This window comes from Bemisia tabaci, chromosome 2 (assembly GCF_918797505.1).
Source record: "Bemisia tabaci chromosome 2, PGI_BMITA_v3".
Classification (NCBI taxonomy): Eukaryota; Metazoa; Arthropoda; class Insecta; order Hemiptera; family Aleyrodidae; genus Bemisia; species Bemisia tabaci.
The window spans coordinates 11,918,484-12,062,662 of record NC_092794.1 but is presented as its reverse complement, the minus strand read 5'-3'; the positions used below and the strand labels follow the sequence as shown (position 1 = coordinate 12,062,662).

Genomic DNA, 144,179 nt, shown 5'->3' with positions numbered 1-144,179 from the left:
CCGAAGTTGAGGTCATATGGATCTCTGAAGTTATCAGATCACGCATCCGAAAACTTGAGTTCCAACTTCTGAAGTTCGGGTCAGGCATCTGAAGTACTTCGGTACATACCGAAGGGTTCAGGTCACACATCTGAATAACTCGGGTACGTAAAAAGTAGTTCAGGTGTCTGACCCGAACTTCAGCAGCTGGACTTCAAGTTTTCGGGTGCGTAATCCGAAAACTCCAGGGATCCATATGACCTCAACCTCGGGTCCCACGCATGAAGTTTTTTTCTCCGTATTCATAATAGATTAAATACTGACCATAAAAAATAAACGAAATCGCTATAAAATAAACATTTCACTCCTAAAGAGCCACCCCAAAAAAGGCCTGATTTCACCAGTTCACAAGGAATCCAGAGAGTATGATGTTATGTGGCCAAAAAGAAACTTAATGATGAAACTTTAAGAAACCTTATGATCAAGCTTTTTGATAATAACTGTGAGGCCGCTCGTAAAAAGTTTTAAATATTTAATGTGTCACTAAAATTCAATTCTTCCAACATCGAAGGGAGGTGAGGTGGTATGAAACTACCACAGCGCCTTCTTTTATGACAACAAGCAAGCCTAGCCTATAAGGGTAAAAATGCACGGAAAAAGAAGGGGTATGGGTTGTTGGATGATTTGGGCATTTCCAATCAATTGTGGTAGTACTCCAATAAATTAGGTTACTAACCCAAATGTTGCGGTACTACCCCAATTTGAGTTGTGGCTCTTCCAAAATTAATTTGAAATATCCATATCATCCAAAAAAATGGGGCGGTACCACAATTTTAGAGGACACTTCTAACACTTTTCTTTCCGCGTGCAAATCCGACTCTGCATGAAACATGAAACCATTAGAGAAAGTTAAAAAAGAACACTCAAACTCAAATTGGGGTAGTACCGCAAAAAAGATTATTAAAACGTGCAAGTGAGTTACCAATTTTAACTTTTTTAATTTTCTCAATAATTTCTTGTGCGGCAAAACCTCCCCTCGAAAGTATGAAACCACTAATTTGGTATAGTTCTAACAACACTACTCTCGCAGAAAGCACTCGCAAATGAAACGCGACAATTCCTCACCGAACGAAGTCCATCTCCTGGAAACCACACTGGAGCAGACTAATGACGGATTTCCTAGGCCGGGTGGTAAGTGGTGGCAGCAGTGGTTCTTCCTGGTAACCGGGGCTCGGCCGTCTGTGAGCGATGACATTTCCGACAGGCCATGATCCGCTCATAGCTCGGCTAATACTCCGTCGCCCCCTCGCCATAAGGACGCAACCTCCTTTCGCGATGAACCCTGCCGTCCGTTTGACTCGATGCTTTCCTGGGCTCATCTCGGAGTGCAGTTACGCTTTTTTTCCCGCCGAGCGACGACTCCTCCGACCGGAGACTCGAAGCCTGGTCAGTGGTCAAGGATCAACGGCGAGACCTGCACTGCCTAAGAATGTAAACGCGGCATCGGACTCCTTTTTCCTTTCCTTTTTTTCGCTTCCCTCTCATCACCGCTCCCCATCGCGCTTTTCCCATCCGAACTCCGCTCCAGGGTTGAGCGACTGCCCGTCGGACACCGTCCCTCGCGGAGCCGCCGAGGTGACCGTCGTCCAAACGCGACAACCCCGGACCGTCTGACGGGCCGCCGCCTCGCCCTCCTTGCCAAATTGGGCAACGAAAGTGCATTGAGGAAAATTAATGGCTATGAGTGCCAAAGTGGAGGTGCTCTATCAGATGCCGCAATCACACGCTGAATTTAGCAGCAGAATGTGGAAGGCAACAGTCATCGCCCAACGGCTGAAATTTCGCCAATTCGAGTTATTTTCATCCAGATGTGTATCAAATTTACTCGAATAGTTCAGACAAATGCAACATTAATCCGATGGATGCTGAGAATCGTTGCTGAATTTTGCGCGCAAAATTCAGGCATCGGGCCGATGACTTCCACATTCAAGCCACATTCAGCTCCCACATTCAGCGTGTGATTGCGGTAAGAGATAAAGAGACACCGTCAACTGGCCTCTTGGTGACGGTGGAAACTTTTCTTTCAGGGCTCGGCTCTTCCCTATCGACGATTATAAGGGAGTAGCAGTCATCACTCTTTTTTCGGCTTTGACCTACCTACTAGGTGGATGATTAGCCTCAGCTGGCTGATTGTTGAAATTGGTAGACAAAGAAGACAAAAAGGATGTGGAGGGATCCTATTGGTAGAAGCGGGTGGTTGCAATGGACATAGGAGGTAAGTAATAGACAAACTAACGGCAACCCTCTAGAAACCCTACGGTTAGTCCATAATTTTCTTCCTTAGTCTAAAGGAACCACCAATTTCAGCCAATAGGATCGCTCCATACCTCCTGTCTTCTTGCCTATCGCTTCATCTATCAATTTCAATTATCAGTTCGAAACCACCCATTTTAACCAAGAGGATCGCTCCATATTCCTTATGTCTTCTTTGTCTATCGCTTTGTCTCTCAATTTTAACAATTATCCCGCGGGTGACATCATGCTCCAATCAAGTTTACCAAACTTTGGTTACATCGCTTACAATTATATAATCTCATGATCACGACACGAGCCAAAAACCGTGTAACCTTGGCACATGGCCTTATGATAGAACTTTCAGAGCACTCTCCACCCCAAGATACATCAGGATCAATTATGTACGCTCATACAGATTCAACAACCCAAAACACACATTGGTGTATCTCATATTTTCATGTACTTCTCACTGCTGAAATCGAAAATTACCCGGTCTTGTCACCCGACAATTCCCAGAGAAACAAAATTTTGAAGAGGAGTAAAGTAGCGTTTTTGCGGCTGGAAAATCCTACAAGTGAAATTTTCAGCGTATTTTTTTTCTAAACTTAGCGCTACAAAAACATAGCTGAACAACCAAAGTTACCCCTCGTAGGATGACACGACCCAAAATCCGAAGACCCGAGTTTTCAGCACAGTCTGGCGACCGTCATCCGCGCTCCGATGTGCTTTACTAGCGCAGAATTCCGCGGAAGCGCGCACGCAGCTTACCCCCGGGGGGGGGGGGGGGGGGGGGGTCGCCAGCCGAAGACGATGAGCGAGGAAAAGGAAAACAAATGAATGCCGCTCCAATTCTAAGACTCTGCGGCGCTGACCAACAGGAATTTCATAAACGCTCATAAACTCATAAACGCCGGGCCCCGATCCTTACTCCTCCGGTCGAGCCGTCTGGGTTGACTCATTACCCCCCCCCCCCCGCCCTGCTCCCCCTTTGCCCCCTGCCCCCCTCCCCGCCGCTCCCGCCTCTTTCACCTTCCGTGGGCCGATCGAAATCCGAGATAGCGACCCGTGTTGCGGTTGTGGATGCGACTCGGCTCTGTGATCCATCAAATCGACTTGTCTTTATTTCCTTCTTCTTCCCTTAATTGTACATGTTCCCGGGACGGGGGAGCGGCTCCCCAATGACAGTAACCCTACTAATGCGATCGAATTTTAACTTTTTTTCCATCCATTCCGACCGGACCGCTGCTCCGAACGCGGGTCCGTGTTTTATCTGCTCTCCGGAATCGCTGACAGAAACAGTGGTGGGTTTTTTTTGCATAATATACTGGTATACGGGGGAGAAGGTACATTGATTTTTTAGCAAAATTATTGGGTTTTCGGCTACTCGTGATGAAAGAAAGAAATATCGAGCTTTCAGACATTTTCCTTCTAATACTACACTGGTAAAAAAAAACCTCTTGGACCAATGCCGCGGTGCATTGACTTAAGTGTGCAGTTTCTTGTCGCCAAGAGTCTTGAACTCTTGTTTCAAGCGGATTTTGCATGATTCAATTCAAAATCCGCTTGAAATAAGAGTTCAGACTCTTAAATCCGGCGACATGGAACTGCACTCTTGAACCAAAAGGTTTTTTTTTTACCAGTGTAAGTATACTGAGGCCATGCTTAAAAAATAGTGTTTGAGTAAATTTTGCAACCTTGGAATGGAATTACGTCCCTTCGTTCGGGAAACTACGGAGAATTAAGAACCAGCATAAGTGGGAAATGAGCGTCCCGTTAATACTAAGGGAAAACACCGTATGAGTTTCCGGGCGTTGCAAAATTTTATCTGGCAAATCATTAATTTTCAGGAAAATTTTTGGATATTTTTCTGCAAATTTCTCAGATAATTTTGTTAGTAATTTGATCTAAAGTGTCTGAAAATTTCAAGAAAAAATATTCATAACTTTCCTCAAAAATAAACATTTCATTCGAGGAAAGTTGGCCACTCTCGAGAACGTTGAATTGCCTAAATTAAAATCGTACCCTTAGTTGAGTCTCTGGTATATGTTCTTCATTTGTCTCTGATTTTATTTGAGCACCGAGACTGTGGTTTGACTTGCAACACTTGGAGATCCTGCTGGGTTCCACTGGACTCACCCCGTGAGATAGTCTATGGGTGGTGCGCCAACGATTATCAACGAATTTCATCCGTCTAGGGGCTTAGCCTTGATGATTGATGAGACGGAACCGGCGAGACTCCTCAGAAAAGTTACCTCGCGATTAGAACTCGTTTAATAGGTCAGTTACACGAGTCGGAATCATGTTTTGACACTGACGATGGGCCATTAGAACGTATTTCTATCAAACGGAACTATGTGCATTAAGACATGAACCCTGAGACCCATAAGAATATGTACATAACAGGGCTCACGTCATAATGCACATAGTTTCGTTTGATAGAAATACGCCCATTAGGCAAACTAAGAATAAGAATCAAACCGGAGTACAAGACATGAATCAGTCAATGTAAAAACCTAAAAAGTCCATAAAATCGAAAGAAATACATGTTCTTCAAAAAACTCTCCTCTGAGTCTGGGAAAACCTCCATCGTCTGTGTGAACTACGCAAAAACTTCAAAAATCGAATGCACTTGTTCTTTTGAAAAAAAAATTTAACACTTTTTTGTTAATCAAAGCATGTTCTGAACATGCCCAAATATTTCAGTTTAGGGGATCAGAGGACAAGGCGCATAAGTGTAGTTTTTGCTATTTCAAGAAATGCGCGTTTAAAGTTTAAACATTACATGGAACCTTATGGTGGAAAGAAAGTTCAAAGTTAAAAGATGCTCATAACTTAGATTTGGGCAGTGAATTTCCCACAGAATATGAATTAAGACTAGTTTCAGTTGGAATCATTAATATCTCATTTTTTTTCAAAAACTGCTCGATTTTCAAAATTAATTATGACTAGAGGTAATGCAACACACTTTTTTAACGACAGGTTACCTCTCCTGCACTGTGTAAAAATTTTAACTTCTCCTGTTTTTGACATGTTGATTTAAACATGAGCCATGACTTCCTTGTTAATTAATGAAAATTTCTCACAAAATACGTTCACAGAAATTTTCGAAAACAGTTCGTTAGAGGTGAGAAATAGGTACACGTTTTTAAGTAATATCAGAATGGATCGCTTCTACCCGCTCACGAAAGAAACAAATTGAACAAAGGTCTAAGCCGTCAATAAACTGAGGACAAGACTAAGCTATTCAAAGGTGTATGTTGGAAAAGTGTAAACGTAAAAAAAAAAAAAATTCGTGCGTAAAATTTTTCAATCCATTTATGAGACTACCTTTCCCCATTTATTGTTTGTGGTGAGGTTAAAAAGTACTTGCTCAAAAATACGCACATCCATGTCCTTCCTCAGCTTCCATTGTCAATACCCACTTGTCATGTTGAAAGGTAATTTCAGTTCTTAATGTGAATTCCTGATCTGGAGCCACAAGTCGGCCGACGCAGCGAAATCGATCTGATTAAAAATTCAAGGGAACGAAACGTGAATGACCAACAACCAGATCACGCTGCCCACGCACCCACGCCACGCACACACGCACACACGCACACCCCGGGTTGTGCATAAAACACGAAAAAACACATCCCCCCCTCCCCATCAACTAACCGCAACACACATTCAGTACGCAGCTCTATCAGGTTCTCTCGTAGGTAGCCGTGGCTCCATAAATCAGCCAGCAGGCAGCGCTTCAAAAATTTCCATGATATACGGTCATTTTTTCCGTTGAAGACTCCCAGTAATCTACAGCTCGGGGTACTTTAAAATCTTCATCGAAACGAACGTGGACTTCTCACGAAATAAATTAAAACAAGAGGGAAAAATTAATTAAAACACGGCCGGCCGGGCATAATCCATGGCGGACCGCTAGCACTAGCCTCGGAAGAAAGGCTACCTGGGCCCACGATTGGGGCACTAGGCTCAGGTAGTTAATATTCGGATCCGTCGATGTTCGAACCCTACATGTCCGGTATCCGCGGAGTCCTGCTTCGCGGGTATTCTTATGGGTCCAGGGCTCATCGGAGGAAAGGCATGTTGGGTTTGGACATCCATCGATTCGTTTAAAAGGTGGGAGGGGCCCCGTGATTGGAGTTTAAAACATGCCAATTTATACCATTGACGCCGAGCCGGGCATTCCTTTCTCTTTCGGGCTTAAACTCACCGTTTAGGTCCGCTTATCGATTCCTCATAAATAGAAAAATGGGAAAACGTCACTTTAGGAATGGATCACTTTGACAGGGCAAAAATTAAAGCGTCGGATCGCAAGGCTTAGTTCCTCATCAAAAGTGCATGCGAATCACGTCGAGCTAATTAAACATTGAATGGATAGGGGAAATTCAAAACCCGGTGAGCACCATGAGATGTTGGCACGATTGTGAGTGTTAGTCCTCCTGTAGGCTGATTATTGAAATCGATAGACAAAGCTATAGACAAAGAAGGCATAGGAAGCATGGAGAGACCATATTGGTCGAAACGGGTGGCTGTTATGTAGACAAAGGGGGAAAATGATGGACTAACTACAGGGTCTCTCGTGGGTTGCCGTTAGTTAGTCTATCACTTACCTCCTTTTTCTATTGCAACCAATAGGATCGCTTTATTTTTAATTTGTCTTCCTTGTCTCTCTCTCTTTGTCTATCAATTTCTATGATTAGCCCGCTGTGAGTGTAAATGCCTCGTTGAAAGTTTCATACGTCAATTCGGGCCTAATTTGGATCGTATTGACATAAAAAAATAGATTTTTTCAAGCTAACACGTCCCCGTTTAACAAAAGATGTATAGTGACACAAGTTTAGCAACACCTGGTGGCACTTACTTGATTTTGAATTTCCAATGTTCGGTAATGTTAAACTTTCAATGAGGTACTCAGATGTATACTGTCGTGCTAAGGAACAACGCCGCATGAACTTTCAGATGTTGCCAAATTTTCTCTAATACAGCAATAATGTTTGAGAAGAATGATCAATATTTTTCTTGACATTTTCACATAATTTAAATGAAATTGCGAGAGAAATTCTCCGAAAAGTTGGAAGAAAAATATCTAACACTTTCATTAATAAAAAAGCGTTTGTTCCAATGGTGGCAAGTCATTTTTCCTAAAACATTTTTTCCTACTGCAATTTTTCCTAATACTTTTTTCCTACTCGTTTTTTGTCCCATCACAGTTAGTCCTACGAGTGAGATGTCCTACTGGCTTTTTTCCTAGGGGCATTTGTCCTAAATTCAATTTTAAAACTAGGGGAGCGAGAAAGTAAAAAAACAACATAGGTACCTCACAAGTTAAAGTTGTGGCCGCATGCCCGTAAGTAACGAGCTTCATTCTCCTCCTAATATTGAGGGTATAGAAGGCTCAGCTTGTGATGTCTCCTGTTCACGCGCTTATATTCGGCTCGCTGAGAAAACTTTACCTACTGTTTTTGAAACATTTCCCTTTACTCTACTCATGTTTACGTTTCAATTATTTTTGGATTGTTAGGACAAACGCCCTTAGGAAAAAAGCCAGTGGGACATCTCACTCGTAGGACTTACTGTAATGGGACAAAAAATGAGTAGGAAAAAAGTATTCGGAAAACCTGATGTAGGAAAAAAAAATTTAGGAAAAATGACCTAGCACCGTTCCAATACTTACTCCCAGGATACCAACCCCCTTACCCTTTCTTACTCTCTCCAAGGATTCATTATATAGGCTCCAATCACTTCAAGAATCGAATTATTTTCATGAACTTACATGATTAACTTACGCAACTGACGATTAAACCCGTAATATGCGTAACTAACATGTTTAAACAGGAAGGAACCACCTATATTTTTTTTTTTTTTGCAAACAATTAAAGTACAATCATTTATTGAAATGATTTTTCATCAAATCTATTCTGGCGTGTCCTGGTTTTGCTCCTAAAAAAGAGCGATTCACTATTTTTAAAACTGAGAAGATACGCTCCGCAGTAAAGTACATTTCTCACACTCAAGAAAATTAATTTTGGTAGTCTCTACCTCAAAAACACTTAATTCTAGTGGATATTATTTTGGTATCTCTCTCTGTTTCAAAAATATCGCCCCCCACCCTCCTATTTAAATAATTCATTATTTAATAGCTTGTACCTGTTATGGAATGCATACGATATCCACGAAGCGTAATGTTCACGAAATGGGAAATGCTTTGAATACTTCACCAACAGCCTTCTCAACTGAGAACTTTTCAATAACACGCAGGCACATGAGAATTTTACGTATTTAGAAAACCCATTACACCGGCATATATTATTTTCGGTATTCATTTTCATCCACGGTGGGCCAGAGGATTCGATTAAGTTTTGTAGGAGCAACCCCGTCATTAATAAATAATATTAATCCGGCGCTCAGTGGATCGGGTGAATCAGAGAGGTCGGACATGACATTTTTGACTAAAACTACGAATTTTGATGTTTATTTCATCAGATTTTGAATTTTAAGGGGTGATTCCAGAGGAAAACTTCACTATTAAAGCCGATGAAACCACTCTTATAATCTCATAGTATTGTATAAACGGAGTTATCGGCGTTTAAAGTTTCCAATTTTTGTCCGACCTCTCCTGTTGACTTGATCCAATGTGCGGCGTTGATCACACTGCTCCGTCAAAACTGAGAAACTCCGTATCGAGACTGATTACACCGGAAGGCGCACACTCTAATTAATTATTCAATTCCTTCGATGCTTCTCCTTCGGTGCTCGTCATCCAGATTCTCTGATTTGCGACGCTCCGGTTGAAATGTAGTCCAAAAAAATGTTTGCAGTTTTCCGTTTCCACGCCAATTTGGTAGGAATGGCCAACGTGCGAAACCATATCTCCTTTTGCAACGATGCAGATTTCCTGTCATACTTTATTTTCTCATCGGATAACCAGTAAACTTAATTTCTTGAACGCTTCCTTGATTTTTCCTCTTTGATAGCAGAATATTCCACAGAACTTTCAAGTTATATTGTTCATTTGTTTTTCTTCGAAAAAATAAAATAAGAGTAGAGATTTTGAAACATCGCAATAGAGATACGTGGTTTCGCTCTTTAGCCATCCATATGGTTAACATTTTTTCTTGATCAGAAGTCCTGGAATAAAATACTTCGAGGTGAGGGGTTAAGACTTAAGAGGTGGGTGAAGGGTTTACAAAAACTTCATCGATTTTTCATAGAATTGTATACCTGTGCAATTTGTCTCCAAACTTTTTCTGATTTCCGAACGGGATCAGAAAATAAACCAAGTCTCCTGGAAGAAATACAATTTGCGAGGAAAATTAATAAGAATTGGAATGTAGTTACGTGAGGGAAATGATGAAATGTAATAGGGATCCTTAAAATGGTAACAATGTAGTTTTTTCAGGTATACACAGGTAGTGGAAAAAGTAATTAAAATATTGTGTCAATATAAGAAGTAAAACACGAAGTAATACAGGCTGTTGGTCGATTTTTTGTGTGTCAGTTTTCCCTGTGTCAAATCGACCAAATCTTTGTGTTGAAAATCTGCGAACACGTCAGGGCCGGATTTACCTACTTGCCGCCCATAGGCCACTAGTATTTTGCCGCCCCTTCTCATTCGTTTTGAAACATCAGTGAAAACCATCAAATGAACGTGCCAGCGGGGGAAGGGTGCATAAGACGCGTTTACTGGTGTTGAACACATTTTTTGGGAAAGCCCTGTCAACACTTCTAGCAAAAGTTCACGGAACTTCGCGCGAAAGTTAAGTTTCGTAAACCTATCTCTGTGTGGACAAGGCCTTCCATTCATAAGAAATGAACGAAAAAATTATGAAAGAACAAACATAAATGTGGATTAATGATTTTAACTTCCGCCACCGCGCCTCGCAGACCGCACTGTGTTTTGACGCAATGCGTGAAGTATTCACGCAGTCTTGTAGGCGCTATGCGTCTCACGCTGATCGCATTGCATTTGCCGCAATGCGTGAGGTATTCATGCATTCTTGTAGGCGCTATCCGTTTCACGCTGTCCGCAATGACCGCACTGTGTTTGATGCGATGCGTGAAGTATTCGTGCAGTCTTGTAGGCGCTGATATGTGTTACAATTGTTACATGCCGATCGCCGCGCCGAGGGCTTCGCCTTTTCATCTCAAGTCCTCGTCATCATTTCTCTCTAGGTAAGTCGCGCTGTCCCAGGCCAAATTGCGTGTTTGGTTTCTCTCTTGACTCGACTAATTAAAGGTGCTGTCTCTTGTATCACTGAAAGACGACAAAAGTAGAAAGTACTAGACCCTCAGAAAATTAGAGATTTTGTTGCCTTTTCTCGTTTGTAATTTTTTTTTCTAAATCCGAATTTTTTATCTATCTACATTTAAAAAAATTACAAAATTTTCCGCCCCCTATAGATTTGCCGTCATGGGCCAAGACCCATCCGGCCCTGGAACACGTCAAAATTGATTTTTGGCCTCCTGGGTCAATCCTGGATCGCAGTGGTGAAAACCAATGCGCTAGCCAATCGCAAGTTACGCCCTCTGAATAAGGGAATGAAAACAAGGGTACGTAATTTCGGTAGGACACTTTCTTCATGATGCGATGTCTCGAACGGTTTCAGGGCCGATTTACCACAAAATTGTGTTAAGCAACCAAGTCCTTTAGGTTGACCTAGCACAAAAATGGTGACACAAAATGACATCAAACACGAAAAGTGTTCACTGTGTAGTTGTGTTGTACCGTGAATACACCGAGGTTTTGTCTCTATTTACTTTTAAAGTATGGAAGAGCGATAATAGATAGAATGACGTAGCCAATAAATCCGTCTTCTGGGAGACCCCTATCGAGACTGATTACACCGGAAGAGGCACAGCACACGCTGATTAATTATTCAACTCCTTCACTGTTTCTCCTTCGGAACTCGTCTTCCGAATTCTCTGATTTCATCCGACGCGACGAGACGCTCCGCCATTCACCTATTGTGCCAAGTTCCTCGGTGAAAGTCACCCCGGGGCCAAATACAAAATTACTCCACGATATTGTTAGCTTTAAACAGTCTGCCTTGACAATACCTTTTTCTCACCCTTTGTCCCTCCCTTCCTGCTGTGTCGAAGAAGAACACCTTATGAGCTTTTGGAAGTTGCCGAATTTCCTCTCCTAAAATTGGAAAAGAAGCCGGCAGATGTCAAGCTGATTGTAGTCTGACAGACGTGACGAAAACGAAGAAAGAGAAGGTGAAGCATAGAAGAGGAAGAAGGAAAAGATAAAGAATGAAAAAAGAAAAGAAATTCATCCTCTTTTCTTTTTCTCTTTTCTCTTCGCTTTCCTTCTCTTCTTCTTTTCATTTTTATTTTCCTATTTTTTCTCGATTAAAATATTTTAATTTTTATTTACAGAGCAGTCAACATGTATGAAGTAGTAAAAAAAATTATCCTTTCTTCATCTTTTCTTTCCTCCTCCTCTCCTCTTTTTCTTCTACTTTTTCTTCCTTTTCTTCTTCTTCTCTTTCCACTTGAAAACTGTCATAATTTTTCCTCTCCGTGCGAGGAAATTTCTGCGAAAACTTCAAGGTAGGATGTCGATTTGTTCGTTTTTTTTTTTAAAAAAATGGAAGTGGAGATTTTCAGACACTGCAAACGAGATACGTGGTCGCTGACTTACACCGTCGATATAAGGTGTTTTTCCCCAAGCGCGACAGTGCAGCGCAGACGATAAAATTGCGCGCCGGATATCTACAAGTCCTCTCCGCCCTAGAACAGTCTTAACATCCTGCCAATTCTTATCGGGAGAAAACTCGACTCCTCCAGCCAGCTCCTGAAAAGAACCCACAAAATTGGAGTTCTCGACCGGGGGCGGCGGGGGGCGGGGGCGGGGGAGAACTAGGACTTCGCCTCAAGCATCGTTAATAAAGTGCGCGAATGCAAATAGCCATCCCCCCTCGCCCCCTTCGCCCGGGACCCCTGACACCCTGTTTGAAACAACATTACCGTCGACGGTCCCAAAGGGCAGTGACTAAGTGAAATCGTCTTTCCTCTGTCATAATCCCCTCGCTCGGGGCCCTTTGAAACGTCACTGGAGCCACGCCGCGCCGTGCCGTACTCCCGCGCTAAGGAAAAACGCCGTACGAGCCTTCAGACGTTGCCAAGTTTCCTCCAATAAAAACCGAATTTACTCGGAAAATTGCGGATATTATTCCCCAAAATTTTCAGATAATTTTGTACGCAATTCAATCTAAAATATCTGAAAATTTCAAAGTAAAATATGCATAAATGTTGTTAAAAATACATGTTTTATCTGGGGAAATTTGGCAACTCTCGAATGTTCTTAAGGCGTTCTTCCTTAGGACGGCAGCGTAGCCGCGGTTCGTCTTCGGGTTTTTATTAACTCCGGTCTGCCATGGCTCTTGTCTCAAAGAGACGCGACTTGATTTCTGTTCTGCGGGACCGGGCCGCGCCGTGCCGAGGGGATCAAAGTGTGTTCCTGTTGGGTCAGCGGCTTGAAAAAGCACCTCTTCTGGACCGCCTAATAATCCCTGCATTTTGTTTTCACAGGCGCTCGAGCATTACGACGCGCAATTTTCCAGGTTCTTGACCATGGAGGTGAGAGACTCGCGGACTCAGGGAAGGGACGGAGGACGAAGTAGTAATAAGGCTCTCTTTTTGGGTGAAACAAATGAAAAGAGGGAAGTAGAAGTAAAGAGGAACGGTAAAAGAGGTAGAACAAAGTATGTTCTCCATGAAAAACAGAAATAAATCAAATTTAAAATTCAAAGATTTTTAATTTTTAGAAAGTGAGTATTAAAACTAGACAAATTAAACTCAGAAATAAAAACTAAATAAAATTAATATTTTTTAATCAGAAAAAGTATAAACATTAACACTTTAACGAGCACAGAGAAAAAAACTTCGTGCGCGGGACCCGAAGTTGAGGTCATATGGATCTCTGAAGTTTTCGGATCACGTATCTAAAAACTTGAGATCCAGCTGCCGAAGTTCTGGTCAGACATCTGAAGTACTTCGATACATACCGAAGGGTTCGGGTCACACATCTGAAGTACTCCGGTACATACCGAAGTGCCTCGATGTCTGACCCGAACTTCGGCAGCTGGATCTAAAGTTTTTAGATACGTGATCCGAAAACTTCAGAGATCCATATGACCTCAACTTCGAGTCCCACGCAGGAAGTTTTTTTTCTCCCTGAGGCATGATCAAATGATAATTATTATTTTTTTTTTTAAAAAAAAAAAATGTTGGATTCATCTACAGGGTGATCCAAAAGTACCGTACCACCCCTGTAACCCTTGAGGGTTCTTATCTCTTTTCAGGAAGATCCTAATACACTTTGAAGAGGCTCTCAAAGGAATTTTCCTTTGACCTCGAACTCGCAAAATTTTTCCGAAATCGCAAAAATGGGTCAAGTCCCAATCACCGCGAAGTGGGGCTGATTTTACCTCTGAGACTCCTCTTTGACGTAGCAACAAATGAGGCCTTGAAAATGTCGATGATTTCGCCTACGAATCAAACTGTTGTTTGGTTTTATGCTAAGCACGAATGAATCGTGACAGGAACTTCGACAACATCTGATGTAGTTAAGTTGATTCCGCTTTAAAGCGTCCAAATCATAACGGCGTCCCTGAGCGAACTGTTCCATGCCGTGATTTGCGATTTATCGAATGATTTGCCATTTAAACCTATGTAGAAGGATCGATAAGCAGGGTGTTCGCAACGAACACTTCGATAAGCGATTCTTTAGCACAGCTTCAAATGGGAAAATATCGATAATCGATTATTAACGCCTCGCCACTGGTTTCAGGAACGGCTGCGGATACCGATACCACGATTGCGAGCATTAGTCACCGAATGAAACCGCAAAGAGTTCAGTGGCGTGGCGTGAATTGCGATGTATCGATTGTTATGCCATTTAAACCTATGGTAAAGAATCGATTATTAAGGCGTTCGCTGCGAACACTCTGTTTATCGATCCTTTTCCACGGGTTTAAATGGAATAACAATCGATATATCGGAATTCACGCCACGCCATTGAGAGAGTTCCATCCCTGCGGAAACTTTTGCGCGGAGCAGTCGGGAATTCCAAGGTGCGAAGTTATAGCCGGGCACGGGTGCTTTATTAAGCCGTATCAAGTTGGAACGGTCGATGTTATAGCCAAACTTGTCCATTATCTGATGTACCCCAGATAATGAGCGTTCCTACGGGCCTAGGGGCTCATCAATAAACGGGATTGCTTCGTTTTAGCATGGACCGATTCGGTTATTAGGGCGCCCCCACCCGCAACATCGATTCTGACGAGCTGGGCTTGCATGCGACAAATCGTCTCTGCTCTGACGTATGGGCCTATCTCTAATAATACATGAGCTGCGGAAAGCATAACAATATACGGAGGACAGGGCTCACGTGAAAATCGAGATACGACCTTATGTCAGAAGCGCGACAAATGCCGAGTGCGTGCAGGGCACTGATAAACTGCCATTTGCGGAAAATTCGCGATCCAACGGGACAGAAGCCTTTGCCGCGCGCCTCTGCTCGCCCTGCCGCCCTGTCGCTTTTTAAAGCCCCGAGCTTTTCGCTTTTCGCTTTTAGCTCTCCGCTCTCTTTGTCCGGCTATTTTTTGTGTTCCAGGTGGGAGTAAACGTCTGACCAAGTGCCGCACGGTGGATCGAGGCAGTAGGTGAGGTCGGACAGAATTTGGAAACTTAAAAAGCTTATAACTCCGTTTGTGCAAACTTCTGAGGTTCTGAAAGTGGCTCCATTGGGCACCTCGTGAAATTTGCTTCTGAAAGCACCCGTTAAAATATAAAATGTGACGAAATAAACATCAAAATTTGCAGTTATAGTAAAAAATGTCAAGTCCGATCTCTGTAAATGACTCGATCCGCTGTGTGCCGCCAGAGCACAGGATCGATGCATTGTGCTGAGTATATATGACGTTGGATCGGTACCCTGCCGCGTGCTTAGGAAAAACGCCGTACGAACATTCGAGAGTTGCCGAATTTCTTTCAGTAAAATGTTTATTTTTCTGGAAAGTTACGCAGATTTTTCCTTGAAAATGGCAGATGTTTTGGATAAATTTGTAAAGAGAATTGTATAAAAAATTGGAGGAAAAACTATCCAGAATTTTCCTATTAAATTCGGTTTATATTTAAGGAAATATGGAAATGCCTGAAGGCTCATACGGCGTTTTTCCTTAGCACGGTATTACCGATGTCTGGCTGAAAAATGTAAAGGTACAGTAGTGTTGGCTCGAGGGTTAGTACATTATGATTTCGCTTTCAATTTTTTAGGTGGATCCGAGTGACCGTGCTCAGAGCACTTTAATGGGGTGTGCCAGGTCGTATAAATCCCAGGAAACTCTGGACTGAATGTGGCCGAAATTCTGAGAGCAATTTTTACTGCTCCCACGTCGCTCACATATCGCTATCAAGATATTGAAGGCGATATGGTCGGAACAAGCGAGAAACAATGTGAAGTAAGTACTAAGCCGCTACAGGTATGAATAAACCGAGTGAACGTGGTGGCCGAAATGCTGCGAGCAACTATTACTGCTTTCAAGCCGCTGACATTGCGTGTCGGGACATTGAAGGCGAAATGGTCGGAACAAGTGAGAAACAATGTGAATGAAGTATTAAGCCGCTTCAGCTATGAGTAAACCTAGTGTAGGTGGCTGACATGCTGCGAGCAACTATTACTGCTTTCCAGCCGCTCACATTGCCTACCGAGATGTTGAAGGCGAACTGGTCGAAACGAGCGGAAAACAATGTGAGTGAGGTATGAAGTACCTGTATCAATCTCCAAGTGTATTGTCATCCAGTAACTTTACCATGTGCTCGATAACTTCACCAATTCTTACAGCAAATTTTACCATGTTTAGTAGTGACAAAAAAAATGTTCGTAATTAACCGGAAACGCAGTGAAATTACGAGGAGGTGGTACTTTCACCGCACATTGGAAAAAAAAAAAAAAAAAAAAAACATTGGATCTAGAGTCCAGACTCTTGAAAACATCGACAAGAAAAATGACTCTTGATTCAATCAGATTTAAGCTTAAATCAAAAGGAAATCCGCTCAAATTAAGAGGCTTGGTTCTTGATTTAAGCTAAAATCTGATTGAATCAAGAGCATTTTTTCTTGCCGATGTTTTTAAGAGTCTCGACTCTACATCCGATGTGTTTTTTTTCCCAGTGCAGGATTTTTTTCTCGAAGTATTGGCTAAACCCTGTCTTCATAGCCACTTGCCCCATTGCCATAAAATTACGCTCTTTCCTCAATTTTCACGTGATAAAATAATGAGTCAGATAATTCCTGATTACCAGACTATAACGAACTGCGCTCTAGCTCGCCGAGATCTTCCTGCTTCGCGGCTATCTCGGCTCCCATTGGAAACGGCTGAGAGGCCTCAAACGGCCAACACTTACCGAAATAACAATAAATTTGCAAACCACCGCAAGTCGCTGAGAATGGCTAATAAATTGGGCGGTCGAAGGAAATAGATGCCTGATTAGAATATCGCAACACGGCAAATACAGTCATCTGAATACAATACCTTAAAATTACGGGAAACAGTGTGCTAACAGCGGCGCCAGCTATCCGGCGAATTCCCCAGGTGGGTACGAGCTGACGTGAAGTATTGCCCCGCCGATCTGATTTGCTGAAATGTATTTTGCCGGAGCCGCGAGTGGATTTCACTTACTTTGAAATGTCGTGTCGCGAGTCTTTGTAAGCAGCTACACCGGCTGTAATGAAATACGGATTTAGCCTTGTCGACATTTCAAATCTCTAACGGTCTCTTTTGTGGCTGGATTGCAAAAAAAAGAATTTGAAAACGATTTGAATTTTGCGTAAAAACTGTTATTGGTATTTGGAGTGTAGCCGAGTGCTAGACATAATGTAAAATTTTTCTTTAAAAAACTTACATTTTATTAACAAACTTTGACCGAAGCTTTTCGAAGCAAACGCTTCATCGTCAGGGTCACAAAATCGATATCACAAAGGCCATAATTTAATTTCAAACAAGGTGACAGGAAATTAAATTATGGCCTTTGTGATATCGATTTTGTTACCCTGACGATGAAGCGTTTGCTTCGAAAAGCTTCGGTCGAAGTTTGTTAATAAAATGTAAGTTTTTTAAAGAAAAATTTTTCATTATTTCTAGCACTCGGGCTACCACCTTTTAGACATTGTATTACAATGTTCGCTGATTTTGAAAACTGTTATGGTGATTTTAAGTGAGCTGAGGCCGAGATTCGCCACTACGTTGCGCTAGCTGTCCTGTCATACTCATGTTGGAGTTACATAATCAAGAATCGTAGATCCTGGGGTTGTTGTACTTGAAATTTAATAAAATTTTAAGCTAACACCTTGACACGACGCTATTTAGCTTTCTCTGTTTATTTTTGCCGACGTGTTCATATTTTTCTCTCTCATGCTATGGCGGCAATAAATTCGCATTTATGCTTTGGGAGGTAGGTATTTTTCCATGGATCCGGTCATATTTAAGGTCATAAAACTACCCTATCAAACAGATACGCGACGCGAGGCCGCACCGCTCAGAATCGTTAAAACGATCATTATCAAGCCTTTTCCCCTCAGCAAAACCTATTGAAAATTGATGTGCCGATCGTTTTGTGCAAAGTTCTTGACTTCCCATATTTTCTGGTCTTAAAGTGAAGTAGTGCTTGGTGGTTGCGAACACAGTCATGCAGATTTCGTATTTTCTGTGACTAGTGCCTTTTGGACGGGTTGGGTTGTTTGGGGAGTCTCCTTCAGGTATTTTTCCCTCCTCGAAAAAGATGTTGACCCTAATTTTCAGGATCTCATGCGTGCGTTTTTGAACGGTATGCATGCCTCCGGCTCGAAGAGGCGCCAAACGTTACCGGATTCATAATGAACGAATCAGGAGTTTTATACAGGGCGTCTCAGGGTTACTCGACCAAACTGCAACAGCGTATTTTATGCGTCAAAATACGCCTTTTAAGCGCTCAACCGAGAGGGATTTCAAGGGCTTTTTGATTTCAACCTGCCTTTTGAATTCAAGTATGCTGATGGGCAATACGTTCAAATGGCGCATCAACTCAACAACAAGATGGCGTTGAGGGGCCTAACATATTTAGAATAGACTAGCCCGTGATACCTTTCTTTAAAGCTTCTGATGTTTAAGCACGGAGGACGAGGATTGTTTGACTATAATTACTTTTTTTTTTTTTTTTTTTTTTTTTTTTTTTTTTTTAGCATAGGTGCAGTTTTCTCAAAATTGATATTCTTGACTGGTGCTTAATCGGTATTAGAGCTTTCCCGCTTAGTTTCCTCTGAGAAGTATTTACCAAAAGAGCCTCGGTGCTGTGACCTCCCACTTTTCGTGAAAATCGTGTATTGAAAAAATAAATCAATAACTGAAAACTTTTTACCAGCTAAGTTGGCTTAATAATTGATTGAGTGCAGCACCGATGATGCAAATAATGGCTAGAAATTCCGAACCAATATTTTTAAAATATAACAGCATTATGCATCGAAAACTGAAAATCCATGTCAACGACCCCAAATCAATTTTTCCATGTATCACTCAATTTGATTTTCCAACTGAAGGGCCCTTTTACCCAGCCGATGTCTCAAAAAAGTCTATGCATTTCTTGAGGTTCGTAGTGGCAGATAAACGTTCAAAACTAGGAAAAATTGAATACTAATAAATGTACAATTTGGACGTTGATTTTTTTCTTGTACAAGCAATTTTCTTCGCCATAACACGGAGGGAGAAACTGTCATAGAAATTGTTTAAATCGGACTCAGTTGATTGGTCAATCGAGAGTAAAAGAGAGCAAGACGAAGTAATTAAAAGAAAAGAAACCAAGGAAGGGAAGTAAGCGATCAAACATTGATCTGCAAATCCGTTGTTTCTTTTGCTTCCCGGCGATGTATTTTAATCCGGCCTCGCACGACGAGAAGAATTTCAGGAATGTATCACCCTGTATCCATCGGTGCGGTCGAGCGTATAACTCCGCCAACCAAAAACCGCACAAGTCAAAAGGAAAGAAGGCGGAAATCCGCGGTTTTTCCATAGTTGCCGGCCAGCGTAACCTGGCCCCGGCCGGTGTGGCGGCCACTTGACCCTACCTTAAAAGCAATTTCCAAGTTTTTACATGTTTATGCTTGATCTATACGTTTTATATTTTCTTATTCAGTTTTAACACCGATGTTTCACGAATTATGCTAATGAGCCCGGGCCTCCGTTGATTGGCTCGTCCTCGAAATAAATTAAGACAGCAAAGCCCCGGACCGAGAACCCTTTTTTTCATTCTTGCGTCGGGACGACATGTTCCGTATAAAATTAATAAAATGTGGCTTAGCAGATGCGGATTTTGAGTTTGACACAGAGTCGAGTCCAGAGGATACGAGATCGGATAAATGCATATTCTCATGACCAATCTGCGATGGGGGGGCGGGGGGGGGTGCGGGGGTGCGGGGGGGGGGTAGTCTTGATATCGACCAGATGCCAGGCTGCAATCGATCCCCTCCGTCTCGAATTTTATTTCCGCTGCCCGGAATAAAAATTCTATGGTTTGTTTATTGTCATATTCGGATGCTAATGAGCCATTCCGTGTTCGGAGCTCTCAGTCAAAATATGATAAAATGTGAATTGTTTATGGCCTCGGACTTGCCACCTCCCGGTGGCACGTTACCACTTTCTGTCACGTATTTTCCTGATGTGAACGGGGATCTGGCCGCCGCGACCCCTTGGCGAAAATTATTCACCGCCGTTACAGTTAAATACTTACAAAACTGCGGTGCTCCCCGGAGGATGGATACATAAGACTCTTTTGGCATCGTTTACCCGTTTCTGTTGACCCTCTAGTCCTCCTCGTGTTCGATGCGATGGAATTGGATAAATCGTGAACCGAACTGAGGTCAGTCCGTCGAAAAAAAGATCATATATACCCTGCATTAAAAGTCGGACACTCCAAAACTGTGCACTGGAAAAATAAAAAAAAAAAAAAAAAAAAAAATAAAAAAAAAAAAAAAAAAAAACATTGGATCTAGAGTCCAGACTCTTGAAAACATTGAGAAAAACAAGGACTCTTGATTCAATCATTAAGCTTAAATCAACAGGAAATTCGCTCAAATTAAGAGGCTTGGTTCTTGATTTAAACTTAAATCTGATAGAATCAAGAGTATTTTTTTCTTGTCGATGTTTTTAAGAGTACGTCTGGACTCTAGATCCAATGTGTTTTTTTTCCAGTGTGCTATTTTCTGCTATTTTGGAGTACTTAAGTGTACTGCCATGCTTAGGAGGAACGCGGTATTAGCCCTTAGGTGATGCCAAATTTCCTTTGATAAAATACGAATTTCTTGGTAAGCTTATGAATATTTTTCTTCCGATTTCATGGTGAATTTTTTCCACGATTTCACCTACATTTCCCGAAAGTTTCGAGGAAAAATATTAATATACTTCCTCAAAAATGGACATTTTATCGACGGAAATGTTGATGAAGGTTCATATAGCGTTTTTCCTTGGCACAAGGCAGTATAGTAATAGGTACTCACAAACAGCTCGTTTAAACGGACACGGAAAAAAAGAATCAGTCTATTTAAAACACCGAAGTTTTTGGTCTAAATTATCGAGTACTGCAAAGTGGTGGCTTCTCGAGTTTAAGATTCTCGGCATGACGTCCCTTTTCCTGAAGACGGTCATTATTGAATCATTGTTAAAACTGGAGCGCTTAAATTTCTCACGATTGAAAGACTAAGAAAATTTAATCCTAAAATTAGCGGAAGCCGATACATTGGCGTGGCGTGAATTGCGATGTATCGATTGTTATGTCATTTAAACCTATGGTAAAGAATCGATTATTGAGGTGTTCGCTGCGAACACCCTGTTTATCGATCCTTTTCAATAGTTTTAAATGACATAACGATCGATATATCGCAATTCACGCCACGCCACTGAAGCCGAAAATGATGCGCCCAAGCGAGGCGGGATAGGACAGACAGTATTCGGCAGCGCGCGATTTATCTCAAGCTGGAAAAGTTTTCAGAGGACTCGGTAAAGTCGGCAAGTTTGGGACCTTACGCTAGTACAAGTTCCACAAGGGTGGGTGGAAACTTCATGCACCAATTGGCGTGCAATTTCTTCTCCTTCACCAACCCCAAGAAAAAGGAAGTTATATATATATCAGGCGGGTATGGTTGCCCCGGTTTAAGAGTTAACCTGAAGTTTTAAAGTGAAGTTTTAAAACTCTCTTGTTTCAGACGGGAGTTTTTCTGACTCCTGATTAAGCACATACCCAATCAATTTTTCTGAAACTGCTCCAATATTCCGTCCGAATGAAGCATTCATCTGATAATTTTGCATTTCAGAGTGCCTGATATTTTAACGATACTCTTGACCGCCCACGGTGAAAAAGACATAGGTTAATGAGAGCAAATTTTCTCTAGTTTGGTCGAAAAATTGAACCTTGAAATGTCGACAGAACGCTTTATCTGATGGCTTTCAGGATGAGTTCCTTGATTTAGTTCATTTTTGTGCCGAGAGAGAGCGGGAAATTCTATCACAAGGCGGAAATCTCGCATCATGATCAAGACGGATTTCTCTTATGGTATATTTTTGATTGGCAAATGTCAAACCCCTAGAACTCCAGTTCAATTCATCTTTTTCAGACATGTGCTCAAGGTTAATCAAAGCCTACGAAAAACGTCCAAACTCTGTAATTTTCATTCTCGTTTATGACAACGAACGAGCCAACTCGTCTCAAATATCCTGGCGTGCCAACGAAGAACGCCGTATGAGGCTTCAGACGTTGCCAAATTTCTCTCGATACAAACCGAATTCATCGGGAAAATTGGTAATATTTTTCCCAAAATTTTTTAAGGGGCCACGTTGGCGCAGAGCTTTCTTTTTTAGGCGCCATGGCCGATTATTTAGGCGCATTTGGCGCGCTGGCGCCTGTGAGTTCCGAACACTGCTCAGGGTCTCCACAGGACCCAGTGCCCATACCCTTTCTTTGAAAGTACCCCATTCGTAGGCGTCAAAATGTTTAGCATTTCTAATTATGGAAATAGACGCTGATTACAGAGTCATGTTACAGTGCTATCTGGCGGTTTTCAATGGAACTAACGGGGTGAATTCACCTCAATGGTTTACTGTCCCGTCGTCTGCGTTTGTCTGCTCGACCGGTCAAGAATGCACCACGGTCTGAGAATCGCGCTCGGAGCACGCGCGCTCCGGCCTGTATACACGGCATTGGCATGCTTATTGTTAGTATTTTAATTCTCCCGATTCTCGTGCGGGAATACTCGATTCAAGGACTAAATATAATGGAGACTGTTTCCAGACCACTAATGGCTTTCTAGGTGTAAAAATGTACCGTTCAATACGGATAATATTCGCCTAATATAGTGATTAACGACGCGTTAAGCGCCGAGTGTGACCCTATCAGCATTGAATGTTTAATGCGGTCTTAAGAAACTGTGAATATGTGAGAATTAGGATTTTTTTAAAAAATACTTTTGTGGAATGAACGTAATATTGATGAGAGGAAAACTAGTTGTGAAAAAGCAGTTGCAATGGTAAATTCTAAAAATAATATGAGGGGCTTGGAAGACAAGGCGCATAAGTGCAATTTTTGCTATTTCAAGAAATACGAGTTTAAAGTTTCGAAATTACACGGGTCTTTATGGCGGAAAGAGAGTTCAAACTTACTTTTTGATGTCTAAAAAACGGAATTTGAGAGCCAATTTTTCACAGAATATGCATGAAGACTGGTTTTATTTGAAATCATTAATATCTCAATTTTTTTAAAAACTGAACTTATGCACATTGTCCTCCAAGCCCCTCATTTACACCTCTATCGAGAGCGGTATCTGTAATTTCCTTGCATTCCAGAAAAGGGCAAAAACACGCTCAAAGAGAGAGAGCTACATTTATTCTGTATTTGAAGATTATACCAGAGTTCAATTACATCCAAGAGTCTTGTGGTCAAAGTAAATTATGGTCAAAACATATTGAGGTTTTCCATCTCTTTAAAATAACTGCGAATATGAGTCCTCGCATTAATATTTGGAAGTATTAATGTACTAAAAAGTACTATGTTTCACGGAGACGGAGGCCCTATGCACATAGTTCCTTTCGGCATAAATACGTTCATTTATCATGCGCATCTTTATTTTGTGATGCCAAATGTAGAGGGGAGTCAACATGGTTAAAAGGTATCGAAATAGCATGATTCCGTTTTTTAGTACTGTTCTTTTATTATTCCTCGTCTTTACGGCGTGTGTGTGTGTGTAAAAACGAACGGGAGGGAAGAAAGTGATGAAACCCTCCTGTCACGGTAATAATGAAAATCTAATCGCTCAGAATATTGGCGAAATCCCATTAATTCAGCACCTAGAAAATGCCCTCGGATTGTTACAGGAAATGTAGAACCACCAAGTCATGCGGTGCCCTAAAGCTGTCATTAATTTAGCGAAAGTATTTTCTCACGGAGTGATGATTTCATAATTACTTCAAAATGAGGAAGAAACCTTTCTGCTATACTTTTGGCAAAATATTAATGAAATCGCTTTTTCACAGGTAGCGGGGCAGCTGCAAAGATGCGAATGAGAATGAGATCATTTGGATTGGTTCGTGTTTCGCAAAGAGTAACGCTGCCTGGGTGGAGGGTAACATTCATTTGAGAGCACCTGACCAATAATTATTGAAGGATAAGAATGCTCCCTAAATCGAGCCTTGACGGAAAACTTTAAAACGGACAAAGATTCCATGCTGAGGAAAAATGGGCCTGTTGCAAACTTTTCCTAGAGCAAAACTAAGAGTTGTTTCTTATAGATAATGCCTCAAAAATCACGATGAGCGCATTGGCAAAGTCTGAAATGCACTCATAACTTCATAATCTGCTTAAGAAATTTGCGTTTTTTTGAGCTTCCCGCTTCAAAAACGATACTACGGCACAGGTGAACATTTTGTTAGAGGAGTCCCTCCACCGTCGGCAATATTTATCATGGCCGACGTTTGCGCAGTTCCGCGAGTAATTCGATGAGAGTTCAAGGTCAATCAGGACGGGCGAGGAAAATATGAACGTAAACACGCCAATTGTTATCTGGTCTAATCCTGTTCAGGTGTTATCTCGTCCCATTATACGTGTTTTGGTGGATTGGCGTCGGCCATGATGAATATTTCCGACGATGGAACGACTACTCTAATAAAATGTTCACCTGTGCCGTAGTATCGTTTTTGAAGCGGGAAGCTCAAAAAACAGCAAATTTCTTACGCAGATTGTGAAGTTATGAGTGCATTTCAGACTTTGCCGATGCGCTCATCGTGATTTTTGAGGCATTATCTATAAGAAACAACTCCTAATTTTGCTCTAGCAAAAGTTTGCAACAGGCCCATTATAATGTAGTGAATGAAAATTGTTTGAAATACCTGTGGAAATTTGATAGCAGAATCCGATCAGTTTCATTCTTGCAACCCCGCGGCGATTCTCATAGGCTGGTACCTCGAATTTCCTTCAATCGGGCCCTAGATGGATATTTAACACTGTATCGCAGATTTTCTCTAAATCTTACGATTTTTCACAGCATGACGCGGCGGCATTGCTCGCGATCGCACCTAGCAATGGTCAATTATTTTCGATAGCTATTGGAAAACTGCATTGCCGTCGCTTTCATACGGAAAGTTAGCTAAGGACACCTCTATTCGATTCGTCGACTGGATACGAATAACACCGAAATTAGAAGTCTCATTCCTATTATTATCATAACTACACCTTGATACCACTATTCGTGGTCCACGAATGTGCGTGTTGCGTGTCAAAAATTGAAGGCGTTTCTCATAACCACGGCTTGATCAGCTGGCACCTACATTAGAGGTCTCATTTCTATTATCCTTATAACGATGCCTTGATACCACTATTCGTGGTCCACGAATGTGCGTGTTGCGTGTCAAAAATTGAAGGCGTTTCTCATAACAACGCCTTGATACAGTTGGTGCCAAAATGAGGGGTCTCATTCCTATTATTATCATAACTACGCCTTGATACTACTATTCGTGGTCCACGAATGTGCGTGTTGCGTGTCAAAAATTGAAGGCGTTTCTCATGACCACGGCTTGATCAGCTGGCACCTATATTAGAAGTCTCATTCCTACTATTAGAAAAGCAATTGAGAGAAGTCAAGAGAAGCAAGAAATGAGAAGTCAAGAATCGCATCTCTGAACTTGTTTTTCGTGCTACCATTCAAAATGTCCGAGCGAATGGAAAATTTGCAACTGTCTGAAATATTTAAATTGCATGTTCGGAATGAGGCTACCAAGAGAACTGAGCAGGAGGATATCCTTGGTTTCTAAATCGAACGATGGAGACTTTGCACACAACAATTTTGTTGCTTCATCTGAGAGTGCCTATTGAGCTGAGTTCGCAGTATTTTTCATAATTTTTTTCTGACATGGAAAATTGGAGGAAAATAGATTCATTGAACCAATCGATATCGATAAAATCTCACCTGTTTCGTGTATCGAATACGAACTATTGAAATTTCCTGAACAAGCTCATCAGCCAAGCGTATGAACCGGCGTAAATTTCGTTCGAAATCATCGCCGTGTGAAATTTTAATTCGGTCACGGGAGGAATTTTTCCGGGAGTCGCTTCACATGTAACGAGCGACGAGACAACAGCGACTGGTGGACGCGGCGCAGCGCAAATAATCCGGCCGGGGCCTCCGGTCCCCGAGCCGGGAGCCCGGGCCGGGAGCGAGGGACCAGGGCGCAGCGCCGGGAGTTTACTTTTATTTGTTTGCGAATCGCTCGCCAAGATGAATTGATTGATGTTCCCTATTTACAATTTATTAATTTCGCCGGAGTCGAATCCTCGACGCGGCCGCTCGCCTCGCTTAAGTCTCTCGTTCCGTCATGCGTTAATTGAACTTGTATCGTAAAATAAACAGAAGCTCCCGCCGCCCCGCCCCGCCCCACCCCGGCCGCGTTGTCGCGTCGACGGCGTCAACCGGGGACCATGTGTCGACAGGGTCGCAAAATCTCCTCGCGTTAATAAAAATCGTAAAGGGAAGAGTATCCTAGAGTACCTATATTAAGAGAGTATGGCCACTGGAGTTACCACCTCTGATTGGCTCAGCCATCTTAGGCTAAATGGAGCCCTTAGGACCCAAAAATGGCGGACGCCATAAGTTAATGTAATGCAAAATGACTCAAAATGTAGTTGTCTTTGCTTATCGTAACGAGAAATTTACCCAAATGCACTATTGCGACCTCGTTACATATTTTTAAGGCTAATCGTGTGGAATTTTCGAGAAAAATTATCTTAGATGTAGTAAGGTTGGCAGCGAGTGCGGTTGGTGATAACCGTCAAAAGTTGGCAATGACCCCCCTCCCATCCACAAAAACCAAAACAAAGCACCGCTATTTTTGGGTCCTAAGCCTCTCCATGGGACCCAGTGACCATACTCTCTTATTATAGGTACTCTAGAGTATCCTATTTCATGAGAGGTGGCGTTCCATTCAACCCTTGTGGACTAGGATTTTTGACGCATTATTCAATATGGCCAACGCCAAACACAACACACTTGAAGAGACGGGATGATTTCACTATTTTTTGCTAATCTGTAAGCTTAAATCATCAATATACGATTCTATGACTGGCGCAACTAACCCATACCAGGTGTTTTTCTTAAAAATTCATCTCTGGAATTACTGCTCTCCTCGGTAACTCGGCGGCAGCGGAGGCACGGGACGGCTTACAGTGGATCGAGTGTCTGTAAAAAGTCGGACATGAAGTCGTTGACAACAATTGAAATGTTACGTTTATTTCGTCACCATTTTAATTTGAGGAGGTGCTTTTTACAGAATTTTTTTCGAGAACACTGATAAAACTATCTTTAAAGCATCAACATTTCATGTTCAAGAAGATATTCTGACCTGCTATTTCATGGAGTTAATTCCGATTGTTGGAAGTTTTCAAATAATCGGAAGTTTTCCCCGGAATTTCAAAATTCCCGGAAGCTTCAGCTTTTTTCCGGAATTTCGTGGTTTTTTGTCATTTTGACCGACTATTTGATCAAATTTAAGGGATTTTTGTTGAAATTATACCATCTTTGAAGCCAAGTCCGAGCGTACCTCGGAATTTCTGCCCGGAACTTCTGAAAAATCGGAATTTTTCCCGGAAATGTGGGTAATTGGAATTAATTCCGGGAACTCCGGAATCTTTGTTTTTTAAAATAGCAGCAGTGAATATATTCGCTCTTAAAGTTTTTGATATCAAGTCCGACCTCTCTCGTTGACTCGATCCTCTGTGCGGCGTACACGGGGCTCTGTTGGCGCTCTTAGGCGTTTTTGTTAGGAGAGCCGTTGCAGGAGGAGTGTTTTTTGTCTTGCGCCGTGAGCGGTAGATTACACGGATGCACTTGTGTTCCTCCGGTTGGAGTGGCAGACTCCTGGCTCAGTCCGCATCCGACTTCCGCGCAACGCGAGTGCTCCGCGGTATTCGCGCCACCCCCCGTACGACGTCCACCCTGGTTCTCGGTCGCTACCCCTCTGAGCTGGATTCTTCTCTTCCGTGTTGTGCTGAAACCCCTAGTGAAAAGTGAAAACACACTCGTGTTCAGTTTATTCTGACTTTTTCCACTCTTTCAAATTCTCTTGGGTTTGGAATATTTTTTTTTCGTATTTTCATTTTTTCCTTTCGCGAACGGAGAGTCCTGCCGTGCTAAGAATTATATGCTGCATGAGCATTTGGAGGTTACTACCCAAGTATCTTTGATCGTGATAAGGTGTGATTTGATCGAAGGATGTATCGCAATTTTATCGGATACAAAATTGTCATTCCATCGCGTAAATTTGAGATAAAATTGCGATATTACCGATGACGATGTAGCGCGATATTATCTAATAATAAATCGTGATAAATTGAGATTGGATTTCGATTGTATCGAACGCGATTTTGTAGAGATGAAATTGTGACAAGATCAGGGATGCTCGCTCAGATGCTGACGAGCTATTTTATCGCCATAAATCGTGAAAAATCGCAAAGTAATTTCTAATTTTTGCTATTTTTCCGTTGGAAAATGCTATTTGAGAAACTACTCCTGACAAAATATACATTTTCTGGAAAATTTGCGGATCGTTTTTCTCTGACATTTCTACGGCATTTTATTGAAAATGAACTTAAATAAACAGGAAGGAACCAAAAACAAAATTCAAAAATCAAATTTGGTGAAAATTGAGTAAGGCATAGATTTGGGCTCTTCTTTCCGTGCATTTTATCTCGTCTTAATTTCGAATTCCAGAAAAAACTTTTTGAATGCGCGTCCAACTTTATCTCTAAAATTAAGTCTCATGGAGGTACAAAACTTCAAACCACCATTTCTCGCATTGCTCTTGATGTACTCGTTTTGGAGTCTTTCCGTGAATTCTGTTCCAATTTTATCGAATTTATCCGAAAATTTCAAAGAAAAATGCTCTTTTTCTGAAAAATGTGGGAATTTTATCCGGGTAAATTTTTAGCATTTAAATGCTCATGCGCTGTTTTTATTTAGCACTGCAGGGTAAAGTTCAGGGTTACCAAGGTCGGGGAAAACTAGGAGAGGACAGGGAATCACGAATAGTCTGGGGATCGTAGAAAATTCAGGAAATATCTGGACTTTAAGGAGAATATGTTTGAGTTGTTAGTTTCAACCTCACAACAGGAATCGCACTGTGTCACTGCTTGCAATTCTTCTCCGTTTCTATCTCCCTGATAAAGAATAGAGTTTCTGCTTGCGTAATGGAGACTTCTTTGGTGAAAAGAAAGTGAAAGAATTTTGCCCCATGTAGTCAAGAATTTTTCCTTTATAAATCTAGCAGAGTTATGGAGAAATCAGGCAGTTTCAGCGTACATGTTCAGAAATTTTATGGTGCATCCTATCATGGATTGCTTTTATGAAACCAGGTGTGGTATAGTTTCAGGATTAAAATGCTGGATTTTTTATTAATTGTAAACCATGGGGAAGGTCTGATTTTTGATGAAGGTGCATGCGGAAGTCGGGGAAAAATCGAGACATTTCAATACACATATGAAGGGATTTTCCTTTTTTAATTTCATGGAAAAGAAAGACATTTTTTAATCTAAATAAACCTTGTAACCTTGTAGCTTTACTTTCCTAATTTTTTATTCACGTCTGGGGTATTTATTTTATCAGTGTGCAAGTGACATGGAGATTTCTCTTGTAAAATGAGCAAAGAGCAGGGATTTGAGATCGATTTACTTTATCGGACCACGACGTGAGGAGTTGTAGACGTTTTCAAGTATATTTGTCGTGATATTTTCCTTTTGAATTTTTCGCTCACTCTCCCGCGGTTTTCAGAAATTATCATTTTTTGGCTAGCTTATTTTAAACATTTCAGTACCTCGATCACATCGCACACTTAAATTATTTGGTGGTAGGATCAATAATTGGCTTTCACGAACTTCAATGAACTTCAATCTGATTTGAATCATTTGACGGCTCTTCCATTTTTTAAACGTTCAACGCAATATTTGTGAATTTTTTTAAAAACTAGAATTCATGGCGTTTTTAAAAGCGTTACTCCGTTTAAAATTATCAAATACACCAAGTGACAAAATATGATGGTGCTTTCACCGGATGTCTTGTCCGCATTAGAACTTGAAAAATTGGCCGGAACACAACAATCATGAGATAATGCAACACAGAACTTTATTGAAAATCGAACGTTTCCAGTTTTTAAGGCGCACAGTCAATTAATCAATCAACGCTCCTCGCTTGGATAACGTACTGAAATTGATTATTTAAATATTCAAAAATAGTCATTGAGAGGCCAGTGGAAACCGATTAATTTTCCGCCACACCGATCTCCTGGAATCTTGCAGGATTAACAATTCACCACCGTCGACTCTCTTCACCCCCGCTCCCCAAGAGTTCTCCATTCATTGGTGCTTGTTAATAACAACCAGGGGTGAATTTTGTCCGTTTCCGCAATTCAACCCCCAAACGCAACAACCGAACCAGGAAAAGCCTTCTCAGCCCAAAAAAATGGAAGTGGAAGTATTTGGATTAAATTCGAAGGAGGTACCCGTGAAAATTTTCCATTGAGCGGCGGAAAGATGGAGCGGAGAGAAGAACTGTCGGTTCTAATCGCTGGTGTTTAATGAGCGTCAGCCTCGTGACAAATTAAGCCGAAGATCCAGCGGCGAATGGAGCGGTTTTCTTGGGGCAAGACTGGGTAGTGCGGGGGCGAATCAATGGGAGATCGCCCAGCGGATCCGAGCGTGAAGAGCCCACCATCCGTCCTCTCCAAGTCGAAAACGAGCGCCCTCCAACTCCTCCGATCCAGCCCCTTGTACCGCAACGTGAGCGGGAAACTCAGCTTCGGCGGCGCCGGCGACAAACCGCCGAAGAATGACGTCAAGCAAGCCATCCCCGAGGCCAACGGAGTCCTCAAGAGCGGCGAGCAAGGCGACGACGGCGGGTTCCACGAGTGGGAGAGCTCCGGCCAGAGGCGACTCAAGGAGATCCAGGAGCTCATCCGGTGCCGGACCAACGCCCTGCCCAAGTCCCAGTCGGCCAGCTGCCTCCAGGAGGTGCCCAAGGTCCGGAGTCAGCGTCCGCGAAGCTGTGGCCGGGACGAGGAGACCAACCGATGGAGCAACGCGATGGCCAGTCTCATGGAGGCCAAGGCCCTCATCGCCGCCAACCGAGCCAACGCCAAACTGCCCCCGACCGCCGTCACCAAGTCGGTCAGCACCATCGCCTTCGCGCCGCCGCTCGAGGAGCCGGCCGCCGCCAAGCTCAAGAAACTCCAGAAGGAGATGCACAAGAGTTCGTCAAGTGGTGTCTTGAGCAGTTTACACAACGGCGCGGCCAACCAAACGGTCGCGCCCCGTCCTAAGTCCGTCAATTTCTCGACCAAGCTCATCGAGCCGGAGCCTGTTGTCCCGTCAGGGTTGGAGCCCGATCCGAGTCCTCTCCAGTCCCCGGCCCGCGCCCAGAGACCACGCTCCCTCCCTGTCCAGCCAGATCCGTCCACCCCACCGAGGCTACCCAAAGGCCGTCCGCCGCTCGACCGCTACCAACCCCAGACGGTTTCCACCCCCGGCATCGCGCACAGCTCTCGGCTGTCGCTCAACCCCGCCACGTCGACCAACGAGTTACCGGAGCACCCGAAGACGGCCACTCTCCCGTCCTCGTCGACGGGTCCCTTCGCCGGCCCCGCGCCCGCCCAGAGCTGGACCTGGGCCGGGGGCGCCCCGCCGAGAGGGCGCCCCCACAGCTTCGCCGCCCTCAGCGACGCCCCCACGACGGCCGCCTCGAGCCCCTCCGACTCCGGCTACCGCTCGCTGAACGAGTACCAAGTCTCCAAGTCGCCCACCTCCGTCGAGCCGGAGATCTCCGTGTCGGCGCCCAGCCAGAACCGACGCTACTCGCTACCGGCGCACGCCCAGCTCCGCGCGGCCACCCCCAAGGCCAGCCCCACGTTCCACGGGTTTCCGTCCGCCGGGGTCGGGGCGCCCCCCTACGCGCCGACGCCCACCAAGACGGCCGTCTACGCTCTTCAGCAGATGCTTCGCCAGCGCAACGGATACAACCTCATCATCGATGATCGGCTCACCCTCCTCATCGAGATCCTCGACTCTCAGGAACGCTTCGCTACGGTAAATATGCTCGACATGTTAATTTTGTTTTTCATTTTTAACGCAAATTTGTCCTCGTAAAATCATTCTCTTAATTTTATATTTCATAAATTAAAATGAAGGACCATACAACTTTCCTTGATCCAGTGATGGATTAAGAAGAGGAAGGTAATCGACAGGATGGAAATACGTCCCAAATACCACTTTTCGAGACAATAATTGTGATTTGTCTCACACCCTCTCCCTTCCCCGAATTGCGCCATCCTGAGGTGACTAGAATAGTCTTTACCACGGTATCGTTGGGTTTTCAGAGCCCACGAGAACCCTAAAATTATTTTTTCGGACGACAGCAGGAGAACTAAATAAACTTTGAGAATGTATGAGTACTTGGGCATTATGGCACTGTGGTGGCGAAAAGTCAAAGTTTTAGCTGCCAGAACAATGTTGATTAAAATTCTGTTGTGACGTTCAAACAGGAAAAATTCGGAGAAAATGCGGAAAATAAAGGCTCGAAGGAATTGGCAGTTAAAAAAATACTGTGAGCCCTACAGCAAGGTGAGGGCGAGAATGAATGGGTACCTGAAAACCTATAGTCCCAGAGCCTTACATATTCCGAAGGCTTTTAAATTGTAGTCGCTAACCTAGCTTTGAAAAGCGTTTTAAAGAGTTTCTCGCGCCCACAAATCCTGCCCATTATTATAATCACCTCGTTTAAAGATTTACCAATATCTTTCTGTTTTGCATAAAAAGCGGTGCGATTATATCTCCAGACTACTTAACGAAGGATGTTTAGCGCGTCGAAGCGCGCTTAGCCAAGAATTCGCCAAGTTGTCCTTTTGGATAGCCAGGAACCGCGCATATAGCGGGAAGTGGAGAATTAAATTTAGACGCAAACTCATTTTTAAGTGCCTCATAAGGCTCCGTTTGCATTTCTGAGCGCTCTCGGATGTTTCAAAAGTTTTAATGCAAGGACGTGAGTCGCGGCTTGTTTTCTCCCATTTCAATTTTTCATCCCGTGCGGCCGTTCGCCTCCCTCCGTCCAGTTTAAAATGAAGTGTGTTTAACTTAAATTAACTTCCCACTTGCGGGTCAGCTGCCCTCAATCCATACCAAATTTTTTTCCAGTTTTTATTTTTGAGGGAGCGACAATTTATTTCCATCCTCTTTTCTTTTCGACAGTGTGAGAGTTCGAAAATCCACACTTCTCGTCGTTCTCTTTAGGAAATAACGTAACTAAATTTAAATGCTTCCAAATTTTCCCTCGCAATTTGCATTTTTACCAGGAAAATCTAAAATTTCAATTTTTGCTTCTTTTTTTCCCGATCTCATGCAAATCTTGCAAAATCTTGCTTAGGAGTTACTCTCAATAATTTTCGTTGTACAGTTCGAGTTCTACGTCAAATTTTTATGAGAAAATATATGTCACCATAATTTTTAAATTTGCACCTTGCGTAGTGGTCCATTGATATGCAACGTTATCAGGATTATTGCTGGTTTTGGATATTTTTACCATACCTTTCGGCTATACGGAACGTCTATGTATGGCCTTTCTTTAAAAGCACCGATCTACATAGCGAACACACACATTTGGCACATACATTTTTTCTCATGTGTGCCAGAAAATCTAATTCCTTATCCGGAGAGGTCGGGCATGATTTTTGTTTCCTAACACTGCAAATTTAGATGTTTATTTCGTGACATTTTAAAGTTTGAGGGGTGTTCTCTGAAGTAAATTCTACGATAAAACCAACGGGACAACTTTTAAGACCTCCGCGGTTTGTAATAATTGAGTTACGAGCTTCCAAAGTTCCCAAATTTTGTCCGACTTCTTCAATTGCCTCGTTCCATTGTGCGGCGGAAAAAGCGAGGCGCTTAAACCGTCGATCTTCACATTCCACGATTTCCGGGAATCAGGATGCGTTGCGGCAATTATCTGACTATCTGCGGATGAGACTCAAAATTCCGTCGAGTATCTGCAACGAGCGCGTGGACGACAACGAAGATAGTGCACCATGCCGCCGCGCTAAGGAGGAACGCCGTAAGAGCATTCCGCTGTTGCCAAATTTCTCCAAACAAAATATTTATTTCTCAGGAAAGTTATTCGTGTTCTTCCTTGAAATTTTCAGATGTTTCAGATTAAATTGTGAACGAAATCCTGGAAAAATGGAGGAAAAATATTCAGAATTTTCCTTGTAGATTCGTGCTTTATCGAGGGAAATATGGCAACGTTTGGAGGCTCATACGGCGTTTTTCCTTAGCACGGGAGTATGAGCGTCACGACGCGACGCCTAGCTCGGCGTCGAGACGCGGGGGTGGGAAGGGGAGAGGGAACCTTTTCTCAACAACAATTAACGTGCGCACACCTCAGCCCCTAATATTCAGCTAAGTTTAAACACTCGAGAAGCTCCCACAACCCTATTCCGAGTGTCATTAAAAGTTGTTAAACTGCGAAAGTAGTCGTTTCTTCGCGAGCTTTTTCCCGAGCTCGCCTCCGACTCTTTCGACATGTTCGCGGTAATGACGTCACGGCTATTCTCAGGCTCCGACAGCTCTCCGCCACCGAGTGACCGCTTCTGGACACTTAAAAATGACAAAACGATGGTGAAAGCCGATGAACGCGTGGTGGATCCGTACCGCGGTTTCAAAATCTTCGCTTTTTTACTTTGTTTTTTGTCGTTCGTTCCTTTGTTCGTTGAGGAAAAATGGACAATACACTGAAAGAAAATTCTCGGCGTTGTTACCACGTTCCGTTGGTACCTTTACCATCTCACTTTTTTTACCAATTATTGGTAATTTTACCAAGACAGACTGGTAAGCTTACCTAAAAACCGGCATTTTTACTGTTTTTTTTTTTTCAAGTAAGAATACCACTTTTATTGGTAATCAATTCTCGGTAACTTTGCCATTTTATCTCGGTAATTCTACTACAGTCGATAAAAAATATTGGCGTTTTTACAAAGGTCCAGTAAAATTACCGAGAAAGTTCAATAATTTTACCGAGATTTTTCGGTAAAATTACCAATTCCATAAATGGTAATTTTCCTAAGAAAAAACTGGGATCAAATAGAACCCTGAATTCTTGGTAATTTTATCCTTTTCTTAGTAAATACACCGAGATTTTGTTTTCAGTATAGTTTACTGATTGACATTTTCAAACAATACAAGAAGGATCATCGGTGAAAGTTCCAAGGAATGATGTTCATTTAATTGACCATGTTTAGCAAAAAGGAACCAAGCCATATCAACATTGCCAAATTTAACTGAGAAATTAAATGTCTTACAAGAGAACGTTTGTGCGGATTCAGTGGAAAATTTCAAGAAACTTGCTTCTTGCTATGCAGGAAACTCACTGTGCGCACAAATATCTGCACAAACGTTTTCACGTGAAGAATTATTTTGCCCAATTAAATGTGGCAATAGCTGATGTGGCTTGGTTCCTTTCTACTTAACGCGGTCCAACTCTGCAATAAGGAATTAGATTTTCTGGCACGCATGAGAAAAAAACGTATGTGCCAAAAGTTTCGCTTTGTAGATAGGTGCTTTTAAAGAAAAGCCATACATAGACGTTCCGTATAGCCGAAAGGTAGTAAAAATATCCAAAACCAGCATTAATCCTGATAACTTTGCATATCGACGGTGAAACTACCAAACCACGTATCTCGTTTGCGGTGTTAAAAATCTCCGCTCACATTTTATTTTTTTGAAGTAGACCAAATCAATATCATTCCTTGAAATTTTCACGGAATTTTCTCCGCACAAAGAGGAAAAAATCACAGAAATTTTCAAGACTGGATGTTAAGTAGTTTCTCATTTAAAAAATAAAGTATGACAGGAAGTCTGCGACGTCGCAAACCGAGATACGTGGTTTGGTAGTTTCACCGTCGATATGTTAACATGGGTAATTTAACTCCACCTATTTCGACTATCTGATCACGATTTTATATGAACTTTGATGTTCAGAAAATATTCAAGGTTCCCGTATTTACTAGTTTGATTCTTCCAACAGTGCCCCCCCCCCCTCCCCTCCTCTTGAGAGAAAGAGAAATTAAACATAAGAATACAAGCAACATGTGTTTTACACGGAATACAAAGAAAAAGGAGAGACGAAGTAGGACTAATGCGATGTCACTGAAATTCGCCGTGTTGCTTGCGTGAGGGATATTGGAGTCGGAATGGGGGGGGGGGAGATGGGGTGGGGTGGGGTGGGGTGTCTGTGGGGGTTTACTAGACAGCGTGTCCCGCATGATCCTCCATTCGTGTGCACACGGACTCTGGTGAGGGGGGGGGGGGGTAAACACACCGCAAGTATGCAGCAGGCCGCAGCGCTGTAAGCTCTACGGGGCCACTGTGCATCGCATAGTTTTGCTCCGCGGAGTTGGGAGTTACGCTGAGTTTTCTCCGTGTCGCACTGGGAAATGGGGTCTCCTGCACACAACCCGCCGAACTTCGGTCACGAGGAACGAACCCGGGTCCATGTGACAACTCGGAATTATTTTCGATCATAGAAATTAAGTAGGTGTACTTGCACTGGAAAAAAGAACACTTTGGATCTAGAGGCCAGACTCTTAAAACATCGACGAGAAAAAATACTCTTGACTCTTGATTCAATCGGATTTTTGCTTAAATCAAGAACCAAGTCTCTTAATTTGAGCGGATTTCCTTTGATTTAAGCTTAAATCTGATTGAATCAAGAGTCCGTTTTCTTGTCAATGTTTTCAAGAGTCTGGACTCTAGATCCAATGTGTTTTTTTTTCCAGTAAGTGCCATCAGGTCGACTGGGAAAAAAGATTGGTAGAATTTACCATCCCTTCTCGCTGTATTTCACACAGCGTTAATGCAGAGTCAATTCTGCCAGAGAAAAGGTAAACGTTACTATACACTGGTGCAGGATTCCTCTGGCAGAATCGACTTTGAATCCACGCTGTGTGAAATACAGCGTGCAGGAACGGTAAACTCTACCAATCTTTTTTCTCGGTGTAGAGTACTTTTTTAGGTGCCTTATCAGATTTAAGCTTAAGTCAAGAACCAAGCCTCTTAATTTGAGCGGTATCCTTTTGAATTAAGCTTAAATCTGATTGAATCAAGAGTATTTTCTCTTGTCAATATTTTCAAGAGTCTGGACTCTAGATCCAATGTGTTTTTTTCCCCCAGTGTCTTACCTTGACCCATAGAACACGCTCCTGTAGTCTGGCCGTTTAACCCTGGATCACCCTGTATACTGTCTAGGTACCACGCTGTTCGGTGACGCAGCAGCACGGGTTTCCAACTTCGAAACACCGAAAGGTCATCGAGCTCGTGCATTCGCCGAACTTTCAATTAGACTCTAACGCGAATTCGAACACCGATCCACCTGACCCGATCGGGAAAAACAATCAGCCGAAAATCGTCGCCGAAACTCCGGATCAGGAGCGGCCGTAATTCCGTTGTCCGCTCGACGTAACCGCCTATCTCTACATCGAGAAGAGCCCCACCGGCCGTATAAGACCACCCTCTCCAGGGCTCACGCGAAAACGGAGCTACGAGGAAGGGAGGATTTCGGGTCAGGAGGCGCTAACGACTTCATTTCCCGCGTCCGAGAGGGCCGGAGGGGGCGGGGGTTAAAATCTGAGTTAAAGTGAGCGACATCAAATATTGAGCGCGGCCGGACTAATTACCGGGTCGGGGGGTCAACGAGGTGTGTGGGCGGGCGGAAGGAGGGGGTCCCCGTAGCGGCGCGGCGTGCAAATTACAAATTAGCGGCTAACGAACTGGACGCTGGGCGTTTTTAATCGGTTTAGCTTCCGCATTAGGAATTAGCATTGGAATCCTCGCCCCGGTTTTTGCGCTGATAATAGCTGTTATCGTCGCCCCGGCTCGGGTGCCTTCGCGGAGGAAAAGGAATCCGATCAGTACGAGTCGTTGAGGTTACCCGTCTCTCCGTCTGGGTAGCCCAAGTTTTCGGTCGGAGGGACCGAACTTCACGGAAGAAAATCTCAGGTTGCGAGATGATGAGTTCAGAGAACCTGTGCTGCCATTGTATTTTACCGAAGATTCCGGAGTTCCCGAAATTAAATTCGATTTCCAAACGTTCCGAGAAAAATTCCGAGTTATTTCAAAAGTTCCGGGGAAAAATTCCGATATACGCCCGGATTTAGTTCCGAAACCCGTCACATTTAAAGGAAACTAACCCAAAGTAAGAGCACACACGGGAATTTCCAACTTTGTGGAATGTGTTCAAGCGCAGGATACCACTATTCGGCCTCGCAGGAGCTCGGTTTGCCTACGTCCTCAGATGAAGGCGAAATGGCTATCGATAGTCTCTCATTCAGAAACAACTCTTCGGTATTGATTCCGACGCTCACAACACTTTCTAACTTTTTTCTAACTGATAGATAGATAGATAGATAGAAATTATACTTTATTCTTACCCTTGCGGGTTTATAAAGTTACAGAGATCTTATTTTTTACTTAAAAGATATCATCTGCAGTATTTAAATCTTCAAAAGTTTTTATGAACAAAAATCTAAACATCACAAAAATGCTAAACAGTGGTTGTCATACTTAAAAGCAGGTAAATTCATGGCTAAAAATGATTTAAAATTGAATTTGTTCATCGACAGCAAAGTAGCGTAACTTCATTGCCGCTGATAGAAATGGACGTATTTATGCTAAAAAGAACTATTTACACAGGGTTTGCGTGTGACATAGTTCCTTTTAGCATTAATAATAGCATTAATAAACCAAATAGAAATAGTGGTAGAATGGATGTGTTAACTTTTTTCGTATTTTCCTCCAAGATGCCTTTCTTTAACCGTGTAGTTTAATTACGGAAGGAATCCTCCAAACCCTGTTCTTTGCCGCGTCTGAAATCGATTTTTTCTGTGGATTTAAAAGAAAGGAAAACAGGGCTGCCAACTTGAGGACAGCCCTTGACGCGAGATGCAATCACGGTGAAACGCATTTCGTTCCGCTCCGACCGCACCGCTGCACTGCACCCGCTTCACTGCCGTGCTAAGGAAAAACGCCGTATGAAAATTCGAGTAATGTGTTGCCAAATTTTCTACGACGAAATGCTCATTTTTGAGGATGAACATTTGAGAGTTGCCAAATTTCCTCCGATAAAATGTTCATTTTTTAGGAGTGATGTGGATACTTCCTCTTGTAATAAGTCAGTTGCGCTAGTCACAGAACCTTGTTTTGATGCTTGGTTCTTGAAGACCAGCTAAAAATAATAAGATCCGTCCAACCAGCAACTTTTTACGCTCAATATTAACCGAGATATCGACCTTTGAAAAATCGGCTTTTTGACGTCATCCACCGCGGTAGTGAAAACCATGGTCTCTTCTACCTGGCTTTCATCAGTTAGTGTGACGCACATTTGCACTGGTAACTCAACGTAAAACTCGGATTGCAAGGGTGAAGAAACCAAGTTTGTCGCTACCGCGGTGGATGACGTCATAAACCCGATTTTTCAAAGGGCGATATCTCGGTAAAGATTGATCGTAGAAAGTCGCTGTTTGAACTGATCTTATTATTTGCAGCTAATCTACAAGAACCAAGCATCACAACAAGATTCTAAGACCAGTGCAACTGACCCATTTTCTGATAAATTAGATTTGATTACGAGTAAAAAGCTCTGAAAATGGAGATGTTGCATGTGTGAGGAATTTGCGATTTGACTGTTGATTCTTTTGTAAAAGTTCGCTAGAAACACGATGTGGCCACTGGTTTTCTCTGAAATCAACTCCCAAACTCAAAAAAAAAGCTTTCAAGTTAAGGCCAAAATGGAGGGGATATCCCACGCTATCCTGAGAGTCCACCTCTACATCAAGACAAACTCTCCATGCGAAGATAGGGAGCAAATACATTGACAGGGATGCCACTTTATTTGGGGACTCTAAAACTGAAAACACGGCATCACTGCTAATGTATTTGCTCCCTATCTTTGCATGGAGAGTTTGTCTTGATGTAGACGTGAACTCTCAGGATAGCGTGGTAAATCCCCTCCATGTTGGCCTCAACTTGAGAGCTTTTTTTTGAGCTTGGGAGTTAATTTCAGAGAAAACCAGTGGCACCATCGTGTTTCTCACGAACTTTTACATAATAATCAACAGTCAAATTGCAAATTCCTCACACATGCAACATCTCCATTCGAAGGAAGTTTGGCAACGTCTAAAGGCTCATACGGCGTTCTTCCTTAGCGCGGGAGTTGAGGCGTCAGGCGCGCCTTGAGGCCGAAAAGAAAGGCTGCCGGAAAACGTGTCAACTCCTCATGCGTTATGAACAAGCAGACGCAGGGCTGGATAATAATTTATCTCCGAGGAGACCCCGGCCTCGCAGCAGTGGCGTGGCGCGCTTTGCGATACATCCTTTCATCTGCCATTTAAACCTATAGAAAAGGATCGGTAGTCAGGGTGTTCGCAACGAACACCTCGATAATCGATCCTTTTCCACAGCTTCGAATGGGGAAATATCGATAATCGATCGTTCACGCCTTGCCACTGCCTCGCAGCCTGCGCTCGGCTAAGTCTTCCGCTCGAAAAAACCGTGTTTCGATATGACGAGGTAGCTGGAGAAATTTTTTTGAAATGATCGTCCTCCAAGTATTCAAATTTGCACCCAACTTGCATCCAACTTTTTTTTTTAATCAATTTAAATTGGAATAATCATCATTCTCCTTTGATAAATTGATACATATTTTTTCCCATAAATTTAAATGAGAATAATCAATGCAGAGTGTGCAAACATTTCAAAATCATCAGTTGAAAAATGCTGACTATGCTAGTATAAATATTAGAGCCTAACAGAGCGGAGCGGCGTGCTGCCAGCGCGAGAGGATCATTGGCGCCTACAAACCTAAGTGGATACTTCACGCATTGCACAATGCTTGAAGTATCCACTTAGGTTTGTAGGCGCCAATGCGCGTTACGCGCTGACCGCCCGCGCCCGCCCGCCGTGCGGCGGCGCCTGAAGCAACTATTTCACAACAGAGGTGTTGCACAGTATTATACGAAATTGAACGTATTAAGAATGACAGGCATCCTTTAAAAGTACAAATATTTCCTCGCAAAATAAATCAAGATATACTTATCGTACATAGGAAAAATCTAAGAGCCTTTAGCTGAGGCAAATCAAGAGGTTCATCCGGCTCAGGTATCACAAGGTGGGAGTTTCTTGAAAGATAATTAAGTCCTGTTACACCAAAGAGGTGTAGATAGTTTTAGTGAATTGTGTCTAATGGAATTGACGCCCCTCATGTTTACCAAAGATCTCAATTATATATTATTCTCCGTTGGATCAAACAACCCCCAAAAAAAACCAAAAAAAAGGAAACCCTCATTCTTCCAAGACATTATACATTTTCATCCAAAAACGTCGTGAGCAATTGTTTTTTGTATTTATATTTTGCACCAATTAACTTTGGGTCTCAACTGGCACGTGGACCAAAACCTCCGTGCCGAAAAAACGCGTGGACGTAAATTACTAGAAAAAACAGGTGCGCGGACAAGAATTCGTTGACGAAATGCCCTATAACCAAAAGGGCTCACGTAATAATGCACATACTTGCGTTCGGCAGAAATACGTCCATTTATCATTTGATCAAAGTTAAACGTACGTTTTTTCCTAACGCCAAAAATACTCGTTTTTCCTTTTCAATGTTCCGGGGTCAGGGCCCTGTAAAACACTCGTTTGGTGCAAAATGCTCCCCTAGACCCCGCCTTTGATCCTGCGAGTAACTTTGTATATTAAATACGTCTACCAGGCATCGGTAAGATGAGATTTACTAGGAAAAATATGTTTTCAATCCCGGAGAAAAATTAAATATAAAGCTGGAAAGAAAGAAAAACCACGGGACGCCGAGCGGGTTGGCGGGATGTTTGCCGCGCAGACAGAATGGGGCGGGGGTAGGCAGGAGCTAGATTGGAGGTTAGACACGCCGGCGCCGGCATATTTTAAAATGAAACAACTTAAAAGCGTAGCATGCTGCTCGAGGGCTGACGCCAGGTTACCCTCATCATTGTTTTACGGCTCGCATCTCGGTTTCCAATAAGAAACACGGAAGGGGAATTACAAATCTGCATAGTGTCTCCTTCGCGCACAGTGGGTACAGCCTGGAGACAGTGGTGAAAACTTTCCCTTTTCTAAAGGGCTGTTCCTTGAAAGTGATAGACAAAACGATAGAAAGAGGACAAAGGGAATATGGGGTGGTCCTATTGGTGAAATAGGTGTTCCATATAAGTGGAACGAAGCTAGGACCAAGGGAGAACTTGATGGAATAACTGGATCGCATTTTGCAAAAATGAACCAAGAGCATTCCAATGTCGGTAAGATTGTGCAAATTTTTTTACCTTGAGAACATGAACTAATCATCTAGACAAGTTTTATATCGTTTCTTCCAATAAACTATATATTCGAGACACAAATCACCTTTGTAAAAAGTCGTGAGTTATTGGCAAGCCGGATGCCGGACTCAACACTGGGCAAGACACTGTCGATAGCCATTTCGCCTTCAATCGAGGGTGTAGGCAAAACGAGCTCCTACGAGGCCGAATAATGGTATGTTAACAATCCTCGTGCTAAACCATCTTTCATCTGCGTTGCGGTGTTTTTTTGACAAAGTTAACAAAGAGACGTTTCAATTTTATGTAATCGGAGAAGTTTCTGTCATTTCTCCCTCACTCTGAGGACGAAATTGCTCCAAAATGCCGAATTAAGTTTACAGTTTAAATAACATGGTTTTGTTCGAGAAGATGACATTTACATGTCTAACCTGCCGTGTTCAACTCACATACTTCCCGAATCACTGTGCAACTCTGAAACCATTATTGGCAAAAAAAATGGACAAATGCTTGCAACGTGTTCTTTAGTGCATTGAGGAGAGTTTTCCGCCGAAATCTCAAAATCTGAATCTTCCATCCAACGTGACAAAAATTGTTTTATGAATATTTCACCGACGTGGCGTCGTTTCCATTTTCCTGTGAACGGTTGCATGTAAATGACCATCATTTTCCTTTTTCCATGATCTGTTTGTGCCAAGGGAAATTTTAACTATCCCATTATTGTTACATTAAAAAACTAAATTATATTTCCGTAAATATATTGAGATATATTACAGTTGCATGTTTCAAATCAAAATTATCAACTAACTCTGCGCCCGTTATTGTAAAATTTAGGCATTTTTCGGTGGAAACTCGAATGAGACAATCAAAGCTGCTTAGATTTTGCAACATAGTTACCTAGTTGTGTTGTAAGTAACTTATCCGACAGTTCTGCTACGAATTTTTTCCTATGAATTTAGTTCAAGTTTTTCCACACTATTGTAAGGGAGTAAGTCGACTGTGAATGAATTGCATCTGCAGCAAGCGTTATAAAAAATTGCACAATCTTAGCAGTATTGCAAGTCCCGCACTCCCTTTACCCGAAAAAGTCCCCAATTATTGTTTTTTTAGTATTTGTATTTTTTTTCTTTTTTCTTATTAATATAGATTTTCTTCCTATGACGTTCAGCTCGGGGTTGCTTATCGTTTGTGGAGGGATGTCGTAATTGATAGCTGAATTCGGAAGGAAAATCAAGAGAACGACAACACGGAGAGGCATGCCTGAGTTAACAATTTATATGCAAAAGAGTTCGTTACTTGTGTTCCGAGTTGGCTTCGGCTCCGTTTGCCGCGGTTGAAAAAGCCTCCGCCGCACAATTGATCGAATCAATGAGAGAGGTCGGGCAAAATTTGAAAACTTTAAAAGCTTACAACTCTGTTCATACTGAGCTTTAAGGTCTTAAAAGTAGCTTCATTGCTTTCCTCGTGAAATTTCCTTGTCGAAACATCCCTTAAAATGTAAAATGTGACAAATCGAACAATAAATCTTGCGGTTTTAGTCAAAAATTTCATGTTCGACCTGCTTTATTGACTCGATCCACCGTGCGCCGACTCGAGCTGTGATTTCATCATTGCATACTTAATGTGGTCAAGATAATCTCAATCTCCCGTTTCTCTCCAGGCTCCCCGTCGTGTACAGTGGCGAGGCGCGAATGATCGATCATCGATGTTTCTCCATTTGAAGCTGTAGTAAAGAATCGATTATTAAGGTGTTCGTTGCGAACACCTTGATAGTCGATCCTTTTCTATAGATTCAAATGGCAAATCAATCGATACATCGCGAAGCCACTGTAGTCTATGAAAGTGAAGAATCCGGAGGCGATTGATGGTTCGAGGTGGGCCTACGAATGGCCCAGAAGCTATAGTGCTTGTATAAAAACCGGGAAAACAGTCAAGATGAAAAAAGATGTTTACAAAATTTTCTTAATGCTTCTCTTTTGACAAGTTAAAACGAAGTTTGCTGCTTTAGCCAAATTAGTTCATTGAAATCAGGACCTTCGACTTTTACTGAAAATACGTTCTCCAAAGTGTAAGCGTTACTGCTGTATGTGGTAACGTGGCAGTGATATCACGGCGCGTTGATACCACTATTCGGCCTCGCAGGAGCTCATTTTGCCTATCTCCTCAGATGAAGGCGAAATGATCGTTGACACTTTCTTGTTCAATATTGGCTCTTCGGAATTGAATCCGATGTTCACAACACTTTCTTAACCTTTTTTTTTAACAAGTTAAGACGAAGTTTCCTGTTTTAGCCTAATAAGTTCATTGAAATCAGGACCTTCGACTTTTGCAGAAAACTCGTTTTCCAAAGTGTAAGCGTTATTGCTGTATGTGGTAACGTGGCAGTGATATCACGGCGCGCTGATACCACTTTTCGGCCTCGCAGGGGCTCGTTTTGCCTATCTCCTCAGATGAAGGCGAAATGATCGTCGACAGTTTTTTGTTCAATACTGGTTCAATTAATCCCGATGTTCACAACACTTTCTTAACCCTTTTTAACAACATAAGTTGTTTTTAGCTGAATTGGTCAGTTCATTACGATCAGATGGGCGTAATTTCGAAAATTCGGGCGTTGGGGCTGCGTTTGGTAAGACGACAGCATTAATGGGGACGATTGGGGAGGACGGAGCCGCATGAATGGGCCGCGGATCGGGGGAGTTCCAGTCGACGCGGGTCGCATAAATCCACCAAGAGAAGTTATCCGCCCGGATGCCCGCGGCGCCTCGCAGGGAATTCCCGCCGCCACCGTGCCACCGTTAATTACGTTCCGCCGCAAAAGAGTTACCTCCGCCCAAGTTGTAACTGATTTTTTTCCACCCCCGCCCCCGCCTTCGCTACACCCGTCCCTTCGTCGTCTCCACGATGCGAAGAAGTTCCGGCCACCGTCATTCCCGAGGCACCACAGAAGATATCCGAAAGGGTGCATTGTGACGTCATTAATCCTGAGTAAGGGATCGTTCGAGCATTAAGGATCTTATTCGTGGTCGGTGACTTTCCGCAGGGAGACCCCACGACAAGGCGTCTTTAAGGTGATTCGATGGAAGCCATATTTTGTGTCAGAACGACCTGCGATTTATCGCATCGATTGGTTCCATTTTTTCAGCTATTTGTAAGTTTTCTCGAATTTTGAGATCGCACAGTTTCTGTTGTCAGGAGACTTAAGAATCCACTTACCAATTTTGACCAACAAATTAAACGTATTACAGGCGTGGTTTTTTTAGAGGAAAATTATCGCATTCGATACTGATATCGAAACTGCACTGAAATGCGATATTTTTCCTCTGAAAAAACCACGCCTTTATTGTGTTGAATTTGTTTGTGAATATTGGCAAGTGGATTCTTTAGTCTCACAAGAGAAGTGCGATCTCAAAATTTGAGAAAAATGACGAGTAGTAGCTGAAAAAATCGAACCAACCGACGCGATATATCGAATGTCCTTCTGACACAAAATATGGCGTCCATCGAATCACCTTAAGATGTACTCTGTGGCGAGGCGTGAATGATCGATTATCGACGTTTCCCCTATTTGAGGCTATGGTAAAGAATCGATTATTCAGGTGTTTGTGGCTAATACCCTGTTGATCAAGCCTTTTCCATAAGTTAAATGGCAGATACGCCGATATATCGCAAAGCAGGCTACGCCATCGGATGAACTATTGTACAAATGCCGTTCAACAAGTCAAGTTTAACCTTAGTCGTGTAGAACATTGAACATGCTATTTTTTCTCCTGCGAGTTGATTATTCAATTTTGAACGTATCCGCTGCATTCTGCGTAAAATGATGAGGAACTGCGATAGTAATGATGATCATGGTCGCTCATTGCATAAAAGTCTTACAAAAGTGTCATGTTTCCCTAATTTCGCGCGTTTTCCGTTGTTGGTTTTCTAGGAGGGGGGTGTGGGATGCGGCTACCGGCTACCCCCTCTTTAATAAGTGACCAAAGCGATAAAAAAGTGCTATATGTTCGTTTTTTGACTTATTAATACACGAGATTGCAGAAGGTCGGAATGCATAGTATCATGAAAAGATCAGTATGTATGAACTTCGTTGTCCTGTATATTTTTTAGAACTTAAAAGTTTTTTTTCTAAAGGTTTGGTAGATTGTTTGTACTATATTCTTATGATTCATTGTGTATATTTTCTCCCCACCTTGTATCGATTTAGCTGACTGGATCTGTAGTAAAGTAATTTTGTTTTCCTCTGTTTTCAGGTATGTGCAATTTTATCTCTTATGATTGGTCGATTGCAAGTTGGTTTTGGGTAAGTTAAAATATTTAAACTAACAATTATACCAGGTTTTTAAAGGGCCTGCTGCAAGGTGCAGGGATTTGAAAATTGATGAGTGATTCCAATCGCAAATTCCACGAGAAGAACGATGACACCATTAAAAAAATATTTTAATCACCTCCCAGACTCAAAAAAATCTGTTTTGGTGACTGTTTTGAAAATCCGGATTTGAGACGTTTTCAAGTTGATTTTTTGGGGTTTTCGACAGGGCCGGATTTAGGGGGCGGCCACATGGGCCGCAGCCCATGGCGGCAAATTTAGGGGACGGCATCTTCTGCATTTTTCTTAAATTTAGGTATCAAAAAAATTGGATTCAGAGAAAAAATTACGAACAAGAAAAGGCGACAAAATCTCTCATTTCCTGAGAGTATAGTAATTTCTAATTTTGTCGTCTTTTAGTGATACAAGAAGCAGCACCTTTAATTTCGAGTCAAGAGAGAAACGAAACACGCAATTTGGCTCGGAGCGTTGCGGTGCAGAGAGCAATGATGACGAGGACTGGGGATGAGAAGGAAAAGCCCTCGGTGCGGCAGTTGGCATGTAACACATATTAGCGCCTGCAAGACTGCATGAATACTTCACGCATTGCGTCAAATACAGTGCGGTCAGCGTGAAACGCATAGCGCCTACAAGGCTGCATGGATACCTCACGCATTGCGTCAAACACAAGGCGGTCAACAGCGGTCGGCGTGGAACGCATAGCGCCTACAAGACTGTAGGAACACTTCAAGCATTGCGCCAAACACAGTGCGGTCAGCGCTGCGGGGCGGCGGAAGTTAAAATCATTATTTATGTTTATTCTTGCATAATTTTTTCGTTCATTTCTTACACATGAGAGACCTTGTTCACACAGAGATAGTTTGTTAGTAGTGTTGACAGGGCTTCCGCAAAAAATGTGTCCAACACTAGAAACCGCGTCTTATGCACCCCTCCACCCCTCCCTCTCCGGCATGTTCACTTGATGAGAAGGTAAATCCGGCTCATCGGATAATTGTCCTGTTTGGGTAAAATTGAGCGATTCATTTAGCGGACCATGTCGAAGTGTAAACTCTATCCACATAAATTCAGGAACTCTTTTTAATGAGACTCCTTCCATAATTCGGAATTTCTTCTCTGGACTCTCCTCTAAATACGTTCGTCAGATCCAATCCTCGGTAATCCGAACCAATTCTAGGTTACGACCAACCGTACGTTCATTTCGTCAACCTCCAGCCAAAGTATCACAAGCGTCACGCGACGTTTCAAAATTTCCGTCGCCATTTTATTTTTTTTTTTGCAGAGAGGTTGCTCGTTGAATCTGTTTAAAAATTTCACTAAATAATATCGGCAGCACAAAGAAAATTCAGTGAACTTTTCGGACAGCTTCGTTGAACAATTTCTGGGAAAAAATAAAATGGTAGCGGAAATTTTGAAACGTCGCATGGCGCTTGTAATACTTTAGCCGGAAGGCGACGATTTCAACACATAAATCCGGCAACCTCGCTTATGTGCGCCTATGTGCGTCGCTCATGAATCGATGGCGGGAAACTGGAAGTTGTACGTAGATTTCCCATCGGAAACATCTTGTGTGCCCGTTAATTGACATCAATAGGTCGCCATCCGGAAAACATATGATCCGCGCCGTTATAAAATATTCTCTCATCCCTCATCCCTCATCTCTCGCCCCCCTTCTCCCCCCTTCCTGCCTCCGATATTCTCATTGGTGTTGCTGAGGGAGGAGGGTCGCGGTTAGGAACATCGTGACCCAGCCAGGCACACTGTAGCCAGATTATTGCCGGCATACATCGGACGTTTACGCGGCGGAGAGAAGGGGAATTCGACCCGAGTCAAAACAAGCGGAAGAAATTGGGCGCATTTGTGCTAAAAGGAACTATGTTCCCTGCCCACCCTGTGCACATAGTTCCTTTTAGCATCAATACGTTCAATGGACCACTAGACAAGGTACGAATTTAAGCATTCTGATATATGTTTTTTAACCAGAATTTCACGTGGAGCACGATTCGCGCAACGAATACGATTGAAACAAACTCCAAACGAAGATATTAACGTTTTTATTTCACATTGGTTACGAGGAATTTGAACTGCCCGCTAACAAGAAACTCAAAGCTCTACGTGAGTCAAATCGTGCACTACAGCAATCTTCTCAATCGAGCAATGTTCATTTCCCACCATGTGTTGTTCAAACTATAAGTAACTTGCTATAGCTGAGCCAAAGCGTCAAGATTCAGGTTGCCAGATTTTTATATCGAAGAGACTGTCATGATAACGTTTAGCGCGCGATGTGAGTCAGGTATAGACCACTGAGTTTTCATGAGCGGGTGGTTCAAATTCACGCATCAAGAATCATTAAATATCTTTGTAAGGAGTTGATATCGGTAATTCTTGTTGTAAGCATCGTGTTTTACGTGAAATTTTGGTTAAGAAACATGTATCAGAATGCTGAAATTCGTACCTTGTCTAGTGGAGAACATACCACTGGCGATTTCTGAGAGATAACAACACCGTTTTTCTTGCATTTAAATGTATCATAAACAATCGACTACCTGTCTACTGTGATAAGTCTACCTGCCTTCTTTTACCAAACTCCTCCGTGTGAGAGTGAGGTGAGACCACGGTGCCTACCGGTCCCCAAAAGTCCCCAATGTTTATCCCCGATTTTGGAAGTTTGTCCCCGATATCCCCGAAAGTCCACAATTTTATAGACCGTATTCGATAACGGTTCGATGTATCGTTTGGTTCAAAACAATAGAACATAACCTCAAACCAAACTGTAAGGATTTTAATTAGAAAAGCTGAAAATGAGAAATTTCCTGACAATTTCACTTTGCATTGGCATTTGGTACTCAAAAGAATAAAAAATCTGTTTCAAAAGATCCGTTCTCTCCGATTTCTGAATTTACTTTTGAGGCTATGTTTATGTTTTGAACCAATCGATATCGATACAATCTCACCCGTTTGATGTATCGAATACGATCTATTGTTCAGGTCCCCAAAAAATGACACAAATCGGCCTAAAAACCGGCTTTTTCAAATTTTCGCGGCGGCGCGGTATAACGAAAAATAAAAAAAAACTGAAGTGTTGCTCGGTTTTTCGTATGTTCTCATCGGTTCAACATGACTTGTAAAATTAGTCGTATAAAATACGCCTTTTAGCGCTCTTGCTAGCTCCATTTCTCTTACTATTCCGGGAGAAAAAAGTCCCTGATTTTCTTGAAAAAACTCCCCTAAAAGACTCCAAAAGCCCCCAATGTTGGTTTTTCAAAACTGGTAGACTAGACACCCTGTGAGACTGAAAGAGAATGGAAGCGACTAGCTCCCTTCCTCTTACTATTTCGGGGAAAAAAAGTCCCCGATTTTCTTGAAAAATTTCCCCTAAAAGACCCCAAAAGTCCCAAATTTTGGTTTTTCAAAACTGGTAGACTAGACAGTAGACACCCCATGAGACCGAAAGAGCATGGAAGCGACTAGCTTTCTTTCTCTCACTATTTTGGGAAAAAAAATTCCCCGATTTTCTCGAAAAAACTCCCCTAAAAGACCCCAAAAGTCCCCAATTTTGTTTTTTCAAAAATGGTAGACACCCCGTGAGACCGAAAGAGCATGGAAGCGACTCGAGTCGTGAAGCTAGCGCGAGCGTCTAGCGGCGAGAAAAATGCAGGAAGCCGGAGCAAAGGCCGCGGTGGATTTTATTCGCGGGCATTTATGGCGTTGCCGGGACCGGATCAAATATTCATTCTGTTTTTAACCACCGTTATCAAATGAACGGACGGGCCCCGTATCAGCTCGGCATCGTAAACGGGAAGCCAGGCGCCTCGCGCGTGGACCGCTCGTTCCGGCTCGTAAAACCGGGAACGTGGATCGGAACCGAAGTAGGGCCGGCAAATGGAATTCCATGACAAATCGGCGCTCCAACTCCAGGAACGCGTATCTCAGTTTCAGACGCTGCAGACTTCATGTCGTACTTTGTTTTTTAAATGGAAAAATACTTAACGCCATTACGGACGTCTAGAAAGTCGGGAAATTTTGCAGGGTGTCTAGCATCAGGATTTTCCCGATTCTTACAGGATTTGAGGTCAATCAGGATTTAATCCCGATTTCATCAGGATTTGAGGTCAATCAGGATTTAATCCCGATTTCATTAGGATTTGAGGTCAATCAGGATTTAATCCCGATTTCATTAGGATTTGAGGTCAATCAGGATTTCATCCCGATTTCATCAGGATTTGAGGTCAATCAGGATTTCATCCCGATTTCATCAGGATTTGAGGTCAATCAGGATTTAATCCCGATTTCATTAGGATTTGAGGTCAATCAGGATTTAATCCCGATTTCATTAGGATTTGAGGTCAATCAGGATTTCATCCCGATTTCATCAGGATTTGAGGAAAAATTGGTTGTAAAATCAGGATTTGAGAAAAGTCGGCCGTCCGATCGGATTTAATTTTAATTTATTTCCGCAAAAATGAGGATTCGATCAGGATTTGGAAAACTTATGAAATCAGGATTTAGCAGTCAAAAATTAAGAAAAATCAAGATTTCCCAAAATGAGAAAAAAACCGGACACCCTGTTTTGCGAACTGCGTTTAACAGCAATCACCTTGAAATGACATAAAGAAGGGAATCTAAGTGGAAAGCTAGTATGAATGTCGCCAAATTTCCCCTCACGAATTGCATTTTTACAAGGAGGATACATCGGGCATTTCTAAAACGGAAATGTGCCCCGACTTTTCCGCTGATCTCGTGCGGAAATCAGACAGAAAAATTTTGAGGAAAAATTGCACAGGTAACATTTTATAAAAAGTCAAATCGTTTGAGTCTATTTTGCAACCTGGGAATGGAGTTAAGTTCCTTCGTTCGGGAAACAACGATCTATCTATCTATGTCTATCTAATGTTGAGCTTTTATATGATCGCGTAAGCTGAGTTCACAAATCCGGCCCTTAATGACTCCTCACACGGCGTTCCGTGGCCGAAAGGACAAGTGTCCCCCAAAGGCGTAGGATGTTTTGCGATACATCGATTGATCGGCCTTTTGAAAATCGATCCTTTTCCATTTAAACCTATGGGAAAGGATCGATTAACAGGATGCTCTCAACGAAAACTTTGATAATCGATTCTTTACCACGGCTTCAAATGGGGTAAATCGCTGATCGATCATTCTCGCCTCGCCACTGGCGTCCCCGTCCAGCTTTCCATGTGTCATCCGACTGTCGGATCCTTACTTCAGGCGGGAGGAGGAGGAGGGGAGGGGGGAGGCTCGGCTCGCGTTTATTTATGACCGAAGTTGTTGGAGTAAGTAAATTAGAGTGTAACGCGGTCCTGGTTGACGTTTGAAAAATTAATCGAGGGATGCGAACGCCCTCAGCGCGCTCTGCTGGGACTCCCGGCACCGATAACCCCTACGTCGAGAGCCGAACCCCGAGGCATCGGGAAGGCGCCGCAATGAACTTTTTCTAATGAGTTACCTGTATCTGGGGTCACTCTCCGGAGCCACCCTTCCACAGGCTGCGCGCGACGCGGAGTTAACCGCGCAGCACGGACAGGTTTAAGACTATCCTCGCGCGGCCAACTTTGTGTCGTGTGCTGATTGTCGAACCGTGGCTCGGAACGGCCGGCGCTCTCTCGCGCCTACGATGAGAGATTTTGTCATGCTTCGTCATTAGTGACCCCTCCTGTCATATGGTCGGAATGTTTTATAACCTGGAGAAATCTGGGTAAGGAAAACTAAGGTATGAACTAGTCTTCTCTGAAATCTACTCAAAAGTCCAAAAAAAGCTTTCAAAGTTGAGGCTTTAATGGAGGGGATATCTTACGCTACCCTGAGTGTCCACTCTATATCAAGAGAAACTCTCTGTGCAATGATTGGGAGAAAAATTAGCAGAGTTGCCGTGTTTTCAGTTTTGGAGTCTCCAAAGAAAATGGCAACCCTGTTAATGTACATATGTGCTCCCTATCTTTGCGTAGTGAGTTTGACCTGATATAGAGATGGACTCTCAGGGTAGCGTAGGATATACCCTCAATTACGGTCTCAACTTTGAGAGCTTTTTTTTGACTTTTGAGTTGATTTCAGAGAATACTAGTTCATACCTTAGTTTTCCTTACCCAGATTTCTCCAGGTTATAAAACATTCCAATCCAGGGTGGCAAGATTTCATGAAAAATAAAATCTTGAAATTTTACGTGAAATATTTCATGAAATTTTATAAATTTATGAAAGATATTTAAAAATACTGATTCCTTTTCATGTTTCACAAATGTGAAAATTGTGACTTTCTTCTATTTTTGTGTCTTTGAGTGCGGGTTGCATACTCTAGCCCCTGAAAAATATGAAATATTTCACAGTCTCGTGAAATTTCATGAAATATTTCACTGAAATGTCAAATTTTTCATTTCTTTCTTGCGTTTCATGCCACTCTGTCCGACCACATGACAGCAGGGGTCACTAATGACGAAGCATCACGGCCTCAACTTTGAGAGGTTTTTTTGAGCTTCGAAGTTTTTTTCGGAGAAGACCAGTGGCACCATCGTGTTTTTAGCGAATTTCACATAGGGATCAGTCATTAAATCGCAAATTCTTGACACATGCAAGAGCTCCATTCTCTACCTGCGCAGGTGCTCCAGGGATGAAAACCGAAGGGAAATGGCGAGACGCGACGAAGACTAGGCGAATCACGTAGAGAAAAAGGAAGGGGAAATCGGGTGCCGGAGTTGAAATTCTTGCAATGCAAATGTTCTGATTAATCGGGATTACGGGGTGAAGTCGATCTGAATCGCCAATTAACCCGACGGGGGGTAACCGGAGGACGCTCGCGGGAAAAAAGCGGTAAGGCCGCCTCCAGGAGGAGGGCTTTCGCGGAGGCGGAGATGGAGGCGGCGGGGGGGCACGGGATTCCCCACGGAGAGTTAAATATTTCTCATTGCGGGCACCAGACGAAATCCGAACTCGCGAAGCTGGAGCCGCCGCAAGGATAAATCCTTCCTCCTCGAAAGCTCGCGTCGTACACTAAGGAAAAACGCCGTATGAACATCCGAGAGTTGCCAAATTTCCTCTAATAAAATGTGTATTTTTAAGGAGATTTATGAATACTTTTCCTTGAAATTTTCAGGAACTTTAGGTGAAATTGCGAGCAAAATAAACTGAAAAATTGGAAGGATAATAATCATAAGTTTTCTCGAAAATTCGCGTTTTATCAAAAGAAATTTGGCAACGCCTGTAGGTTCATACAGCGTTTTTCCTCAGTGCGGCAGTACAGTTGTCTTGCGTTTCATCACCGCGGCTACCTTCACCTCAGCTCATTGGCGGATCCGGGGGGGGGGGGGGTGTCGTAAAGGCGTAGGCCTCCTTCTTCCCTCCCTCCCAAAGGAGGAAGAATAAGAGAAGTAAGAGAGAAGGAAGGCGCGGAGGAAAGGCGATTATATTTGCCATGGAAAAAAAATGGAGTGACGAATAATTTTTAGTACATGTAAGAGTAAAAAAAAACTAGGCTGAGGAAAAGTTGGATCCAAACACCTAGAACGGGAGGGGGGCTGTAATGGGAGTACGGGGGCCTCCCCCAGAAAATCTTTGAATCATCTTTGATCTCTGATATGCAGTTTGAGTCAATTTCGTCATGAATAATTACCATGTAGGGAATACATTAACTTGCTGATTTAACAATTTTGTAGTTAAAAAAAGTGACTGCAATGTTTCAATGTAGATTTTACAGTAAAAAATTCTAATTTAACCACCACTGCGACTAAAGTAGCTTTCCACTATTGTAAAATGTACGTTTGAAAAATTGCAGTCACTTTCTTACCTACGAAATTGTTAAATCAGCAATTTAATTTTTTCCGTGATGGTAATTATTCATGACGAAATTGACTCAAACTGTGTATCAGATGTTTCAAAAATTCAAAGATTTTCTGGGGGAGGCCCTAGCCGGACTCCCATTACAACTCCCCCCGCCCCCTCCCGTTTGAGGTGTTAGGATCCACCTATGCCACAACAGAGTTTTTTTTTTTTTTAGTATTTCTTTCGTAATTAGTTCTAAAATGTCTATGGATTTCAAGGTAAAATATGCGTATGTTTTCTCGAAAAAACATGCTTTATCCGGGGAAAAGATGGCAACTCTCGAATGTTCATATGGCGTTTCTCCTTAGCATGGCAGTATAAAGTATCCGATCTATATTATCTATGATCATCATATTATGCGAGATGTCATTCGACCCTGCTAAAGGATACCATTTCCATTTCGAAGGTCGGAGTCTTCCATTTCGAGTAAGACTATTTGCTTCGAGTTACTTTCTCCTCCCTTCTGTTGCAAGAACGACTCTCCTCGAATCGCAGCTTTTTTTCCATCATCAGATCCTCTTTGATATCGTAGCAGCTGTTCATGTGAATTCATAAGCCCGGCTTGAAGCGGTTGAAACAAGACCTTAATTCTGTTTCAAAGCGGGGGTTTCTGTCGTGCGCTCGAGTTATAAGTAGCTTTACGTGAAGTTGTTTTGCATCCTCGAAACGCAAGTTGCAAAAAGTTTGCGGTTTTCAGACACGTGCCGCGAACTCCAAACTGGAGACGCACGTGTTCAAAGAAATCAGCCTAAGCTGCGAGTTACAAAAGTCTCCGTAACTCTCCAGAATCGAGAAAAAAAAAAAATAAAAAAATGCGTGCATATGTATAGTATGTCGATGGTGAAACTGCAGAAATGCAGAAATGAATGTATGTCTCGGTTTGCAGCGTTGCAAAATTTCTGCCTTATTTTATTTTTTACACAAAAAACTACTATACTTCATTTTTTGAAAACTCCGGTGATTTTTCTTCTAAATGTGAAGAATATTCAGTGAAAATTTGTAGGCGTAGTTTATGTTCGGTCTCCTTTCAAGAAATAAAAGATTAGCGTAGATTTTGAAACACAGTAATCGAGGTACGCATTTTTGCAGCGTCGATGTGTAAGTTTCAAAAGACGTTGCAAGACAAATGGATTGGCGGTATTTCTAATGAAATGAACGATTCTAAACCATCCGGAATGACGGACAGACTGTTAAAATGTGCACGTAGGAAAAAAATTTCTGTTTAAATCTAATTTTGTTTTACCAAACACAAGTTTCGGATCAGGCGACCAAAGTTTTCGGCGACCAACGTAATTTTTAAAAAAGTGATCAAAATCGGTTCGGTCATCTAAATCAGAGTTAATGGTCAAAGTCAAAAGTATCTGAATTGTTGAGCGATATGGTGCATCTTTCGTGAGAAAAGGCAGCATTCGATTCTCAGAGAGGCAGCTTGCCTCACCTAAAATCGATATTTTTACTGGATTTAAATGAAGGAAAAAAAGTGCTTCCAACTTGCAAAATCGCCACTATCCGAAGAGTCTGTCAAAAGGGGGTCTTATTGTGCCCCTCTGTTGAGGAACCAAGGCATTTTCGTTCACACATGACCCAAATAAAACCTCCTATGAGACCATCTTCCAGTGAAAGTTTCAGCTTGGAGTTGAAAAATTCGCTCCCAAATTCCAATTTTTAAGCATCAAAAAGTCAGTTTGAACTTATTCTCCGCAAGGAGGTATCAGCAATTAATACATCGTGAAAAAAGAATCACACATCATATTGGAATAAAGAGAGAAAACGAGTGTCATCATAGCCCAACATTTGAGAGGCGTGATTGGGCTTCGTTATTTAACATTTCTCCCAAATCCGAGCGAGTCCTCACGAGCAGCATAGATCAGAGCATCGCGAGTTCACGCCTCGCGCCATCGCGCCTTCAATTCTGCAGACGCAACACGGACATCCATCAAGCACGAATAGTTGTATCTGTGCGCCGTCATCAACGCCTGTCCTTTTCTTTGCTCTATTTCCATGTTGTGTTTGTTCCGATTGTGTTATTTTTAGAGGCACTTCTAGAGCTACGTGAGCAACCCAGCAGAAAATTGGTGACACGTAATTGGGCCTTGTCTCTTGAATTTTTCCCCGAATATCAGCGACATCTCATCGGTAGCGCTCAGCGAAGCACTGCGAGTTCCGAAATGGATATCTGGTGCCGATCTGCGGGTATCTTGAGAAGGGATCACGTGAGGCACAAAAGAGTGCGTGAAATAATGAACGCCGAGCAGGACATTGCTCATGAAATTATGACCAAACCAGAACTAGAAATTATGATGTAGAGGTGGACTCTCAGGATAGCGTGGGATATTCCCTCCATTTTGGCCTCAACTTGAGAGCTTTTTTTTGAGCTTGGGAGTTGATTTCAGAGAAAACCAGTGGCACCATCGTGTTTTTCTCGAATTTTGACATAAGAATCAATAGTCAAATCGCAAATTCCTCACACATGCAACATCTCCATTGTCCATAAGGAATTGTTTAATCCCCAAAAGTAAAAGCTTCCACCTGTCGCCTAAGAGGCCGGTGGAGGGTCTCTTGTCCCTGCGCGGTGTCCACACGGGTCCTCAAGAGCCCCATGAAAGACCTAAAACGTATGAGCCAATCGTGAAGCGGCACACACATGGCAATACTCTCCGTACACGGGTAGGGCGGCGGTGGAGCTGATAACAGGACGAAGAGGGATGGAGTCGAGCGTGGTGGATATCAGATGGGAGCGGGGCGGCGCGGCGCGGCGGCGTGTCGAGCGACCGCAGCCCTGCAGGAGAGCGGGGACCCGAAGGGGACAGGGCAGTCAACGAGACGATAAAAAACAATTTACTGTTATTTCCTACCGTCTCTATCTGAGCTGACCAAGCGGCTGTATTTCCATGCCGCCGGACAAGCGACACTGTTCAAATAACTGCTTATTACCCTCGGCCCCTCGCTGCCGCGTTTACCGGTATTCCGAAGTGGCGGGGCGTGCTTTGCGATATATCGATTGATCTCCCATTTAAACCTATGGGAAAGGATCGATAAACAGGGTAATACCTTGATAATCGATTCTTACCGTGGCTCAAGTGGGGGAAATATCGATAATCGATCGTTCACGCCTCGCCGCTGTATCCGATAACATCACCGGCACTTCTGGCTCTGAGGCTCGGCAAATTGTACAATGTACTCGGTTAAAAAAAAAAAAAAAAAAAAAAAAAAAAAAAAAAAAAAAAAAAAACAAGCGGGAAAGCTCTAATACGTTCGTATTAGAGAAGCGCTCAGTTGTTTTCTATGTAGGCGCGTTTTTAAGTTCCGCGAAGAAGATGAGCACCGTTGAGATGAAAGAACTCGCTCACCAAAATTCTAACTATCAATTTTGAAAGAACCACACCACCGCAAAATTTTTTTTATAAAAAAAAGATTATCGTCCTCCGTGCTCTGACAAGGGGAGCATTAAATAAAGGCATCACCGATTAATCCATTCTAAAGGAGTTGGGTCTCTCTCCGCCATCGTGTCGTTGAACTGGTGCGTCATTTAAACATATTGTCACTAGTATACTAGAATTCAAGATCAAGAGGCAGGCTGAAATAAAAAAACGCTCATTTTCAATGTTTCAATTTTCCAGTTTTCAGACGACCATCAACGACCATAATTTGGAATTGTAATTAAATTTCATCGGAAGTTGATGAATGGCATCAAAATTTTTAGCGATGAACATCAAATTGAAAAATGACTACGGAAAATAAGCTCTGAAGTTCAAATTTTCGGCAGAATGTACTGAGAGACCATTAGTGGTGGCGTAGTCATACCTTGGATGATCTATATCGCATTTGTTTCGTAAATGTTACTCAACTTTTACATCCTTGACATCCCTTATTTGACTAATTCTCTCAGATTTTACAACATGTTTTTGTGTTTCTTCTGTTTCAGGTAAGAAAATAACACTTTCAGTTATTCTTAGATTCGAATTACAGTGGAATTTTGGTAAGTGAAATCATAGAATTTTCTTATTCAGCGTTATGAAATAGTTCTTCGGTAAAAGCACACCAGCAGAATTACCTGCATCGGTCACCAATAACTAGTCAGTATAACTATTAACTTAAAATTTCAGTTTAATCCAGCTTTTATCATGAGGGTTCAGTTTTCTTTAATTTTTCTTCCCATAGCGGAAACTAAGCGCGCCACTATTTTAGCTCCGAAGTAGTCATGCGGTATAGCTCGAAAATGAAGGAAAGTCTTAGCTTTTTGCCCGGTGTTTGTACACTGGTCGAAATTTGTGCACACCGCACGGTGTGAGTCTGATATCGAGGAATTACTCGAGAAAATATTCAACGATTACAACAGCTCGCATCGGGATTTAGGCGCAATGCGTGAAGTTTTCCAACAGTCTTGTAGCCGCTAATATGCCTTTCAAGCTGACCGCACTCCCGCACTGTGTTTGGCGCAATGCGTGAAGTATTCCAACAGTCTTGTAGGCGCTAGTACGCGTCTCACGCCGACTGCATGTAGTAGTCATGCGGTATCCCGCGAAAATCTTAGCTTTTTGCCTGTCTGAATTTAATGAATGCTGTGATATTCATGGAAAAATGCGTAATTACTTACCTTTTCCATTACGGCTAGAAACATCGCGCATTTGCCAGGATATTGAGGTGAAAAACGCATACTTTTTTATTTTTAAGAAAGTTATGAGTATGTTTCCTTGATAATTTGATCCAATTGCGATTAAAATTCTATGAAAAATTAGTATGAATATGGCCACAGGAAAATTCATGTTTTAATGAAGGAAATTCGGTAACATCCGAAGGCTCTTACGTTGTTTTTCCCGAGCACGGCAGTGTACTGCATGAGATAATTGCCACGCAATATTTAGCTGTCAACATTCTCCCGCTTTTTCTGAAGAGGGAGGTTGATAATGTTGATTCTATATTAAAGTTTTCCCTATGGAAATCGTTCGTTTCCTCTGCACCCAACAGGAATGGTGAAACATTTCTCTAGGTGTTCATAGTGCATAATACTTGGTTGCCTCCTAAAGCTGAAAATAGAATGGACGTTTTCCTATCACCAACCTTTTTTAATGAAATTCCATCATTCAAAAAGTGTTTTAATTGAGCCTCCCAGAAAACACATGCGAAGGAAAAACTTCATTTTTCCAGAATTTCTTTGGTAGTAGCGAAAAACTAATGCCAATTAGTTCGGTTTAAAATGAGGTTTTGTTGGTAAATGCCGAAATAAGCCTGCCCACAGCGGGTCTATCATTCTCACGCAGTTGCTTTGCACCCATAAAAAAACCCATTGGTGTATTTCGAAAATCTGAAAGTAACGAACTCTTTTGGTGATTATTATAAGCCGGAAAATCATAGAAATTGGCTGCGTAGCGTACATCCTTTGATTTCACTGAAAGATTAAAATTTGAAGAACCTTGCAGTGATGCAGTTAGGGTGGCGGAATGGTGGATTGGATTTTGATATTATCTGAGAGCTGATGCAATTCTTGGCGCTCGAACGAGGCAAAGCGCGCTTGTTTTTCAGATTTTTTGGTTTTGTTTTTAGAGCTCAATTTCAGCCTTCAACTGGTCTTGTCAGCGCTCACAATTGTTTCATGTTTCCATGTTTTGTCTTTTGTTATCTGATGCTTTTTCCTCACTGTCTCTTCTCCCTTTCCTTCTTTTTAGTACTCATAACAGACTTACGCGATAAGTCTCGCTGTATTATAAGTACACAAATAATGAGAACAATTTCTGTTTTAATCAAAATGGAATTCCACCGAATGTTTTCCCCGCATAGTACGCATACGCCCCCTCTAAAATTATAAGGTTTGAATATTTTTAATTTTTCTCTCTCCCGGAACAATCCGTGATGTGCCCGGATCTGTGATTAGAATCCCAGGTTCCCTCCCAATTATCTCTGGATTCTCCAAAATACATATATAAAAATTGATATCTCCCTGAAGTTCAGGTAAAACACAGTTTCCAATAATTTTACATTGAGGTATACAAGGATTAACGTGTAAATGTAAGTTAATTTTGGGATTTTTCATCATTTATTGGGTCATGTAGCCCGATTTCACCGACCATCAATTGGACTACATTTTGCAATTTGGAACTACAATTTCTGGCTCATCTGTAGGAACACTTATGTGCAGAAGGAAACTAACTGCACGTATGTTGTTTCTAAACTGAGCCAGAAATTATAGTTCCAAATTGCAAAATGTAGTCCAATGGGTCCGTTGCTCCCACAAAAAAAAAAATTAAAAAAAAATAAAAAAAAATCCTGCACTTTTTGATTAGAAATGACACTTTTAAGGCTCATTGAGTGATCGAGTCTTCAAGATTGATCTTGGAAGGGGCAACGCTCTGAGAAAGTCCCGAACGGCCTCCAAAATTATTCGAATGCTATCAATCTGACTCTATATAAAATGGTAAGCTCAAGTAGCCCTAACGCCAAATACACCAAGCCGTGGAGCGGTCAGGGTGCGCGCTCAGCCCCCTAGTTCTCCAATCAGGGTCCGGTCAAGTCCGGAATTTTCGGAAAGTCTGGAATTAGTACTGATTTTTCAAGGGCGGTCCGGAAGTACTGAAAAAGTACGGAAATTATGCAGGAAAGTCCGGAATTTTTTTCATTTTTGTCGCAATTCGAGCGGGAAATTCAAATTTTTGAAATTTTTTGAATTTCGTCAGTTGAAAGTATTGTAAAAGTACTGAATTTTTAGGATTTGAAGGAGCGCATATTGCATCTATGAAACTTGATTCGGAGAGAGTAAGGTACGCCAAGTAGATGCATAAATTACATTTTTTATTTACCCAAATGCAGTTCAGCCCATAGGGCCATCTTCAGTGGTATACATACTGAATTTTTCTATTGAGGAGGTACTGAATTTCTCGGGAATGTACTGAAAAAGCACTGTAAAAGTACTGATTTTTGGCCAGCCCGTTTTAGTGGACACCCTGCCAATAAATTTGTTACCTTCCGTTAAATCCTGGTTTTTCCTGGTCCAAAAAAAAACCATGCGTAAAATCCGCATGGTCCTTGGCCCTGTCTTGGCGAGTCAAAATATTTTCATACTCAACACCTACCCCTCCCCTCCCAACCAAGCGCCTCCCCGGTACTTGGGGCCTGCATCGTGACGAAGTAAACAATACAAATATGCATTTACAACGGGGAAACGGGACGAAAACGCTTCCTCGCATCCTTCCTCCGAGAGCTTGCTCCCAGCGACAATGCGAGTGTTTTTCTCTGGTTCAGCGTGCTTTTCGCCTTTTGATGAGTTTCGCTTTTTCTCGCTCGCCTCTTTCAACATCCCCTCCCCCTCTCGCCAGCATCCCCACCCTGACCCCTTTATCTCCGCCAGGTTTCTCTCTGTCTTCATCGCTCCTTCTTTTACTCTCCGTGCCTGTTGACAACGTTGACACCAGTGTTCGAAACTCATCTTTGAGTTTTAGGAGCCACGTGGCTCATCAAGCTCGATTTTTAGGGGCCATTGAAGATTTTTATCAAGGGGCCAAATTGACTTTATGCCTAGATATCACGGCGCATTCAGTGAAAAGTTAGACGCAAGATGTTTTAGTTAAAGAACGATTAGCTGTAATTTGGGAGAAATTTCGAAAAAGCACCAAACTAAAAAATTAGAATTTTGTTACAGGCCCATTTCAATTCAAGCCTATTCAAAATTTGCGTAATACTCGGGATCCAAGACGTCTCTTGAGATAGCCGAACTAAAATCTTACGCCCTCTTTTGGAAAAAAAAGCAACTTAACTGCTCACGAAGTTTTTCATGGAATAATAGAAGAAGTTTCCTGTCAAGAACTTCAGGTTTAATTAATCCACCAAACTTGTAGCTCTCTTGAAAATTTACTTCGCGTTAATATAGTTCGGTTGGGTTACTAACGTGGCCCTTGAAGCACCATTACAAATGAGACGAACGGAAACTAGCATGATATGGCAGTAGACCAAGAAAAAGGACGCGCGTAGATGACGGCGCAGAGATACAACTATTCGACCTCGATGGATGTCCGTGTTGCGTCTGCAGAATTGAAGGCGCGATGGCGCGAGGCGTGAACTCGCAATGCTCCGCTCTATACTGCAAATTAGGTGTGGCTTAGATTTGGGAGAAAAGTTGAAAATAGAGGCCCGAAAACGTCTCTTCTTTGTTTGACTGTGAGGACATCGATATTTCTTTTCATATTCTTGAATCTGACGTTTGATTCTTCATTTAGAACGTATTTGTAGACCGAAAACTGAAGCTCTTACGTGCTGGCTTCATTCAACCCGTCCATTCAGGAATTTGTGCGTACGAAGGCTTATTTTGGAGTAATCCTGTGCAACAAGTCCTGAAAAGTGGAAGATTAAATTTGAAACAGCCTCTTGGATAGACATGAGTAGATAGTACGTTTTTCATTATACGTTATTGTAGATGTGACCTTATTGTTAATTAAGTTCAAGCGAGAAGTGCATGAAGCAAACGCATCGTAGTGAAGGAGGATATACAAACCTCTGAGTGGCTATGGAGTTTTGTCAAGCCTTGTGTGGTTTTTACTTATGAAAGCTGCATATTTATTTAGCAGGTACAACTGAATTGTCTCTCAGCCGGATGGAAAAATCTGAAATTATTATTTTTTTTTTTAAATCTTTCCGTACGGTCTCAAAAGTCAGAGAATTTACTTCAGATGGGGGAAAATTCAGGAAAAATTAGGGAATTTCAAGTGTAAATTTTCGTGGCCACCCTGTGCGTAAAGATATTTTTGCCTCCTCTGATTTAAATCTCCCATAAATATTTTTCACTAACATATATTCCTTAACTAGGGGGCTACGCCCCCTGGCCGCTACGCGGCCCAACCCCCTGAAGGCGCTCCGCGCCATCAATGGGCCGCTTCGCGGCCCTATTTTTACCCTCCTATCAGTGTTAGGTTTATTTTCCCCCTAAAAAATTACGATATGATGTATACTTTACTTGTAGAATGAAATAATTTTTGGTTTTGATGAATAAAGAAAAAAATAATTTTTTGAAGTCAAAAGAAAGCGTTTTAGAATGACTGCTTGATGAAGTATTGCAGTAAAACAACGAACAATGATAATCAGGTAATAATTAAATATATCAAAAGTCGGGAATCGAACCCACATCGTAGTCAAAGTGGACGCATTCGACGTCTTAAAGCCGACTCGGCCACCGCTCGTCTTAAGGGAGGAGGCGCGAATCTTGTGTAGATAAGTATAGAGCTGATGCGCAGGCTACACATCCACTGCGCAACCTCTTCGACCACTGCGCATCCTCCCGCGCATAGCGGTAGCAGTCCCGGAGCATTCTGTAAATTCACTCACTTTTATAACGTGATTTTAAAAAAAACCTGGGTCCTATTTCCAAAATCTAATTAGAGCGGGCTCATCTAGGGCCAATTACCTGTCGATCTACGCAAAAATCATGGAAATCGGCCCGGTAGAACGCTCAAACGAACTATGACAAAAATTATAAATTTACATTGTTTAAATGGGAGAATTCGCAACTTTACCACGTAATTTAAAAAAACCTGGGCCATATTTTGAAAATCTGAAAAGAGTTGGCTTATCTAGAGACAATTGCCCGTCGATAGCCGCAAAAATCATGAAAATCGGCCCGGTAGAACGCTGGAACTAAGCGTCACCAGTTTCGCAAAATTAGGAGGTCTTCGAGCTTATAGTATAGATGTCCGAAAATTCCAAATTTCTGTGTATATTTCTGGTAGTGTTTTAACCAGAAGTCTTGTATATCTGTCATACCGCTGGTTAACACCGGTAGAAATTCAAAATAGTACTGGCCCCAAAATTTTCTTGATAGAGTAAATAACTAAACAGTCCAACTAACCCACTAATATTTTTCTCCCCTTTCATTACCTCTACACACACAGTGCATCGATCACAGTCAAAATGCACCGCGCTAGTTCGGAGGCTTTAACTTAAGCCTTAAGGTGGGGAAAAATCCACTTTAAGGGGTGAAATTCTCCTCAGCGCTTGTTTTATGGCGCTGAAGAGGGGTATAAGGCTCGGGGCGGAGACGCATTTAAAGGTCACTCTAGGAGGGTGAAAAACATGGGAATAAGTTTTGATTAGGCGGCTTGTCATAATGAGCCTGTAAAGGTTGTGAATGCGGGAGGAGTAACAGCATGCGGCTCGCCAGTTAATTTCACACCGAGAAAAATGGTTCCTACATGCACAGAGAAAGAAAACCGCGGTAGAGTTACCTACTCTCGACTATTCTGATCAACGGTTATTTCAGGCGATGAGTACACCGAGGTACTGGTAATTTCCGAGCGGTAATATCCTGTAATTTTGCATCGTCTAGAAAGCTTCCTTTTTCTCATCTGGTAATTTCCCAAACTTTTACTTCCTACATGCACAGAGAAAGAAAGCCGCGGTAGAGTTACCTACTCACGACTATTCTGATCAGCGGTAATTTCAGGCAATGAGTACACCAAGGTACTGGTAATTTTCGAGCTGTAATTCCCTGTAATTTTGCATCGTCCAGAAAGCTTACTTTGTCCCATTTGGTACTTTCCCAAACTTTTACCGGTGCTTTTACCATTTTCGGCGAATAGACCGTAAGACAGGGTAAAAATTAAAATTCCACAAGGCTTTATTTTTTAAGAATCGGGTAGTCTCCGCCGTATGGAAATATGACAACCTCGATATCGGCACTTCGGATCAGCTGTTGCACGTTGTTGACACTTTATACAACACAAGGTGAGGAAGGAATTTTGCGCAATTGAGAAGCCTACCAAAATCGTGGTAATTTGGATTTGATTTCAGTAGACTCTTGTTTTTCTTGTGAGTAGGAAATTCAAATTTATCGTCTGCTAAACAAAAATTGATTTATCTCGATTTTGAGTTGGTACCAGTTATTTTTGCGCGAATCGTGTTCTACGTGAAAGAAAAGGAAACATATCGAAGTTGAAACTACCAAACCACGTATCTCGTTTGCGATGTTTAAAAATCTCTACCTCTCATTTTATTTTTTTGAAGGAGAACAAAGCAATATCTATCCTTGAAGTTTTCGTAAATTTTCCCCCGCACGGAGAAGAAAAATCACGGCAGTTTTCAAGAATCGACCATGAGTAGTTTTTCAATGAAAAAATAAAGTATGACAGGATGTCTGCAACGTCGCATACCGAGATACGTGGTTTGGTAGTTTCACCGTCAATTTATCAGAATGCTTTAAGTCGCACCTTGTCAGTGTTCCATTCCAATTTATTTCAAAGCAGGGTCTCGGTGCAAGCGAAAAGGGTTAAAATTTCGAAAAAAGAAAAAACACGTGCTCTTTTATTTTACATGTAGCACGTTTTTAGCCTTACCCGTCAAGCTAATTCCGAAATGAGTGTTATTTGCTCTACCCTAATGGTCATTTGAGTCGTCAAGGAGAGATTCACCGGAGCAGGGTTTTCGAACAATCAACTTTTCGACCTTCAAATCATACTCGGTGGAAAGTGAAACGGCTCCGTCGAAAAACATTTGGGGGAGCGATCGTAGGAGGAGGGGAAGTATGCCGTAAAGATAAGGTAATTTACGGCAAGCGTTGAGAGCGATGACATTTCCCGATGACATTTAGACGGACCTCGCTTCAACCGTCGCTTGAATTTTTTTATGCGTTTGCCCTAAAGTAAGGGTGCTGCGGTCGTCGCAGTCTTTACCTGTACTTAGAGACAAAATAGTGTGTTTTCTTCGGAGAATACACTAAAAAAGGTGGTGGGTACTACACTGGTTAATTATCTATGATCATATCGTATCTATAATCGATTATTTTGTCTTCATTCCTCGAACCGTTGAAAACGTAGTTACGGTTCTTTGGCTCTCGACTACAAGTATAAATATTAATTTCTCTCATCGGTGAAAATGTACAGTTCTTTGAATATTAGCTGCAAATATGAACGCAACAGTAATCTGGGCCGTCCCTAGGATTGCGATAGGGGCGCAGCTACCGACGGAAAAGAAAGGGGTAGGGGTTGTTGGATGACATGAGCATTCCCAATTAATTGTGGTAGTACCCCAATAAATTAGGTTACTAGCCTAAATTTTATGGCAGTACCTCAACTTGAGTTGCAGTACCACCACAATTAATTGGAAATGCCCATATCGTCTAACAAATTGGGGTAGCACCACAACTTTAAGGGACAACCCCTAACACTTTTCCGTACCTTTACCCCTTCGAGCTACACCCTTGACAACATTACAGCCATAATTCCAGATTAAGCATCAATGCCTTCTGTGTCGGGTTGAATCCATGGCCATGCTTATTCAAAGTACATACATACATACATAAAGTCGCGATTATAGCGCCGCCTCGCGCTCTGCGACGCCCAATCGCCATTGCCCCCTATCCTCCCAGAGATCATCAGGCAATTGGCACCTTCTGATCTCCTCCTCCACCCCTTGTCGCCAACCTTTCACAGGACGTCCACGCCGTCGCCTTCCGGGAGGAACCCAATCGAAGACCTGCTTGGGCAACCGATCATCTGCCATCCTTCGCACATGTCCATACCAGACCAACTGCTTGGACCTGATATCGTGCACGATGTCCTTTTCCACACCCATTATCTCGCGTACCCTTTCATTGCGGATACGCTCTCTTCTCGATATCCCAGCAGACCTTCGCCAAAAGTCCATCTCGGTTGCCCTAAGCATGTCTTCAGTTCTTTTCTTAAGTTGCCAGACCTCACTCCCGTAAGTTACGATACTCTTCACGATGACGTTGTAAATTTTCCTTTTGGTCTCCTTGGAGATACTCTGGTCCCAGAGAACCCCATTTAGCATCGCGATAGCTTTCCTGCCTTGCACATTCCGATCTTTAATGGCCCGATCCAAATTTCCGTCCTTAGTTAACCGAACTCCGAGATATTTATACTCTTCACAGTCCAGGATCTTCCGGCCATCCTCCAGTTCAATGCTTTGCTGATCACCACCGATAACCAACTTCTCCGTCTTAACCACATTTACTTCCATTCCCCACTTTCGGTATACTTCCACTAGCTTCCGCGTCATGTAATTCGCATCTTCTTCGTCCTGAGCTATTACCACCTGATCATCAGCAAAGCACAGAGTATAAAGGGTGCCATCTTCACGTAGCGGGACGCCCATTCCCGAACAGCATCTTTTCCATTCCTTTAAAACTTCTTCCAGGTACACTTTAAATAAGGTTGGCGACAAACAACACCCTTGTTTCAGTCCTTTAGTAATTAAAAACCCCAACGATAACTCCCCATGCGATTTAACCCTAGAGAAAGCCCCACCATAAAATTCCTTAATAGCACTAATTAGTCCCCCACTAAAACCCCTTTTGTTCAAGGCTTCCCAAAGTTTCATCAATGGCACACTATCGTAAGCTTTCTGGAGATCCACAAACACTAGATGTAATTCCTGGCCAACTCCCTTCTTTTTCTCTATGACGTGGATGATGGTAAATAAGTGATCAATCGTTGACCGACCGGCTCTGAAACCTGCTTGCTCTTCCGCTTCATGTTCTTTCCACTCCTCTTCAATTTTTGCTTTCAAGATTTTTCCATACACTTTGCTCAGGGTACCTGCAACCGACAGTCCTCTATAGTTATCACACTCATCTTTTCTACCCTTCTTCTTGTATATAGGTGACACCCAAGACTCTTTCCATTCTGTCGGTACCTTTCCACCGTCCAAGCAATCTTGCATCAGGTATCTCAACCGTTGAAACAGCTTGCAGGTTCCACACTTGATCAACTCAGCAGGGATATTTCCCGGACCTGGAGCTTTATCGTTCTTCAGCTCTCGTACGGCCTTTACCACGTCCTCCATATGGATCTCCAAGTTATGATTATCGTTAGTATACTCCAAGCTTACGCCTCCATCTTGAAATTCAGGTCGCCTTTCTGTCAGTAAATTTTTAAAATACCCCTCCAGTTTATCAATGGATATCGGAGATATTAAGTCACGCTTCATGTCCCTTCGCAGCCCTTTCAGCAACTTCCAGCTCTCAGTGCTTTTCCTTCCTCCTATGTACGTGTCTATTTTGTTACAGCTCCTCTCCCAAGATTCGTTCTTTTTCTTGGTTATGAGCCTTCGTACCTGCGTCTGAGCTTTTTTATACGCCTCTTTGTCTTCTGTTTTTTTAGAGGAAAGGAACTGATGATATTTTTTCCGTTTCTCCTGAATCTCCTTCTCAATTTCTTCGTCCCACCAGTAAGATTTTTCGCTAACTTTCCTATCATCAACGACACCAAGAGCTTCCATTGCTGCCGAGTGAATGCAATCCTTCAGGAACTGATACTGCTGTTCGGTATCACCGTCCCTTGATTCGCCCAACTTCTCATCCAAGCGCTTTCCATATAAAGCCCTTACACTTGGATGCTGCAAGCTGTCAATGTTATAGTTTACAAGCTTGACACGATCTTTTTGTTGGTGAACTTGTTCCTGTGCTTGCCTGGTCTCCTGGCTCCCTTTCACTGGGAAAGCTATTTTTGCCCCGAGGAAATAATGATCACTGCCGCAGGAAAGACCTCTCCACACTCTAACTTGCTGAATCTTCATTCCCGTGTCTTGTCTGACAACCACATAATCAATGATTGATTTCAATCCGCGAGTAGACTGAACCCAAGTAAATTTATGGATATCCTTGTGTTGGTAGAACCCATTGAGCACCTTCATGTCCCTTTGCTCACATACGTCAATGATACGGGCTCCGTTATCATTTAGTGCCGCCTCTCCGAAAGGGCCGACGATCTTACTTTTAATTTGACGTCCTATTCTACCATTGAGATCTCCCAACACAATGATTTCCCTCCTGGATCCAATCTTACCAATTTCCTCGTTCAATTCTTCGAAAAATTGGTCCTTCACTGCGACAGTGGAATCATCGTTGACTCCATACACTCCCAAAATGGTGATTTTATGGCCAAACACTGTCATATTCATCTTTATCATTCGGGGGTTAACAGCTTCCCATGTAGTGATGCACTTCCGTAGGCTCTTGCGAATAAGAATTGCAACACCCTGTTGAGCTCGCTGATCTTTTTCCACGCCACTATAAAACAAATCGTATTCCTTTACACTTACAGAGCCTTGTCCTTTCTTCTTCGTTTCTGTTAATACCGTGACATCAAATCCGTGACTCCCTATCTCCGATACCACTTCCGTCATTTTCGTAGAAATTCCTTGTACGTTCCATGTTCCAAAAACCATCATCCGTTTACGTAATTTTTTCCGATAAATCCGTTTATTTCCATTTGTACCGAGGCAATTGTTATTGGGTCTTTTAACAGTATTCCTTTTTCCGAGTATCGGGGAGTTAGCCCGATGACTCAACCCCCAACCTGGAGGACCGGGGTTTGATTTCGGAGTTTCCTCTCCTAGACAGGTTGCTTCCACTACAGCTGAGAGCCCTGTCTGCCCTTCCAATGGGTGGTTCATACGCCTTGAAGCCGGTGACCATCTCCACTACCCCATGAGGCAGGGGTTACCAGCTGGGGTCCGCAGGATTGCTAAACCTGTGACATCAGTCCCCCATACGGGCCGAAAGTTCAAAGTGCCAAAGCGAATAAGACCTTGATTTGGCAATAGGGGTGGTTTGACAGTTACCGAGTGTCGGATGTGGCCGACCCAAGACAGAGGCCCGTACGTGACCTGATAACATATTCCACAAGTAGTTCCACGGCGGTGGTGCGGTGCGGCGCAGCGTCGCGACCTGCGAGCAGTAACTCTTTATCAAGGCACGAGCTAATTTATTAAGCACCCGGAATCGAATCGTGTGGCGGAATTTTCACGCTTCCTCCTGGTTGCAGGTAATAATACATCTTCGCCAAGATGAATACGTCTTTTTTCGCCGTGAGATGGTTGATGAATCTGACACATATTCTGATCGGAAATTTAAAGTAATTGACTTGAAGAGGTCTGACTGAGAGGGTGGGTGGACTGTGTGCCAAGGAAGATATGGACCGAGTTCATCAGAAAGGAATCAACCCACATCAAGTTGAAACTGAGAAAAAAAAGGTTCAAGGATTTATTTCTGCACAAGACTCAATGTAGAAAGTAAACTATAACAACTCTCTTCACAAATTAATTTTTTTTCGATTTTAGTTTTTGGCAGGAGTTAATATACGGCCAGTGAAACTCCAAAACATTCTTAATTCAATTTTTTCGAAAATTGCTAGCAATCAGCAATCAGCAATTGACAAATTTTACCGGGTTCTGTATTTTTTTACAAAACAACGTTTGTGCAGATTTCTTTGAAAATTTTAAGATATTTGCTTCTTACTACGCAGAAAATTTACTAAAATTTGCACAAAAATCCGCAGAACCGTTTCCATGTAAAAAATGCGAGTGCCCTATTAAATTTGGCAATAGCTGATGTGGCTTGGTTCCTTTCTGCTTAACGCGGTCCACTTTTCATTTACATCGTATCTGTAAGAGTTTCAATGAATCCCGCAAAATGCAAGGGGGAAAACCGTCTAGGGAGTACTAGATTTAACTAGGGAATAGGGAATGCCTGAACGTTTGCAACTGACTTTACACCTGTGAAGAGGCGGCGGCGTCTCATTACCCGGCCCGCTTTGTTTTGAGACGACCCCCCCCCCCCCCGCGCGGGGCCCGACGCAAAGCTCTCCAGATAAGATAAAAAGTATCGATCATGGTCGGGTGCCGCTGTCGATGCTAAAGTTGGAACGGGGCAACCCTAAGGAGCGACGATGCGACATGACACCCAGGACCTGGGGCTGGGACACGGGGTCGCGATAACTTGAGACACGCCACTTGACGGCTTTGATTGTCTTGTCGTCTTGTCGTGCCGCATGCCCCCCCCTCCCCCCTGGTTACCCCGCCACCGTCTGCTCACCGACTTGGGCCCTCATCGATTCCGACCCTGCACAATGCACCAAGTTAGGATGGTTCAGTTAAGATGGTCAGTGGCGCTGGTCGAAGAATCGTGTTCTGATGGTGTAAGTAGGGTGTACTGTAAGGTGACATACTTTAATCTTCATATTATCATGCTATTAGAAGAGCTTTCAACGACCCGAGAATATATGGACCGCATAAACAGAAAGGAACCAAGCCACATCAGTTATCGCCAAAGAGCGACGCCAAAAACGACCGTTTTTTGGCACAATTTGGGCCAGAAGGGATTTTTCTGAAACCGGGCCCAAACGATACCTTATGATACCCTAGAACTCTGGTTAAAATTTTAGCTTGAGTATACGCACGGTTTTTGAGAAATGAGGGGGCAAAGTTGCCAAATCGCTATCATTCTGGACAGCATTTCTGCAGAAAAACGACGGGAAAAATGGACGAAAAAGTTACACTTTGATGGTTTTCGGCTGTAAATGTTCTTATTGGGCCCCCAAGCATTTAACTGTGTTCAGTTTCAAAAATTTTGATCGCACAGTGGTCCAAAGTGGGGAGAAATCGTCGACAAATCAGGATTCTTTGTCAACTTTTTAAAAATGGAGGTAAAATTGTCGGTCTGCTGCAGTTTTCATGGCTAACAATGTTCTTATCGGTCCTCAATGCATGAAATTGTGTTCAGCTTTACAAATTTACATCGCACAGCGGTAAAAAATGAGGGAATTAGTGGACAAATTAAGATCCTCTGTGAAAACTGTTGGTCCCCAGTAGAGTTTAGATCCCGGAAAAATTCTTTACATTATTTTTTGGACTGTTTAAATCATTTTTTAATTTTTTCTCTCTATTTTTCCTTCTTTTTTTTAAATTTCTGAAATTTTTCATATTTTATTGAGATAATGCTACTAAGTCTATTCTATAACAACGTTCTATAGACAATACGGTCTAACATGCAGTAATAATTAAGAAAATTAAATACATTAATTTTTCCGGGATCTAAACTCTACTGGGGACCAACAGTTTCACTTCATTTTTAAAAGGTTTCACAGAGGATCTCAATTTGTCCACTAATTCCCTCATTTTTGACCACTGTGCGATGTAAATTTGTGAAGCTGAACACAATTTCATGCATTGAGGACCGATAAGAACATTGTTAGCCATGAAAACTGCAGCAGACCGACAATTTTATCTCCATTTTTAAAAATTTGACAAAGAATCCTGATTTGTCGACGATTTCTCCCCACTTTGGACCACTGTGCGATCAAAATTTTTGAAACTGAACACAGTTAAATGCTTGGGGGCCCAATAAGAACATTTACAGCCGAAAACCCATCAAAGGTGTAACTTTTTCGTCCATTTTTCCCGTCTTTTTGCTGTAGAAATGCTGTCCAGAATGATGGCGATTTGGCAACTTTGCCCCCTCATTTCTCAAAAACCGTGCGTATACTCAAGCTAAAATTTTAACCAGAGTTCTAGGGTATCATAAGGTATCGTTTGGGCCCGGTTTCAGAAAAATCCCTTCTGGCCCAAATTGTGCCATTCTTGGCGTCGCTCTTTCCCTGGGCAATTTAATTTTTCACGAGGGAACGTTCGTGCGGATTCCTTTGAAAATTGCATGGAATTTGCTGTGCACCATGTAGAAAATTCACTGAAATCAACACAAAAATCCGCACAACCGTATTCATGTAAAAAATTAAATTATTCGATGTAATTTGCAATAGCTGATGTGACTTGGTCCCTTTCTGCTTAACGCAGTCCATATAAATTAGGAGCTCTTTGGAAGTAGAAATTTGAATGTACGCCAGAGAATCGACTGGAAGATGGAAAAATTCGATTTTCATATCTAGAAAAATTGTTTAGTTTTTCCCAAGAAAATCCCGAGGAAGTGGAAGAAAACCTCGGTCTCTCCTCCGGAACTAAGCACCTGAAATTATAGAGAAATCAGAGAGTGAGCGCGGTCAATTAAGGTGTTCCTTATGCAAACACCTCGTTCATTGTTCCTTTTTCATTCGTTTAAATGGCAGCTAAATCGATGTATCGCAAAGCACGCCGAGGGTGTCAATCTCACAGAGGAAGTAGGTCGGTCGTCCCACCGTAGAGTTTGGTAACGACCACATTTTCAAAATCAAGTCTCAAAATTTGACTAACCTAATTCGTCGCTTGGCTGACATAAGGGCGTAACTACACATTGAGATGAGCCCGGGATAGCATTGAAACGTATGGAAGACAGGGTTGATCGCATAGTGCAGTTACACCCTTAGGTCAGGTAGGCGACGAATTCAATTGAACTAACCGGCGAAGAGAGTGAGACCGCAAACGATAATTTCGCCTTCAATTGAGGAGGTAGGCAAGACAAACTTCTGCGCGGCCGAATAGTGGTATGGTGACAATCATCTGTGCGCTGAACCATCTTTCATCTCTGCTGGGTTACTGCAGACAGCAGTATCGCCTAGATTTTCGAGGCAGAGTATATCCTTCGAAATTCGACTAAATTAATTCAATTGATCGAACTGAAAGAATCAATTACATCGGCTAAATTCGTCGTCTTCAAATCTAGGAATTAAAAGAATTCGCAGAAAATCCTAGAATACTCCGCTGGTTCGTTCATACAAAAATGTAAATAAGTAAAACACGAGAGAAGTTTTGCAACGTTTTAATTGGAGATAAGTGTTTTTAAAATTTAGGCATCAATGCATATCTTTTTGTATTGACAGCAGAGAATTGAATGAGAAGAAGAAAATTTCGGAATTCCCTTAGATTAATAAGGTATTTTTTATAAAGTTTTGAAAGTAATAAATGTTTACCATTTATAAACAAACTACAAACTGAAAGACCAGAAAAATGGAGTTTAGCACGTCCTGATTCAATCAATTTCTATTTTGTGTGAAGAAATTTGGCAAGGCTGAAAAGCTCTCACGGCGTCCTTCCTTAGGACGGCGCGGAAAAGCGTCTATTCGTATCCGCGACTGGGTCAGCGGTGCGGAACGCCAGCCGCTCCACGATTCGAAGGCCCGATGCAGTCGAAGAACGAACCTTGTTTACTCGGAATCGCGCATTCACCCTCGACGCGAACGGCGAAAAATGCTCCCCACACTCCCCCACCCCACCCCCCGCTCCGCTCGGGGGGCACCCGGCACCCTCACTGACCTAATCCAAGGTAAGTTAATAAATAAAAGGCCGTAAAGGGAAGGCGAGAAAAATCCACGCTCTTCATGAATAACTGAGGGATAATTGTAATGAGAAACGGCCGGCGGAGTCCGGGCGGTGGCGGTCGACGGGGTTGAAGATCTCCCCCGGGGGGTGCGAGGTGGGGGCAATGGGGGAGGTGGGGGCGAAGGGGGGAGCCGGGAGCCGGCTGACGGACTAATTAAGGAGACGGAAGTGAGAAGCCGTCCGTCCAGGGGCCTCGTTGCCAGATCAGGGTTGCCGGCGGTCTGAAAAACTCGGAAAATCAGAGAAAGTAAGGGAATTTGTGGGAAAAGTCGGGGAATTTGTGGGAAAAGTTGAAGATATTGTAGGGAAAGTCAGGGAATTTGTGGGAAAAGTCAGAGAATTCGTGGGAAATGCCAGGAAATTCACGGGAAAAGTTGGAGAATTTGTGGGAAATGTCAGGGAATTCGTGGGAAAAGTCCGGGAATTTGTGGGAAAAGTCAGGGAATTTCTGAACATCTACTAATCTCTAAAACATCACTGATCTTCCAACTGTTTACCCTTTTGGTAATTTTTAAGGCTTGCTATCTACTAACCTGGTACTGAGTACCTTTAACTGTCACTTGATCTTTAGAGCAAGACATTTTATTGAAAGTTTAGCGAAAAATAGCGTATTTTAAGAGAAATAAAGAAGTAGGTGAAAATTTCGTTCGGTGATCAGGGAAAATCAGGGAATTAGATAATTTTGGACTCCGAGAAAAGCAAAAATAGTCAAGGAAAAATCAGAGAAAGTCAAGAAATTTAAAGATGATGGAATTATGGCTACCCTGCAGATTCATCGAGAGTTCTCGCTCTTTTTCCGTAACCCAGAACTTTTGGAAAACTCTAAGAATGTATTTTTTGCCTGGTGGTTTTTTAAGTTCATTTTCTCCCCAAAAAGTGGGCGAAATGACTAAATTTTGCAGTCCGAAGAAATTCTTCAATCTTGGAATGCTCACACGGCGTTCTCACTCAGGATAGGAGCGTATACTGCCATGCCAAGGAAGAACGCCACAAGAACATTCGAGAGTTGCCATATTTTTCCGGATAAAACATGTATTTTTTAGGAAAAGTATGCTTATTTTTCCTCGAAATTTTCATATATTTTAGATTAAATTGCGGGCAAAATTGTCTGAAAGATTTGAAGAAAAATGTTAACAATTTTCCCGGTGAATTCATTATTTATTGAAGAAGATATGGCAACGTCTGAAGGCTCATACGGCGTTCTTCCTCAGGATAGGAGCGTATACTGCCGTGCCAAGGAAGAACGCCGTATGAACATTCGAGAGTTGCCAAATTTCCTTCGATAAAATGTTATTTTTTGAGGAAAGTTATGAATATTTTTCCTTGACATTTTCAGAAACTTCAGATGAAATTGCAAACAAAATTATCAGAAAAATTAGAAGAAAAATATTCATTAGCATACCAGGAAATTCGTGTTTTTTAAATGGAAATTTGGCAACGCCTGGAGGCTCATACGGCGTTCTTCCTTAGCACGGCAGTATAGATCACGCCGATTCACGTTTTCAGGGCAAAGCTGGATCCGACAGCTCTACTCCCAGTGCTCCGGTGCCGGCGGAATGAACTATTCATCTGATTAACCTCGTGGGAAGAATACTCCCGATATGATGACACGCTTCAGGAAACAAGTTTTAGTTCCCGGACCGGCCGCGAGGGGGCGCGCCGGGGCGTCGGGCGTCCCTCGTTCATAATTCACGGGGATTCGCGCCGAAAGTTCCCGACCCACCGCCTCCTAGGGATCCCGCCGAGGCGGGGTCGCGCCCCTTCTCAATTTAATCGCATCGTTTACACGTCACTCGCATTCTCCCTAGGATCCAGATTAGACTTCCGCCCTCCTCAGGGGAGCAGGAGCGACCAAATTTTCAAAATCGGGTCTCACTGGAAAAAAAAACACATTGGATCTAGAGTCCAGACTCTTCAAAACATCGACAAGAAAAAATACTCTTGATTCAATCATATGTAAGCTTAAGTCAATAACAAGCCTCTTAATTTGAGCGGATTTCCTTTTGATTTAAGCTTAAATCTGATTGAATCAAGAGTCCTATTTCTTGTCAATGTTTCCAAGAGTCTGGACTCTAGATCCAATGTGTTTTTTTTCCAGTGCATGGTCATTGGTCACTGGAAAAAAAGGTCGCTTGGATCTAGAGTCCAGACTCTTAAAAACATTGACAAGAAAAAACACTCTTGATTCAATCGGATTTTTGCTTGTATCAAAAGGAAATCCGCTTAAATCAAGAGGCTTGGCTCTATGATTCAAGAAAAAAAACCCGATTGAATCGAAAGTATTTTTTCTTGTCAATGTTATTAAGAGTCCGTACTATGGATCCAAGGGCATTTTTACTAGTGTGTGTAGGACTGGGGATAACTGAGGAAACCCGCGATTCATCAGGGAAAGAAAAATTTCCAAGGAAAATGAGGAAATCGGTTCCAGAAACCGGGAATTTCTTCTTCTACCGCTTGGAGGTCATTTTGTTTCCGAATTTTGCTGAAATTTTAAGTACTGCGATGTATTAAAGAAAAATTGCTGAAGTAACATCCTGGATGTCAAAAGTTTGCGTAACTTCTTCAATGTCCATATAGTCACTCCGGCTGTTAGAGTAACATCCTAGCTACGGCACACTGAAAAAAAAAGGGTTTGGATTTTTGCCGGAATATCGGTGTACAACACCAACTCCGGATAGCTGATATGGCCCCAGCTAGTTATTTTGGATAGTAGGCAAACCCGATTTTGGTATCTACGCTGACTCGGAAGTTTAGCTAATATCTAAACTAGTTGGGCATAAATCTAAACCTGGTTTGGATCGCTAAATTGAAGCATCGGCAGCAAATTTTGGGGTTTGTAGCCAGGGGACAGTTGAAAAGAGCCCCCCAAAATGGATTATTTACGGAAATAATGTCTAAAACCGCGAAAAATATGGTCCACGAGACTTTTAGAGGCATATTTCTCGATATTTACGTGCAGAATTTTTTTGACCTATGTCGGGATTAGAACCTGGGACCTACCTAACCGAAGACGAGGATCCTACCTACTGAGCCATGCCGAGAACTTAATGATCGGGGACGAAAAACCCGCATTTAGCTTCCAATTGCTAGGACAACCAGGATATCTTGACCAATTTACAAAGCTTTTGTTCGATTTTTATTTTAATGCATTATTTTACTTCATTTTATTTTTTCACTTCATTATATTATTTTACGTCATTTGTTTTACTTCATTTTGTGTTTTTGGTTGATTTTCTTTAGACTTCAGGTATTTTATGTATTTACTTTATTTATTTATTGACTTTATTTTATTAATTTACTTTATTTTATTTATTTACTTAATATTATTAATTTACTTTATTTTATGAATTTACTTTATTTTATTTTTTACTTCATGGTATTTTTTTACTTTATTTATTTTTTTTTTTAGGTAGGTGCTTCGTTTTATTTTTTTTCATTCAACAGGGATGAAAGTAATTGTTCCTCAAATTTTGTTATAATCAGCATTTCCTTACTCTCTCTAAAATAGGAAAAAATGATGTGAAGGTCTTAAATAAAAAAGATTAGCTTACAAGGGGGAAAGTGGATAGAATGCCTAGTCAAATTCTAAACACGCATTATTCCCTTATTATGCAGTTCCAAAAGGTCATACCAGAAAAAATCTTTTGCTCAGTTTCAAGGTATTTTTTGGTAAATGATAACAATCCTGGCACGGAATAAGAACCCAGTGTATGTAGACAGCATAAAAATAATATCACTGAAATTATTGATTTTCGTTATGAATTCATTTAACAGGTACTTGTAAATTTAAATTGAATGTAGGACAAGCATCCATCAATTTTTTTATCATCAATCGATCAAAAAGGTACACTACCCACCCATTACAAATCTGATACCTAAACTCAAATCATTAAAATACAAGAAATCAGAGGATAACAGGGCTCTGGCTTTTCATCACCACATAATTCTCTGGAAATTAAAATTTTGGACATGCTAATGATGTAGCATTAAATGGATCGGTTCTTCTCCAGACTTCCAATCCTCTACTCTTGACTCCTGAATAATGGGCACAGAAAAACACAGCTTATAGGAAGACAAACCTGGAGTCATAACCGGTTCCATGAAAATGAAACATACTATTAATATTGTAACTGAAAATGGGGCTAGATATGTAAAGTTGCTAGTAGGTGTATATGTACTTAAGTACTTACGAACTTCTCCTCCGTGCTAATCATTGTTGTTCAGTTATCTGCAAAGTAAGTTCTGCAGGTTGGAAGTGTGGGTACATTGAAGGATATTCTGCTAACTGTCAAATTATAGTTCCGCAATTTAATTGCAGTAAAGAGCTAGAAACTATAATGTTGAACTAAGCAGGTTTGATGGATCGATATTCTAGAGAAGATGGAGAAATGAGTTGAAATAAAATGATTTCAGGGCAGCCTTTGAAAGAATTCCTCCAGAACTAATCTCTGGTTGAGTCATATGAAGTGGTAAAACTTTGAACCTCTTTGCCTGAATTTGATTTTGATGCGACTTGGTACCTTCCTACAAAATACAGTCCATTTCATGGATATATTGGATACGCAGTGACTGTTATGAAAAACCAAGGCGGATAAAGAATGAAAATATATTTTGAGGTTAGCTTTAATGAAAAATAAACAATTGTGTTCTGGCGCTGAGCGGAGATGTAAATTGATTTCTAAGTTGTTATACGAAGTTAAAAATATTTCAGATGAGTTACCTGAGAAAAAATTGTCACCTTAAAATCTATGTGCCGCTGAAAGAAACCAAAATATTGAGCTTTGATACATACATGAGGTCCTGATTCTAATTACGAGCGACTCATAGATAGGTACACACTGTTACTATCCCATGTATTAAAACAATAACACCGATATCGAGCGATCAAATGATGATTTGGATAATGCTGATGTTTCTTGATTTAACAAACTGATGATAAGAATCACTGTCAGACTAAAGTCCTCCGGTTTCATCGCGAATTCTTGTCACGCAGCACGCCGCTCGAACGAACAGATTAGTTAAACATCTACACTCTTGAACGAAGGAATACTGCCTTACTTGAAAGATTAAAGATCAGCAATAATGCTTTCAGATGTGTTTAGTTTAATGATTAAAGAATTAGTAACATAATACCTTGACTCACCCACCGGGATGGTGTTATTGTTATCAGTTTCTGTTGACATCAAGTCAACAGCACTGACTGACTGAGAGTTAAGTTCTACTGCATTCAGAGAGCGCCACTGATTCCGAGAATGAGCGGTGAATTTGAAATAGCACAGCACTTGAGATAATCAATTTTTATTACTTTTAATTCGTTAACCGACTCGATACGACCGACTCGCGACGCCATTAGCATTTCAACTGAGACTGAAAAAGTAACGGACTTTTTTAAACGCACGTGATTCGTCACTGCACCTGCCTAAACAGTTTGTGACGGTATATGGCCAGTTTGGATTATAGCCGAACTAGTTCAGCTACTACCTAGAAGTGGTTTAGATACAACATAAACTTTTAGGTTTGTGATGAATCTAAAATAGGGTTTAGATAGCACATAAACTTGGTTATGCTAGGAGCTCAAAGGTTTTGTTTCCTACTTCAAACAGTTTGCCTATTAGCCTAATCGCCGCTGAACTGACCAGTTCGGCTAAAATCTGACCCTTTTTTTTTTCAGTGCACTAGCACGGACTAGGCACTCCGGCCAGTTCTTGTACGAAGTGCACCATATTGATAGTGCAAGTCTGAAAACGCCTGTCTCTATTTGTAGCTAATGTTTGCGGATATTTTAAACGAAGGGAACCCCGCTCCAATAGTTGGTTTAAGTATTTGGAAATCAGTGCTTCTCAAAAATTTTTGCAAGTCGTCCTGGGGTGCTGTGCCCCACTACTTTCTCGTCACGCTGAACCAAACCTCTTCCTTGTTTCCCTCCCTAGAGCGTGGCTTTATTCATATCCGGTCCCTCAGCCCGTCTCCGCCGAATAGCGTGGGGGGGGGGGGGGTCGTTGACCTTCTTCGTATCTCCAAGATTCGTCGATGACGTCACAATCGAAACACTGAATCGAATCCTTCCGCATCCGGTTGCGACGGAGATTTTCGAAAGCACGGCTTAGTGCTTGAGCCGTGGTAAGGCAGAACATCCTATGGGCATGCAAATGTTGCCAAATTTCATCCGATGAAGTGCAATTTTTTCGGAAAACTTGGGAATATTCTCCTTCAAATTGAGAAAATTGTATACGTAATTTTGTCCATCAGACGGTTGTAGGACATTTCGTCAACGATTCTTTGTCCGCGCACCTGTTTTTTCCAGTAGTTATACGTCCACGCGTTTTTTCGGAAGAGGGAGTTTTGGTCCACTTACCACTTGAGACCCAAAGTTAATTGGTCCACTTGTAAATACAAACGACAATTGCTTACGACGTTTTTGGATGAAAATGTTTAATGTCTTGGAAGAATGAGGGTTTGCTTGTTTTTTTTTTTTTGTTTGTTTGCTCCAACGGAGAAAAATATATAATTGAGATTTTTGGTAAAAATGAGGGAGCGTCATCTCCATGAGAGAAAATTCACTAAAACTATCTACACCTCTGTGGTGCAACAGGACTTAATAGTCTTTCAAGAAAATTCCATATTTTTATACCTGAACTGGAAAACCTTTGATTTGCCTCAGCTAAAGGATCTCATATTTTTCCTGTGCATGATAACTTCGCTTCGGCACTGGTTTCCCGCAGCGCTTCGAGCTACTATTTCGCCACGGAGGTGTTGCACAGTATCATATAAGATCGAAGCCACCCCAACGTATCATGATTGATGGCATATTTCAAAAGCACGAAGTTCCCTCGCAAATTAAATCGAGTGACGACAACAAAAAGAGAGCGGTAGTCGAAAAACTTACTGTCCTAGTATCTGTATTTAATAACGTTTAGTAAGATATTTTAACTTCATTAGAGGAACAAGTGACCTAATTTTAGGAGAAATATCCTCAAAACCGCCGATAAGATTTCCTCATGAGTTCATAAAGAAAATAACGTTTAGCGCCGTGGCACATAGAACGCTGCGGCGCGGCCAGCCAGTCAGCACGGGACGCGCCTACAAACCTAAGGGATACCTCAAGCATTGCGCAATGCGTGAAGTATCTGCTTAGGTTTGTAGGCGCCAGTGCGCGTTTCGTGCTGGCAGCACGTCGCATCACTCCGTTAACTCACGATTTTTCACTATTTTTGGAAAAATAACTCATCAAACCTACGAACTCTTTTCGTCTCTTCCTCTTCAATTGCCTCTCATATTTATAAACGTCGAAATTCCAAAAATTCTGTACTTTACGACGTGCTGAAAACTTCAAGATCAATGCCTCTTCAGAAGCTAAAAATTTTTTTAAATACTTTTGTGTGTGCAAAATTTTACTGAGAACTTTTTTTTGCTGGAGAAATTAATCATCTTGTCTGAAATTAGGGAAAGAAGCATAATTTCAATCTAAGTCAGAATATTTGACTATTTGCCTAGGCATTTGACAAAATGCCTGAGTTTACTATTTACCTGCGACTTAAATATAACCTTGTAATGAACATACGAGGTTTTTGCCGAGCCCGGTTCGGCGTTCGATGCGGATCGATAGTAAAAACAGGAGGAAAGCGGTATGGTTGCCAAACTGCGTGGAAAAACCTGGATAATGTACCTTGCGTTGAGTGGGAAAATGGCTGACTTTTCAGCACAATCTGGTAACAATGCGCGAGCAGGAGCCGAGCTGGAACGGGGATGCATCTCATTACGGTAAGGTCGACAGAAATCGCGCACTTGAAAATAATCTCGAGTAGGCTTCGACTCCCAATTAAAGTCGATACCCGGCCCCCGCCCCACGCGGGCGGAGGGGAGGAAATCGGGCCCCCGGGGGGAGGGAGGGGGGCTTTCTCGTTCGCTCCTTACGCGCGGCGTTGCCGTCTCCGTCCGACATCACACAGGAAAAACATTTAAAAAAAATTGTAGGAAAAACTGGAATTTGTCGTTTTCCCGCACGAAGGATCGTAATCTTATTCCAAGGTTGCAAAATTGACCCGAACAATTCAAGTTTTTACAAGAATGTATCCGTGCGATTTTTGTCCGGTATTTTTCTGATTTTGCATGAGATCAGAAGAAAAATCGGTGAAATTTTCAGTTAGAAATGTGCAAGATTCTCTCGGTAATAATACAATTTTGTGCGGGGAAATTTGGCAACATTAAAATGCAGTTACGTTCTATCGAAAGGGAATCGTCAGCGTGTTGTATCTTCTCGACTGACCTATTCTGCCGTGCTAAGGAAGAGCGCAGTATGAACATTCGATAGTTGCCAAATTTCTCTCCGATAAAACATGTATTTTGCAGGAAAGTTATTTATATTTTTCCGTGAAATTTTCTGATATGTCAGATCAAATTCCGAACGAAATTATCCGAAAGATTCGAAACAAAACATTCCAAAATTTTCCAGTAAATTCGGTTTTCGTAAAGGAAATTGGCAACGTCTGAAGGCTCATACGGCGTTTTTCATTTGCACTGCAGTATTTAGGTCCAGTTACACGATCAAATCGGGCCATCAAACTGAAGCTCTGATTGGTGGAAAAAGACCTGAGGTGAGGATGCGACCAATGAGAGGCCCAATTGGATGGCTCAATTTGATCGTGTAACTGGATCTTTAGTTGGCCAATCGTTCGAAGAGATGGCAACATCGGATACGTCGGGCGCCCTCGCTAGCCGCTCCGGTGCCGATTCCGCGGTAGATCCCTGAAGGGAGGGGTACCGGAGGGGTCCATACGGAACAAGGGGGACGTGTGCCCCTGCCCCGGTGACGCAGATTGCCCCCTGACCCGGGAGTGAGCCTAAGAACTCATCCGCGTGATTTCACAACAATGAGACGAACAGCTCGCGGATCTCTCTCCACGCAACACTAATCTTCCCGCGACCAACTTCTTCCTTTTCTCGGTCCAGCAGGCCGATTATTGAAATCGATAGACAAAGCTATAGACAAAGAAGACAAAAGGGATATGGGGGGATCCTATTGGTGGAAGCGGGTGGTTGCAATGGACAAAAGAGGTTGGTAATAGAGAAAGTAACGCCAACCAACGAGAGACCCTATGGTTAGTCCATCATTTACTTTCTTAGCCTACACTGGAAAAAAAACACATTGGACCTAGAGCCCAGACTCTTGAAAACATTGACAAGAAAAAGGACTCTTGATTCAATCAGATTTAAGCTTAAATCAAAAGGACATCCGCTCAAATTAAGAGGCTTGGTTCTTGATTTAAGCTTAAATCTGATTGAATCAAGAGTATTTTTTCTTGTCGATGTTTTCAAGAGTCTAGACTCTAGATCCAATGTGTTTTTTTCCAGTGTATGTAGGAACCACCAATTTCAGCCAATAGGGTCGCTCCTTACTCCCTAGGTCTTCTTTGTCGATAGCTTTGTTTATCAATTTCAGTGTTATCAGCCCGTGGTTCCCTGATAGAAAGATTCCCCTAGAGGGAACCGAACGATAGGGACTTTTGTTCAGTGAACCTTTTTAAAAATGAACATTAAAGTTGGAAACTCAAATTGTTCAGCACAGTGAAAGAACCGGCGTTAAAATAGCAATTCTCAGTTTTTGATGCTGAACACTTTCGAAGGTTTAAGATCCGTCAAATAAAATTTGAAGCCAAAGTTGGAAGATTTGTGCTCAAAGGAAGGAGAGGCGAGTTGGAAGGAAGGAGTGTGCTTGTTAGTTGAGGGCCGCACGAATGAATGGAAATTATAAAACGCCAGTTTCGTCGGCGTAGACGACGAGGACCGCTCTTTAACTCATAAGCCCTGTTTACAACGCTCCTCTGACATACCCTCGGCTCATGAGTTAGCATATTTTGGTGCTCAGTTCTTTTTGATTCAATGTTAAATTCCATTTTTCCATTTTCCCTAAAGAGAACCGCACGCTATTTTATATAGTTTCTTGTGCAGCTTGCACGAGCATACATCATCTGGATTAAATTTCGGAATAAGGAACCACCATCTCTGGCTCCTCTGTAAAAACATTTTCTGCATAGGGAAACCGATGGCGTATGTGTTGTTTCTATAATGAGCCAGAAATAGTGGTTCCTTATTGCAAAATGTGATCAATCTGTTCCACACGTCTCTGTTTCTTTTTAGCATAAATAATACGTCCAATTTACGTTATTAATGATGTAATAAGTACTAGAAATGCATTGTTAGAATAGCTGTCAACAGTGTGGCGGCATAATTTATCTGTGTTTTTCTCAAATTCGCGATTTACTTTGCCCTAAATTTTACTTCCTTTCAACCGTCGATTTTTGGCATCTTTGGGTGCTTTTTGCGCCGAAATGATGTAAAATGTACCCCTCTAAATTGTGGTATTAGAGTTTTGTGAAACTCACTACTAGTTTTTATCAGATATTTTGGACGTGTGTTTGATAAATTAGAAATGAGAGACCATTTTCCTAACTTCCGCATGATTTAATGTTCTGTTTTGGTTTTTTGTGCAGGTAAGAATCCAGTTGCTTCCTCCAGTAGTAGTATGTCAACTATGAAAAAATCTACTCCACTGTAAGTAGAAAATGATGTTGATCATCTATTTAGTCCAACGCTATCGTGATTTTATACCGTGGGTATCAGATCAATTGATGTTCTGACTTGAAAGTTCGACAGGATTAAGTGGGGCTGCCAGTTGTCAGAATAAATGGCTAAGGATAGACACAAATACTCGCGCGTTATCTCAGCTTACCAATTAGAACGTGTTGCTCTATCAATTGGAGCTGTGGCGCATTTTTTTCTTCCTTCAACACAATTTTTGGAAGGTACATAAAAATTGAGTTAGCCAGTATTTTACAGTTCTTACTTGAATCAAATTTTAGCTTAGAAAACAGCAAAAAAATAATCTGCTTTTTGAGGCAGTAAGCGCTTTTTGATCGGTATTTTTCATAATTTACGGTTTACTTTCAAATGTATTTTTGATTATTCGTTTTATACCTCGAAAAAAATTTGACCATCACATCAGAAACAAAGTTTCTTCAACGGTTTTTGGTTGCGCTGAGGTAACTCGTTGCGTCTAGGAAGCGTTTTATGACATCAAGTAAACTTTTTTTCGTGACCGTGAAAGTTCCCTCACAACTTTCTTCAACAAGTAAAACCTCCAGAATTGCATCACGCCAAATGAATTTTGTATTTGATAATTTAACTAAAATCTCACTCGGTGTACTAAATCCCTCCTTGTTGCTTCGAAAATCATTTTCAGCCAAACTAGAAACCCTCGTAAAAGGATAACTTCAATTTGTGGGGGTTAATTTTGTTCCTGAATGTGCTTAACACTTATGTTAGGGTGCCCTGTAACTTCAAAAAAAAAATGTGTAATAATTTATTTTACATGGATGCACGAGTGCACGGCTACGTTTATCAGTAAATCGGCTGCCATGTTTGTGCCTAAAATTTTCACGAATTTCGTGATAGAATAATGGGATTATTTTACCACTGAGTTGTGAAATTTCATCTTAAATACACAGTTATTAACATTTTAACTTTAAACTGATCATGTGAATGATTGCTCCTCTGGAAAAACATGCTTTCAATTTTAAAACATTGTGCAGGGTTTGACAGTGTGATTTGACATTAATTCCTGGAAGATGCCACTTTTACATAAGTTTTGGAGCGGTCTGAAATTAAGATTACTCGAAAATTTGTTTGTCCTTGGTGACGAGAAAATTTTCAAAGCTTTTAATATTCTGCAGATCCCTAAAAAAAAACTATTCACGTCATATAAGCTTTCAATATTATAAATAATCTCAATATTCATCAGTTATCTCATTTCTGATGAATTTTCGTAAAATATTTCACGTGTTCGAAAACGTTCTTTTTCACGAAATTTTACAACCTCGAAACACGGCGGGCGTCGCGTCAGCGACGAAGAGTCAACGAAACAATTTTTAATTTCGTGAAAAACTATTAGCGAGCGCCATTTTCGTCCATATTTTATTTTATAGAAAGTTGAAGTCGGGAACAATGTGTATCTGAATGATTGATACGAAATGCATGGCCTGGGAAGGGGGCGAGGGGGGAGGGGAAAAAAACCGTCTGACACAGTTCCCGTTATCTGATTCTATTGCGAGTCCTTAGTCACGGCGTTGGAGTGCACTGTGGAGCCCCCCTCTCCCCTCCCTCAGCCTCACCTGGAGCTTTTTAACCCCCTTCCCCTGCCCTCGTTCCTTGTAACAGATACCCCTGAGTCCCGATGCACCCCCCCCCCTCCTCGCCGCGCAATTGCATCCGCTCCCTCGGCCCCAGTTTTAACGTAAATCATATGCTATATTCCCATTTGGATTAGAGCGAACATGTTTTAAGGCGAATCCGACTTGGACGTGAAATGATATCGACGCATCGACCCCTCTCCGTGGTGGTGACTCGTGGAAAATGGTCAAAAACCAACATGGCCGCACAGGTTCCACGTTGAAAAAGTACGTTGATGTGGAAGTACGGAAAACGTACGGATTAAATGTGGAGGATCACTGGATATTCGTGATCCTCTGAAAAAAGTAGCAACTAGACATAGTTCATTATATTATTTTTCAGGAAAAATAAACGACTTCGAAAAGTAACGTGAATCCTTCTCTGAACTGTCATGAACTGTCGGTTACAAAATTACCAAAGTTCTCCAATGACCAACACGTACCGGGAAATATGGACTTAGTGGAATGCTTACGCGTGTCCGGAATTTTCGATTTAAATACTCTTACGTACGTAAAATTTCGCGAAAAACTCGATGGTGCCTCTGGTTTTCTCTGAAATCAACCCCAAAACTCAAAAAAAGCTCTCCAAAGACTCCTTAACTGAAAAACGGCAACCCTGCTAATGTATTACCTCCCTTTCTGTGCATGGAGAGTTAAACTAGGTATTGAGATGGACTCTCAAGGTAATGTGGGATATCCCCTGTATTAAGGCCTCAACTCTAAGAGCTTTTTTTTCCAACACAATTATTTAACCCCACTAAACCACCAAAAACTGTTGAACTAACCTTAATGAAGAAAAATCTTGAAGTGGAAAACATTTAATGTAATAAAATTAGTGGAATTAGTTTCCTACGTATACGTAGTACGTATTAGTTTCGTACGTTCCTGTCGTATACTGCCGTGCTAAGAAAAAAACGCCGCATGAACCTTCAGGCGTTGCCAAAATTCCCTTGATAAGACACGAATTTCTTGGTAAACTTATGAATGTTTTCCTTCCAATTTTTCAGATTATTCTGTTCCCAATCCTACCTAAAGTTCCTGAAGATTTCAAGGAAAAACATTCATAACTTTCTTCAAAAATTAGCATTTCATCGGAGGAAATTTGGCAACTCGCGAATGTTCATAGGGCGTTTTTCCTCAGCACTGCATTACGGCTCCCTCTCGGCAACAAGGGTGCGTGAATCGTATTTAAGGGGGGGGGGGGGGTTTGCAGTTGTACGGGTCGGCGCTCGCAGGTCGTAGCGTGTAAGTGAATTTCCTGGGGGCGCCCGAGTCGCCGGCTCGTGCCGTGTAACGCGGTAACGCCAACGTCGACGTCGAATGGGGGAAAGTGGCAATCTGGCAACCGTGCGTCGGGCGTTTTCGGGCCCGTGGATAAACAAATGAACGGGGGGGATCGTGTCGCACGGCCCCGCGCTGCGGCGGGGAAATTAAAAACCGAGTGACGATTAGTTACTCGCCGTGGTCTATCTTCGTTTAGTTAGCGCCTCCCCCTCCCCTTCGCCCCTAACCCCCCCCCCCCGCGCCCCAACAGTCATCGGAATCGTTGTTGAGGTCGTGAGGACGATATTTTCTCCTGTTACACGGTGGCTGGGGTCAGGTGTGGACCGGGGCGGTCGGGAAAGTCCGCATTATGAAAAGCAGGGAAAGTCGAGGAGGTTCGTGGAAAATTAGAGGATTTGACTCTCGTCGGTCGCAAATTGATTGCAGTAGACTCGCAAGTCATTTCGACAGATAAAGTTGGTGATGTAGCCAACGTGGTCAAAAATCAGCATAAAGCTGAAAATCTCATTATAGAGCGAAAAAGCTCATATGAGCACAATTTTCTCTCTAAGAGATATGCTGTTTGGTGCCACACTAGTTACGACCACTCAGGAGGGGAATTGTAGACGCGTTTCGAGTCTGATTGGACCCGTCCTCAGTGCAGCGCAGCCTTCTGAATTTTTTGCTACCGTAGCTCGGAGAGGTCGTGAAAACCATCCCGAGACATGGGCATGCGGTCGCGGCGACAAGCGAACTTCTTCTTTTTTCTCGTCGGTCAGGCGGAATCTGGAGAAAAGTAAAGGAATACCGTTTTCCCAATCAGGAGGAATCTGAAAAACATCACGGGATATTCGTCTTTTCTATTAGGAGAAATTAAAAAAATCAGGGAATTTGTGTCTTTTTGAACAGGAGAAATCAGGGAATTCTTGATCTTGTGAGTAGTAGAAATCGGGATAGCCAGGGTTTTTATCCTTCATGATCAAGGAAATGTCGGATTATAGTTTCGACTTGCGTATCGTTTTCATGTTATGAGGAGTAGAAAGACATTTGAAGGAAGTCGTAGAATCCCGTGCTCGCTTCTGGTTGGTACCGGATGACATCATTCGGTTCGGCGCGAAATCGGGTTGTTTCAAAGCGGGAAAGCTGCGCTTTCAAGCTGTGTATTTCTCGGTTTCTGACCTCTTTTTTCGTGATTTTAATGCGCGCATCGTGTTCTACGCGTCATCCACCCTCTGAACGATGTACTCGCAAGTCATAATCCGTTCAAGGTTTAGTGACCCATTCCTCAGTCTGTGTCACACCATCAATATACTCCATCAAAATCTCAAGGTCAAGAGCTGCGATTGGTCCAAGTCATCGAATCACAAAACCTGACCTTGATATTTTGATGTCTAGTTTTGATAGTGTGACATAGGCTCTCAAGATCTTCATTCGTCGGCTTTTCCAGGTTTCCCGCGAGTGAAACGGCGAAAATCCCTTCTTCGGCGCGGGACTCGGTTTATCCCCGCTAAACGGCGCGGCGTGAAAGGGTAGCGGGCGAAGATTAAAATTCATGGGGGAAAGTGGGTAAGGAGGCGTAAATTTCTAAAATCTGGACGGAGAGGACTGCAGTGGGGCGGCATGCGAGTGGGTGGGGGGAGGTGGCGGACGTCTGCGCGGAGAAATCTCCGGTGCGGTGATGTTTATTTTACCTTGGCGGGTCGGCGAGACGTCTGGGGAGGGTCGGAGGGATGCAGGGACGCAGGGACGCACGGAGGAGCTCGGACCGAGATAGGTCACAACGGGTAAATAGTGAGCAGCGACACATTCCGCATCGCGCCTCGCGCCCAAGCAACACCGCTTTTCCGCTTTTCCGCCCGCTCGTCTCCGGAGTCGGGATCAGAGTTTTCCGGAAAAATTAACGCCCGCTCTTCACCCTAGTCCGACTCAAGTCGCAGGACTCCGGGGGCCGTATTCGTAAGTCATTACACATTATTGCAAATATCAAGAACACTGGAAAAAAAACACATTGGATCTAAAGTCCAGACTCTTGAAAACATTGACAAGAAAAAATACTCTTGATTCAATCGGATTTTTGCTTAAATCAAAACGAAATCCGCTTAAATTAAGAGGCTTGGTTCTTGATTTAAGCTATATTCTGATTGAATCAAGAGTACTTTTACTTGTCGATGTTTTTAAGAGTCTGGACTCTAGATCCAATGTGTTTTTTTTTCCAGTGCAAGATGGAAATACTGAATGGAAAAAGTTACGGGTTACGTTGATATACCGTCCGTACTGGGCTCAGAGGGCGGAAGTTCCGGGTACTGAAGCTGTAGTTTCGACTGCCTCGGTTGTTACGCCCGGAATGAAGATGGTATGTCTACATAGCCCGTAAGTATGTCTTCCACGGCCGGAGTTTTTTTTTTCAATGTTTCATCGCAAAAACGACAATTCTCACGAAATTCGAGTACGATTTAACAGTGCTTATTTGTTACTTTGGAAAGGACCCTTGCAAGTGATACTTAGGTGCACCAAAAACTAAGTTTCCTCTCGTCGTAATTTCATTAGGTTAAGTTCAACCCTAATATAAGTTTTAAGATCGAAACCTAGTGGAAATCCTCCTAAAAATATTGGTTTTACTGCGCTTTTTGCCGGACCGAAATCTGCCGAGTTACTTTCATTCGCTCGTTGAGTATTTTGAAGGTATCTGTCCGACTTGAAAAGTAGAGGGTCCAAGGCTACTCCTCAAGAGTTTTGTACAGTATTTACCGTGAAAAATGAACAAGAGGGGTCTGTCATACTGCAATCATAAATAAAGGTGCTTTTCTCATTGACCTAAAGGTCCAGTTACATGATCAAATTGGGCCTCTCATTGGTCGCATTCTGAATGCGACCATGATGCGACCAATGAGAGCCCAATTTGATGGCTCAATTTGATCGTGTAACTGGACCTAAACAATACTCCGAGCTAAGAAGAGCATATAGATTTGTTCCTCTTGGAATCCCGTCCACCATGGCTGAAGAACTGAAACATGCTGTCAAAAGGCATAGCTTTGGCAGTTTTCTTTAGCACGACAGTCGCAGATGCTTTATGTGCAGAAGCAGCTTTGTCTATTGCCTTAGTACGGAATCTTTAGCACGAACAACACAGCGGGCGCGGCCAACCTCACTGAGCAACTATATTAACTCCTAGGTCGTGAATTTGCCTACTCTCCCCTCTGAAGGCGTTTATGGTCGCCTCAGCAGCAACCGCATCCTTCATTATTAGCCTTTTAGCAGTACTGTCTCCGCATCTTGTTTCATTTCTTATATTTCACATTTCTAATATTTTGCACACCCTTTTGTTTATTTTCCGTTTCTTTCTTCCGACTGTGAGTCTTGTTTCTGGTCAGTTTTTGTTGTTGTTTTTTTTTTTTTTAGAAAAAATTAAGGAGAAAAAGACTTTGTTATTTGCTCTAGGAAAAATAATAATGTCAAAATGAGTAAATTTCAATGTGCGTCCTTTTGCAAATACTGCGTTGGTCAAGTGATAAATCCGGAGATGGTTAAACGCGATTTTCTTCCTATTTTATTGAAATTTAATATATTTTTCTTACACGTTAATTTCACCATCTTTTTATTTGAGTGAATTTGCACCATAGATATACAAAATTGCATAGTTTCACTCTCCGAATTTAGCAAAGATCCTGGGTATGTGTGACGATTAAACTATTACACCAACCGATTGCGGCGAACGGACGGGTCTTAAGACGGGAAAGCTGAACTTTTTACGCGCGTTGGCTAAAAAAACTCCAACATCCCGTATTAAACGATTGTTGAATATGGTGCGCTAATGACCTGGAAGATCGACAGGCTTCCTTCCGGTTTTACCCCCATCGGAGATTTTAAGTGCTTTGTCTTGCTCTTTAGCCGAAGGCATCTCTTACGCTAAGTCGTTGAGTAATTTAAATCGGTCGATTTTAAAAACTAACAAGTCCATTTCCTGATGAACCCGTACCTTTATAAAAATGGTCGATGCGATTAATCTTGTGGTGGTTTTCTATTGTGTTCCCGGTATTTTTACCGATCTTTCGTTGCCAATCGCCATTTATGGTAAAAATATATATTGATGGTTACTAGTATCTCAGGAAAGATGCCGCAGAACGATAATGTCATCGAAATTCTCGGTATTTTTATGGTCTCTTAATAGTATATCCTTTTTTACAGTAGTCTCTTAGACTCTTATATTGCCTAAGGCGGTAAAATTTCTACGAATCCGCGAATACATGATAATTAAACAGCCTGTTGATGATTTTGTACTGCGTTGCCGGTGATTTCATTATGATAGGTAAACAAGGCTGCGAAATCGTTTGCCGATGAGTGTAGCGGAGTTTTCAGTTAAATATACCGTTCTTAGGTACAGATGTTCCAAGACCTCTGCAATCTTACCACATTCGGTAAAAATAAATAGTTTTCTTGAAGTGTAGTATAAAATTAACGAAATATTAATTTTGTCACCTTTCGGTGGATGGCACTAAAGAGGGAATTCCTGAGTGATCGGGTACTACCAAAAAATCGTTCAAGGAGTAGTGTTGGTGAGGGCTAAAAATTGGCTCTCTGCCCACTGCCGGGATCATCCCGAGATTTTTCGATTTTTTACACTGATGACATATTTATGTCTCGGCGATTCTCACACTATTTGGCTTCTAAACAGAGGCTTAAACTTGGGTCCAAAGGCCAAAATCCCCAAAAATCTGCGTTTTTCAGTGTTTCGCATCAGATTTAATGCCAGGCTCGGAGGGCTTGCTTGCTTATCTTACATATTTTACGTCTCAAGTGGTCTGAGACAAAATATCTAAAGCCCACCAACCGAGTTTTTTGGGCCCAGCATAAAAATTTGACGTGGAACGCTGAAAAAAACGCGAATTTTCGTGGATTTTGGCCTTCGGACTCAAGTTTGAGCCTCCGTTTTGAAGCAAAAAATTGCGAATTTCGCCAAAACATAAATGTTTTAGCCCACATCGACACCCTCCTTTGATCGGGACCATTGCGGATCCAGCAAATTGGCAACATTGTCTGTTCTCCATTTAAACCTATGGAAATGTATCGAATCTTGGAGGGGCCAGGTGCTCCAACCAGAATCGATTATTTAGCATATGTTTAAATGGAGGAAATCCGGTGTCGCCAAATTGCTGGATCCAGCCTCCGATCGGGACTTCCTTATCCGTGCGAGCTGATCAGGACTTAATTCGAGAGGCGACGAAAAACTGACAAACGTAATCGTACAATTTCCACTAATTGCTCGAAGAAATCACGCTCAGATCCGCTCTCTATTTTTAGTCTGGGCTCAGCGCAGTCTGGTCGAAGATATTAAGATAATTGACTGAAGTCTGCAAACATGCCGGTGTTTTTTCACCCACCCCGCCCCATCTCGCGTACGAACGCCCTCAAAGCTCCAAGCAACATGGTCGTCAAATCTTTTCGAAAGTCGCCACTTTTATACCGTGCAGCGCGTCCGATGACTACTGTCCAAAAATTCGAGGGGCAATTTCAGAGCCTGGCGTGAATTCATCTGGAAATCGATTTCGGAAAGGGGAAAATCCCTTTCATTTTCAATCCGAGACCATTTAATCAAAAATTTTGGTGGGCTGTGTAACTTAACTCGATGCTCAAAAATTAGCTGCAAGATAAGGGAATCGACTAGGTTACCTTCGATAGGGTACACTAGGAACTACTTCTGCGTAGAGGTTGATGTATATGGAATCTCTAAGTCGAACGGAACTAAAATATTGAGTTCCTTTCTGAAGATTGGTCAGACATGCCTGAAGTCTGCGTATCTGTACAGAAGGATTAGCGTGGTAACGATTTGAAGTAGTACACGGAAACGAATTCGATGTAGGACGCGATTTCCAGCTCGACCAATCCAAGTTTTCGGATCGTATCAACTTCTGAACCCGATGACCTCAATTCCGTGTCCCATGACGAAATACGTCCAAATGTGGAAAATTTTCGAGTTTTTCCCGGAACCTTTAAAATCCCCGAAACGTTCCGGATCTTTTGCATTTTCCGGAACTTTTGAAAAAAATCTAAAAAGAATCCCGGAACTTTTGACGGTCATAGAATGGGAGAAATTGGAACAAAAAAGTTCCGAATCCCGGAACTTTTACCGGACATGGAATGGTAGCACTGCATCGAACCACTATCGAATATGATCCATTAGCATAAATACGCCCTTGTAAAATCCCCACACAACCGAACGGAATCCGGCAACTTGGCTCCTGAAGCAAGCGCGTCTCAATCACATCCGAGTTACTTATAATAAGTGTACGCGAGAGGGGGAGGGGGTGCAGGGGGGGGGGGGGGAGGGAGGAGACGAAGATGGATTCGGCTACGGATATGAAACGGAAACGGATAAATGAGTGGCGCGATATTTCTTTCTCCGGAGCGTTGCGCCATTGTACGTCGCGTATCAATACGTGTACTCCAGAGCCGTGAGTTTAATCAACCGATGACGTCACAGACACTCGGAGGAGGACTCAGCTCCTGTCCCTGCGTTCCCGGTCCTTTATCCCGTCCGCTGTTGTCGACATTCGTCCTTTTTACGAGTTGGCAACACCGGTTTTCCCCTTGTTTGAAGCCATTATGGATATCGGCTCCGGATGATGCAGATGGAAAAATCGACTGTTTTTTAATTTAAATGGAGGGGAAAAATGTGTTCCAATCTGTAAGAATCGTTACTATTGCCGCAAGGTGGTTACGCATAGAGTCCCTTTATACTGAGAGTCGAGACAACACCTCCTCATGGAGTCACAAACGGGAATAAAGATTACAGCAATTGAACGTTTTTTGTAATCTTTGATCGGCTCATACTCAAATTCCTTTCTCCGTTCCCTCTCTCATTCCGTTTGTTCCTTGCCGAACCCGTAATTCCCTGGTCCATTCCAGATTATAATCTTTGCAATCGGTGAAAATGTAATCTTTATTCCCGTTTGTGACGTTGTGAAGGCCTAAAATACGGGAACCAATCAGAAATGGATTCACATTGTCTTGACTCTCAGTATAAAGGGACTCTAGTTACGCACTGCAGTGGCGAGGTGTGTGTGAGAGAGAGGGTGAGTATTAGGTACGTGAAATACTTTCAATATTTAATGATTAGAAAACCATTCTTTACAAGTTTTTAACGAGTAAAATCATTGAAGTTAACGTAATTTTGTCATAATTTTTTCAAAAGAATTGTGTCCTTTTCAATTATCTAAATACTTGTGAAAAGTCTGCAAATCCTTGTGTAACGAAGAATGATTTGGGTGTATTTCTGCCAAACGGAACTATGCGCATTATGACGTGAGCCCTGATGTGCATATATTCTTATGGGTCTCAGGGCTCATGTCTCAATGCACATAGTTCCGTTTGGCAGGAATACATCCATTTAAAACAGTGGTGAAGCGTGAATGATAGACTATCGATATTTCCCCATTTTAAGCTATGGCGAAGAATCGATTATGAAGGTGTTCGTTGCAAACACCCTGTTTATCGATATTTTTCCATGCATGTGAATGACAGATCAATCTATTTGTCGCAAAGCATCGTTTTACATACATTCAAATGAAGGAAAACAGTGTCGTCAACTTTCAATTATCGCCAATGCGCCAAATGTCAATAATTATTTTTCAGAAAAATTTTGAATATGTTTTCTTGAAATTTTCAAATGCCTTAAAATAAATTGGGTGTTAATTACACCAAAAAAACTCAGTAGTTTTCCGAAGAAGTGTGTATTATTAGAAGCGGCGTCCAGATGTCCTTGCGGTATTTTTCTCAAGTACGGCGGAATAGTGCATGGGGCTCGGGCAGAGAAGAGACGAACCAGAAAGTTGAAGTGAACTTTTACCTATGGTGAAAGAAACCGTGTGCGAAAGGATTAAACGAATAGGAACCACGAAACAAGAAACTCCTATGCTATGCAGATAGATCCTTTTGATTTAATGCATTTGTGCATACTTCCTTTTAGCATGAAAGCGTGCAACTGAGAGAGAGAGGGAGGCTGCCACAAGGGGAGGAGGTGAAGGAGAGAAGTGGTCGGCAGAGGGCGCTCGCCGTTCGGAAGGTGGAATTTTCTTTGCTGGGAAAACTATTCGCCGCCGGAGCTGGGCATTGGGTTAAGGAAGAACGCCGTATAAGCAGCACAACGTTGCCACACTCCTCCTGATAGAATATTTATTGCGAAGAAAAGTTATGAATATTTTCGCTTGAAATTTTACCATATTTCAGATGAAATTGCGAATAAAATTCTGTGCAAAATTGGAAGGAAAATATTCTCGCGTCTCCGAGATAATTCGTGTTTTATCAAAGGGAATATGGCAACGTTCGAGGGCTCTTGCGGGGTTTTTCCTTAGGACGGCAGAGTGGCAGGCGGAGCGTGGCGCGGGTAATCATCTAATTAACGCCGCCAAATGCAGCCACTTTTGGTCCGAGTTGGAGTCGTAAGAGTCTCATTTCCACTTGGCCGGCGCACTTGCCAGCCCTTCGCTCAAAAGCGTCCGCACTGGAAAAAAAACACATTGGATCTAGAGTCCAGACTCTTGAAAACATTGACAAGAAAAATACTCTTGATTCAATCACATTTAGAGCTTAAATCAAAGAAAATCCGCTCTAAATTAGAGGCTTGTTTCTTGATTTAAGCTTAAATCTGATTGAATCAAGTCTCCTTTTTCTTGTCGATGTTTTCAAGAGTCTGGACTCTAGATCCAATGTGCTTTTTTTTCCAGTGCGGGTTCCAGTCGGACGAAACCAATCGGACTTCATTTTGCAGTTAGGAACTACAATTTGTAGCAATTATAGCATCTCAACCGTAAAAACACGTATTTACGTAGGGAAACTAATGGTACATGTGTTGTTTCTGGCTTGAGGAGCTAGGAGGACAAGGCGCATAAAGGCAGTTTTTGCTATTTCGAGAAATACGTGTTTGAAGTTGCGAAATTGCATGGATCCTTATGGTGGAAAGAAAGTTCAAACTGACTTTTTGATGCTTGAAAATTGGATTTTCGGAGCGAATTTTTGACAGAATATGAATTAAGACTTGTTTAACTTGGAATCATTAATATCTCAATTTTTTTCAAGAACTGCACTTAGGCGCCTTGTCCTCCAAGCCCCTCAATCGAACTAGAAATTGTAGTTCCGAATCGCGAAATTTAGTCAACTTTTCCGGCGCCTTCCAGAAACTAGTAATTGAGAAAGAATCTTTATAAACATTGTCCCAAAGCACGCAAGTTTTTCGGATATGATACATTGTTTCCAAAAAAATTTAAAATGGCGTTTACGGCGTTTTTGCGTTGCACGGCAGAATAGAGTTGCGTTCCTTCGTCTACGAAACGACGAAATGGGTACTTCAGTGTACGTGTCCAATCCACTCGGTGGTTCTCTGTTAGACCGGGTCCTAATCATCCCTTCTGATCCCTGAAAAAGTAGGTAGCGCTGGAGATGTGGCAGCCGGAAGTATGCAGAGGGTTTCACTCTCGGGAGGGGGTGGGGAGGAAGGTAAGAGTGAAAAGTGACTCCGGGATTGGCGCCGCTCGGTCTCGGGCTCAGGGAAGGTGTGTAGCACTTGGGAGAGAAATGTTGCGCGCGGAAAAATGCAGTTACGAATTGCGGCGATCTCCCCCGGCGCGCTGCGGCCGCAGCAGCCACGCCGATCGCCAAGCTTGCCAGATTGTGCTCGAATATCCTGATTCTACGCTGGGGCATTCGTAGAGAAATGGTCGTTTTGTGGCAAGAAATGGCAACCGCGCAGAACGCGGTGTCGCTCCTCTCTCGCGGTGGAAACTCGGGGTTTCCTCGCGTCCAGTCGAAAGACTTGAGAGCTGTACTGCGTCTACGGTCGAGGACGAAACCACGGAAACTCAACGAGAAAAATCGGGTTTATGGATCGTATTCGATAGTGGTTCGATGTATCGTTTGGTTCAAAACAATAGAACGCAACCTCAAATAAAATTTTAGGATTTAAGTTGGCAAAACTGAAAATGAGGAAATTCCTAACAATTTCACTCTTCATTGCCATTTTGTACTCATGAGTATCAAAAATCTATCACAAAAAACGCGTTCCCTCAGATTACTGGATTGACTTTTGAGGCTATGTTTACATGTTGAACCAATCGATATCGAATACAATCTCACCTGTTTTATGTATCGAATACGATCCATTATCGCTAGAAAACATGGCGTCCGGACTTGGAAAAACCGGCATTTATCTAGGAACAAAAAATGACCCGGGGAATCAAGGAATCTATTTTGAAAATGGAAAATTTCGCCTCTTTTGCAAGTTTATTCATTTGTAAGACCATTTCGAGGGGAATCGAACAATACCGCATAACTGACAATTTTGGCAAAAATAAGTAGGACTTTGCCGCATTCTGCAGTATACAAAATACGCAAGCTGACGATTTTTGTTTTTTCCCATTCCGCATGAGAGCGCTGCAAATACGCTTTAATATATGGAAAAATTGAAAATCCAGCCGTGAAATTATAAAAATGGCGAAGTTTTCCTTTCGTTCTGCAAAATCGGCAGTTTGCAGATAGGCAGTATTGTTCGTTAGCCATCGATTTTGTTCTATATTTATTTAAAGAAGATTTAAATGAACGCCCTACAGTAACAGTTTACAATAAAATTGCGATGTCCACTTTGAAAAACAGGGTTTTTTATCAATGGAAAACATAGAGTCTAGGAATCTGAAAAAGTAGAGAGAGTTCAGGGAATGGAGCCATTTTCTTACAAAAATATTTAAAGTTAACTTCGGAGTTTTGTCCTACAGCCAACGGTAAACTCAGAAAACGAACCTGAGGAAAAAACACGGCGCTCAGGACCTGGAAATGTCGGGATTTGTCAGGAATAAGAGACACTTCTACGTGCGTTGATGACGGCGCAGAGATACAACTATTCGTACTTGATGGATGTCCGTATTGCGTCCGCAAAATTGAAGGCGCGATGGCGCGAGGCGAGAACTCTCAATGCTCCGCTCTCTCCCGCCAGTGAATTGTCGCATAGATTCGGAAGAAAAAGTTAAAAAATAAGGCTCGATTGCGTCTTTCCTATTTTCAGACCTGTATTGACATTGTGTTCTTACATTTTTTTTTCTTTTTCAATTAAATGTCTGATCTTTAAGCAAGGATGTACTTGTAAACCTATAACGCACAAACGCACCTATAACGCACGCGCATCCTGTCAAAGATAGTGCGGAATACTATCCTCCGAGAACAATTTATTGTATAAAATGGACCTACCTCATTCGTAATTACGTTTTACAAGGATCAGGAATTTTGCATCTTAAAGTTCATAACATCAGGCCCATCGTTGTCTGTAACATTTCTCGGTCAAAAGTGAGCTGAAATATGAACACGGTTTTTCCTCGAGCATTTTCGAGGATAACTCGCCATTCTCATTTTCGGCAGGGAGCACCCTTCGTGAGAGCCGGTCACAGCTGGACGTATTTTAGTCGAAAAGAATCAACTGAATTCCATCGTTGCAACATCTCCTTTCACTTGCCATTCAATTTTTCAAAGGATCCCTCTTTATTAGAAGATAAACGGTGAGCTTTGAGGGTAGAGTCGAAGGATAGACTCTGAGGATATCTGTTCATGACTTGGATCGATGCATCTTGCAGTCCTTATCGAGATGTCACCAATTCGTATAGAACTTGTGAGTTTTCCTCTTGTTGTGCCGGAGAGCTCTTACAGTCCTTCTTGGGTCTATCGTTTACATTTGTCCATGGTTCATTCATTTATGCAGCTCCTATTACTTCGAAAAGTGAACCAAACCTCCGCTTCAGGAGTGACGTTGAATTGTAACATGTCGAGCCCATCTCACGATTTTGATCGTGAAAAAAAAGTCATGTCATTCGGTGATCATCAATTTTTATCAATTAGATAGTGACATTTTAGATAAATGATCGATCAGACGAACGGTTTGACAGGGAATTTGTGGGAAAAATCAGAAAGTTTCAGGGAAAATTCAGGGAATTTCGGAGTGACGTTTCGGCTCCTTCCTACCGTTGGTCCCTTTTGAAGAACGTGCAAGTGTTTTTTTACCATAATTTTTTGTTGTGTACGTGAGCTCGCCGTAAAAAAAATGTGTAGGATTATTTTAACAGTTTTACAGTGGATAACTTTTTTGGAAAAAGAGCGTATCAGTCTTTCAGTGCGGCTAAAATTGTGCAATTTTTCGGAGCAAATGAAGTTCATTCACAGTCGACTTAGTCTCGCACAATACTGAGGAAAAATTCTGAACTTATTCAGGGAAAATTTCATGGCAGAGCTTTGGTTGAAGTTCTTGTTTTGAAAAAACTAAGTCACTCGATCTCAGCAGCATTGGAAGCCTCATGCGCCTTTTCACGGAAGAAGTCCTCTCATTTTAATTGAAAGTTTTGGTCACAGGTGAGGTTAAGTTAGTAAATTCGAAAATTTTGGAGTGAGGGAAAAGCCAAACATCATCTAGGATATTCGCTCAGATGTTGATACTCCCGGCGATTTTATCACCAAAAATCGTGAAAAATCGCAACTTAATTTCAAAATATCACGGCTTTTCTGTTGAAAAATGTCACTCGAGATCCTACTAGAGTCCTTTTACTGAGAGTTAAAACAACAATCCTTCATGGAGTCACAAACGGGAAAAAAGATTACGCAAATTGAACGTTTTTCGTAATCTTTGATCGGCTCATCCTCAAATTCCTTCCTTCGTTCATTCTCTTATTCCGTTTGTTCCTTGTCGAACCCGTAATTCCCCGGTCCATTCCAGATTATAATCTTTGCAATAGAGAATTTGCAGGTGTCTGAATTTTGATGAATTTCGTGTTTAAGTGGAAACTACTAAGTGAAATGAACACGAGGATACCCTTGGTTCATGAAATGAACAATTATTGGATAAAATATGACAAAATAATCTAATCTGCTAAAATACTTGTGTTTAAATGTGAAATATCGCCAGATGACGTCACTAGGCGGTGCATTTTCTCACTTTTAAATATATTTTTATACTATTTCCCATATCAGAAAAAAAATTATAAAAAAAACCTGTAAAATCAGCTCTTTAAGCACTTTCAGATGAAGCAATAAAAAATCTGCATGCAAATTCTCCATTGGTGAAAATGAGCTTTACTCCCGTTTGTGACACTGTTGATGCCTAAAATACGGTAACCAATCAGAAATGGATTCACATCGTCTTAACTCTCAGTATAAAGGGACTCGAGCCGTGGAGATCGGCAACGCGGGGATGGCGATTCCCATCTCGGGCAATTGCGATTGATCAAACGCATCTTGCGGCCGGACTCGGCGCGGCACGGTGCAGCGCGGCCGTCTCGCCGGGGGTCCGCCCCCGCCCCCCGCTCCCCTCGGACGTCCCGCTTCAATTACCGTGTCATCTCCACCGTTCCGGCTCCGGTTCCCTGTCTCGCCTGTCTCGCGGATAAAGGAACGATTCGGGCTCTTGACCGTGACGTCACACGGCTGGGAGGGAGGAGGGATCGTCGAGAATCCTTATAGGGATGATTCGATAGTAAAGGTATAGGAAAACTTTTATCTCGGATTTGCAATAGAGGAGTTTGACAGAGAGTGCATCGCCATGTGGCTAGGTTTGATTGACTCAAAACTGCAAGGACTTGACTGCAAGATCGCGATTTTGCTGTCAGTTAATCTTCAAGTCGCCAATGAATTTTAGTGTCTCCGGCATTTTTGTCGCAATTGGTGAGAGAATTTCAAATCGTTGAAATTTTTCGAATTTCATCAAAAAGGAGGTACTCAAAAAGTACTGAATTTCCCGTAAAGGAGGTACTGAATTTCTTGGGAATGTACTGAAAAAGCACTGTAACAGTATAAGGTCCGGGATTTTTTCCTTCATACCACGCGTGATTTTAAGTAAGACCTGGAAAGTATACAATCCCGTGCATGTTGATTCTTAGAGTAGTGAAGCCGCTAATGAAATTTTGTTGCCACGACATTTTTGTTGCAATTCGAGCAGTCGAGCGAGGATTTCAAATTTTCGAAATGTTTCCGAATTTCGTCAAATTAATGGAGGTACTGAAAAAGTACCAAATTTTTCAAGTGAGAAATTACTGAATTTCTTGGGAACATACTGAAAAAGCACTGTAAAAATACTGTTTTTTGTCCAGCCTGTCTTAGTAGATACTCTGGGTCCCTACAAATCAGGTCAAAGAAGTAAAATGACCTTGAAGTAAGGGGCAAAATTACTTTTTGCATCAGATGCATGGTACCATTAGCACATTGGCGGCGAGTTCGTGTAGTGTAGTTTATGACCTTCGTTGGGTTTGGTTAGGTTAAGCAACTAAACCAACTCCTAAGCAAAGCTGACGGTATCACAGGACTTGAAGGCGTTCCACGCCAAGATCGTATTCTTAAGGTTCTTCACCAACAAACTTTACTTGGTCGATTCGAATTCGGTGAGTTAACACACAAACATAGGGTGTTTTAATAGACACCCTAACTCGCCTCTTCTTCACGTGGATTCATAGCGAAAGACTCAAAAGTAGAGACTCCATCTCACATTCACCGTACGAAAAGTATTTTATCATTTTTAACAGTTTCATCGCGTGAAATTATTAGTCGTAAGAGGGAACTGGGAAAAGTCCGGCTAAAAAGAACGGATGGGAACGGTAGGCTGGATCCGGATTCCGGAATGGGCGACGCGGCGCTGGTCGGACTCGGCGATAAGGCGGGCGGAAAAGTCAATAGATGACGATTTAGGAGGCTCCGCCGGAAAATCCGTGCAGTTCAAATAGCCCTCGAGCCGCGCCGCCCGGAGGCCGCTCATTTAAAAGCCCATTAAACTTATTTAAAGCGCTTAAAAGTCCCTATCGGATCCTATCGTCGCGAGCAAGTGAAAACGAGAGGTAGACCCTTACTGCCGTGCTAAGAAAAAACGCCGTATGAACATCCGAGAGTTGTCAAATTTCCTTAGATAAAAGTTTTATCTTTGAGGAATTCTATGAACATTTTTTCTTGAAATTTTCTGCTACTTTAGTTGAAATGGCGAGCAAAATTATCTGTAAAATTAGGAGGCCTACATGTCCGGGAGAAGTAGTGATTTTTTAAGGGCAGCCCGGAAGTACTGAAAAAGTGGTCGCAACAGGGTCTGGATTTTTTTTTTCATTTTTTCGTCATTTTTGTCGTAATTTGAGCGACAAATTCAAATTTTTGAAATTTTTCGAATGTCGGCAATTGGAGGTACTGAAAAAGTACTGAATTTCTTGGGAATGTACTGAAAAAGTACTGTAAAAGTATTGATTTTTGGCCAGCCTATTTTAGCAGACACCTACTTGAAACCCCGCCGCCGCTAACTACACCTCTAGGTTCGGACCAAGGCAGCGCCTCTTGCGTAAGCCGGAATCGGACGAAGGAACTGGAGGCTGATTCACGGGCGCAGCGAGGAAGAACAACGCATCCACCCACGCGTTTTAATCGGTTTTACGCGGTTCTCGCCCGAGGCGGTGGGGCCCGCTGCCGACCGCCGTCATCAGCGTGTTCTCATCAGTGTTTTTGATAGTGTTTGTTCTGGCTTAATTAACTGTGCTCCTTTTGTTCGGTTTTCGTGCCGCGCCTTTCATCCCTTAACCCTCTCCCTTCGCCTTTTTTTTCTTGTCCCAAGTAACCCGGACTCGCCACCGTCGCCGCGTGTCTTGTCTTCCGGGTACCATCGAATCCCGGGGATCCAGCGAAAGGGATTCGAGGTCCTGCGGGGGTGGAGATTTGCGTTGTAATCAACAATTGGACTGCATTTTGCAATTTGAAACTATAAAGTCTGGCTCATCTGAAAAAACACTTATGTGCATAAGGAAACTAATGGCACCTACGTCGTTTTTAAACCCGCCAGAATTTATAGTTCCATATTGCAAAATGTAGTCCAATTCTGCCGTGCTGAGGAAGAACGTCGTATGAGCCATCAGACGTTGCCAAGTTTCCTCCGAAAAAACCGAATCTACTGGGAAAATTTTGAATATTATTTTCCAAAATTTTCAGACAATTTTGTACGCAATTTAATCTAAAATATCTGAAAATTTGAAGGAAAAATATGCATGAATGTTGTCAAAAATACGTGTTTCATAAGGGGAAATTTGGCAACTCTCGAATATTCATACGGCCTTCTTCCTCAGGACGGCAGAATTCCTTAGTTTTGTGAGAAACAGGATAGTGTTCCAGCTATGGCGTGAAACATGTTTTTATGCATCTGGAAAACGGATGATAAGCAAGAAATTCGATCACCAGGAGCGCGATATCTCGATCATGCGATTTGCGGACCGCGTCATCGGTGAGGAAGTTTTGGGAAAATTTTTGTTCAAAACGACACTGAAAAATTGTTCGGAAAAAATCGCGACTGTTAATCAATCTTTTCGACTTTTCGAGAGAAGTCTCGAAGGAATTATCAAGAGAGAAGGGGGGGGAAAAAATTGAGCCACTTCCTTGAAAAATTTGGAAAAGCAATAAAAAAAATCTCGCATCGCGTGAAATTTTCGTCCGAATGACACTTTTTGTACCCTTGGCATTTAACACGGCATTATGAAGGGATACTGTGAAAATTAAGGACAAAATCAGGGAATCCGAGTGAGAGGGTCTCAATATTAACGGGTTACGACGTATTTGGTATGAAATTGAAAATTTTCAACCAGAATTTGAGGTGGGCATTCACAAAAAAATTGTATCATTCGTCAGAAACTTTCTTTAATAGAAATCACCTCATGAGCCTGATATCTTCATGTTGTTAATCTATGACCATGTTTCTTTTTTATTATCACGAAGCCGGGTTCCGAGAGCTCAAAGCGGCCGTCGGAAGGTGGGCCTTATACCAACCAGTAAACCCTCTGGAGTTGATGAAATTTTTGGATTTTAGTACCATCTAATACCGTGAAACGTTTCATGAATCATATCACGATAACGGGAATAGTGGTGTCGCCGGTTTAGTTTTTAGCGTTTTCAAAGACCCAGAACAATTTATTGAAGAAGAATAAAATTGTGTCGAAAATCGTTTCAAGTTACAACTTACAACCCTGCGTTTACTCCGGCAGTAACATCCTATCATCGTTACCAAGACTTTTAACCGTGAACTTTCTTGTCGATAACACGTAATCGACATCCTATTTTACTGCCTAAAATTCGTAGTGATGATAGTTTTTCATAATTTTCTGCATGAATTTAATGCAAGTTTGCAAATGAGACGATTTCCATAGACAATTATGTTCTTTTTCGATTCATTTGTCTCATGGCCTTGACAGCACTTGACAATGAAACTGGCAATACCACTATTCCCACTATCGTGAAATCACCCTCATCGTTTAAACTTTCTTTTTTGAAGGTTTGAGGTTTCCGCAAGGTTTCCTCTGTCCTCGGTTTCGGCATGTGGTCAGGATCGCACTGAGATCCCCTATTTTGCCTCAGACAAGTCCTTAGGCGGTTACGACCGTAGGACCGGAGTGTTAGAGCACTCCAACCCTTTGGAACAACGAGATCTGAGAACTTGTGCTACGCACCTTGCCACTTCGTTCTTACCGCGATTCGCAACTTATGTCCACCTATATAGTTCTTCCGCCATCGAACGTTCTGTAAATAGGCTAAACAATTTTGAAATATGAAGGAAAATACAGCAAAGTCAGTCATTTTTATGCAACAGTAAATAGTCAGGCATTGTCTTTGGTAAACCTTGAACTTCCTTGCCCCGTTTAAACTTTTAAATTTCCTTTTTATTTATTTTGACGAAAATGTGGAATTCGCAGGTGCGTCTGAAATTTTGTAAATTTCTTGTTTAAATTGAAATTATCACAAGAAATGAGCTTGAGGATCTCCCTGATTTCTATATCGAACAATTATTGAAAATATGACAAAATAACCGAATCTGCTTTAATACATGTGTTTAATGGGAAATACCGCCAGATGACGTCACAAGGCAGCATATTTTCTCACTTTCAAATCTGCTTTTCTACAATTTCCAATATTAGAAAAATATAATGAAAATTACTGAAAACTTAGCTCATTAAGCACTCTCAGATGAAGAGATAATTTTTTGCGTGCAAATTCTCCATTGCCTGCAATTTTATTTTTTTATTTTTTTTTTAAACAAAAAAGGAATTAAAAACAGAAAATTACAATGCAATGTTCCAATGTAGATTTTATAACAAAAAATTCCACTTTAACCACTATTGTAAGCTAATTTAACAACGGGGGTGGTTAAAGTAGCATTTTTTTGTTGTAAAATCTACATTGAAACATTGCAGTCACTTTTTTTTAGCAATTAAAATGTTAAATCAGAAATTTAATTTTTTCCGTGTATAACATATTACAAATATGCGTTTAAATTATTTGGCGAAACTCTGCAACGTCGCATTGCAATTAAGCCCCTCTGGCGGTGCCCCTTGAGTTTTCGAGAGCTGCATACTACTTAGGGAGAATGGATTCCGGGGCTTTCGTCGGCAACAGCGTGTTGCGCACAGACGACCGGCATGCGGCATCGCATAAAACCACATTCAAAAGCTCTGTGGCCTGGCGCTACTTAAGTTTCCTGAAAGTAGCCGAAATAACGATCATGCTCTCTCTCGCACCCGGAGCTAAGTCTCTCCCTCTCATCCCGTCTTCATGCCACTAGTTCTCAACGCTCTTTATTCTTCGCCCCCACCTATTCTGTGGCGGTTCCTTCGAGATTTTTTTTACCGGAACTGTAACTGTGGGCTGATTATTGGAGATAATAGACTAAAGCGATAAACCAAGAAGATAAGCCGAAAATAGAGCGATCCTGTTGGTTGAAACGGGTGGTTGTTGGGGTGAATTATGGACTGACAGGGTCTCTCGTGGGTTGCTGTACAACTATATAGCTCTATGGTCGTGGTCGAAACGTTTCCTACTATCACCACGTTAAGGTAATTTTCAAATAACTATTCTCTTGCACTCTGTTTTTAAACCATGGCCTAAGTTTACATTTTTTTTTAAATTAGTTTCTAAAGTGTAATACAACCACCTATGACGGTGTTAATTATCCTGGTTTTACAAATATAATAACCTACAAACTAGCTAAAGTCTAATTTTTTTTTTTAGCTTCACTTATTATTAAAGAGAAAATCGGCTGAAAAATTTCGAATTGCAAGGGGTGCCTTAAAATGAAAATTTCCCGAGAAAACCATCGGAACCACTTACAGAACCTTAAAATTTTGTATAAACGGAGTTATTAGCGTTTAAACTTTCCGAATTTTGTCCGACCTATCCTATCGACTCGATCCACTGTGCGCAGGTGGGTCGATAAATAATAATCGTGTTTTAGCACTGATTTGCGTTCTTCTCTATAAGTTGAAAATCTCTTGGTCCTTGGTGCCGCGACCACCCCGCTCTTGTATCCGTGCCAGTGGCGAGGCGCAAATGATCGATTATCGATTTTTCCCCTTTTGAAGCTGTGGTAAAAAATCGATTATTAAGGTGTTCGTTGCGAACATTCTGTTTATCAATCCTTTTACATGGCCGATCAATCGATACATCGCAAAGCATGCCACGCCATTGCCGGTGCCTACTCGCACTGCACCTCGCCTAATTGACGCCGGAGTGATATGTTCGTCCTCAGGGACTCGGGTCACCAAAGGAAAAAAAACGAGAGGAAAACATGAGAATAAAGGAAAAACAATAATTTTGATGTATAAGTCTCCATGGAAATGTTTTGAATTTATTCACATGGTGAGTCTGATAGGATTGATCAGTGCGCAAAAGCTTCCTCCGCAAATAAATTAAACATTGATTTTTTTCCCCAGCAAAAATGTGATTTTCGTAGTGTGCCTGCATGTCCGGAAAACCGGGAGTTGTCTGGAAATTTCATCCTGTCCGGACAGTTAGGGAAGAGTCCTAGAAATCTTTGAAGAGGACCGGACATTTCTGCAAAGACTCGAAACAATCGTGAAATTCGATATTTGAAAGGAAAACATCAGCACTGTCCACAAAATCAGACTGAATCTTACGATCAGCCACGTAAGATCTTTAATTAACTCTCAAATTTTCATACGGCGCTCTTCCTTAGCACGCTGGAATAAGATTCCTCCATTTTTCCGTTGTCCCCTCTGTCTACAGCTTTGTCTAACAATTTCAATTATCAGCCCGCTGCAAGACGGCCGTTACTGTTTGTCGTAAGTACGAGCTTTCGCCGGAACTTGGTGAAGAGGTTAACGTTACTCGGGTAGCGAGCTATGAGTTTGACGAGGCGCCAGACATCCACGTTCAATCATCAAAGTGTCATTAATTACCCTCAAAATCAGCGACGAAGAAGGAACATTTACCTACTCGCGTGTGTTGCGGAAGTTGGCGCGCGACCGTGCGAGAGGCTTTGCTCGCCGTGTGCGAGAGTGTCGAATAGTTTGGGGCGCTCCTCTTTGTGTTGGGTGTAATTGCCTCAACTCTCAAGCAGCCCAAGTTTGATTTTGAGTGTCCTACTTACTCGGTGATGTCAAACTTGGCAAAATCCTCTCATTAATAGCTGTTTAGAGGTCAAAGGCTCACTAAAGTAGCAGCATCAAGTATGTAACACAACTTTATGTTCGTCTTCCCAGTTCAACACAAAACATTATTTAAGCCCAATTTGCACTATCAAACTCTCCATCTGACAGCTCTCCGCTCTCCAATGGCTAATAATATATAGTTGAGAATTTTGGTAAAAATGGGGGAGCGTCAATTCTATGAGACAAAATTCACTGAAACTCTCCACACCTCTTTGGTGTAACAGAACTTAATTATCTTTCAAGAAATTCCCACCTTGTTATACCTGAACCGGATGAACCTCTTGATTTGCCTCAGCTAAAGGCTCTCAGATTTTTCCTGTGTACGATAAGTATCTTGATTTATTTTGCGAGGAAAGATCTGTACTTTTAAAGGATGTCTGTCATTCTTAATACGTTCAATTTCGTATGATACCGTGCAACACCTCTGTTGTGAAATAGTTGCTTCAGGCACTGCCGCACGGCGAGCGGGCGGCCAGCGCGAAACGCGCATCGGCGCCTACAAACCTAATTGGATACTTCTAGCATTGTGCAGTGCGTGAAGTATCCACTTAGGTTTGTAGGCGCCAGTGAGCCTCTCGCGCTGGCAGCACGCCGCTCCGCTCTGTTAGGCTTTAATATTTATACTCGCATGGTCAGCGTTTTTTAACTTATGATTTTGAAACGCTTGCACACTCTGCATTGATTATTCTCATTTACATTGATGGGAAAAAAATATGTATCAATTTATCAAAGGAGAATAATAATATAATGTGTGTTTTTTAAATATTGGTGGTTCCGTGTCAAATTTAATGATTTCCAAAGCATTTTAATTTTTTCTTTTACATTTCGTGCTGTTATTGTGCTGTATCTCTATTGCCATGCCCGGGACCGTCCGGGCGAACACTTTTTCGGGATTTTCATCAAATCGTCGTTTCATCGCGTCACACTATCGTTTTATCACACTATCCAACTTTTCATCCGACAAGTTGCACTCAAGAGTTGAATGAAAAGTTTGATAGTGTGACTTGGGCTTCACGCCATGTTACACTATTGTTACAGTGTATGTCTGTGTAATGGTCGCGATGTATGACTAATGATTTGTGTTTTGGTTCTGTTTTTTAGGATCTTCAAGCGGAGATCGAGAGCCACAGGGATGTGTTCTCGAGCCTGAGCGGAAGCGGGCGGAGTCTGTTGAGCTCGTTGGGCTCCCAGGAGGATGCGGTCATGCTCCAGCGGAGACTCGACGAGATGAACCAGCGCTGGCACCACCTCAAGGCCAGGTCCATGGCCATCCGGTAAGTCCACTACCCCAGTCACACGCAAAAACATTCAATGTAGATTCCACAGGGTGGCAAAATGGAGATGTTGCATGTGTGAGGAATTTGCGATTTGACTGTCGATTCTTGTGTAAAAGTTCGTGAGAAACATGATGGTACCAATGGTTTTCTCTGAAATCATATCTCCCAAGCTCAAAAAAAGCTCTTAAGTTAAGGCCAAAATGTAGGGGATATCCCACGCTATCTGGAGAGTCCACCTCTACACCAAGACGAATTCTCCATGCAAAGATAGGGAGCAAATACATTAGCAATGATGCCGTGTTTTCAGTTTTAGAGTTCCCAAATGAAGTGGCAGCCCTGTCAATGTATTTGCTCCCTATCTTTGCATGGAGAGTTTGTCTTGATGTAGAGGTGGACTCTCAGGGCAGCGTGGGATATCTCCTCCATTTTGGCCTCATTTTGAGAGCTTTTTTTGAGCTTAGGGGTTGATTTCAGAGAAAACCGGTGGCCACATCGTGTTTCTCGCGAACTTTTACATAAGAATCAATTGTCAAATCGCAAATTCCTCACGCATGCAATATCTCTATTCCATGAAAAACAAAATCTTGATATTTCACGTGAAATATTTCATTAACTTTTAGAAATTTATAAAATAATATTGAACAATTAATAGACAGAAAAGTCAGTTTGAACTTTTTCTCCGCCATAAGGATCCATGTAATTTCGAAACTTCAAACGCGTACTTCTCAAAATACCAGAAACGGTACTTGCGCGCTTTGTCCTTTAAGCATCTCAAACCAGGGAAGTTGAGACTTTCGAAATTGTATTGAACCGGGCCCAAATCAAGCCTACCCCAACGAGTTTACGATACGAAAATGCGAAACTTGGGGCGTGGGTAGGTAGTGAGCCGGAAAAGAACTCTTGCGTGCCAAGGAAAAACGCCTTATGAACATTCAAGGGTTGCCAAATTTCCCTCAATAAAATGTTTCTTTTTGAGGAAAGATATGAATATTCCTCCTTGAAATTTTCCGGGACTTTACATGACATTGCGAGCGAAATTATCTGAAAAATTGGAAGGAAAATATTCATAAGTTCATCAGGAAATTTGTTTTTTATCAAAGTAAATTTGGCAACGCCTGAAGGTTCATACGGCGTTCTTCCAGCGCACGGCAGAATTAGAATACGGAGACTCTGGAGGGACTTTGGGAGATTAGCGAGTCTGAATATGGAAGGAATCCGGAGGAGAGTGCAGCTGCACCCGGCGCCGAACTGGGGCCCGGAATTTCCGCTATAAATATAAAGAGGACTTAAGGAGATGGGCCCGGCCCTGGTTTACCGTTGCCTTTCGGGCTGTTTCGGCGCAGTCCGCACCTGGACCGCCGCGCTGGACGCCCCCCACTCGCAGCTTTAAAATCACCGCCGCGCCACACGCCACATGCGACCATCGGCAAATTTTCCGGCAAGTTTTTAGCCGGACGTATAAATCTTGCCCGAGTCCACCCCGTTCTTGGCTCGCTTCGTACGCTCAGGAAAAACGTGGCACAGTGGATCGAGTCAGTAGAAGAGGTCGGACCTAATTTGGAAACTTTAAACGCTTATAACTCCGTTTATACAAACTTTGAGCTTCGAAAAGTAGTTTTATTGATTTTTTGGTAAAATTTTCTTCCAGAATCACCCCTTGAATGTTGAAATGTGACGAAATAAACATCAAAATTTGCAGTTTTTGTCAAAAATTTCATGCCCGACCTCTTCAATTGACTCGATCCACTGTGCGTGGCAAGGCGAGCAGACTCAACTTCATTAGAGTATATATCAATATAGGGAGAGTGCAAAATGTCGGTAATTTTGAGGTTAGGTCATGGAGCTTTTAGGGCCCAATAGGGCAGCCATGGATTCAAATTGTGCGGTGTGACTTACTATCACAATTCTTACGACCCGTCGCACAGTGGGTTGAATCAATTAGGTTTCAGGACATTTTGTCAACGATTTTTTATCCGCGCACCTTTTTTGTCCAGTAGTTTACGCCCACACGTAAAATGGACGTATTTATGCGAAAAGGAGATATGTGGAAGTGGAAAGATGGGGTGTGCTCGTTAGTGGTCGGGCCATAAGAATGAATGGGGAATATAAAGCGCCAGTGACGTCAGCGGTGAGTGCGGTGACGGTTTCGGGATCGGGATCGCCGTCCGGCGTCTTTAACTCATGAGCCCTGTCCACAACGCTCTCTTGCCATGCCCGCGGCTCATGAGTTAGCATATTTTGGCGCTTAGCTCCTTTTGATTTAATGTCAAATCCCGCTTTTCAATTTTCTCAAAAGGAGCTATATCCACTTTTACATTGTTTCTTATGACCCAACTAACGAGCACACCCCATCTTTCCACTTGCACATATCTCTTTTTAGCATAAATACGTCCAAATAAGCAACAGTGACTTGGTCCAAGCGTTATATTTTAGTCGGTATGTAAAATTTTATTGACAATATGAAATTGAGAGAGAAGGAGGTGTTGTAATGGTTGCTCATTTTCTAAATGAAATGTTACTTTCTCCTTTTGATACATCTTTTTAAATTGTCATTGGTGAATATATGGTTTTATTTCTATCCTTAAAATATGCGATGCACAATATACCTTATATATGTATAGGTACTTTTTTTATTTTTTAAATTTTTTTTACGAAATTATTACTTCATTTTGTAAACATTTATATTTTTAAAACGTTACAAATATTTGTAAAACCTTTTCCAAGCGACATTAATCTTAAAGAGCCGCAGTTGTGCCGACAGAAACTGCAAAAATGAATAAAAGAGGGGAAAGAAACCAAGAAGCACGCTCTCTTTACTTTTAACCCATTTGTACATCGATATTTTAGAGTCAAATACGTCAAATTTTGAGCGTTTGGTTGCGCGTACAACTCGCTGCAGCACAATAAAAGCACGGAATGTAAAATAAAAAATTAAAGTGCCTTGGAAATCATTGAATTTGACACGGAACCACCAATATTTAAAAAACTCTATATTTTTACTCTCCTTTGATAAATTGATACATATTTTTTTTCATCAATTTAAATGAGGATACGCAATGCAGAGTGTGCAAACATTTCAAAATCATGAGTTAAAAAACGCTGACCATGCGAGTGTAAATATAAAAACGTAACAGAGCGAAGCGGCGTGCTGCGAGCGTGAGAGGCTCACTGGCGCCTACAAACCTAAGTGGACACTTCACGCATTGCGTAATGCTTGAAGTATCCACTTAGGTTTGTAGGCGCCAATGCGCGTTTTGCCCAAGACATTGTACATTTTCATCCAAAAACGTTGTGAGCAATTGTCGTTTGTATTTACATGTGGACCAATTAACTTTGCGTCTCAACTGGCACGTGGATCAAAACCTCCGTGCCGAAAAAACACGTGGACGTAAATTACTGGAAAAAACAGGTGCGCGGACAAAAAATCGTTGACGAGATGTCCTATAACCATCAATTAGAGAGGTCGGACATGAATTTTTTTACTATAACCGCAAATTTTGATGCTTATTTCCTCACATTTTAAATTATAAGGGATGCCTCTAAAAGAAAATTACACGAGAAAACCAATAGAGCCACTTTTAACTTCAAATATTTGTATTAACGGAGTTATAAGCGTTGAAAGTTTTCAAATTTTGTCCGACCTCCCCAATTGATCCGATCCTCTATGCGTCGCGTCGTTTGTAAATCACGTATTCGACTCAGCTTTTGCATAATTTACTCATTTTTGTGCCAGGACGCTCTTTCATGAAAATTCTTGGTCATTTTGGTTTGATATAGAATCTGAAGTTTGGCGGCGGCATTTTTCCTTTCACGTACACCGTGAATTCTGGGATATAAGAAAAATTCGATTTTTGAATAAGGTTTTTGGGCCACAATTCTGAAGGAACAAACATTAAATCTGCTCAAGACAAGGAGCACACGTTGAGGAGGGAGTGTTCCGAAGTATACACGGATGCGCGAAAGTAGAAAAATAAAAATTTGAATAAAAAAAGGGAAGCCTCAGCGTGGGTGGGGGAACAGTTAAAAATCCAAGCCTATTGCGACAGAATTAATTGAAAAAGGCAAGTCCCGCAGAGGTTCTCAACCCAACCCCCAACCCCCCCGCTTGCACTCCGTTGCTTAGACCCAGCACAGGCCCCCCAGAGTTCCATGGGCGCCAAAGGAGAGAAAACCCATTCAAATTTCCTCGTAGACTTTCTCCGAGGAAGTTGAATTTACGATCTTAATCTTGTCCGCAGCCTGACTGCCTGAGCGGTCGGACACCTTGCGCTATGCTGCCATTCTTAGGAAGAATGTCATTTGAAAATCCGGGTTTGGACGTTGCGTAATTTCTTTTAGGTCCCTTCTCTTGCGAATGGTCATTAATACTGCCGTGCTAAGGAAGAACGCCGTATGAGCCTTCAGACGCTGCCAAGTTTCCTTCGATAAAACCCGAATTTATTAGGAAAATAGTGAATATTTTCCCCCAAAATGTTCAGACAATTTTGTACGCAATTTTAATCTAAAATATCTGAAAATTTCAATGAAAAACATGCATGAAAGGCGTCAAAAATACCTGTTTTATTTAGGGAAATTTGGCAACTCTCGAATGCTCATACGATGTTCTTCCTTAGCACGATAGAATACAGTAATAGATTGACAGAAATGAGGGGCTTGCAAGACAAGTGAAATAAGTGCAGTTTTTTTTTAAAAAAAATGAGGAATCAATGATCTGAACCAAAACCAGTCTTAACGCATATTCTGTGAAAAAATCGCACCCAAATTCCAATTTGTAAGCATCAAAAAGTCAGTTTGAACTTGCTTTTTGCCCTAAAGATCCATGTGATTTCGAAACTTCAAACACGTATTTCTCGAATTATCAAAAACTGCTTTCATGCGCCTTGTCATCCAAGCCCCTCAAATCTGAGAATTTTCAACCCCACATTGGCAACAAAAAGTCTCTTGGACCCGGAGTCCATATTGTTGAAAAATTTGACAGAAAAAAAAAAATACCCTCGATTTAATTGGAAATGAAAAATTTGGATTCAAAAGGAAATCCGCTTAAATTAGGAGACTTGGTTTTCGATTCAAGCAAAAATCCAATTGAATCAAGAGTATTTTTTTTTGTCAATTTTTTCAAGAGTCCTGACTTTACATCTAAGAGCTTTTTTTACAGTGCAATTTCAAATAAAATTATACATTTTTGTTTTGTTTTGTTTTTTTTTTTTTGTTTTTTTTTGTTTTTTTTTGTTGATGTCTGTCGTAGAGTTCTTACCGGCCGTGAAACAGGGATCTCAATTACTTAAATTTTTGTGCATTATTGACAGGCAAAAATATAAAATCTGGCTGCCTGAAAATTATATAACACTCTCCTGGATCTGTTTCCATGCGGACATAAACAATTTTTGGGGAAAATAGGGCTCAAAAAATACTATGAACTTCGCACTGCCTGCGCATTGTTGATTGAAAAAGTTTGAAAAATGTTGCTATTTTGTTGAAGTTTACAGCTGACTGTAGGTTGTCATTTAAAAACTATGAGTCTGTCACTTCTCTCCGTAAAAGCGTAACGATTACGAGTGCACGTACAGGCATTTTGAGCGTTCCTGAGTTTGATTCCACGCTCAGGAACAGCACTTTTACCCCATGCCTTTCGCTCAACCGACCGTGCTACCCGCACCTCCCCCCTCCCATCCTCCCCTCCGCGTGGCTCTCGCTGCATACAAGTGCGTCGATGCTTAAACCGTATGTGCAGAGATGTTCTTGTTCTGGTTTACAACGGAGGTAACTCGGCGAGAACCTGTGATTATGTGGCAGAGAATGATAATGATGGTAATGTCAAGACAGTGGGCTCTCGTGCTTAGGTAGAACACCGTATGAACCGTGAACGCTCGAACGTTGCCAAATTTCTCCCAAAAAATACGAATTATGTGGAAGATTTGCGAATTTTGACATTTACTGTCATGCTACGGAAGAACGCCGCGTGAGGCTTCAGACGTCGCCAAATTTTCTTTGATGAAATACAAATTTTCAGGGCATTCCGTGAACGTTTTTTTCTTCCAATTTTTCGGAAAATATTAATCTCGATCAGCTTTAAATTTTCCGAAAATTCGAAGAGAAAATATTCACAACTCCTTTTCAAAATAAAGTTTTTGCTGGAGGAAAGACAACTCTCGAATGTTCATACGGCGTTCTTCCTTAGCACGGCAGTATCGTTTTCAGATTCGCCATTTTTTAGTTTCTTGTATATTTAAAGAAAAAATATTCACGACATTCTGTTGTGATACTCGTCAATACGCAGCTACAGTGCTCTATAGTGCCGTGCTGAAGAAGAACGCCGTTTGTATGTTTAGGGAGACGTTGTCAAACGTTTTTCGATGAAATATGACTTTTCTGGAAGACTTGTTATGTATTTTCCCCGGCTTTGTAAGAAATGTATTTTCTCAATTTAATCTCACATATTTGTAAAAATCAAGGAATGCCGTGTATAGTTTTTTCCGTAGAAACCCGAGCCTAGTCAACTTGACCTAAGGCTTGATGAAAACACGTCCCCGTAGGTTGAATGGGGCCGGTACTCACGAGCTTCAGATATAGGTCTGCAAGTACATCCTAAATGAAGAACCAAAGGTTAGATTCAGAAAAAAGAAAGAAAGAAAGAAAAAATCGATTTTATCATAACCGAAGAAAGAAGAGATGTTTTCGGGCCTCTTTGCAAAACTTCTCTCCTTACTCGAAGCAACACCTAATTTGCAGTATAGAGGGGAACATTGCGAGTTCACGCTGCGCGCCATCGCGCCTTCAATTTTGCAGACGCAACACGGACATCCATCGAGGTCGAATAGTTGTATCTCTGCGCCGTCATCACCGCGCGTTATCTTTTTCTTGCTCGTTTCCGTTTGTCTTATTTGTAATGGTGCTTCAAGGGCTGCGTGAGCAACCCAGCCGAACTAGATTAACGTGAGGCAAAGTGAGGAGCTACTATCGTCAAGTTAGGTTGAAAAATGAAATTTTAAACTCTCGACGGGAAACTTTTTCTAGTATTAATAGAAAACTTTGCGAGCCGCAAGAAGGCATAAGATCATATTTCAACTGTCTCGAGAGTCGTTTTGAACCCTGAATATCATAAATTGAAATTTTCAATAGCTTTTACTTGAAATTAATTTTTTTTAAAATTGCCAACTTCAACTATTCAGAGGGAATTTTTGGCGTCACTCGTATCTATTCGATGTTGGATGGTTGAATGGTCGGTAAATACGTTATTTGAAGATGCACTGGGAAAAAAAACACATTGGATATAGAGTTCAGACTCGTGAAAACATCGACAAGAAAAAATACTCTTGATTCAATCGGATTTTTGCCTGAATCAAAACGAAATCCGCTAAAATTAAGTGGCTTGGTTCTTGATTTAAGCTAGATTCTGATTGAATCATGAGTACTTTTTCTTGTCGATGTTTTTAAGAGTCTAGACTCTAGATCCAATGTGTTTTTTTCTAGTCTGCCTTAACCAAACAAAGTCATTAACACTTTAAAAAAGGGAGATCAATACAGAGATAGAGGGTGCCTCTCTAACGAGTGTCTGTATACCTGCAATTTCAATCCGTCGTGGAATTGTGACCGATCCTCGTACCCCATTCTCTAAGTTAGAATGACAGCCGAAACACTGATCAATCAAATAAAACCGTAGGCCTCATCTGAAGATCCATCCTCCCCTCTCCTCGCTCATAGTTTTCTCCGCTTTTCTTTCATCCTCCGTAGCCATTCTTTAATTCGACAAAATCACATAACGTCTTGCCTCAAAGCATTCATTTTTCTTTCATTCCATCTGCTTCTAAATCCTACCTATGCTTTCAACGTCTTAACGTTTATCTAATGATTTTTTCTACTTGCTTGGACTCGGTTGCGCGCATAACGTGTGGGAATAATATTTCGCTAATCAAAACCGCAGTTATTTCGACAGGGTTTTTGCAGTGTTTAAGTTCCATTCAGTTACGTAAATTAGATGAAATGTCCTTAAAAATTAGCATGTCTATTCTGTGCGATGTGTGTTCGGAATTTTAAGTTTTGTTGTTGGAAAACTAGATCTTTCCGAACCGATTATATCCAATTTAAGAATTTTCTTTTGTCACTCAACTTTGCTTCCTCATAGGTCATCTTTGAAGAAAATATTATAAAAGCGCATATTTTTTTCTTCCTATCCAGTTTGTTTTTCCTTTTCTCTATCTTTCTCTGTTTTTCTGTGCTTTCCCTTTTTTCTTTCCCGTCGCTTCTCCTCTCTCTCATTTTTCACCAGATTTTCCATTTTTTAAGTAAATTCTGTATACTCAATGTAACCTCTTCCCGTTTATTTTTCATTTTTCTATTCGTCATAAAATTCTACCCTCTTCGTCCCAAAGTCAGGTCGTAACTTGAGCTTAGTTTCTTGCCTAAGCTTTTGTAAACCTCCATTACCTCCTTATTTCATAATTTGTTTCTCCAAAATACTTCCTGTTCGTAACGATCTCTCTGGTTTTGTAGCTCCTACGTCAAACTTTTTCTCAACTTTAGGAGTTTAATCAAACATTTCTTATTCTGTTGCAGGAACCGGTTGGAGAGCAACGCTGAGCACTGGAACGCTCTCCTACTCTCCCTTCGTGAACTGGTTGAGTGGGTCATCAGGAAGGATACTGAGCTTACTGGACTTGGTCCGATCGCAACTGATGTAAATGCTTTGCAAAAACAACAGGTACGCATTCTTTTTGATTATTTTACGCAGTTTCCGAGTATAGTATCGATTATCCGAACGTATTGGGGACCAAACTTACGTTCGGATAAATAAACAAGCAGGAAGCTCCAACGCATTGGCGTCGGAGAGCGGCTCTGGGGGCAGTAGTTGTAGTCAAGAATGAGGGCCTAGACACATTTTGTCATTGATGTACAATCCGACAACTGTCGATTCATGTTTTGTAACTTAGCAGATTTACGTAGCCGGTGTATAAATGTGTATTGGGCTTTGATATGGCGAATACATGGCATTATCACTTGTTGTATACTTTTAATTTTGAAAGCTCTTTGGAGGTCCGCTTCCTAAAAAATCTCTGGTTGATAAGTCGTTTAGCGAGGCTGCAAAAAATTTGCATTTTTATATCTGAAAGTGTAGGTATTGGTTTTTTGTATAATTGTTTTTTTGGATTGCTGGAAAAGTAACGCATACTTCTATAATTTAGGACTGAGTCAGGGAAATATAAGGTTCGTTAAATAGTAAATATTCCTAGTACCGTGTGACACTATTGTTAACGAAAAGTTTTTGCAACTTGTCAAAGAGGTTGTTGAATGATCTTCGAATAACTTTTGATGAGCTAGAGGTAATGGTTCTATCTGCAGCTCGTGGACTTCTGTACGATATTGTCCAGAATCATCTAAATTTTCAAAAAGTGTCCGCTTGTTCGATACCCAATTTGCTCATTCATGCATACAAGGAGAAGCGCATGAAAGCTTTAGCAGACATTTTGGAGATGAATCAAGAATTAGATGAAGAATTTATGACTTAAATCACGGCACCTTAATCACGGGATGACCTTAATTACGGCAACTATTTATTGTCCATGAGATGCAGATGGTTTCATTTCCCTAGCTCATCAAAAGGTATTCGAAGATCAATTTCATCAGCCACCCGTACGAACCACGTTTCTAGTGACCCGTACTTGCTTCGCACGTATGAAACATACAATCAGAGAAAACAGAATTCATCTTACAATAATCAATAATCAGTAGGACATGAATCGTTGCGATGTATAATACGACATTATAATGCGGCATTACTATTGTAATTCATTTTAATGGATTAGGGGCATTATAAATCATTATTGCCACGTCGGAATGAAATGTTGTAGACTGAATTGAAAAGCATGTTGGCAAAATTTATTATAAAAATAGTATAACATGTAGGTACATAAAAATAAAAATAAAAAAGAAGAGCAAGACACTAGTGAGGAACTCTTGAACTATAGGTTAATGAGCTATAGATTGTGCATAGAAATTGCCAGTCTAAAGTTTCAAGAATGAGAAAATAATCAGCCCATGAGTGGGTCCAGAATGAGGGAGAAGGAAAAGTTGAAATAATTTTACTGGAAGGAGGGATAAATGAGGTACTCACCGAATTTATTCGTACAGAACATTCAAAAATCCCGTGAAAAAACAGCTCACAAATAAAAGCAAATTGCCATAGAAACTTCTTCACGAAATCACACACACAACGAAGAACGAGGCGCTACAGACGAGTCCGTCCAGGACAAGTTAAAAAATTCCCATGAGCCGAGTGCCGTAGGTTAAGGGCCCGTTCGCCAAAACTAATCGGAACTGTATGAATGAATTGCTCCTTTTAAAAATCAAAACAATATCGAATTGCGATATATTACACAGTTAAGATAGGGCTATGTCCTGTCGTAAGCGGCGACATACAGTCGATATCATTTCAATAATCGCCCCAATGGCCACGATAGTTGTTAGACGTTTACGGTTTCCCTGGTAACCTTTGTTTGCTATCAGCTGATATCAAGTAATATAACTAGGAAGCTCCAACCCAGTGGTTAAAGCTTCCTTAACCGCGAAAACTTTAAAATTCAAATTTTCAAATTTTGAACGTAAAGTACATTTTTTCCATCACGAGATAAAAGCACAAACAAGTTTTGAATTGTTGACTGTATCACCATGATTCCAAAAATACAATACACAACATAGCATTGACTAACAATAAAACAGTATGCAATAAAATAAAGTCATGACAAGGAACATAGCCGAAAATGGCGCCGATTCCCATCAACCAACGCGCGGTCTCTACAATGTAACATGCTGCATTGATACTCCCCAGCTGGGACCGTCCGGAATAGCAGCTCTAGTGCAAGCACCAGAGCCGCTAAAATTCGCAGAGTATCGAAAGTTACTGCCGATTAAATTTTTATTTTGGAAAGAAATGCTTCTTTTTTCTATCAATGGTTTTTAAAAACTTGTCGAAAGGTTCAGAACAGTTCCCAAGAGTCCTTGCACTTTCAGCTGGAAATCCTTCGAAAACAGAATAGATTCTTAGTTGCTACATTGTCACCAAGTTGTTTGCTGTTACCACCTCGTCATCGTTCCTCGCAATAATCGGAACTACCGCACTTCGACGGTGTAAGTCGGCAATCACATAACTCGGTCTGCGACGTCGCAGACTTCCTGTCATACTTTATTTTTTAAACGGAAAACTACTCAACTGCAATTCTTCGAAACTGCTGTGATTTTTCTTCTCGTGCGAAAAAAATTCTGCAAAAACTTCAAGGAATGATGCCAATTTGTTCTTCTTTAAAAAAAAATACCATAGAGGCGGAGATTTTCAGACACCGCAAACGAGATATGTGATTGCGGGCTTACGTTGTCAATTTTCTTTTTAAAGGATCATAAGGGGAGGGGGAGGGTCTGAACATTGCCACGGTTGCACATGTAGAGTCGCCGACCGCGGATCGCAAATCTGCCGAATGTCACTAGGGATGGAACTTACTGCATGAATCATCACAAGTTTGTTTGAGACCGCATTGCAATACTTTATTTCATTCCCTCACGTACTCCGTTGTGAGGGAAAGAATTATTGGTAAATGGAGGTGTCCTTTCTCAGTTTAAAATTGAAAATAGTGGCTTTATTTGACAGTCTTCCCTCTCAGTAACAACATTTAAGACGAGATAAACGGGGAAAAACATTGTGTTCAAGTCGCTCAAGCTTGTGGTATAATCACTGAAAAATTCAAAAATTAAAATTTTGTACGTGCAAATTCTCTGATGAATATACATATGTAATAGGAGATTTTACCTGTTCATATAAAGGTACGAAGAACCCGACGGCAGCTATGGCTGTGCTACTTTGTGACCTCAGTTTTCTCGCGCGCTTTTTCGCCGAAGGGCAAAAGATCACGATGTCTCGATTCTTCTTGGCTCAGAAGCGTTCGATGGTACTTAACGTGCGGAATGTCTCTCTCAAAACCCTCGGTTCCCCGCCCGAGCTGGAAATTGTCTTAATTAAAACGCCAGAATACCAATCGAATATAATGAGCCACTCGACTCAAATGAATATTCATTATTCATCGTAGGTATCGTCAATTGAAATTCATGATACGTTATGGATCCCTTCCATCTTCTCGATTCAAGAATCGGGTCACTCGTCATCAGATTAGATAGATTTTCAAATATCGATAGTGATTCTAGTACTTGGACAACGTATCTCCATCCGGAAAGCCGATTTTTCGGGGGAGCTGGCCTCGTTCGTAATATCTGGTGGTAGACAAGGAATAATTTTTGAAGACAAGCAACAATATCATATCGACGGTGTAACTCACACCGTGTATGTCGGCAATCACATGCATAACTCGTTTGCGGTATCGGAAAATATCTGCCTCTATGTTATTTTTTTAAAGGAGAACAAATTGACATCATTCCTTGAAGTTTTGCAGAATTTTCTCCGCACAGAGAAGGAAAATCACGGCAGTTTTGAAAAATTGCCGTTGAGCAGTTTTCAGTTGTTCCGAGTTCCGAGCAACAATCCAAACCGAAACATGGTAACTCACACATTGAAAAAGTCATGGCATATCGGCGTTTCTTTTGCCCATCCCGGTATAAACGTGTCCATTAGTCTTTGATCAGGGTTGAAAAATTTCATGAAAAATGAAATATTGAAATTTCACGTGAAATATTGCATGACATTTCAGAAGCGTGATGAAAGATATTGAAAAATGCCGGTTCCTTTTCATGTTTCGCAAAACGTAAAAATTGTTACTTCCTTCTATTATTATGTGTTTGAAAGCGGGTTGCATACTCTAGCCCCTGAAAGAAATGAAATATTTCACAGTCGTGAAATTTCATGAAATATTTCACTGGCATTTCCAACCTCTCATTTCTTTCTTACGTTTTATACCACCCTGTCTTCGGTTCCTCGCTCCGGCCAGGATTGTTGAAGATGCCGACGAGTACTCACGAAACTTTCGTTTTGTTACAGGACGATTATCGCGCTTTCAGGCGGCAACTAGAGGACAAGAGGCCGGTCGTCGAAAGCAACTTGTTCAGCGGGAAGCAGTACATAGCTAGTGAGCCTCCACTCTCGGATACCAGCGATCAGGAATGTAAGTTTTTCCGATCATACCACTCATCTCTCTCTACCAGGGTGTCTACAAGTCAGGAATTTCCGGAAAGTCCGGAAATAGTACTGATTTTTTAAGGACGGCCCGGAAGTACTGAAAAAGTGCGGAAATTCCGCAGAAAGGTCCGGAATTTTTTGATAATTTTTTGTCATTTTTGTTGCAATTTCAAATTTTTGAAATTTTTCTAATTTCGTCAAATGGATGTTCTGAAAAAGTACGGAATTTTTCTGTTGGAGGAGGTACTGAATTTCCCGAGAATGTACTAAAAGGTACTGTAAAAGTACCTATTTTTGACCAGCCTGTTTTAGTGGACACCCTGCTCTACAATCATTGTCCTACATTCAGTATTAGAGTAGTAAACATTTATGAAATTCATGTTAACTGAAGTTTGACGTTCCAAATCCATCGAAATTTCTCAAAATAGCAAAAACTGCACTTATGCGCATATTCCTCAAAGCCCCTCAAGTATAGCAAGCCTCAAGTCTGAATGGCTGGATTCTGTCAGACTCGACTCAAAACTGATCGATGATAAACACCGTATTTGTAAAGCAAAAAAGTAGAGCACTGAATAAATTATTCTGGATTTTTTAGTTTCTTTTTTTTTCGTAAGTGATCATTGTAGCTGCCGATAGTCCATCCATATCAGAAAGGTAAAGAGAAGAAGGGTGTGGATTAAAAAACCAGAGAAAAAATATGCTTGGGGGGGGGGGGGGGCGTTGCGGGAAGGAAAAGTTGCAGGTCGAACCGTTATCGTTGGGGTCTGACAGGAGAGCCTTAGGCAGAATCTTACACGGACCCGATGAAACTTTACATTCTTTACAACCTGAGAAGACGTGGATTGCCTGATCGAAGGAGAAACCCGATTTATGAATCTTTATCCTATGGAAACAATTACCCTTCAATTTTTTTTTTTTTTTTTTTTTCATTAAGAAATAAGAAAAAACTTCCGAAAAATCATTGTAAAAAGATTATTCAAAGAGAGGGTGAGTATAATGTACGTGAAAAACTTTCAATGTTTACTGATTATGAAACCATTCTTTATACATTTTTAACGAGTAAAATCATCGGAGTTTACGTAATTTTTTCATAATTTTTTCAAAGGTATTGTGTCTTTTTCGATTATTTAATAAAAATACGTGTGAAAATTATGTAAATCTTCGTGTAACGAAGAATGATCAAGTTGAAGAGATCTCAAGATGGGAAGCCTCTCAAAATTCGTAGAAAATGACGCTTTTTCAACAACAAAATTGTAGACTGAAATGATAGTTTCCGCTCCCTCTGCTTGCTGACTTGTATATTGTTGAACTGAAATTTTAAGAGGTGAAACACCTTCAAAAATCTTTGAATATCGTTTTTACATTCAGATTTCAATAGTGAGAATAAGTCCAAAGGAATTCTTGACCGCCGTTGACTCTGAAATTCTTTCTCTACCGGTTTTTTTTGTTTCAAAGAAAATTTTCAATGAACAAATGAAAATAAAGAGACCATAGATATGGTCTTCTCGGCAAACTTTGAATGAAATCGAACAGATAGATTCTGAGATATCGCTTTACACTGATTTGGGGGACGCCTGACGGACGGACACACATTTTTTCAAGTATGGTTATTTTGACTCCTGGGACCTTAAAACGTCTAGATATGATGAAATTTCTACTCCCCCTCCCCTTTGCAGGATGTCAATACTTCCTCTACCCTAGGGTGGCGAGAAAGTAAAAATCTCCGTATGCAGAAAAAACATAGTTTTGGAACTCCGTGTATTGCAGTTACGAAAGTGACCACTTTTCCTATCATCTTCCATTTTTATGAGATTATCACTAAGCTTTTTTTTACAAAATGTCCAGAGTAAATTCTCGTCTAGGCATCGCAAAATCTCTTGAAATTTTTTGAAATAACAGCGATGAGTCATCCCTCGGAAATTGAAAATTCAAGGGGACTTTGCAACATGACAACGACATACGCGTTTTTGTAGTCAACCATCGAGACGGTTGGTAAAAAAGCACGAAAGACGCAAAGCACGGCATCACCGGTCACCCAACGGCGAGGATAATCTCTGCAGAAAATAAAGGAAGAAGACGTGATGTTAGGGTCGGGTGGACTCGTGGAGCACACTTTGATGGATGTTACAACCTGAAACTATGCGAGCAGATAACAGGCATCTTCTCCTCGTCCAAGCTTCCCTAAGTCGGGTCCCCCCCCCCCAACCATCGCCGTGGCTAAGCTGCAAGTCTCCTTACGATTTTAAGTACTTGTTTTTAAAAGAAATTTTAACCAACATCATCTCTTGAAGTTCTGCTCAGTTTTCAATTTTCTGCGAATGAAAAAAACCACGACCAGAGATTTCGTAATGTTACACTGGAGATGCCCCTTTTCGACTGTAGCCATCAATGTTCGACTGACGTTTTTATAGCGGAATAATCTCTGAAGACTCTCGAAAAATTTGCAGAAAAGAAACATTTTCAAACTCTCCTCATTGTATTTTGAGCCTTTTCTTAACCCTGTATCCCTCAATCACTGTAGATTACAGTATAATGAGCCCAAGTTGCATAAGACGCCATAAATTGCGAGTACATAGTCAGTTTTTCGCCAGTGCAGCTAAGTGTTATGCATGTTGCGTATCGACTAATTGAAGGGGCTCTTCTTACATTGAAACACATCGCAGTAAAATTGACTTTTTGCAAATAGTTTGGTTCTCTTTGTATCGCAAGTTCCTGTCCGTTGTCTGCAAGTTCTCTGTGTTTCTTATGTATGTGAAGCATTTATATTACCTCATCGTTTAAAATTTGAATCCATCAGTCAAACGATGTATAAATATTGCAATTTTATAGCAAAGAAAAAATGAGGATAGAGAAAAAATAATTCGATTTTATTACGTCAAATTGTATATTTATTTCAATATTTCGTTGCGCTGTGCTACTCGCGTGGTGGAGTTCTTCGTCCTGCTCTCAAGTTAGAGCACGTAGATTCCAGATTTTGGGCGTCTTGAAAAATGATCGCTCACGGAACCAGCGGAACCCTGAGCGAAGTTGATCTGGCTCAACTTCAGAGATCCCCGTCGCAAGTTGGTCGAGGGAGGGAGGGATGGGGGGGGGGGCATCTGGCATTATATTATTGTCGAATGGCCAGAGAAATAAAAATCTACTCTCTCAGCACGGCACACAGTGGATCGAGTCCATAGGAGAGATCGGACAAAATTTGGAAACTTTAAACGTGTATACCTTCGTTTACACAAAAGTTTGAGATTCTAAAAGTGGTTCTATTGGTTTTCTCGTGAAGTTTTCTTCAATTAGCACTCCTTGAAATTTAAAATGTAGACAAAATCAACATTATAAGCAGTTTTAGTCAAAAATTTAATGTCCGACCTGTCTCATTGACACGATCCACTGTGCGGCACGGTCAGAGGAATTTTCTTGGTTCGGTCGCTGGCAACGTCGTCGCAGCGCATCGTTGCCGCTTCGCGACCGAAAATCAGCCCTAAAAACCGTACAATTCAACGCGATCCGTGTAAAATTTATCGCTCAGTGTGGCAAAGTTATCGTAGCAGCATGCCTCCTGTAAGAAAACATCGGTTAGCTTTCAGCGGCGAGTGTTGTTTCCAAGACGCCCCCCCCCACCCCCACCCCTCCCGGTTGCAAGTCCCTGTCCGGCCTATGAGCTTGATCTTTTGGATGCCGATTGAGTTCTCTTTGAAAATTATTTATGCAACCCTCCTCCCTTCCCCCTCCAACCACATATGAATAGGTCAGTTGCACCGAGGATTCTCTCCTCTTGAGTCACAAGGCAGGGTGTCTAGCATCAGGAAAAGCCGGAAAATATCAGGAATTTTGGCCGATCAGGAAAAAATCAGGAAAATCGGAAAAATCAGACGTTTTATCAGGAATTTTTCCCATGCGAATCTCCTCAGCGGAGAAGTCTTACTGCTTTTTGCCTACCGTGCCAGGAGTCGTCGCGCCGTCTCTGTTTCCGATAATTTCTCACCCGTAGTGCTATAATAAATATAATTTTTACGAGAAAAATCAGGAATTTTCAAAATGAAAAAATCAGGAATTTTTTATAAAATATCAGGAAAAATCAGGAAAATATCAGGATTTTTTCAAAATTAAAAAATACTAAACGCCCTGCAAGGGATTTTTATCGAATTTCACCCAAAATTGAACGCAAATGGTGATCACAATCAAGGAAAACCTGGGGGAAGTTAGGGGAAAGGAGAGGAGTATGGCCCGGAATCCAGGAAGAAATCGTGTTCACGGCTTTGATTAACTTGTAAAATTTTCCTACGCATGGTCTCAGCTTGTCTGAAAAATCTCAATATTATTATTCCTTATTTTCTGGACAGTCAGGGTGTTACCTCAAAATTGGTGGGCCGTGGGGGAAAACTACAAAAATCGTAGAATCGCAAGTCTTAATTTCTGTGGCCACCTTGGAGGAGTGGACCTTCCAAAAAGAAATGAACCTAGTTGTTTCAAGCGGATTTCTTTATGCAAGCGAGCGTATATCATTTGTGTGAATATCAAGTGGAATTGTTCTTCTTTGAATTTAGCCTCATTTCCATGAAAAATGTGAATAAGCATGGAAGTAAACTTTCACGTACAGGAAAAGAATGTTGTTTTAAAGTTCAGCAGGAAGGAACCATGGCCGGATTTACCTATTTGCCGCCCATGAGCCGCCTGTATTTTGCCGCCCTCTTCTCATTCATTTTGAAACATCAATAAAAACCATCAAGTGAACGTGCCGGAGGGAGAAGGGTGCATAAGACGCGTTCACTCGTGTTTGACACATTTTTTGCGTAAGCCCTGTCAACACTACTAGCAAAAGTTCACGGAACTTCGCGCGAAAGTTCAGTTCCGTAAACCTATCTCTGTGGGGACAAGGCCTTTCATTTGTAAGAAATGAACTAAAAAATTAAGAAAGAACAAACATAAATGTGGTTTAATAATTTTAACTTCCGCCGCCGCGCGCCTTGCCGCGCTGACCACACTGTGTTTGGCGCAGTGCGTGAAGTATTCATGTAGTCTTGTAGGCACTGTGCGTTTCACGTCGCGCCGACTGCTGTTGACCGTACTGTGTTTGACGCAATGCGTGAAGTATTCATGCAGCCTCGTAGGCGCTAATATGTGTTACATGCCGACCGCCGCGTCGAGGGCTTCTCCTTTTCATCTCAAGTCCTCGTCATCATTTCTCTTTGCGCCGCGCCGCTCCAGGCCAAATTACGTGTTTGGTTTCTCTCTTAACTCAACTAATTAAAGGTGCGCAGTCTTTTGTATCCCCGAAATACGAAAAAATTAGAAATTAATGAACTCTCAGGAAATGAGAGATATCGTCACCTTTTCTTGTCTGTAATTTTTTTCTGAATCCGATTTTCTTGTACCTGCATTTAAACAAATTGCAAAATTTGCCGCTCCCTAATTTTGCTGCGATGGGCCGCGGCCCATGTGGCCACCCCTTTAATCCGGCCCTGGAAGGAACCAGTTTCATGGTCACATCTCCATGGAAGTTTTTGTCTGTATAGAGACAATACGGTACGTGTGTGAATGGTGTACCTGGAAGAGCTACAGAAGTTGATTAATTTCTGTTGAATTCAGACCAAATTAATGAGGGGCTTCGAGGACAAAGCGTATACCTAAGTGCAGTTCTTGCTATTTCAAAAAATGCATGTTTAAAGCTTTAAAATTACATGGAGCCTTATGGCGAAAAGAAAGTTCAAACTCACCGTTTGATGCTTGAAAATTGGATTTCCGAAGTGAATTTTTTACAGAATATGAATTAAGACCGGTATGACTTAGTTGAGATCACTAATATCTCATTTTTTTTTAAAAACTGCACTCATCCCACTTGTATTCCAAGCCCCTCAAATTATACTAAATTCATCATAATGTCAAAACCTTAACCACCTAGTGGTTTGTTGTACCAACAATGGAAAGCCAATCCCATTCTATTTTAATTTAAAGTTAATACTATTTAATATTACTAATATTACTAATTTAAATAATGAATTTCAGTGAGTAGAGACCAAGATGCAGATGGACGAGGCTATCGCAATCCGGAGGAGCAGGCGAGAGAACTGACTCGGTGCATTCGTCGTGAGGTTTGCAAACTCTCCGAAAAATGGAATGCGCTCATTGACAGATCGGAAAACTGGAGCAGAAAACTGGAAGACACTTTTTCGGTAATTACTCCTTGCTTCCATTTCCATGTGCAGTAATTTCATTCCTTCACCGTCAAACAGCTCTTGACAGAAGTTCAGAGTGGACCGAATGAGAATATTCATACAAGAACTGTTGTTAATCCTCTGTTAGAGTAAATAATTGTTTTTTTTTTCTTTTATTTTTTTGTGAATTATACTTGTGATGCCCAGACATTTTTATAAAAACTACATGTCCACTAATTGATACAGCAAATTCCGTTTCATAGAAGTAACCATGTGAATTCTTAATGTTACAGTGCAATTAAACCTTTTTTGTTCAAACCCCATCAATTTGAGGTTTTCATGAGAAATGCTTCTCCCTCTGAGGGAAACATTTTTGTTACTTTCAATTTTATTTTATTTTCATTGGTAACTAACTAATTTTTTTGGTCATCAGAAATTGCGGCTTTTCCAAAAGAATATCGAAGACATATCAAATCGTCTGAGCGCAGCGGAGGCAACAAAAACCCAATGGCATCCAGGTTCAGACCATTCACAGACGCCAGAATCAACCTTGCAGCTTAGAGTAAGTTCATTTCGATTTTCCCCATCTTCTAGTTGATAATAAAAAATTGTCCTCGGTAGTCTAAAAGGTGTCATGTTTCTTTTAGGTTTCCTTATTTTTACTTCAATCATAATTCAATATTATAAGTAATCATGTTGCTTAAAATAATTAAAAAATGAGGTAAAAGTACCACACTGAGAAAAGTGTTTCACCGACACATTTCAACTAGTACAATCAATCAGTATCGGAGAGTTTAAGGTAGTGAGCTCCTTTCTTTTTGGAAGAATCTGTTCAGAGTTTCCTTTTGTATAGAAACGGGATCTGAGGTCTGAGTTCTAAAAATTGCAATTCAGATCGGAATCATTAAGGACATGTCAAGTTTTCCCCTGACAAATCGAATTGGTTGAAATAAAGTTAGGTACCATTTCCTCTAAAATACTAGTAAGAAGAAGGGTGTGAACTTCTCAGCGACTAATAGCTCTTCTGCCTTTCTTCAATTATGCTCTTCACTGTTTCCTATCTGAATGGTTCAACTGAAATTTATTAACATGATTAATTTTATATTTTCAGAAATTTGGAGAGAAATTGAATAGCTTGCAGCGAAATTTAGAGGATATCAACGATCAAGCAAAAGATTTCTCAAATAATGGTGTTGTTTTAGCAGCTCCAACTCTTAATAAACTTCATGATCTCAACACCAGGTATGCATTAATTTCTACATAAAACCAGGGAAATATTTTACCTTTATCAGACTAGTTTCTCTCTCTAGTACTTATAGTAGTAGATAGAACAGAAGAATCTCTAATACAGTGTTTCTTTTTCCCATTAAGTTAAGGACCGTATTTTTTCTGGCAAAAATGGAAACAGAAACTGGACGAGTGGTAACATTATCAAAAGGAATGAGCTCTGAATTACACTTTTGGCAAAATGGATTCCATCTTGCAAAAAGAAACCAACAGCACCCAAATGTGGATTAGGATTGTACATTTGTGCAACTTAAACTCTTTGCAATAAAATTACCGAAATCATTCATATAATTAAATTTCCAAATTTATTCTTCGTCTTGAATTTATAGTTTATTGAGAGTAAAAATGTCACTTGTTTAGATGATCAGTTTATATTTGCAAGGTAAAAAAAAATTGCACAATCTTGCTAAATGCAATCCTAATAAAATCCTCTTTATTCATCTCATAAATTATAAATGAAAGCTCTCTCAAGTAAAGATACGTGCATCTTTTAATTTTGTCTAAAATCGTATTTTCAGATGGAAATTGCTGCAAAGCACCACAGATGAGCGCTACCACACCTTGCGAGACGGCACCAACGGGAAGGAGGATGGTAGTCTTATGCCTCCGAGTCATAGTTTTCTGTCATCATCAGTAGAGCCTCCATGGGAACGAGCAGTCACCGCCAGCAACGTGCCTTATTATATTAATCATCAGTGTGAAACAACCCACTGGGATCATCCTAAAATGATAGATTTAGTCAACTCCTTAGCCACTTTTAATGAGGTCCGGTTTTCAGCATACAGAACTGCCATGAAACTTCGCACGGTTCAGAAACGCATGTGTTGTACGTAACTCTTTTACTTCTAAATGCTTGCCAGTAACAATCGTTTCATTCAGCATCGAGAAAATGGAATTGTTAATTTTTTTAGATCCTGAGAAACAGTGTATTTTTAAGTTAATTGTTTCAAAGCTCACATGAATATAACTTTGATCAGCCATATTGCTGTACTAAGGAAAAACGCTGCATGAACATTCAAGAATTGCCGAATTTCCTTCAATAAAATGTTAATTTTTGAGGCAAGTTATGAATATTTTTTCTTGAAAATTTCAGGAACTTAGGATGAAATTGCAAACAAAATTACCTGAAAAATTTTAAAAGAAAAATATTCATAAGTTTACCAGGAAATTTGTGTCAGTCAAAGGAAATTTGGCAACGCCTGAAGATTTATACAACGTTTTCCTTAGCACAGCAGCATAACCATACGTTGAACTTGCTCAAATGCTGTTCTAATGTTTAAAGCAGGGATTCATCTGAATAATCATTTTCTCTTCCTCATTTTTAATATTAAAAATCCTTACTCTCAGGAAAATAAAGGGACTGAGAAGGGAAAAGAGTTTCAATATGGCTGTAACTCTTTTCAGCGCAGAATTAATTGGAAATAGCTCATTGCAAAGTATTAGGAACTTCACCAAACCACAGTGGCGTGCGGTGGGTTTAGTGACAGGGCAAGCTCTAGCGTTCGCCATCCGGAGGGGGGGGGGGTGTTAACGTAGTCTCTTTCCCCTCCTCAGGGCCTCCCTAGAAAATTGTTAAAATTTTACGGTATTTGCTCTATTTTTCGGATGAAATCTGATGGAACGTCTTGAAAAACTGTGGTTTTGATTACTTTCTCTCTTACTTATGATTTCGTTTACTCAACTTGTTTCGAATGTTATTGAGCATTAGAGGACGGCTCCATGCTCTTAACTCCTAATTTTGCCACTTATTTGAGGTATTGTAGTCTTTATTCTACTTTATTTAGAATTTTTTGAGTTTAAAAGTAGAAATTAGAAAAATAAGTTAGAAAATTAGAATTTTCTGCGTTTAAAACATGATTGAGAATTTTCTAATTTATCACTAATCAGATCAAGTGAGCGAAATTTTATAGAGTTTTAGGGCATTAGCTCCTAAATACAACCGCGACGGAAAGAGGGAGCAAGATAGCGCATCGCGCATCAGAGGCAGAAGCAGCGCGCTGCGGTGACGGGCCAAGAGATGGCCAAGAGAAGCGAGCTGCGATCGCGCAGCGAAGGGCTCGGACTCGGAATGTACCGCTCTACCCGCCCGCCTTGATTCCGCCGCCGAGCAGTGGCTCACCGCTCAGCTGATCGCAAGCGATTCTCCAGCGCATGAGTCGGCCCGTGTTCAGGCCGCGCAGCGCGCTGCGCCACCTCCATCCGCTCTCTATACGTATTTCTGTCTCTCTCTCTTTCTGTTTTCAATGCAATTTACATACTGAACACCTTTTATAAATTATATTTACTAAAATGTAAAACATGCATGTAACAGGTGTAATTTTCTTCTTTCTTTTGAAATCTTTGGGCAAGCAGTGCTTGCCTTGCTTATCCGGACCGCACGCCACTGCCAAACCATGAATAGCAAGTGATAGATTTGCCATTTCTTGAAATGAATTTTAAGCATTAGCTCTCAGGAAGAAAGTAAATTTTTTTAACCTATGTAGCATTGAAATAGACGCAGTAATAACCTACTCTTTCATTTCATTCTGTGTCTCTCGTAGTGGATTTGCTAAGCGTGGACAGGGCAGTAGAAGTGTTCGACTCTCACGGATTGCGTGCTCAAAACGATCGTTTGCTGTCAGTGTCGGACATGGTCAGTATTCTGGCCAGCATTTACGAACTTCTAGCAGCTGATCATCCATCTCGGGTCAACGTTCCTTTGTGCTTGGATTCTAGCTCTCAATTGGTTACTTAACGTTTATGATAGGTGAGCACCGATCATGAATATTGGATCAATATCAATATTAAGGATGTACCTTTTTTTATCTAACGATACTTGTACGATGTAATCATGTGCTGTACCATGATATGTACCATAGTTTCGATCAGAAGCTCATTTTGTACAAATGATTAAATAAGTAAATAAATATGAAGGATTGTTTACCTGTATTAGAGTAGGCAAGAATTAGTTTCTTTTAGCAACAAGTATCGCTCATGCTATGCATGGTTGCCAGATTTCTTGTACAATGTATATTTTACAGGAATACTGCTTGGTGAATTCTCCCCCAAAAACTCTCCAAATTCTTTTGAGAGGATGAAAAAAAAATTGAGTGAAATTTCCAAAATAGACAGTTTGAAAGTTAATTATTGAAGGAAAATAAAATATTGCAAAATATTTTGCATAGGACCTGTGCCTGTGATACTTTTCCAGTAAGAAATCAGTTTCAGCACAAAAGAGAACGGGAGTTAAGAGAGTTAAATGAATATTTTTCATGATCGAATGATGCGTGCTGATTAACAGTAAGAAAAAGGTGAAATCAATAAAACGTACAGCAGTTTTAATATTATATTTTGATTTTCTCATCATGCTGAGTATTACTGAGAGCCTGATCTATGCTTGGCAAAGGAAAAGGATCCAGCAGAAGTGTCAATTTCTTTGATTCTGTGCCAGTTTTTTTCCTGCATAATAGTAATTGAATTTTTTTTCTCTTTTTCTTTGTAATATGTTTGACTGAACAATATCAACTATCGCTAATTGCTTCATTCATCTCAAAAATACTTTTGAACGTTAGCAATCCAAAAGTTTTTTTTTTATACTCAGGGATCCATCGAAATTCTTCACAAAATAACACACGATTAAAATCAGAACTGAAGATTTGCTAAACTTTTTCAAACGTTTTAAAGATTGGTTCAGAGTAGTATATTCCAAATTCTCAAAGTATCAATGTGATTACATGTTCATCTATATGTTCCTTTTTTGAAAATTTAATATTACAATGTTTTTTCCTTTTCTTTCAGTCAAAGGACTGGTCAAGTACGAGTGTTGTCATTCAAAGTAGGAATAATACTGCTGTGCAAGGGACACTTAGAAGATAAATATAAATGTAAGTACCTAACAAGATGGTAGAATAGTGCTGGCTGGTTCCACACTATGCCGTGGGGAAATCAAATCCAAAAATAAAAATCTGAGTCACAAAATGAACTCAGAATAGTCTCAGAACGAGACTGAGGGGGAGAGTGTTCAGCTCAAGTAGATGCACTGGAGCAGCGGCGTGGCGTGCTTTGCGATACGTCGATTGATCTGCCATTTAAATCTATGGAAAAGTATCAATGAACAGGGTGTTGTTTGCAACAAACACCTCAATAATCCAAGATCAAAATTTCTAAATTTGCGATAATCAATCATTCACGCCTCGTCACTGCATTGCAGTAGCTGAAATCACACCGAAAGATCTTTACCAGTTTAAGTTTTTTTTACCTATCAGTAGGTAGATAACACTCAGTCAGGAATTCCAGCGTAGTATCCTGCAAAATCCTGGATGGTGCTAAATCGCAGTCGAGGACTATGAACGCGAGGTATGGCAGAAAAAACAATCTTAGCGCCATTTGCCGTCAGTGCTGAGCATTTCTCAGGATGAAATGAGGAAAATAGCCAAAAAATTCACAATCAGTTATAAATGTAAGGAGTATGTATTGAAAATACATTTTTAACGCAGGCCAATGAGCAAAGAGGAAGGAATAAATTCACTTTGAAGCAGACCTGGAGAAATCCTGTCATTCTTGTTTTCAAGGCACTTTGCCATTTTTATACTAAGGTGCCATCTCCATGATTCTATCTTATGTGACTCGTTTTTACCAGTTCTTGTTTGCTCTCAGATGGCCTGTCTTGTTATCCTACCTGTGTTCCCGCATAATTTCAGAGAATGTATTCAATATTGTTCGGATTATTTTTCAGACTTGTTCAGATTAATCGCAGATCCCAACAGGCTAGTCGATCAGCGAAAATTAGGTCTACTCCTACATGACTGTATACAACTTCCACGACAACTAGGAGAAGTAGCTGCATTTGGTGGCTCGAACATTGAACCATCTGTCCGAAGCTGTTTTTTGAAAGCTGGAAAGGACGTTCCTGCTATTGAGGTATGCTCCTGATTTGTATCTTATTTTTAAGTTTCAGAAGAAATATTTTAAACTTATGCTCAGATGTATGGATGAGAGAAAAAATATTTAATATCAATTGGTCCACAACTCACCCTCATGTTTATTAGTATTATTCTGAATTTCATGACTAGATTCTTAAATTATACTAAAAAACCACAATGGACAACGTCCAACAGAGAGGATCCACGCCATATGAGGTTGGAACAAGGAGAAAAAGGTTTGACATGTTTATCCTCCTTCAGCCTCAATCTTGAAGATCAGGTACAACTCGTATTTTTACATTCACAACATATCTTATTGACTTTAAAAATCCTCGATTATTCTGTAATATTCCTTTCATCTTCCAGGCTGTTCACTTTTTGAGTTGGCTGCAAGCAGAACCTCAAAGCATTGTTTGGTTACCTGTTTCGCATCGTTTGGCTGCTGCAGAAACGGCAAGACATCAGGCAAAATGTAACATCTGCAAAGAGTATCCAATCGTTGGTTTTAGGTAAGTTTCCACTTTTTTCAAAAATACACTCATTTCTAAAAGGGAAAATCAATGCTTTAGACGCTTTTAGGGCCGACTTTAATTACAAGAGCTAGATATCATGAAATTTCAGGGTCTACTGGTATTTGTCTTCTTACAGTGGGTCAATTCTGAATGTTTGTACTACGAATTCTATTCCTGTAGCAACATCAACCTCGGCATGACCAACTCTCCCTCTTTTCCTTTGTGCTCCCTTCTTTTGAGTTTCATGAAGTCAAATATCACATGAACTATTTGCAACTCAAAAGAGAGTCTCACTATTTTTTAGTTTGGTAACTTGAGATGAGTTTCTTTTGCCTGCAACATTTATCTATTCTATGAATTATCAAGGGTGTCGTGAACAAACTAGCATCTTTGTAACTTTTTGAGTAAAGGACAGGTACTGATCGATACTCTTAAAACCGAAAAATTCTGTTTCAGGTATCGGTGCTTAAAGTGCTTCAATTTTGATATGTGTCAAAATTGTTTCTTCTCCGGTAAAAAAGGAAAGAATCATAAGCTCACTCATCCAATGCAAGAATATTGCACAGCTGTAAGTTTTGTGTTTTCTCTCTTCCTCAAAAATAAAACAACGAACAGCCACCTAAAAATTTGAAAAATACGTAGTTCTTTGAGATCTTTTCAAGGTCAATTCCAGTAGGTTTACCATTAAACCTACTTACATTTAAAATATGAGGCATTTTCAACAATACGCATTACTGTACAACTTTTTTACTAATTACATTACGGTCTAGTTCATTAAAACCACAATTCCAAAGCAAATCTATTTACTGATAATTGAAATTGTATTGCAAATCTTCAATAGATTGTAAATTTAATCAAATTTTGGTAAATATCATTTCATCATTCATCTTAATACATTTTTGCAGCTTCCAACATAAAATTTAAGACCCTATCTCCCCCCATTTTCTCAAGTTTTAAAAGTTTCTTCCTACCACTGTAATTATTTAGTGTACCTATCCGTATATTTTTGCACCTAGTCTTATACAAATCTCTGCTGACTTAAATTTACCCGAAGAAATGCCTCCACTTTAAACAGAATCATGCTGCATTCCTAATACTTTTTTTTATCATCTTTTGCTATGTTTTTTCCAGACTACCTCTGGTGAAGATGTGAGAGACTTCACTCGAGCTTTGCGAAATAAATTCAAATCGAAGCGCTACTTCAAGAAGCACCCTCGTGTTGGGTATCTTCCTGTTCAAACAGTATTAGAAGGCGATGCTCTCGAGAGTCCAGCTCCTTCACCGCACCATTCAAACACGCTTCCTTCCCATGATATGCACTCTCGCCTTGAGATGTACGCATCGCATTTAGCTGAAGTTGAGCTCAGAACACGAAGCAATTCAACTCCTGACTCGTAAGTAAAGTCCAGACGTAATTTTTGCACCTTATATTTACAGTAACCAATATAAAAATGAATGAAAAACACACTGTTGTTTAAAAGAAAAAAAATCTTAATTATCTACCATTTCGAGGGCTAATGAACAATACCACCTAACTGACAATTTTGGAAAAAAGGAGTTAGCGAATTTGCCGCATTCTATAGAATAAAATACACCAGCTGATGAATTTAGATTTCTACCACTTCTGTAGAGGAGCGATTCAATGATGCTGTATTGTGTGAAAAAACTGCAAATCTAACCTTGAAATTACAAAAATGGCAAAGTTTCCCCTTCGTTCTGCAAAATTGTCAGTTTGCAGATAGGCGGTGTTGTTCGTCAGCCATTGATTTATTTGATAATTTCTGAGCCATTTGAATTAACAAAAACCCAAAACACAAAAAAAGGCCAAAATTTGGAGACATATTTGCAAGTTCTCTGTCTTATTGATTTAACAGTAGTCAGCTTTGTAATTTAAGCTTCAACTAAATATTTGTTCATCATTTTTTTGCAGGGATGACGAACATCAGCTCATTGCCCAGTACTGCCAATCACTAGGTGGAGACTCAATCCCTGTCCCAAGGTCGCCAGTTCAGGTCGTCGCTGCAATAGATGCTGACCAGCGTGATGAGCTTGAGGCAATGATCCGCGAGCTAGAAGAGGAGAACTCAGCCCTGCAAGCAGAATATGAACGCCTACGAATGTCGCGCGCCCCTTCGAAGGGCACTTTGCCCGACTGTGATATGGCCGCTGAGGCCAAGATGTTACGACAGCATGAGGGAAGACTAGAGGCAAGGATGCAGATTCTGGAGGATCATAATAGACAGCTTGAGGCTCAACTGCAAAGGCTCCGGCAACTTCTTGATGAGGTATGGTGTGAATACATGACTTGGCTTGCGTTTAGAGTACTGTGTTTCAAAATTCCTACTTTTGTTTCATTTTAGTTCATAATTGGTAGGATAAAATAAACAAATTTTATTGCTTGAAATTTCCATTATCAATGACTCAAGTGGAATTGATTTATTCCAGTTCAAGTATTGTAGTTTTCCTTTCCAAAAAATAAATTCCTCTCCTTTGATTTTACTCTATGTTGCAAGTTCTGACAACTGTCATCAAGAAAATTATTGAAAATTCAAAATGAATCATAGAATTATTTAATATCCAATGGTTGCTCATTGATGGGATGAGACAGGTAATTTTTGTTTACCTACACAGTTTGCAAAGTATACATTATGTCATAATCAAAATCGTCACCCTAAGAAACTCTTTTTTTTTTCTTTTAAAGCAAGGAAGTGACCATGTTTTTATTTTTGTTTCTTTGTAGCCAACTCTGCAAACTAGATCAGTGACTGCTTCGCAGTTGGCAACAGATTCTCCCGCTAAAATGAATGGCCACTACATCGACACATCAGGTGAGAACTGCGTTAATTCACTTTCTCAAATGCTTAAGAAATGTGGTGAAATATTATAAAGTGTACATTGTGGTAAACTATGTTGACCTTTCTTGCTCAGAACAAAGTTGTTAGCATAAATTTAAGCAAGAAAAATGTCAAAATTCAATGCTCCACCTATCTGATAAGCCAAATTCGAAGTAAATCAATTAGAGGACAACGCAAGTATGGGTCATGATGTATTACAAAGGTAGGTATATATTACAAAAGGCAAAAATATCTTCGAAGAGATGAAGGCTAAAACACAGACCTTCGAACTTGACTTAAAAAGTGCAATACATATAAACATCGGCGTCTCCAATTCATCAACATCATCAATTTTACGGAGAAGCAAAATTGTATTAAGGGTAAATGGTTTCATTCTCTTCTTGGTTTACTTCTCTACCAATTCTATGCCTGAATTGAGCTTTCTGCTCAGGTATTCCTTATTTTGGAGGAAATTTCCATTTTTTCTCTCACCAATTTCTAGTAAAGTTCGTTTCATGCCAGGGTCTGTGTTCAATCATCTTTGTAAAAAAATGTATGTTTTATTTATTTTCTTTCACTTAAAAAGCAAACAAAAAATTGGATTTCTCAAGGAAGGTAAACTTGAGGGGCCGCACTTTTCTTTTCCTCTCTCTTTTTTTTTAATTTTTAAAATTTAAGAAAATTTTAATTGGTTATTAGGAAAGTTACAAAAGCACCATAATTCAGAAAAATCAAAAGAAGAAATTGCTAAACACCATGTTTCATTGAATGGAGAATTTGCACGCAATTTTTTTATTGCTTCATCTGAAAGTGCCTAATGAGCTGAGTTCGCAATATTTTTCATAATTTTTTTCTGACATGGGAAATTGGAGAAAAATTGATTTAAAAGTGAGAAAATGCGCCGCCTTGTGACGTCATCTGGCGGCATTTCCCATTTAAACACATGTATTTTAGCAGAATCGGTTATTTTGTCATATCTCCTCTAATAATTGCTCAATTTATGAATCAAGGGTATCTTCGTGTTCAGTTCACTCAGAGGATTCCACTTAAACAGGAAATTCATCAAATTTCAGACCCTTGCAAATTCTCCATTCTTTCTCTGCCTTTTCATCACAAACTGTTGTTAAAGAGAATAATTAAAGAAAGGCATAAATACCATGGGACTTCTAGAGTTTTCATCCCCATTTTGCAATGAGTTGCTCAGCAAAATTCCAGTATGTGGCTAATTCTCGGTTATTTTTTAGGAGGTCGGTGGGTTGAGGGAGGTCGTAACAGTATAGATAGACCTCCACCACCACCAGCAATCGCCAGTCTTCATCACATGGCAGGTGTGTCTTGTGTTTTGCGCTCAGTCTAGTTGTTTGTGTGGCTTGTAGATAGTGTGATTAGTTTAGATATTTCCCCTCCCTACCATCATGAATGGACCAAACTGTTACATCGAAATCCTTTTCTGCAAAAACATCTGACAGGTGTTGAATTCCACATAATATCTCATTATTTTGAATTGTATTCATTCATATAAGAAAGGAAATTTGGTTTTAATGAAAAAATAATGCATCAAATTAATTCTATAAGTTAGTTGCTGTGTACCTCCCCTAGATTATTACGAGTCAAGCACAGGAACTTCTTAAAGATTTTATCCAATTGTTTTCCCTTTCTTTCCATTATTTATTCATGTTTTAAATTCTTAACAGTTCTTGCATTAATTACATGTAACCCTCAGTTTATTTGTTTTCAACCTTTTACTTACGGCTTGTCGCAGTATCTGTCCTTTCCATAGTGTCTCATAGCTTTGTCATACGGCCAATATACCCAAATATTTCAGCCCAAGAGTGGACTAGGGCAGTTGTAATCCTCTGATACTGGCAGTCTATGTTATCGAAAGTTTCTCAGAATCTATCCATCTACTCTCAGCTCGAACAAGGAAACTGTGCAAGCACTGTGACTTGAGGAAACGTTAGAAACAAAATGACTAATGTAATATAAACAAGCATAAAAATTCCCATGATCATGCAAGTAACCATCAATGAAAGAAATTTGGTCAACTGCAATAAAAAGGACTTTTGAGCACAGAAGCAAATAAATTTATTCATGGGTAATGTGTTTTAGCATTCAAAAACTAATCTGGGAGTGGTTTAGTCCATTTTTCTGTCAACTAAGATTGTAAATTTACATTACTATTGGACTTCTTTTAGCCCCGAATGTGGCAACTTAAAACCTCTAATAGGTTGTCCACGAAGCAAGGTTTTTTACGACTAGATACTCTAAAACATAATATCTACAGTATGATTTGAGATCTTTTGGCGTTTATCTCACGAAAAATGTACCTACGTAAAAATCTTCTTCAAGAGGTGGCACCATTGTCACAATATTTACTGTTTTAGTACTACTAGGTCCCTTTTCCTTTAAATGGTCACACAGAGAGAAAAACATGATGCTGTATTGTATTCTTGTAGATTTGTTTGTTTCATTTTTTTTTTTTTTTTTTTGCTAGAAGTTATGGGTATTATCAAAAGTATTTAGATGCATGAAGTGTATGTCATATCTGTATCAAATTTCTTTTCCCTTGCTGTTCTCCATTCCTCACTCAAACCTAGACAATTGAAAGAGAGGAAGCACCCGCCCCCCCCCCCCCTTCCTCCCAAAAAACAACATTTTTTGCATGCAGCATTTTTTTTTTAAATGAGTGAGCCGTTTGTTTATTTTGATTTTAATAGGTGTATGCGTGCGTATTGCAAGAAATGACGAATGGCGTGAGTAGAGAAAGTTGTTAGTGTCATAGAATCCTTATGACATTCGTGTGCTCCTTCAGTTAAAGTCAATTTTTCCTTTCTCTGACTGTATGAAACCTAGCGTCTGTTGTGTTCCATTGAATTGTGGCTTCGTGTTGTAAAATTCGAGTTTTAGAATTCCTTAAAATTATTGAGATTTGTCTTATACTTATTGCGTTTGCGTATGTACTCACTCATCAGTTGCCTTTTTCCATTTTATTTTCATGCTACTTCCTCAAATTCAGGACGGATGTAAGTTTTCATTTCTACTCAACAGTGTTATCTGAAATGTCAAGTAGAGGTTACCCAAACGCGTTTTAAATCAGGTCCCATACCTTACTTAAGCAGAGGAATGAATGTTACTTTTTATGTGGGTGTGAAGAAAGTTGGTTACTAATGTTGAGACCTTTATTCGAAATCTTCGCCATTCTGGAAGCATAATTATTAAACTTCCATTAACATATTATATTTCCCAGCATTTTTTTCTTTATTGGATTTGATTTTTTTTCAGCCTTTAGAACCACAGAACTACTCCGCGACTGTTAGTTTTGAACAGTAAAATGCTCATTACAACTTATTTCGATTTTATTCCAAACCAAAGATGCTTTGGAAGCATTCTTTTATTGTGTAATGCACAGGCAGAAGAGGCGAAATCTAGTCCAGAGTGATATGAGTTAGAAGGGTATGGAGGTTAAAAGCCCAGTGTTAGGTTTGCATTGATTCAACTAATAAAAAATTGCATACTATTTTTAGGCAAACAAATTTTTGGGAGCCTTGGAATTTTTTACAAAATAATCTTCTCAATGACATTTACTAATATTTCAAGCGCCAAGCAATCCTTTGAAAGACTTTTCCATGATTTTCAGGATGACTCTGATCCTGTGACTCTTTGACTCCATCACTGATTTAACTTAACTCTAATGTAACTCGATCGTACTTGTGCGTTCCAGAAAAGGTGTAATGATGGTGAAACTACAATGACATTTAACTTGAGGGCGCTGTTTCAAAAGTTCCATTTTTGCCTTATTCTTTAAGAGGAATATTACTGGATATTTTTGCTTGAAACTTTAGGAGAATAGTCTTTAAGAGGCTACAGAAAGTCATTTGTAGTTTAAAGAAGTACGAATGACCTGTCTTCCTCAAAAAAAGTAAAATGAGAGTGGAAATTTGCAGCATTTCAACCTGAAATAAGTTTTGCAGTATCACTTTGAATATGTTTCAGTGAGGCATAAACAACGTTGATTGAAATTAATTTGTGTCTGTTTCAGGTGATCTGAGCAAAGTCGTCACAAAACTGGTTTCAGCATTCGTTGAAAATCCTGATGCCAAAGCTCCCAGTAACGACAAATAAACTTCTCCCAACAGCGCATATTATGTTCGGCTTTAAGTCATTCTTTTCAGCTTTTGCGTAAGAAGCGGCACTCCTTGGGACAACTGAACCAATGACATCTCATAGTTCTTTATCCCTCTGCAAAGTATTATTAGGACAGCTTTATCATATCATGTAAATCCAACAATCATACATTAGTATTTACTATTTTGTAATAAACCCTGTCCACATATAGCTACTATAGCCAAAGGAACCAGTTTTATTGGTTTTATCTCTTTTTGAAAGCAAGTCGCTTAAGAGAAAGCTCGCTCATTTTGCAGCAATCGGCAACATTTATTTTCTAATCATCAGAGTTTTCACTTGCTATACTTAGGGATAAATATTTAACAAAAAGTGTTGCAGGTGCTATCAACTGTTAATCCATATCATGGTCTTATTCATATCATGTATTTTATGTTAAGAGGTTCCGGTGCGGTCCTAGAAAGAGAATACATATTGCATTTACAAATTTTGTCTTAAGAATTGACTGACTGAATGACTTTAGTTAGCAAACTCATGAATATCATTGCTAAGAGTGTTCTTTTTTTTTTTTTATGGAAGACAGGACTCTTAATGGCACCACCTTGAAAAAAATGTATAGCTTGAAAATTTGTCAGATTAAAGAGCAGTTTATGAAGAATTTTAATGTATAAAGAATTTTTGAATTATGTCCTTGTTTTTTTGAATAGATATTTATTAACATTTTTAAATTCAAGTAATTTACCTAATGTAACAAATGGCAATACATATATAGGTTTATATTTCTCTAAATGTTTTCAATTTAATTGACTTCTCTGTTATTTTATATATCTCTTTTATTTTTTAATGATGTGAATAATTCTAGTTCTATCCGCTTTCTGAAACTTTCTAAATAGTTAGTGACTGTATCAATTAATCACTGTACTGATAAGGCATAATGATTGAACATTTTATGTACTTCTTTTGTACCTCGTAGTTTCAGTATATCTTTTTTTTCTTCTTTTTTTTACATTTGAACATTCCTCTGTCTTTTTTTTAAAAGTAAAAGTAACATAACCGGCTAAGACAAATTCATGTTAATAATAATTTTAGATGCATTTTTTTAACGGAAGTGTTTCATTTTTACTCCCTCCTTTTTCGCAGAAATTCTAAGATGTCCAGTTGTTGATGCTCTCTCTAGCTGAGACTTTCGACAAGATGCTGGGTCTGTCCTCTTTTTGTTTGTTTTAAAAAATTTTGGTTTTGAATTTACAACGATAGTGATAGGTATTCGACCCACTATTTAGTGCGAACATAGTTAATTGACATTTGGACATATTTCTGTCAAACGGAACTAGGCGCCAATTTGAGTTCCTTTTGAGGAATTTAGAATGCCGGATAGCACGTTCTGTCAAACGGAACTAAGCGCCATGGAAAAGCATTGCGAGTATAGAACGGAATGAGCCTGACGCCCGGCTTCGCCTCCAATCCAAGCCCCCCTCTACCTTCATCCCCCGATGGCACTTAGTTCCGTTTGACAGAAATACATCCATTTCTTGCATAGAAAATGTAAAATGTCACTAAGCAGATGATATGAAGCTATGCGAAGACTAGATCTCTGTGGGCTAGGTGCAAGAGTCAGTCATTCTTTTATTTC

General features: G+C 41.2%; 1 protein-coding gene across 1 annotated transcript; it reads left to right on the top strand.

The window, feature by feature from the left end:
• Positions 1-30,346: 30,346 nt before the first annotated feature.
• LOC109039403 (dystrophin-like) lies at positions 30,347-143,649 on the top strand. Its single transcript, XM_072296704.1, is given in 19 exon segments — positions 30,347-31,916; positions 109,455-109,627; positions 118,184-118,328; positions 122,604-122,727; positions 128,742-128,908; positions 129,324-129,452; positions 130,002-130,132; positions 130,696-131,003; positions 132,718-132,887; positions 132,889-132,923; positions 133,955-134,040; positions 134,892-135,076; positions 135,445-135,587; positions 136,047-136,158; positions 136,722-136,984; positions 137,521-137,875; positions 138,331-138,418; positions 139,669-139,752; positions 142,464-143,649. Coding segments are annotated over 19 exon segments (4,191 nt in total). The 5' UTR covers positions 30,347-30,506; the 3' UTR covers positions 142,547-143,649.
• Positions 143,650-144,179: the final 530 nt, after the last annotated feature.